Source organism: Jaculus jaculus, chromosome 12 (genome assembly GCF_020740685.1).
Source record: "Jaculus jaculus isolate mJacJac1 chromosome 12, mJacJac1.mat.Y.cur, whole genome shotgun sequence".
Lineage (NCBI taxonomy): Eukaryota > Metazoa > Chordata > Mammalia > Rodentia > Dipodidae > Jaculus > Jaculus jaculus.
Window position 1 is genome coordinate 59,717,863 of NC_059113.1, and position 109,089 is coordinate 59,826,951.

General features: G+C 48.0%; 5 protein-coding genes across 12 annotated transcripts; 1 reads left to right on the forward strand and 4 right to left on the reverse strand.

The window, feature by feature from the left end:
• Window positions 1-3,335: 3,335 nt before the first annotated feature.
• Window positions 3,336-20,242, reverse strand: LOC101608953 (nuclear factor of activated T cells 2 interacting protein). The gene is made up of 8 exons (XM_004670222.2): window positions 19,892-20,242; window positions 19,145-19,217; window positions 15,851-15,968; window positions 14,713-14,793; window positions 14,427-14,616; window positions 11,269-11,413; window positions 11,040-11,149; window positions 3,336-5,980 (listed from the first exon to the last, which is right to left on the reverse strand). The coding sequence occupies exons 1-8, from the start codon at window positions 20,240-20,242 to the stop codon at window positions 5,822-5,824; spliced, it is 1,227 nt and encodes a 408-aa protein (XP_004670279.1). The 3' UTR covers window positions 3,336-5,821.
• Window positions 20,243-23,989: 3,747 nt separating this feature from the next.
• Cd19 (CD19 molecule) lies at window positions 23,990-30,647 on the reverse strand. 4 transcript variants are annotated; one of them, XM_045130889.1, is made up of 14 exons: window positions 30,563-30,647; window positions 30,133-30,396; window positions 29,154-29,357; window positions 28,744-29,022; window positions 26,963-27,070; window positions 26,293-26,341; window positions 25,703-25,791; window positions 25,248-25,361; window positions 25,035-25,139; window positions 24,890-24,958; window positions 24,737-24,793; window positions 24,600-24,656; window positions 24,187-24,273; window positions 23,990-24,081 (listed from the first exon to the last, which is right to left on the reverse strand). In XM_045130889.1, exons 1-14 carry the CDS (start codon window positions 30,645-30,647, stop codon window positions 23,990-23,992), a joined length of 1,659 nt encoding a protein of 552 aa, XP_044986824.1. The 4 variants fall into 4 exon arrangements, with proteins under 4 accessions (XP_044986824.1, XP_044986826.1, XP_044986825.1 ...); XM_045130891.1 differs by having other exon boundaries at window positions 28,741-29,022; XM_045130890.1 differs by having other exon boundaries at window positions 24,187-24,276; window positions 28,741-29,022.
• Window positions 30,648-42,599: 11,952 nt separating this feature from the next.
• Rabep2 (rabaptin, RAB GTPase binding effector protein 2) lies at window positions 42,600-62,899 on the forward strand. Its single transcript, XM_045130888.1, has 14 exons — window positions 42,600-42,740; window positions 43,141-43,350; window positions 49,277-49,434; window positions 53,244-53,354; window positions 53,433-53,783; window positions 54,349-54,444; window positions 54,526-54,624; window positions 57,468-57,623; window positions 60,995-61,172; window positions 61,328-61,339; window positions 61,443-61,498; window positions 61,594-61,647; window positions 61,764-61,880; window positions 62,264-62,899. The coding sequence occupies exons 1-14, from the start codon at window positions 42,680-42,682 to the stop codon at window positions 62,363-62,365; spliced, it is 1,761 nt and encodes a 586-aa protein (XP_044986823.1). The 5' UTR covers window positions 42,600-42,679; the 3' UTR covers window positions 62,366-62,899.
• Atp2a1 (ATPase sarcoplasmic/endoplasmic reticulum Ca2+ transporting 1) lies at window positions 62,895-84,833 on the reverse strand. Its single transcript, XM_004670225.2, has 22 exons — window positions 84,584-84,833; window positions 84,278-84,295; window positions 83,827-83,909; window positions 82,328-82,432; window positions 80,423-80,561; window positions 78,681-78,761; window positions 77,057-77,142; window positions 76,600-76,897; window positions 76,260-76,426; window positions 73,116-73,204; window positions 72,754-72,856; window positions 72,411-72,542; window positions 67,885-68,010; window positions 67,545-67,763; window positions 65,512-65,847; window positions 65,130-65,350; window positions 64,828-65,030; window positions 64,571-64,656; window positions 64,360-64,493; window positions 64,119-64,236; window positions 63,826-63,943; window positions 62,895-63,114 (listed from the first exon to the last, which is right to left on the reverse strand). Exons 1-22 carry the CDS (start codon window positions 84,699-84,701, stop codon window positions 63,089-63,091), a joined length of 3,006 nt encoding a protein of 1,001 aa, XP_004670282.1. The 5' UTR covers window positions 84,702-84,833; the 3' UTR covers window positions 62,895-63,088.
• A 4,812-nt stretch (window positions 84,834-89,645) lies between these two features.
• Sh2b1 (SH2B adaptor protein 1) lies at window positions 89,646-100,810 on the reverse strand. 5 transcript variants are annotated; one of them, XM_045131109.1, is made up of 10 exons: window positions 100,703-100,810; window positions 97,765-98,795; window positions 97,374-97,475; window positions 96,774-96,865; window positions 96,491-96,666; window positions 91,816-92,019; window positions 91,437-91,648; window positions 91,153-91,321; window positions 90,607-90,706; window positions 90,260-90,428 (listed from the first exon to the last, which is right to left on the reverse strand). In XM_045131109.1, the coding sequence occupies exons 2-10, from the start codon at window positions 98,704-98,706 to the stop codon at window positions 90,410-90,412; spliced, it is 2,016 nt and encodes a 671-aa protein (XP_044987044.1). In that variant the 5' UTR covers window positions 98,707-98,795; window positions 100,703-100,810; the 3' UTR covers window positions 90,260-90,409. The 5 variants fall into 5 exon arrangements, with proteins under 5 accessions (XP_044987040.1, XP_044987043.1, XP_044987041.1 ...); XM_045131107.1 differs by having other exon boundaries at window positions 90,289-90,428; window positions 91,100-91,321; XM_045131105.1 differs by lacking the exon at window positions 90,607-90,706 and having other exon boundaries at window positions 89,646-90,428.
• Window positions 100,811-109,089: the final 8,279 nt, after the last annotated feature.

Consider the following 109,089-nt stretch of genomic DNA (forward strand, 5'->3'; position numbering starts at 1 on the left):
AAATTGGGGTGGGGGGCTGGAGAAATGGTTCAGCAGTTAAGGCGTTTGCCTGCAAAGCCTAATGACCTGGGTTCAATTCCTTAGTATCCAGGTAAAGAGAGAAGCACAAAGAGGCACATGCATCTGGAGTTCAAACTCACAGTGATCCTCCTACCTCAGCCCCCTGAATGCTGGGATTAAAGGTATGTGCCACCACACCCTGCTTTATTTAATAAGTTTTGAAGGAAAAATCTTTCCCAAATCCTCTACTCATAACTGCAAGGGAAAATTGGAAGAAATTGAGCAGAGCCAGGCCAGGAGGCAGAGGTAGGTGGATCGCTTTGAATTCAAAGCCACCCTGAGACTACACAGTGAATTCCAGGTCAGCCTGGGCTACAGTGAGACCCTATAGGAAAGAAAGGAAAGGAGGGAGGGAGGAAAGGAGGGAGGAAAAGGAAGGAATGGGGAAGTGGGAAAGAGGTGAAAGGGGGGAAGGGGAGAAGAAAAAAAGAGACAAAGAGAAAGAAAGAAAAAGAGAAAGGGGGAAGAAAGGAAGGGAGGGAAAGAAGGAGGGAGAGAGGGAGGGAGGGAAGAAGGAAGTTGAAACCTTCTAGTATTTGCTAAGGGTCTTACAGGTCCAACCATGGGAGTGAAGTCTTAGAGCATTAGTACCATCCATTGGTACCTGGGAGGACTGGAAATGATCATGCAACACACAAGATATAATTTGAAGGAGGGCTAGGGGACTGAAGGGAAGCCCTGTCCTGACTTTAGTTGAAGATTTTTAAAACTTGATTAATAGCCAGGGCATGGTGGCACACGCCTTTAATCCCAACTCGGGAGGCAGAGGTAGGAGGATCACTATGAGTTCAAGGACACCCTGAGACTACATAGGGAATTCCAGGTCAGTCTGGGCTAGAGTGAGACCCTACCTCAAAAAACCAAAACAATAATAATAATTTATTTATTATGAGAGATAGAAACAGAGAAGCAAATAGAATGGGTGGGCCAGGGCCTCTTGCCACTGCGAAGGAACTCTAGACACACATGCCATCCTGTGCATCTGGCTTTACGTGGGTACTGGGGAATCGAACGGGTATCCTTAGGCTTTGCAGGCAAGCGTCTTAATCACTGAGCCATCTCTCCAGTCCTATTTGTAGCTTTTATTGAGTTTTAGGAGCTAAAAGCTATGGGGAGTCTAGACATAAGACATTACAAGTTCATATGAAGCAATATTTGGAGAAGGTGCTGAATTCTTCATGTCCTAGGAACTCCACCCAAGGTGCATGGCTTTCTATGTCCCCAGACCTAGTCTGTACAAAGATAACCCTGATGCAGAAGAGCTCAATATCCACATTACAAAATTTGAGAGAAGTGGGGAGGGGGTTAAAACCTAGATCCTGGGCTTGAGGGATGGCTTAGCGGTTAAGGAGTTTGCCTGCAAAGCAAAGGACCCACGTTCAATTCCCCAGGACCCACATTAGCCAGATACACAAGGGGGCGCACACGTCTGGGTTCGTTTGCAGTGGCTGGATCCCTGGTGTGCCCATTTTTTCTCTCTCTCTCCCTCCCTCTTTCTCTGTCAAATAAATAAATAAATCATTAGGAAAAAAAAAAAAAAACCAACCTAGATCCTCATCCATGCCAGGCAAATGCTCTACAATTGAGCTTTCCTAGCCATTTTTTTTTTAATTTTTATTTTGAAATGAGATCTCATTAAGAGCTGGCCTCAAACTGACTCTGGACCCAGGTAGGACTTGAACTTTCTATTATCTTGCCTTAGCCTCCTGAACTTGGAATGACAGGTGGGTGCCATCAGGCCTGGCTGGGTAGGTGCATACTTGACCACTGACAAGTGATTCCATTCTTTTTTTTTTTTTTTTAGTGTATTTTTGTTTATTTATTTGAGAGAGAGAATGGGTACACCAGGGACTTCAGCCTCTGCAAACGAACCCCAGACACATATGCCACCTTGAGCATCTGGCTTACATGGGTCCTGGGAATCAAACCTGGGTCCTTTGGCTTTGCAGGCAAGCACCTTAACCATTAAGCCATTACTCCAGCCCTGATTCCATTCTTGCAAATAAATATAGGAGAAAAATTTCACACATTACCCCAAGATCACTACAATGTTGTCTGCAGGTCTGGAGAGACAGCTCGGTGGATAAAGGCACTCACAAAGCCTGACAGCCCTGGTTTGATTTCCTAATACCCACACATGCGTCTGGAGTTTACATTTGCAGCAGCAGGAGATCCTAGCACACCCTTTCTCCCTCTTCCTCTCAAGTAAATAGTTCATACACACACACACACACATTGTTTGCAATAGCTACACCTTAGGCTTAGAAGTAGGTTTGCTACAAATGAGAGAACACTAAAACAACAGTAAGTTAATAAGACAAAGTTCCTGTTCATGTAAGAGACCAAAGGTCAATGCTATGGAGGCTATGACATGGCATGGAGGTGGAAATGTGGGCTCCTTGTGTGACTGTCCTCCCACACAGCTCCAACTCAAGGTTTCCTCATGGCAGTGGAATTGCTCCACCTCCCCTCAGCAGGAAGGAAGCAAACAAAGAAAAGGGCACAATGCCTCTCTAGACACTTCCTAGGAGTAGCACCCCCTTTCCACTTTCACCCCAGGAGCCCAAGCTGGCACTGTGCCACATGTACGTAGATCACTTCTAATACCAAATACCGCGTGAAGGGTTAAGGGCAAAGCTCAGTAGCAGAGCACTTCCATGGCATGAACAAGGTCCTGGGTTCAATCCTCACTGAGACACGCACACACAGACAATGTGAATGCTACATAGTTATACTATATTTTTCAGGGAATAGTGAAACAGAAAAGTCTATGTTTGGTGGTACAACTTACACACACACACAGGACAGGGACTTTATATGTAGCCCAGACTGGCCTCAAACCTTCTGCCTCAGCCTCCCAAATTCTAGCTATGCCTAGTAGTATTTTTTTTTTAATGTATCTTTATGTATTTCCAAGTGCAGAGAAAGAGGAGGAGGAGGAAATGGGCATGCCAGGCCATTACAAATTCCAGATCCAGGTGTCATTTAGTGCACTTGGCTTTACATGGGTACTGAGGAACCAAACCCGGGTCATCAGGTTTTTCAAGCAAGCATCTTAACCTCTGTGCCATCTCCCCAGCGACCCCCCCACAGTGGGTTTAATTTACAGGGAGAGCTTCATTACTCTATCCTGAGGGTCTCTATACTTCATCAAGGTATGGGATCCTATTAACCTGAAACAAGGAAGAAAGGATGTCAGGGAATAACTAATGGTCTCTATCACAAGGACGTAGGTGGGGACCATTTGAGGACCACAAAGACAAATCAAGTATCCATAAATTGAATGGCTGTCTTTTATTCAGTTCAGATTGAATACATAATAGTCATATGTTCAAACTTCCTAATAGACATAAACATAAATGATCATTTAAAAAAAATGGAAGGTTGTACCACACCATGGATGATTTAAGTGTTACAAAATTCAACAGACTGATACATTTACACAAAAAATTTAATTAATAAGTTGACATACTTTCATGAAAATTAGACTAAATATCAGTAGAAATAACTTTTCTTAGTAGACAAAGCTGAGAAAACTGGCTAATTATCTGATAAAAATAATAAAACTTGTTCTCCCATACACAGGAATATTTCAGGTCATTTGTAAGGGATGTGTAATGTTTAATATCAGTACAGCCTACCAGCAACCCATGAGAACCAGTGTTCAACAGCTCAGAACAATCAATACTCCATACCAGGCAATGGAAGGAAAATCTAGTATGCTAACAAAGTAAAATCATCTTAAGTAGCTTTAAATAAGAATTCTAAAAGCAACAAACTTTATAACTAAAGTTAATTAAAATTAGGAATGTTTATTTTGTGACAGATCTCCCTAGATAAATGAAAGTGCTATTTTGAAGGTTATTTGCAATTGCCCGGGAATGTACAAGCAACTCAAAAATAAATTAAAAAAAAAAAAAAAAAAGGAAGCCTCATGAAAAATGAGCAGTTCATAGAAAGAAAATCCAGAAAGGTAGACAGGTATATGAGAAAAATTCCCAACACTAATGGTGACCAGATAAATGTGCACTAAATCCTGTGGTACTTTATACCCAAGAAGGACAATCCCCCCCCCCACGTTTTTGTTGTTTTTTTTTTAAATTTTTCGAGGTAGGGTTTCACTCTAGCTCAGGCTGACCTGGAATTCACTCTGTAGTTTCAGGCAGGCCTCGAACTCACAGTGATCCTCCTACCTTGCCTCCCAAGTACTGGGATTAAAGGCGTGCGCCACCACGTTTGGCTTTTTGACAATCCCCATTCTAAAGAAAATCAGGAAAGCCAGAAAATCAGTATAACACATAATCCCATCCTGGATATGTATGCCAGCAAACTGTCCACGCTGGCATAGAAGGGGACACGAAGAAGTATGTTAGCTTGGGCCTCGAGTACCAAGGAGTTGGAGGCACCCAGGTGTCCCCTATTTAAGGCGTTGTGAGTAAAATTCATCTGATGCCACTGTGAAGTCCAGCTACAGATCAATGTAATGACAGAGCTAGGAGTCAACAGGGTTAGCTCTTCACTCATACTGAGTAAAACCAATAAGGTCTATTGCACAGCACCATACAAATACAGTAAAATCATATTCACTTATAAAACATAACCTATTTCTTAAAGACAGGGTCTCAGGTAGCACAAGCTGGCCTTGGTAATTGCACAGCACCATGTAAGTAGAGTAAAAGCATATTTACTCATAAAACATTGCTTTTTTTGTCTGCTTGTTTTTTGTTGTTATGACAGTGTCTCGGGTAGCCCAGGATGGCCTCAAACTCAGTATGTAGCCAAAGATAACCCTGGAATTCTGATTGGCCTGCCTCTACCTCCCAAGTGCTCGGAGTACAAGCATGCACCACCATGTCTGGCTTTATGAAAGGCTGAGGGAGAAACTCTAGGCTTTTTGCATGGCAGCAGGCAGGCACCCTACCCACTGTGCCACATCCCCCAGCCCCAAAACACTGTATCTTATGAGGTTATTCACATGCAAAGATGCACAATAACTATTAAATGGGGCACTAACAAGATGGTATGAATGGGAAAAAGGCATAAACCAGAGTACTTTTGCATGGGACCGTGCAACTATGATTCCCAACAAAATGACTGCGTGTGTTCACTTATGGCTCCAATGTGCAGTTCTGGAAGGAAACACTCAGGGCTGAGATGCCATTCTTTACTGTTATCCTTCAAGAGCACTGTGTTCATCTGCCTGTGCTCAAACCTTCAGGGTATGTGTCCTTGCTCATTATCTTACATACCAAGTACCTCAAGCAAACTGCATGCACAGCCTTGAGAGAGAATAAAACCACTGTGCTCCCCAATGTGAAATAAATCCCAGGCTTGGCACCGACACACAACCCGCATTACTTCAACTCACCCCGTAAATAGGAGCAGAATTTCACAGGACATTTTGATAAAACAAAAGGCAATAGTGAAGGTCAAATGGTAAGGTGGGAGAATCCTTTCTCTGGGTCCCAAAGGATACAACACACAGCATGACATGTGCTCGGAGCCACAGGCTATGCAGATGAGCAGCAGCCACCATACAACTGCCAAGTAGTTAACAGCTTGAAGCCAGGACCAGAGACAGAGACAAAGTTCAGTCCTTGGTTTTGCCTCAACTTAAGTTCTTAGCATGTGCAAGGTTAAATTCTCAGGATGGGAAAAAAACAAACGAACAAGTTCTAACTCAGCTAGCCCTTTATGGGGCAAAAATAAACAGGAAAAATCTCTCCAAGTCCTGGTTGGGTATCCAAACGGAGTAGCAGCTTCAGCCCCAGACCTCAATGAGATCCCCAGATTCCATGCCCAGATCAACTGGCAGCTCCTTGCCTGAAAGCTTTGTCCCATCAAAAAAGAAGGAGAGCTTGTGTCCGGAGAGTCCCATAGCCTCCTCATACTGCGACATGAGGATCTTAAGAGGAGAATCCTAGAAGGAAAAGGGGGGAAAAGGTGTGAAAAATGTAAAAGGAAATGGGTAGGGAGATTCCATACAGATGAACAGACAAGTCAGGACAGTGGGCTAGAGGTGTAAGTGCAGTGGTAGAGTTTATGTGACATGCTAAATTCAATCCCCACCATACCAAAAAAAGAAAAAATAAAAGATAAATCTTAACCAGTTGTGTAGCACAAACCCATATCACCAGCACTTGAAGGAGGTAAAAGCAGGAAGATCATAAGTCCAAAGGCAGCCTAGGATATATCATAAAACTCTGTCCCAAAATAAATAAGTTTATTAAAAAATAAAGAGATGGGTGTGGTGGTGTACACCTTTAATCCCAGCACTCAAGAGGCAGAGGTAGGAGGATCACCATGAATTCAAGGCCACCCTGGAACTACATGGTGAATTCCAGGTCAGCTTGGGATAAAGTGAGATCCTACCTTTAAAAATAAATAAATAATGAAAAAGGGCTGGAGAGAGAGCTCAGCAGTTAATGGTGCTTGCTTGCAAAGCCTGACTGCCCAGGTTCAATTCCCTAGTATCCATGTAAAGCCAGATGCACAAAGTTGTGCATGCATTTAGAGTTAGTTTGCACCAGCAGGAAGCCCTGGCATGCCCATTCCCCTCCCCTCACCTCTGGGGGCCTCTGTCTCTCAAATAAATAAATAAATAATTAAAAATAAATAAATACAAAGATTTTGGGACAAGGAGCCAAATAGTGAAGCCAGCCAGAGCCCCCTGCAGAGGATGGCAAGTGGCTATAGAGTAAGAATGATCCAAACTAAGAGCTGGGCTCTCCCACTTGTGATGCGTGTAAACTTAGACAAGTGTGAGGGGTTATACTGTGCACCCCGATACCTTGCAGTCCTAACCTGTGGTAAATGTGAATGAGACATTATTTGGACTTAGGGCCGTTGCAAATAATATGAACTTAAGATAAGGTGAGATTTGATTAGGGTGGCTGCTAATCCTGTAGTTCTTAGGACCTCACAATAGAAAACAGACACACAGCAGTACAAAGGAACGATGGTCACCACCCCAGAGGGGGATGGAAGAATCTACCTGTAGCCTCAGAGGGAATACAGTCCTAATACCTTACCTACACACTTCCAAGTCTACAAAACTATGAGAGAATTGATTTCTGTTGTTCTAAGCCACCTAGGTTGTGATACAGTAGTCTCCTTATTCATTGCCACATTCCAAGACTCCATTTGGTACCTCAAGCCAAGGATAGTACAAAACCCCAAATATACTACTTTTCCTATGTGTATGTCATACATATTTACATTAGCTAAGTTTATCAATTAGGTGCAATAAGGCCGTGTGTGGTGGCACATGCCTTTACTCCACGCACTCAGGAAGCTGAGGTAGGAGGGTCCCTGTGAGTTCAAGGCCAGCATGGGGCTAGAGCATGAGTTCCTGGTCTGGAATGAGATTCTGTTTCCAAAAACAACAAAATTAGATGCAATAGGAAACTGACAACAGTAAATGAAGAATTGTGTGTATACGCATGTGTATATGTGTATTTCTGTGGGCCTGCATGTGTGGAACATGCACACGGGTCACTGCATGCATGTCGAGACAGAGCACAACTTGAGATTTGCCTTTGCCATCCCAGCTCCTTGGAAGCGGTGTATCTCAGTTTCACTCTGCTGCTGTACATTGCTGCACTGGCTTCAAACTGCCAAGAAATTATGTCTCCACCGCACATCTCAGAGGTGGAGCAGAGTACAGGGATTACAGAAGCCCTCCGTAGCTTCCAGCTTTTGCACATGGAATCTGAGGACTGGACTCAAGCATTCAGGCTTGAGAGGCAAAGGCTTTATCCACTGAGCCATCTCCCAAGCCCCAAACTAGAAGAATTTTAACAATACACTATAGAAGTTTTGTAAATGTGGCCTGTGTCTGTCTTTCTTACACTAAGTATCTTATATAGATCTTAACAACCTCAGCACTGACATTTTTCCCTTTCCTTTCTTTTTTTAAAAAATTTATTTTATTTTATTTTTCTTTATTTTTCCAAGGTAGGGTTCTCTCTCTAATCCTAGAAACTCACTTTGTAGTCCCAGGCTGGCCTCAAATGGTGATCTTCCTACCTCTGCCTCCCAAATGCTGGGATTAAAGGTGTGGGCCACCATGCCTGGATGCTTTCCTTTCCTTCCCTTTTCCCTTTTCCCTTTCCTTTCCTTTCCTTAGAATTTTCATCTTTCACTTAAATGAAGGATTTTAGGTCACTCTATATAATTTAGCATGATCTAATCTCAGAAAGGCTGGGAGTATAGCTGTGAAAGGTTTGTAAAAGGACTTGGGTTCCATTCACAGTACCAGCACACTTGCACGCACGCACATATGCCCTGTGCAGATTTTTCTTTGGCATATACAAATTGACAGCCTAACTACTCTTGTGCTTTTGGGGCCATTTTTAAGTAAAATGAGTCCCTTGAACATAAGCACTACATCATGAGACTGACAGCTACTGAGGACTGATAGGCGAATAATGTGCACTGTGTCACTGTGTGGATATACTGGACAAAAGGTGTTTCAGATCCAAAAGGGGACAGAGTGGGATGCCACCAAACGGTGTAAGATTTCATACGACACAGAATAGTACACATTTAGAACTTATGAAATGTTTTGTTTTGGTTTGGATTTTTCAGACAGCATCTCAAAAGCTCAGGCCAACCATGAATTTGCTATGTAGCTGAGAATGACCCCGAGCTCCTGGTCCTTTTGCTGGAACTGGCATGGCAGAAAGGAAGACACTTTCGTCATTTCCTTAAGCTACCAGACTACTAAAATAATAAGCCCCAAGAATTTCCCCCAAAATCTCAAAGTGAGAAAGAAAAGGCCAGGACAGGCACAACAGTGAACATCTTTAATTCCAGCATTTGAGAGGCAGAGGTAGAAGGATCACCGTGAGGTAAAGACCACCCTAAGACTACATACTGAATTAATTCCAGGTCAGTCTGGGCTAGACACACTACCTCAAAATGCCAAAAAAAGAGAGAGAAAGAAAGGAAAGGAAAGGTGGGAAGGGAAGGGAAGGGAGGGGAGGAGAAAGGGAAAGGAGGGGGCAAAGCCTGGCGCCAGTCAGAGGGGAAGCTAATCTCCCCATAGAGGGATTTCAGCAGTGGTGGCAATCTAGCAGACCATCCAACAGGAGAGAATGGTACCCAGTCAGTGACAGGTGGACTGCTTAGCTATACATACTGTTGGCTCTCTACTTACACCCAAACCTTATGTCAGGAACCCAAAGATGGACTTGGGGGGGGGGGGAATCACTGGGTCTCACACACACACGTATGTATGTATAAATTCCAACCACTTGAAAGCCTAAGACAGGACAGGATCACTCCAAGTTTGAGATTAACCTGGCTACCTAGTGAGTTTCAAGCCAGCCTTGACTACAGAGACCCTGTCTCATTAAAAAAAAAAAAAAAAAAAAAAAAGAGGTTGGGCTGGGTGTGGTGGCGGCACATGCCTTTCATCCAGCACTGGGGAGGCAGAGGTAGGAGGAACACCATGAGTTCAAGGCCACCCTGAGACTATATTGTGAATTCCAGGTCAGCCTGAGCTAGAGTGAGACCCTACATTGAAAAAAAACAAGAGGTTGGGAAGATGACTCAGTAGTTAAAGGCACTTGCTTACAAAGACTGCCAGCCCAGGGTTCAATTCCCAAGCCACCCACGTAAGTTAGGCGCAAAAGAGGCACAAGCACCTGGTGCCAGCAAGAGGCCCTGGCATGCCCATTCCTTCCCTCTCCCCCTTTTCTCTGTCGCTCCCTCCTTACTTGCAAATAAATAAATAAGTAAATCATTCTGGGGGATAGGCATGGTGGCTCATGCCTTTAATCCCAGCACTCAGGAGGCTGAGGTAGGAAGATCACTGTAGGAAGATCACTGTGAGTTTGAGGCCAACCTGAGATTAATTCCAGGTCAACTTGGGCTAGAGCAAGAAACTACCTCAAATCCTCCCCTAAAAAAAATGGGGGGGGGGGGAGACTGGAGAGCTGAATCAGCAGTTAAGACGCTTGCTTGCAAAGCCTAATGACCCAGATTTGATTCCCAAGGACCCACGTAAAGCCAGATGCACAGGGGCACATTTGTCTGGAGTTTGTTTGCAGTGGCTAGAGGACCTGACATGCCCATTCTCTCTCTCCTTGCAAATAAGTAAATAAATTTAAAAAAAAAATTAGGGGCTGGAGAGAGGGCGTAGTGGTTAAGCGCTTGCCTGTGAAGCCTAAGGACCCCGGTTCAAGGCTTGGTTCCCCAGGTCCCACGTTAGCCAGATGCACAAGGGGGCGCACGCATCTGGAGTTCGTTTGCAGAGGCTGGAAGCCCTGGCGCGCCCATTCTCTCTCTCTCCCTCTATCTGTCTTTCTCTCTGTGTCTGTCACTCTCAAATAAATAAATAAATAAATACAATTAAAAAAAAAATTAGGGCTGGAGAGATGGCTCAGCAATTAAGGTGCTTGCCCACAAAACCAAAGGACCCAGGTTCAAGTCCCCAGGACCCACATAAAGCCAAATGCACAAGGTGGTACATGTATCTGGAATTCCTCTGCAGCAGCTAGATTCCCTGGCACTCCCACTCTTTCTCTCTCTCTCTTTTAAATAAACAAAAATAAAACATTAATTATATATATGTTTTAAACAAAAGTAAAAAAAGAAGTGTGGCTTTGGGTTGTGGGTATAGTTTACTGGTAAAGCACCAGCTCAGCATACACAAAGCCTAACTTTAATCCCTGGTACAACAAAAATAATGTTAATAATAATAAATGCAAAGAAGTGTGCCTTTATTGTTCTGTTGGATTTCACTGGTTATTGTATAAAGGTCCTGTCTGTTGTAACAGGAAGGAGTCTGTACATGGGTGGGGACCTGCAGACTATAGAACAAAGGGAAAGGAAGTCTCTACTATCTAGGCTGAGTGGGCATCCAGGAACAGGAGAAGTATGCCTAGCAAGTCAGGATTTGGAGAAATCCATATCAACTGACAGGAGACTGGCGGGACAGGGGGAGGGGTGTGAGCAGCCACTTTCCTACTTACTGGAGACAGTGTGATCTCCAACATTTGGTGTTTCTCCTTGCCCTGTACCCGGAGCTGGAGCAGCTGGGATGTCTCTGTGGCCTCTGAAGAACTTGCTAGCACCACACAGTCTGTACAGGCAGGATTGGAACACCAAAATGAGAGGTTAGGAGGAAAGCCTCTCTCTGGAACTTTCCCAATATCCCATCTTCCATGACAAAAGCCGCTTCAAGGCGTCTCTTCTACTCACCAATGATGTCAGCTACTCCAAGCTTTAGGGTCCTGGGGGTGGCAGTAGGGGACAGTTCTGTCTCTCCAAATAACAAAAGAATCCTGCTTGGTGACACCCCAAGACGAACAGCCATGTGGTCCACCGCATTCTGAAGGGGATCCGACTAGGAAGAGGACAAGAAGCAAAGAAGGCATTCTAACCTTAAAATTCTATACCCTACCCCACCCCACCATTCTAAACTCAAGTTTCTAGCCTAGGCCACTTGCTGAACTCAACTGTCTCACCATATTGACCTGGCAAGGACAAAATAATGCTCTCAGTCAGGGTCTAGGCAAGTAGCACACAAATAAAGAAATCAAGTCGGGCGTGGTGGTGCATACTTTAATCCCAGCACTTGGGAGGCAGAGGCAGGAGGGTCGCCGTGAGTTCGAGTCTATGCTGAGACTACACAGTGAATTCCAGGTCAGCCTGAGCTAGAATGAGAACCTACCTTGAAAAAAACAAAAAAAAAAAAAAAAAAAAAAGCCCCTCAAGCAGGAAAGCAAATGCAAAGTTGACAAGGCCAGACTGCCAGTTTACAATCTTGGGCTTAGCTGCTTGACCGAGCATGGCTCATTTCTGTTGTCACTCTTGGTATTCTAACATCCCAACACAAATATCAGCCTTTGCCAGGAAACTGGAGGAACTGACAATGATTAGATGGCACTGTGTCCACCGCAGTGAGAGTAAGCACAAGAAGGAAGCACGGAGTACTGAAAAGAAAGAGCGAGGAGACTCAGCCGGAGAGGGACTTGAAAAAAGGCTTCATAGGGCTGGAGAGATGGATCAGCAGTTAAGGAGGCTTGTAAGGACCCCATACACATGTAAGCCAGATGCACATTGGCACATGTGTCTGGACTTCATTTGCAGTGGCTAGAGGTCCTGGCCTTCTCTGTCTCTTTCAAATAAATAAATTAATTAAAATAAGAAAACTCAAATATTAAAAAAAAAAAAATTTCAATAAAACCACAGATTAACCACTGGGACCTCATGAAATTACAAAGATTTTGCACCGCAAAGGACACTGTGAAAAAAGCAAAGAGGCAACCTACAGAATGGGAAAAAATCTTCGCCAGCTATATATCTGATAAAGGATTAATATCTAGGATATACAAAGAACTCAAAAAGTTAAATAATAAGGAATCAAACAAGCCAATCAAAAAATGGGCTATGGAGCTAAATAGAGAGTTCTCAAAGGAAGAAATACGAATGGCATATAAGCATCTAAAAAAATGTTCTACGTCACTAGTCATCAGGGAAATGCAGATTAAAACTACATTGAGATTCCATCTCACTCCTGTCAGATTGGCCACCATCATGAAAACAAATGATCATAAATGTTGGCGGGGATGTGGAAAAAAAGGAACCCTTCTGCACTGCTGGTGGGAATGCAATCTGGTCCAGCCATTGTGGAAAACAGTGTGGAGGTTCCTAAAACAGCTAGAGATTGATCTACCATATGACCCAGCTATAGCACTCCTAGGCATATATCCAAAAGACTCATCACATTTCCTTAGAAGTACATGCTCAACCATGTTTATTGCTGCTCAATTTATAATAGCTGGGAAATGGAACCAGCCTAGATGTCCATCAACAGATGAGTGGATAATGAAGATGTGGCACATTTATACAATGGAGTTCTACTCAGCGGTAAAGAAAAATGAAGTTATGAAATTTGCAGAAAAATGGATGGACCTGGAAAGTATTATACTAAGCGAGGTAACCCAGACCCAGAAAGCCAAGCACCGCATGTTCTCTCTCATATGTGGATCCTAGCTACAGATGACTGGGCTTCTACGTGAGAATGAAAATACTTAGTAGCAGAGGCCAGTAAGTTAAAAAGGAGACATAAAGGGTAGAGAAAGGAAGAGGGGAGGATACTTAATAGGTTGATATTGTATATATGTAATTACAATGATTGTAATGGGGAGGTAATATGATGGAGAATGGAATTTCAAATGGGAAAGTGTGGGGGTGGGGAGGGAGGGAATTACCATGGGATATATTTTATAATCATGGAAAATGTTAATAAAAATTAAAAAAAAAAAAATTTTTTTTTAAAGGCCAGGCATGGTGGCTTATGCCTTTAATCCCAGCATTTAGGAGGGAGAGGTAAGAAGATCACCTTGAGTTTAAGGCCATTCTGAGACTACATAGTGAACTCCAGGTCAGCCTGTGCTAGAGTGAAACACTACCTCAAAAAAAAAAAAAAAAAAGAAAAAAGAAAAAGAAAAAAAGAAAGAAAGAAGGAAAGAAAAGGGCTGGAGGGATGCCTTAGCAGTTAAGGCATTGGCCTGCAAAACCAAAGGACCCAGGTTCAATTCCCCAAGAACCACTTTAGCCAGATGTACAAGGGGGCGCATGTGTCTGGAGTTCATTTGCAGTGGCTAAAGGCCCTGGCATGCCCATTCTCTCTCTCTCTTTCTCTCTCCCTCTGTCAAATAAATAAAAATAGAATATTTTTAAAAATAAAGTAAAAAACAAAGTAAAGAAGATGCTTAGGGTAGCCTTGAAATACTGGAAAAATTAGGGAAAAGCATGGTGGTGCACATCTTTAATGCCAGCACTTCTGAGGCCAAGGTAGAAGGATCACTTTGAGGTCAAGGCTAGCCTGAGACTACACAATGAATTCTAGATCAGCCTGGGCTACAGCGAGACCCCACCTTGGGGGGGGGGGAGGGGGATTGGTAAAGTTTACCACAAAGAGGCAAGAGAATAAGGGGAAAAAAAACTAGACAAATGCAACAGCAAGCACTCAAGACATGGAAGAATGAAAGAGTGGCAGGCAGGGCTGGAGGGATGGCTTAACGGTTAAGGTGCTTGCCTGCAAAGCCTAAGGACCTAGATTCAATTCCCTAGTACCGACATAAGCCAGATGCACTAGGTGGTGCATGCGTCAGGAAGTCATGTGCAGAGGCTGGAGGCTCTGGTGCACACGTTCTCTCTATCTGCATCTTTCTCTCTCAAATAAAAAAATGTATTAAAATTTTTATTTGAATATTAAGATATTCAAATAAAAAAATTAAAAGTGGCAGGCAGATCCAAGGAGCAGGAAGGGAAGGAAGATGGGTCCCTCCTGCCAGTATATCCCTCCAGCACCAAACTCTCCACGGGCAGCTACTGGTACAAGCACTCACCATTCTGACAGGCAATCTGATCAAGTCAGCCCGGCACCGGATCTTGAGCTGCAGGAGCCGAGGGCTATGTTGCAGGACGGGCCCTTCCACCAGGACTACCTCATCATCTTCGTTCTGCAGGGCTGGTCCCTGGCACTGTTGTTTGGGGCTCAGGCAGGATCGGAGATTCTGGAGGCGTTTGTTTACCTCCCTGTAGTGCGGACAGGACAGTAGTAGATCCACTGAGATTGGCCACCCCCTCAAATTGCTCTCCCCCACTTCAGCCAAAGCCCCCCCCAACACACACCTTAACTTCTGGAGCGCCTCAGAATGCTTTCTGCTTTTGCTCCTTGATGAAGATTGGGGCAAAGGAGAGATATCCTGATCACTGCAAAAAGAAGAGAGGGACTGGGCACGGTGCCACACAGCTTTAATCCCAGCAGTTAGAAGGCAGAGGTAGAATTGCTGTGAATTCAAGGCCAGCCTGAGACCACATAGTGAATTCCAGGTCAGCCTGGGCTAGAATGAGACTCTACCTTAAAAAAACAAAAATAGAGCCGGGTGTGGTGGCACATGCCTTTCATCCCAGCAAAAGGAGGCAGAGGCAGGAGGATTGCCATGAGTTCGAGGCCACTCTGAGACTACATAGTTAATTCCAGGTCTGCCTGGACCAGAGTGAGACCCTACCTTAAACAAACAAACAAATAAACAAAAGGGGGTTGGAGAGATGGCTTAGCGATAAAGGCGCTTGCCTGCGAAGCCTAAGAACCCCAGTTTGATTCTCCAGGACCCACGTTAAGCCAGATGCACAAGGGGTCACATGCATCTGGAGATTGTTTGCAGTGGCTGGAGGACCTGGAGTGCCAATTCTCATTCATTCTCTCTCTCTCACTCTCTCTCCCCCCACCTCTTTCTCTCTTAAATAAACAAATAAAACAGAGCCAGCAAGATGGCTTAGCAGTTAACACGCTTGCCTGCAAAACCTAAGGACCCAGGTTCGATTCCCAAGAACCCATATAAGCCATAAGTAAGGGACATTGTTTTCACATAATATGGCTAAATATGAGCAAGGATAATGCCTCAATTTAAGATTAAGTCACTTTTCAGGTAAATGTCCAAAAATACCGGACAGCTACCTAGTACTTACTATTCTTCATCTACTCAACAGTTCTCTGACGCTGTACCATGATTAGCCACTTTCCAGATGAGGAGAGAAGGCAGGGAGAAGACAGCTGGTGGAGTCTGAACCATGTCATAACCCCTCCATTTCCCGACCTCCATTCCCAAGTTCCTCCAGGGTGAGCCATCTCTAGTTCCACTTGAGCCTCAAAGACTCTTACCATCTTTTTCTTACCCTTTGAGGAGCCACCCACGAGTCCTACCTTCCTCAGCTTATTTTAGCTACCTTCTTGTTCCCAGAGCCCAAGTGTCCCAGCCTCACTCACGAAAACTTCCCCTTTTTCTTCTCTTTTTTCTCATTATTCCTCAGCTTCTTCTTCCAGGGAGAGTCTGGCAATGGGGAATCCTCAGGGGGCAGACAGCTAGAATCTGTCATATCTGCCTCTAGGGGTAAAGGAGGAAAAAGTGGGAAGGATGAGCTAAGAGAGGGCAGAGGGGAGCCAAGGAGAAACAAACCAAAGGCATCTAATGCTTAGAAGACAGGATGCTGCTGAACTTCCTACATTGTCCAGTTAGCCCCCCACAAAGAATTTTCTAGTCCAAATTCACAGTAACGCTGAGGTTGAGATATCCTGTTCTAGCTAAATATAGCAGCTGCCAGAGGCTTAGGATTCCATACTTCTTAAAAGCTCCCAGGCTGGGGATATGGCTCAGAGATTAAATATACTGCCTTGCAATTCCCCAGTACCTACATAAAGCCAGACACCAAATAGTACCTGTGTCTGCATGTCTTATGCAGTGACAAGAGGCCCTAGTGTGCACATTTTCATTTTCTCCCCAGCTCTCTCAATAAATAAATAGAAGTATTTCTTTACAAAAGCTCTCAGTGCTGAGCATGGTAGCAAATGCCTTTTAATCCCAGCACTCAGGAAGCAGAAGTAAGAGAATCACTTCAAGTTCAAGACCACCCTGAGACTACATAGTGAATTCCACATCAGCCTGGACTAGAGTGAGACCCTACCTTGAAGAAAAAAAAAAAAAGCTCCAAGGACGTAGAGATGGCTCAGCAGTTAAAGGTAGTTCCTTGCAAAGCCCAATAGTTCAATTCCCCAGTACTCATATAATGCACATACATTTGGAGTTCATTTTTTAAAATATTTTATTATTATTTATTTAGTTGACAAAGAGGGAAAGAGAGAAAAAAAAAATGAGTGTGCCAGGACCTCCAGCCATTGCAAACAAACTGCAGACACATGTACCCCCTTGTGCATCTGGCTAACATGGGCCCTGGGGAAATCGAACCTGGGTCCTTTGGCTTTGCAGGCAAACACCTTAACTGCTAAGCCATCCCTCCAGCCCCCTGGAGATTATTTAGAGTGTTAAGAGGAGCCAGGCACACCACTCTCTTTCTCTTGCTTGTGAAGAATTAAAAAAAAAAAAAAAAAAAAAAACAGGGCTAGCACAGTCTAGAGAGATGGCTTAGCAGTTAAGGTGCTTGCCTGCAAAGCCTAAGAACTCCTGTTCGAATCTCCAGGTCCCACATAAGCCAGACACACAGAGATGCAAGTGCACAATGTCACAACGCACACCAGGGGACACAGGCGCCTGGAGTTTGTTGTACCCAGTAGCTGAAGGCCCTGATGCAACCATTGTCTCTGTCCCTCTCTCAAATAATTTTTTCTAAGTTTAAAAAATAACAAGACAGCCGGGCATGGTGGCACACATCCTTAACCCCGGCATTCAGGAGGCAGAGGTAGGAGGATTGCTGAGAGTTCAAGGCCACCCTGAGGATACAGAGTGAATTCTAGATCAGCCTGGGCTAGAGTGAGACACTACCTGAAAAGAAAAAAGAAAAAGAAAAAATAAATAAATAAATAAGACATAGTTGGGCATGGAGGCACATGCCTTTAATCCCAGCACTTGGAAGGCAGAGGTAGGAGGGCTGTCGTGAGTTCAAGGCCATCATGAGACTTTTCCAGGTCAGCCTAGGCTAGACATAACTGCAGGAAAGTTGATTTGGATAAGTTGTTTGTGACAATATTTAAAAGGGGGGAGGGTTGCTGGATGGATGGCTTAGTGATTAAGGTGTTTTCCTGCAAAGCCAAAGGACCAAGGTTCCATTCCCCAGAACCCACATTAGCCAGATGTGTCTGGAGTTCCTTAAGCAGTGGCTGGAGGCCCTTGTGTGCCTGTTCTCTCATTCTCTCTCTCTCACTCTTTCTCTTTCAAGTAAATAAATATAAAATATTTTTTTAAAATCCCTATCAAAATTCCAAAGGCATTCTTCATGGAAATAGAGAAAAACAATCCAAAAATTCATTTGGAATCACAAAAAAACCTCGAATATCTAAAATAATACTGAGCAACAAAAATAAGGCTGGTGGTATCACCATACCTGATTTAACCTATACTACAGAGCCATAGTAACAAAAACAGACATGTAGGTCAGTGGAACAGAATAGAGGGCCCAGATGTAAGCCCAGGTAGCTATAGCCACCTGATATTCAATAAAAATGCCAAAAATACTTATTGGAGAAAAGACAGTCTCTTCAGCAAATGGTGTTGGGAAAACTGGATATATATCTGTAGAAGGATGAAAATAGATTCTTCTCTCTCTCCATGCACAAGAATTAAGTCCAAATGGATTAAAGACCTTAACATCAGACCTGAAACTCTGAAACTGCTAGAGAAAAAAGTAGGGGAAACCCTTCAGCATGTTGGTCTTGGCAAAGACTTTCTGAATACAACCCCAATTGCTCAGGCAATAAAACCACACATTAATCACTGGGACCTAATGAATTACAAAGATTTTGCATTCAAAGGACACAGTGAAAAAAGCAAAGAGGCAACCTACAAAAAAAAAAAAAAAAAAAAGTTAACTAATAAGGAATCAAACAAGCCAATCAAAAATGGGCTATGGAGCTAAATAGAGCATTCTCAAAGGAAGAAATACGAATGACATATAAGCATCTAAAAAAATGTTCTACGTCACTAGTTATCAGGGAAATACAGATTAAAACTACATTGAGATTCCATCTCACTCCTTTCTGTCTGTCGTTCTCAAATAAATAATAAATGAACAAACAAAAACTAAAAAAAAAAAAAACAAAAACAGGGCATTGTGGTGCACACCTTTAATCCCAGCACACAGAAGGCAAACATAGGAGGGTTGCCATGAGTTCAAGGCCACCCAGAGGCTACAAGGTGAATTCCAAATCAGCCTGGACTACAGTGAAAGACGTGGGGGTGCACACCTTTAATCAGAGCCCTTGGGAGGCAGAGTTAGAAGGATCAATGTGAGTTCAAGGCCACTAAGAGTACGTAGTGAATTCCAGGTCAACCTGAGCTAGAGTGAGACCCTACCTTGAAAAAAACAAAAAATAATAATAATAAAGTTGCCAACACTGCTGGACCCGTATTTTGAGCGTACAGAACAGAGGTAACTTTTACATAGTACACTTCTGCATTCCAGGTGCTATTCTAAACCATGCAAATGAAGGGGGGGCAACGCCACCAGGACAACTACGCATGAACAGTGAGTGGTGGCTACAGGACTATAAACTGTAGAAAGTTTCAGAGAAGTTAGTGGTGTGCACCTCTCCCTCGAAATCCCCCCTTACCATCTTCAGCCTCTTCAGAGTAAAGCTTCAAGAGAGATGCATTATCTGGAATGAGATTGAGACTGCTTTGAACCTGCAATGACAGAAGGATGAGGGTCAGTCTTAAGTCCTCCCCCTACCCTTACGCCTGAAAGCAGGGACTAGTTCTTTCCTGACACCCAGGACTCACACATCCTCTTGGGAGTTCATTTCATCCCTATTCCAAACCTGTAGTACCTTCACCCATCCATCCCCTTCCCGTATGGAACTCTAAGGATGCAGGCTTAGTTCTCCACATTGGCAGTCTGCCCTCTACCCTGGGCTCCTAGGAAACCACAGTCACCTATGTGACCCTATCACCAGGGGACCTCAATTCTTCCTGAATCCCTTTGGACCCTTTCTCTCCGCTTTGCCAAAAATATGCCGGCTTCACGGCTTCTACAGGCTCCAACCTCAGCCTATCCCAAACGCCAGTCCCGGGTCCTCCCAAGAGCCTCACAGAATCCTCGAGAACCCTCGTTCAAACTCCCTTCAGACCCAAAACCACAGCTCCGGGACGGGGGTGGGGGATGAACCCCATACTTCCAACATACCCCAAACCCCTTCGCATCCCCAACCTGCAGGTGCCCAGGTCTCTCCTGTAGCCCTTCGTTTCCATTTAGGACCCCAAGCAACCTCAACACCCGTTTAAGTAGAACTCTCCCTCGAGGCCGTGGTCCCTCTCTGGATGCCCAGGCCCCTCCAGCCGGCCCAGGAATCTGGCCGCACCTTCCCGGAGTACACCGGAACCACCGGCGCCTCTCCGGGATCCAGCAGCAGCCGCCGCCGCCGCCGCCTGACCAGGGTTCGCGGAGCCTCTGACCCTTCGCTGTCACTATCGCTGTCCCGCGGGGGCGCGGCCGGCGCCGTGGGTGCCGGGGGTAGGACTTCAACCGAGGTCCGGATCTCTAATGGGTCCGCCGCAACCCGCGCCGTAGCCACCTCCAGGATCTCCTCGTCGCTGTCGCTAACCAAGTCCACAAACACGGTGTCTCGAACGCGCCGAGGTGAAGCCTGCCGGGCGCGAGAACGCCGGCCACCTCGGGGCCTCGGGCCCGCTCCCCTCCCGGCTTCCGCCATGGCACGCACGGCTCCCACCCCCTCGCCCCCGCCTCCGCCGCCAGCCCCACTCCGCCCGCTCTGCTTTTCATTGGGCAAACATTCTGTCACTCACGGCCTCTTCCCGCCCACCCACTCTGGATCCGCCTCCCAGCCTCCTGATTGGCCAATAGACCCGTCCATCATGCACCCTCCACTGAAACAAAGGCGCCAAAGATTCCAATCCCTTTGGTGCAATCAGAGAAGGTTTCGACTTGGTGCGACTCACCCATTGGCTAATTTTTCCCTCTTCACCAGCCTTCTCCTTGACCTGAGTTTGGGGAGACCCGGCTTCCTGGTTGGTGAAGAAGCAGGCATCCTGGGAATTGTAGTCCTCAAACGCTGAGACTACAAGAAAAAAAGCTCCCTGGGCATTAATTGAAAATGAGCCGGGTATGGTGGCGCACTTCCTTCATCCCAGCACTCGGGATGCAGAGGTAGGAGGATCACCAAGAGTTTGAGGCCACCCTGAGACTCCATAATGAATTCCAGGTCAGCCCGGGCTAGAGTGAGACCCTTGAAACCTGGGGGGGAGAATTAGACATGACATTTTGCGGATATCCTTCTTATTGTCCGCTCAACTGCTGACTGCTGTGGGGATGGTGAATTCCGTTAAACTTCACACACTGTCACATAGGTCACATAGATGTCACCTCAGCCATCCTTTACATATACACAAAGCCACATAATATACGCCTCAGTACAGCACAACACAGAAACACCTTTAATTCTTTTCTTTTTTTCGAAGTAGGGTTTCACTCTAGCCTAGGCTGACCTGGAATTCATGACATAGTCTTAGGCTGGCTTCAAACTCACGAGGATCCTCCTACCTCTGCTTCCCAGTGCTGGGATTAAAGGCGTGCACCATCATGTCTGGTTCCCTCGTTTATTTTGTACAAATAAGGTCTTAATGTAGCCCAGGCTGGCCTTGAACTCCTGATTCTCCTGCCTCTTGCCTGCCTTCTTCTATTCAGCTACTCAGTGCTGGTATAGTGGGCTTCTGGCACTTCATCTGGCTTTTTTTTTTTTTTTTGAGGTAAGGTTTCACTCTAGCTCAGGTTGACCTGCTCTTTACTTTGTAGTCTCAGGGTGGCCTCGAACTCACAGTGATCCTCCTACCTCTGCCTTCTGAGTGCTGGGATTAAAGGCATGTGCCACCACACCCAGCTGGCTTTCTCTTTCTCTCCCTCACTCTATTTCTCTCTTTGGGACAGGGTCTGTGTAAGCCCAGGATGGCCTGAAAGTACAAATCCTCCTGCTTCAACCTCCTAAGTAAGTAGTGGAATTACTGGCATGTGCTATCACCCATATTTCAGAAAAGCATCTTGACCTCTACCTAGACCCCATCCAGAGCACTGCCAGGTCAGCCAGTTTTAATGAGAGACTCCATCTCAAGGAACAAAGTGGAAGAGTAATAGAGGAGAACGATGACACCAACATCCTCTTCTGTCCTCTGCACACGAGCACACAGAGCATGTGCATCTGCACATACTTGTATACACCTCTTAGGCAATTGCATCAATGCACAGGGTGGTCTTGAGGGCCTGAAATTTTTCCCTAGCCTACTCAAGAGCTAACAGTGATCCAGGCCCTGCTCAAAACTAGAAACATGGGCTGGGTGTGATGGCGCATGCCTTTAATCCCAGCACTTGGGAGGCAGAGGAAGGAGAAAAACTGTGAGCTCAAGGCCATCCTGAGACTACAAAGTGAATTCCAGGACAGCCTAGGCTAAAGTAAGACCCTACATTGAAGAAAAAATACAGGCTGGAGGGAAGACTTAGTGGTTAAGGTGCTTGTCTGGAAAGCCAAAAGTCCCAGGTTTGATTCCCCAGGACCCATGAAAGCCAGATGCACAAGGTGGTACATGCATCTGGAGTTCGTTTGCAGTGGCTAGAGAGGCCCTGACATGCCCATTCTGTCTCTCTCTCTCTTTCTCCTCTTGGTGTATCTCTGTCTATCACAGGATTAGGAATGTAGCTTGGTGGTACAGTAAGTGTTTAGCATTTGTGAGATTCTGAGTGCCCAGTATCAAGAAAACAGGACAACCACAGGACCAATTCAACTGTAATCCTAACTGCTCATGAGACAGGCAGGGGGATCATTTGAGCCCATATGTTTAAGACCACTGGGCTGGATACATCATGATATATATTCTCTTTTTTTTTAATTTTTTTTTTCAATTTACAAACAGAGAGGGACAGAGAGAAGAGAAGATAGAGAGAGAATGGGCACACCAGGGCCTCTAGCCACTGCAAACAAATTCCAGATACATGTGCTCCTTGTGCATCTGGCTTACGTGGGTGCTGGGGAATTGAACCTGGGTCCTTTGGCTTCACAGGCAAACAAACGCCTTAACCACTAAGCCATCCATGATATATATTCTATCATATGTAAATATACATAAAACATTTTGATGTCGTATTGGCACCTAGTGAAGTGCTTAAGAAGCCTGTAATGGTCAGGTGTGGTGGCTCACGCATTTAATCCCAGCACTTGGGAGCCAGAAGGCCAAGGTAGGAGGATCACCATGAGTTTGGGACCACCCTAAGACTACATAGTGAATTCAGCCTGAGCTAGAATGAGACCCTATCTCAAAAAAACAAAACAACAAAAAAGACTATTGTAAGGACAAATGGTTAACTGATGCTAGTGCCTAAAATATAGTATCAAGCAGGGCGTGATGGCGCATGCCTTTAATCCCAGCACTTGGGAGGCAGAGGTAAGAAGATCGCCATGAGTTCAAGGCCAGCCTGAGAATACGTAGTGAATTCCAGGTCAGCCTGAGTTAGAGTGAAACCCTACCTCAGAAAAAAATAGTATCAATAAATATATACATATAGTATCAAACAGTGATGCTCCATGATGCTTTCTTTTTTAAAAATATTGTTTTAATATTTTACTTATTTATTTGAGAGAGAAAGAGTCAGAGAGAGAGAGAATGGGTATGCCAAGGCCTCTAGCCACTGCAAACTCCAGATTCATGCACTAACTTGTGCATCCAGCTTTATATTGGTACCAGGGAATTGAACCTGGGTCCTTTGGCTTTGCCAGGAAGCACCTTAACATCTAAGCCATCACTCCAGCCTTGTATCGCCAATTCCTTCTCTATAGAGCAACTTACAATTGCTGGGTGAGTGTGGTGGTACCACTGAATGTTGGGAAGATGGTTGATGGTGAGGAATCAGGTGGGTGGAAGGCAAGTAAGGGGAATGGGTGAAGGCCAGGCCACAGGGGGGACAAGGCCATGGTAAGTGTGGAACGAAGTCATCCTTTCTGTGTGGTACAGGAGGGGACAGGAGCATACCCACCCTCTTCTGACCTTTCCTTCCCCTGCCGCACAAAGGCAATGCTTTACAAGACTGTAGTAGGTTAGTTTATTTGGTAAAAGCAAAAGGAAGCATCGCGCACGCGCGTGCATGTACACACACACACACACACACACACGCACACGCACACAAACACACACATCCTAAGCAGTGTTGTTCCAGTGACTGACACCCTCTGCTTGGGTTCTCCAGATTTCAGAGTAAGACGTGGTTCTTGGGGCCCAAGCCTGGGCTATGTAGACGAGATGGGGTGGGGAGGGAGGAGCCGTGGCCTCACCCACCAGGTCCTGGGAACTCCTTCCCCTCCCCTTCCCCCATAAGCCAGTTCGCCACTGCCAGCCTTGCTTCTCCCTCTTGTTCCCTTTCCTGGAGGCAGTTCCCAGTTCACCTGGTCACCTGGGAGTCACCTGGTACTCCAGGCCCCCCTGCAGCCCCCTCCTCCCCATGCTGGTTCCAGTTCGTCAGACTTCTCCATGTTTTCATAAGACCCTGCATCTGGATAGGATCAGGAAAGAGTAACATGAGTAGGGGAGGAAGGAGGCGGGAGGGAAAGTTAGTCCAGAGGACCTGACAGCCAGGGACTGTGGCTGAAGCACCCACCTTCTTCACGATCAGGACCGGGACGAAGTGAGCGGAGCTGGGGGGCTGCGTACAAGATCCCTCTCATATCCTCATAGGAATGAGACCCTGCTTACACAGGGGACGAAGAGTTGGATGCCTATGAACCCTGTTGGGGGCTTGGAGAAGGGAACTGCCTCCTAACACAAGAGGGAGTCAGACCAGAAAGGTAAGTGTTGTACTAGGAGTGATTTGCTTAGCATCAGAGCCCTGATTAGCTAGCTGTAGGATTCGAATTTGGTAGGTTAGACTGTGGCCATGGTCAGAGGAAGGGTTAAGAACAGAGTCAGGAGGAGTCAGAGTTCTGAGGAAAGTATACAGACAGCTGGGGACAAGGTTGACCTAGTGTCATAGCTCATGGATGGCCAGCTCAAACTAACCCTAAGCATTCTCACCGAGAGAGGCTGCTTCCTGGCTGGGGTCCCAGGCAGACCCATAGGGGCTCAGGAGATCTGGAAAAGGAAGCAGGTAAGTACTATCCCTCCTGGCCTCCAGCCTCCCTGCCTAGGAGTGTGGCCATGCTCATACACACCCATCGTCCTGGTGACTGGCTGGGCCAGCTCTTCATCAGCATTTTCATAAGATTCGGCTGCAATAGAGGAGAGAGAGCTTCTGGAGATGCTCCCGTGCACTAGTGCTCCCCAGTGTGAGGCACCCTCCTGGGACTATGAGGACCCCATGTTACCATTAGAAAAGGAGTCCTCCTCCCTGGGATGTGCAGGCGCATCCTGGGGGTTCTCATAGCCGCTACCCTCTAGTAAAGAAGAGGCATCTGGTGAGGTTCCAGTACTCGGCTCTGGGGAAGGGGAGGACAGGGAAAGGAGCCTTACCCTGCGAGAGCTGCTCCTGCCCAGGGTTGGAGTCATTTTCATAGAACTCAGAGTCTTCCTCGCTATCCGGCTCCTCATAGGCTTCCTGCTCGTCTTCTTCCAGCCCTGGGTTTGGGAACATGGTTGGGGTGGGGGGAGTGGCTGAGTCATGGTCCTCTTCTCCAGCCCTAGTTCACTATTGCCACAAATGAGGAATGGCCCCTTTGATTCAACCTGGTTCCGGGGGACCCTGGGACCCGGTGCCTCCTGGCTCCTGGACGTCAACGTGCGGGTTTCTGTATGACCTCGTGGCACTTCCTAGGCCTGCAGCCCAATGCTGAGCACGTCCTGGTGAGAACAGCATTTAAGAGGCTCCTCAGAGAGAGGGCAAACAGGAGAGGATACTTTATGTGCTGCAGAAAGACCCTGTGCCTAGATACCTGGCCTTGAATCATGAGGACCAGATTCAAACCTGGGGCTGTGGCTTCAGTTCTGGGTCAAGTATGTGCTTTAAAGTGATATATCAGGCTCTGTGGCCTAGAGGCCAAGCAGTGGAGGCTGGATACTTGATCTGAGTGGGGACTCTGTGCCTCAGCCCCAACTTCCAGAAGGCATGCTGCTCAGGAGGATGGAGGAATGAGGGCAACAGGTTGAGCTCTAAGGTTGAGGTGGAGGCACAGGCTCCTCACCAGTGCTGGGTATGGACGTGGGAAGGGACAGCATGTTCCCGTATTGGTTCTGAGCTTCATTTCCTGGGGGAGGTGTCATTTTGAAGAATCTAGCAGAAGAAGGAGATGTGCACTGTGAAATTAGACATGGAAGGGATTTGGGGAAACCCTGAAGATTCAATCTAGGCCCTGGAGGTCAGACATGATTGCATACTACTAGCTTCCCTGTGCTGGGACAGCCTAAAGAAGAATTTGGGACTGCTCCAATGAAGTCTTCCCAAAAAAGGCAGTTTTGGAGCTGTGTTTCAGACTTGAACAGACTTTCCACTGGTAGAGGGATGGAGAGATTGCTTGCTTGTGAAGCCTGAGGACCCAAGTTCAATTTCCCAGTACCCACTTAAGCCAGATACACAGGTGGCACATGCATCTGGAGTTTAGCCCTGACACACCCATTCTCTCTGTCACTATCTGCTTCTTTCTCTCTCTCAAATAAATAAATGAAATAAATAAAAGAATTTCAACTAGTAAAGATGGAACAAAGAGGCCCCTGGGTGGAGAAAAGCAGAAAGCAGGTGGCAGAGGGGCTGGGCCGGGCGCCCTGACTACATTACCTCCTAGTCGGGTCTGTCATTCGCTTTCTGTTCCTCCTCAGAATCAGGGCTGGTGGGATTTAAGGGTCATGATCAGAGGTGAGGTAAGGATTTAGGTGGTGCTGAGGAAGTCACTTGGGTCAATAGAGGCTGTTCAAATTCTATGGTGCTAGGACATTCAAGAAGCATTAAAAGAGGAGTAGAGGGGGCTGGAGAGATGGCTTAGCTGTTAAGTGCTTGCCTGTGAAACCTAAGGACCCCTGTTCAAGGCTCAGTTCCCCAGTACCCACATAATCCAGATGCACAAGGTGGTGCATGCATCTGGAGTTCGTTTGCAGTGGCTGGAGGCCCGGTGTGCTCATTCTTATTCCCTCTCTCCCTTCCTCCCTTCCTCCCCCCCCCCGTCACTCTCAAATAAATAAATAAATAAATTTAAAAAGAGGACAGGTAGAGGAGGGATGGAAAGAGAGAAAAATGGTTGTCATGCTTGTGTGGGCTTATTCTGAAGAAGATAAGACAGGGTTCAGGCAAACTAGAAGATATGCTCGGCATGGTGGTGCATTCAGGAGGCAGAGGTAAGAGGATCATTGCAAGTTCAAGGCCAGCCTGAGACTACATAATGAATTCCAAATCAATATGGGCTATAGTGAGTCCCTACCTAAAAAAAAAAAAAAGAAACTAGAAGACTCACCTCTTCGAAGAAGGAGAAAAACCACCAGAGAACCCACGCAGAAGATGAGATAAACTATAGTCACAACTGGGACCTTCCATCCACGGGTCTTTAACAGCCAGTGCCATACTGCCAGAGGGAAGGTGCCATGAGACAAGGAACCCCTGCATCTCACTCCCCAATCTCAAGAATTCAAGGACTCGAGCTGGAGAAATGGCTTAGTGGTTAAGGTACTTGCCTGCGAAGCCTAAGGACCCAGGTTTGGTTCCCAGGACCCACGTAAGCCAGATGCACAAGGTGGCACATGTGTCTGGAGTTCATATACAGTGGCTAGAGTTCCTGGTATGCCCATTCTCTCTATCTGCCTCTTCCCCCACCCTCCTTTTCCCTCCCTCGCTCTGTCTCTCAATAAATAAATAAATAATTTTTTTTTAAAAAGAGGGCTGGAGGAATGGCTTAGAGGTTAAGGCACTTGCCTGCAGAGGCCTAAGGACCCAGGTTTGATTCCCCAGTACCCACATAAGCCAGTGGCACAAGGTGCTACATGCATCTGAGTTTGTTTGCAGTGGCTGGAGGCCCTGACATGCTTGCTCTCTCTCAAATAAGTGAGTAAATAAGATATTAAAAAAAAAAAAAAAAGAATTCAGGCTGGATGTGATGGCTTATGCCTTTAATCTCAGCACCTGGGAGGCACAGTAAGAGGATCGCTGTGAGTTCAAGGTCACCCTGAGATTTCATAGTGAATTCCAGGTCAGCCTAGACTAGAGCGAGCCCCTACCTCAAAAACCAAAAAAAAAAAAAAAAAAAAAAAAGCAAACTATGAGGGGGCCCCTTCTCTCTGTCACAAAGCCTGGGTCACTATATATTGAGCAAATTGTGTATAACTTTAAGGAGAATTTAAGGCAGCAGCAAAGGACAATTATGGTCAAAGTGAAGGGCAGATGAAGGTTAGAGTTGAGATCCAACAAATGCTGGGCTCAAGTTTGGAGCTGATGTTGAATTTGAGAGTTATGGTCAGGTTATGGTGGCAGTACTGTATTAAGGAGACAACATGGGCAAGACCCTGTGACTGATTTGATGGATGCTGTGAGAAAAAGGAAGTATGCCCAGGTTTCTAACTTGGGCAAGTGGGTCACTCTTCTAGGTGCTTAACTTATGTAGGGCCACCCAGAAGCCTATACTGGGGAGAGATGTTAACATGAGACATCAAATGGCAATTCTAAGAGATGGCTGGGTATGAAGAACATGAAGCCTGTAGTAGAGTTATCAAAGCATGGTGACCCCAGGAGCCAGGAGAATGAAGAATACCAAATGAGAAGAGGGTGTAGATAGGGGTGCAAGGAAGGTCCAGGGCACCAACAGAGAGGAGTGGAGAGGGGAGACTCTGCCACAGCTCATGGGAAAGAGCAGAAACAGACCCAGAAAAAAAAACTGGTCCTCGAAGCAAGGAGGAAAGAGCTACAGCAAACATTCAGTATAGAAATCAGAATTTAGTTCAGATGAGTTCAAAGCTGGTCCTAGTGCCAAGCTGGCCTAGAACTCATGTTCCTCCTGCTTCAGCCTCCTAAGTGCTATGGTTACAGATGTGTACTACCATCTCTAGTACAGGAATCAACCTTTCTCTCCTCTCTCCCCTTCCCCCTTTCCCCTTTCTTCTCTCCTGTCCCCTCCCCTCCCTCCCTCCTCCTTCCTCTCTCTTTTTCTCTCTTCCTGTGCTGAGGATGGAACCCACACCACACATGCTAAGCACACTACCACTTAACCACATCCCACACAGATACCTCACAATGGGAAGAAACTACCTGACTGTGCAATGACCTTCACATGCACCTCAATGGTCAGGTTGCCACGGAGACAGTAATAGGTACCAGCATCTTGAGCTGTGGCCTGGGGTAGCAGCAGAAGAGACCCCTGGACCCTCATCTCCCTGACTGGGGGCTCTACCCCAAGGTTCAGGCTCAGCAATGAAATATTAGTCTTCTTGGGGTGCGCATAGGTCCAGGAGAGGGTGCCTCTTGCCATCGGGGCAGGAGGAGCCCCACAGGACAGCCAGAATGTGGAGCCAGGAGCCACATTGAGGTCTGGGATAGGGGAGACAAATTAAGGAAGGTATAATCCACAGGGTCTCATCCCCCAGAGCCTCCTGTTCCCAGTCACCTTGCTCTATCCTTGCCCCCTACCTTCCCAGCATCTCCCAGTGTCATCCTCTTACCTGGGCTGAAGTTCTGGTTCAGACTGGATCTTGGTGGGAGACAGACAGGCTCTGTCCCCCAGACCTTAGGATGGCCTTTGGCCCACACATATAGCCAGGAGCTGGTGCGGTGACCAGAAGAGGGCCTATGGCCCTCTGAGGACGTGTTCTCTGGACCACAGCCTAGCTCCTCTAAGTCTGAAACATTCCAACGGAACAGCTCCCCTGTGAAGAGACCCCAAACCAGACACAGCATCACATGGGAAGAGCTAGACGCAGAAGAGCAGAGATAAGTGGACACAAAGATGCAGGGGGAAAAAAGTATAATAAGGGCTGGAGGGATGGCTTAGAGGTTAAGGCATTTGCCTGCAAAGCCAAGGAATCCCAGTTCAATTCTCCAGAACCCACATAAACCAGATGCACAAGGGGGCACATACATCTGGAGTTTGTTTGCAGTGGCTGGAGGCCCTGGTGTGCCCATTCTATTCCTCTCTCTCTCACTCAAATATATATATATTTATATTTATATATATTTTTAAAGAGTATAAGAAAGCCAGGTGTGGTGGCACACACCTTTAATCCTAGCACTTGGGAGGAGGATTGCTGTGAGTTTGAGGCCACCCTGAGACTACATAGTGAATTCCAGGTCAGCCTGTATGAGAGAGCAAGACCTTACTTTGGAAAACCACACATACACACACACGCACACAAATAAAATAAAATTTAAAAAAAGTACAAATATGATGGAGAATGGAATTTCAAAGGGAAAGTGGGGGGGTAGGGAGGGAATAAAAGAGTACAAGAAAAACTGACAACAGAGTGAGACAGAGTCGTGGAGCAGTTGAGAGCAGTCACCAAGTCACAGAAGCCAGTTGCCTAGAACTAATTTTTTATTCCTCAGCCCCCTTAAGGCCCATCTTGACCACAGGACTTCCTCTGTCCATCGTGAGGCCTCCCTCTTCCCACCCAGCCCTCTGCCCCAGCCCTGCTGGGCCCTCACCACTGTTGTCCACATTCACTGCCCAACCAGACTGCCAGGTACTGAAGGGAGTCCTCTGCTGGCACAAGTAGAAGCCACCCATCTGGTCTGAGACGTTGAAGATGAGTAGCAGGATGCCTAGGGGCCCCACTTGTAGGCCCAGGCCTGGTGACCCTATGCCCAACTCCAAGAAGGGTGCTGACTGGTTTCCGCGATACCAGGCCAACTTCTTAGAGGGGGCAAATGAAGAGTTCTGGAGACACGACAATACAGCATCACTTCCCTCTATGGGGAAAGAGAGAGGGGAGCTGGGGTACTGGGAGCCTGCAGAGCCTTCCACCCCCTCCCAGAAGTTTACAGATAAGAAAATGGAGGGTCAGAGAGGACACATTACTCAGCCCAGAAACCCAGGCTTCTAGCCCAGCTCCTTTCCTCTGCCCTTCAGACTTACCTTCCACCTTCACTACTAGTGGCTTCTGAGGTCGTACTCCCATTAGGGTAAGGAAGAGGAGGAGGAAGAAGAGAGGAGGTGGCATGGTGGCCAGGCTCCCTGGAACACCCAGTTCAGCTGCCGGCCCGCGCAGAGGATGCTGGGGCCTGCTGGGCAATGAACCATGGGTGACTGTGGGGGTGGTGGCAGTCCCCTCAGGCTCCCTTCTGCAGGCACCCTCTCTGCACCCACAATACTTGCTTCTTCCCCACTAGTTTTATTTTCACCCTAGCACTTACCCAAGTGAACGTATGGGTCTGTTTCTTTCCCATTAACTCCTTTAGCATGGAAACCATTCAGGGCAGATTATTTAGGGCACATTGCCCTAAAATGGTGGTTGGCACAAGGTAGGTACTTGGTAAATATTTGTCAAATAGGTGAATGCAGAATTGGGGCCTTCCTTCTCCCCTGTCCTTTCACTGAATTTCAGGCTCTGATTCCATTTTTCTTCACAAATACACCTTTCCTTCGTTCAACAAATAGTTCACTTCCATACTTCTTCCATCAGCATGCTTCGGGGACTGGCAGATTTGACTTTGAATTTTCCTTCCCCTCCTGCTAAATTCCTTCTTCATTCAAAGCCTTCTTTTCTCTCTCTATTATCTGGGGATAGCATTAGTATTATAAACTGGGCCTGGTGGTCCAGGCCTGTAATCCCAGCTGCTCAGAAGGCTGAGGTAGGAAGTTCAAGGTCAGCCTGGACTACAAGTCTAGCTTGGGAAATTGTGAGAACCTGTCTCAAAGTGAATAGTAAAAAGAGAGGGGCTAGCCAGGTGTGGTGGCACACACCTTTAGTCCCAGCACTTGGTAGGCAGAGGTAGGTGGATTGCCATGAGTTCGAGGCCACTCTGAGACTACATAGTGAATTCCAGGTCAGCGTGGGCTAGAGTGAGATCCTACCTTGAAAATAAATAAATAAAATAAGTAAATATAAAAGAGGGCTATGGTAAAGCACTTTCTCATAATGTGCATAGACCTAGATTCAATCCCCAGTATCACACACAAAATGTGTGTGTGTATGTGTGTGTGTATAATGTATATATGTATGTGTAAAGAATATTGGCCAGGTGTGGTGGCACATGCCTTTAATTCCAGCACTTGGGAGGCAGAGATAGGAGGATCCCCATGAGTTCAAGGCCACCCTGAGACTACATAGTGAATTCCAGTTCAGCGTGGGCTAGAGTGAGACCCAACCTAGGAAAAAAAAAAGAAGAAGAATATTGTAGCTGGAGAGATTGCTTAGTGGTTAAGGTATTTGCCTGCGAAGCCAAAGGATCCAGGTTCAAATCCCCAGGACTCATGTAAACCAGATGCACAAGGTGGCACATGTGTTTGGAGTTCATCTACAGTGGCTGAAAGACTTTGTGCTCCTATTCTCTCTCTTTCTCAAATGAATAAAGTTAAATAAAAATAAAAATAAAGAATATTGAAAACTGGGCATGGTAATGCTTTTCTTTATTTTTAATTTGAGAGAGAGAGAGAGAGAGAGAGAGAGAGAGAGAGAGAGAATTGACTCAACAGGGCCTCAGCCACTGCAATCGAACTCTAGATGCTTTTGCCACCTAGTGGGCATGTGTGACCTTGTGTGTGCCTCACCTTTGTGCATCTGGCTTACATGGGATCTGGAGACTTGAACATGGGTCTTTAGGCCTCACAGGCAAGAGCCTTAACCACTAATCCATCTCTCCAGCCCTAATGCACTTCTTTAATCCCAGCACTAGAGATACAGAGGTAGGAGGATTGCTGTGAGTTCAAGGCCAGCTTGGGAATACAGAGTGAGTTCCAGGTTAGCCTGGGCAAGAATGAGACCCTATCTTGAAAACAAAAAAGAATATTGGAATCAGGAAGATAATGGAGTTTTGAGGCCAGCCAGCCTGGACATGTGACAAGTTCGTGAGCTAGGGATGTTGCCTAGTGGTAGAGCATGTTCACATTCCCAGCACAAGAGGAAAACAAAGTATGAGAAAGAGAGAGAGAGAGAGTGTGTGTGTGTGTGTCTGTGTCTGTGTGTGTCTGTATGTATCTGTGCCTTTCACCGCTGACTGACTCAGGGAAAGGATTTAGAGACCCAAGAGACCTGTTTTCTCAGTTGAGTCCCAGGCCTCTCTCACTGGGCCGTGACTTCCTGTTTGCCGAAGACAAACCCCAGGGGACTGTACAAGTATCAGGGTCTCACTTCCCTTTGATAGGGTTGAGGGAATGGGGTGGGGCTTGGGAAATGGAGACTGAGCTAGCTAGATCCCCATTTGCCTTTTGCTCAGCAACATCTCTCCAATTTTTCATATTTGCTTCACCAGCTAGCTCTTGCCAGAACATAACAGTACCTTCCTAAACCCCAGAGGCTTTTCACATAACCTAAAACAAAATTCCAAACCATGGTGGAAGTGATGCCGCATTTTCCATTCATCTCTCCCTCTCCTCTTCTCTCATCTCCTCTTCACTCATTATATTCCTTACTAAGCATATACTGCTTTTCTGTTTGACTGGCTCCTTATGTCACTCAGCTCTCAGCTCAAATGTTACTTCCTCAGAGAGGCCTTCCTTGAATCCTTGTATACCAAGGTACTTTGTGTGTGTGTGTTTGTGTGTGTGTGTGTGTGTATGGTTTTTCGAGGTAGGGTCTCACTCTAGCTCAGGCTGACCTGGAATTCACTATGTAGTTTCAGGGTGGCCTCGAATTCATGGCGATCCTCCTACCTCTGCTCTGAGTGCTGGGATTAAAGGCGTGCACCACCACACCTAGCTCACCAGATACTTTTTTTGACCTCACATCTTTAAAAATTTCCTTTCTAGACCTTGCCCAGTCTCAAATTGTATTTGTTTGGTAGTCTTCACATTTGCCTCCTGCACCAGAATATTCACTCTTTGTTTCTTTCTCTTTCTTTCTTGTCGGGAGCCATAGAGCAAAAGCCTCTCCATTTTGCCTGGGCCTGCTCATAAACTGACTCATTACTCAGAAAGCTGGTCCATCCAGCTTTCTGTTAGGTACTTCTGGAACTGGTCAGCAGACTGCTTACAGAATCTTATCTTTTGCAAAAGGCCAGTTTATGGTCAGGATGTGAAGCCTGGTGCAGTCAGGATGTTAAGCCAGTGAGGCAAGATTAGATGAACACCTAATTACATCCCCTCTAGGTTTCCTGACAACTCCTTGCCCTGGCCACGTCCCCTTCCCCCTACAACTCCTTGCTCTGACCATGTCCCCTTCCCCCTACAATCCTATATAAACCTACATGTAACAATGAACTCTTGAGGCCGTGACAAACATCTAGCATGGTCTCCTTCTTGTGTCTGCCTTGTTTCATTCAGGTTAATTTTCACCTCGCTTCCTTGTTCGATTCCCTGCTGGCCGGGGCTCGCTCGCTCCTTCCTTCCTTCCTTCCTTCCTTCCTTCCTTCCTTCCTTCCTTCCTTCCTTCCTTCCTTTCTCCCCCTCTCTCTCTTTCTTCTTTTTGGTTTTTTGAGGTAGGTTCTCACTCTAGCCAAGGCTGACCTGTAATTCACTACGTAGTCTCAGGGTAGCCTCGGATTCTCAGTGATCTTTCTACCTCTGCCTCCCAAGTGCTGGGATTAAAGGCACATGCCACAAAGCCAAGCTGTTTTGTTTCTTTCTTTCATTCATTTATTTATTGTTTTTTTTTTAATTTTTTTGTTGTTGTTCATTTTTTATTTATTTATTTGAGAGCGACAGACATAGAGAGAAAGACAGATGGAGGGAGAGAGAGAGAATGGGCATGCCAGGGCTTCCAGCCACTGCAAACAAACTCCAGATGCGTGCGCCCCCTTGTGCATCTGGCTAACGTGGGACCTGGGGAACCAAGCCTCGAACCAGGGTCCTTAGGCTTCACAGGCAAGCGCTTAACCGCTAAGCCATCTCTCCAGCCCTGTTTTTTGGTTTTTTGAGATAGGGTCTCATTCTAGCCAAGGCTGACCTGGAATTCACTCTGTAGTCTCAAGGTGGCCTCAAACTCGTGGCGATCCTTCTACCTCTGCCTCTCGAGTTCTGGGATTAAAGGTGGGCACTACCAGGCCCAGCTTCTCTTTCATTTATTCTTATTTTTATTTATTTACTTGAGAGAGAGAGAAATAGGCAGACAGAGACAGAGAGAATGGGTGCACCAGGGAATCTAACCACTGCAAATGAACTCCAGATGTGTGTGCCCCCTTGTGCATCTGGTTTACATGGGTCCTGGGGAATTGAATCTGGGTCCTTTGCAGGAAAGTGCCTTAACAGCTAAGTCATCTCTCCAGCCCTCTTTCACTTTTTAAAATTTTTATTTTTTAGGCCGGGCGTGGTGGTGCACGCCTTTAATCCCAGCACTCGGGCGGCAGAGGTAGGAGGATCGCCGTGAGTTCGAGGCCACCTGAGACTACAGAGTGAATTCCAGGTCAGCCTGGACCAGAGTGAGACCCTACCTTGAAAAACAAAAAAAAAAAAAAAAAAATTTTATTTTTTAGTGAGAGTGAATGAGAGAGACAGAAAGAGAGATTTGGCATGCCAGGGCCTCAGCCATACAGTTGAATTCCAGACATTTGCACCACCTAGTGGGTATGAGTGACCTTGCGCTTGCCTCACCTTTGCCTGTCTGGATAATATGGGATCTGGAGAGTAGAACATGGGTCCTTAGGCTTGGCAAGCAAGTGTGCCTGAACTGATAAGCCATCTCTGAAGCCCTTAAATATTTATTATTTATTTATTTGCAAGCAGAGAGAGATAGAAAAGAAACAGAGAGAATGGGTATACCAGGGCCTCCAGTCACTGCAACTCAAGATACATGTGCCACTTTGTTCTTTTGGCTTTACCTTGGTACTGGGGAATCAAACTGGGGTCCTTAGGCTTTGCAGGCAAGAACCTTAACTGCTGAGCCTTGTTTTCTTTTTCTAAAATTTTAATTTAATTTTTTTCTAATTTATTTACTATTATTAGAGACAGAGAGAAGGAGAAAGAGAGAGAAGGAGAATGGGAATGCCAGGGCTTCTAGCCACTGCAAATGAACTCCAGATGCATGTGCCACCGTGTGCATCTGGCTTATATGGGACCTGGAGAATCAAACCTGGGTCCTTAGGCTTGCAGGCAAGTGCCTTAAGTGTTAAGTCATCTCTCCAGCCTTTGTTTTTTTTCTCTCTTTTTTTTTTTTTTAAGTATTTTTCCCGGCTGGAGAAATGGCTTAGTGGTTAAGGCGCTTACCTGCAAAGCCAAAGGACCCAGAGTTTGATCCCAGAACCCATGTAAGCCATATGCACAAGGGGGTACATGTGTCTGGAGTTAGTTTGCAGTGGCCAAAGGCCCTGGAATGCCCATTCTCTCTCTCTCTCTCTTTACCTTCCTATTTCTCTCTCTCAAGTAAATAAATAAAATTTTTTTAAAGTATTTTTCAAAAGCTGGGTGTGGTGGCACACACCTGTAATCCCAGCACTTGGGAGGCAGAGGTAGGAGGATTACTGTGAGTACAAGGCTACTCTGAGACTACATAGTGAGTTCCAGGTCAGCCTGGGCTAGAGTGAGACACTACCTCAGAAATAAAATTTTAAAAAAATTAAGTATTTTTATTTTTATTTATTTGAGAGAGAGAGAGAGAGAATGGTCACCCCACTGCCTCTAGCCACTACAAACTCCATATGCATGCACTACCTTGTGCATCTGGCTTTACATGGGTACAAGGGATTCAGATCTGGGTCCTTTGGCATTGCTGGCAAGCATCTTAACCACGAAGCCATCCCTCCAGTCCTCACTCTTTGTTTTCTTATGGACTCAAGGACTAAACCCAGAGCCTTAAGCATGCTGCACAAGATGCTACCTCTGAGTGACATCTCAGCCCTTTAGTGTTCCCTCTGACAAAAGAGCTCCTCACTGTCTTTAGATGCAGACTGGTCTGGTGGGTGCTCAATAAGTATTTGTTGACTAAAGGAAGAATGTAAATTAGGATGAGTAAAGACATGGCCTGGGATGTAGCTAAGTTGGTAGAGTGCTTGTCTAGCATACACAAAGCCTGCTTTTGGTATCACATAAACTGGGCAGCATGACAGCACATGCTCGTAATCTCAGAATTGGGGAGGTGGAGGCAGGAAAATCAGAAGTTCAAGGTCATCCTCCTTGTCTAGGCATCCATTTTGATGTTAGCCTGGGATACAGGAGACCCTATCTCAAAAAAAAAGCACACACTTTAATCAGAGGTAGAAGTAGGATCACTGTGAGTTCAAGGCCAGTCTGGAACTACAAAGTGAGTGACAGGTCATCCTGGCTATATCAAGACCTCAACCACCCCCCTGCCCAGAAAAAAAGAAGGGAGAGAGTGGAGAGAGAGAAAGAAAAATAAAGAAAGCAAAGACAGGGAAAGACAGATCTTTGCTTGCCAGGCTCTCAGTCATGCAGGTTAGTCTATGAATACTAAATATTCCAAGTCAATTTTTTTCTTGTATCTTTACTTCATATTCAGAACTCATTCACCAGTGTCTGTCATGGGGTTCCTGTCTCATAAGTGTTTTGCTTCCCATATGTACTCCACCTACCAAAAAGTTTCCTTAGGGCTAAAGAGGTTGTTCAGTGGTTAAGGCACTTGCCTGCAAACCCAGGTCTGATTCCCCAGTACCCACGTAAAGCCAGATGCACAAGGTGGTGCATGCATATGGAGTTTGTAGTGGCTACAGGCGGTAGGACGCCCATGCACTCTCTATCTCTGCCTCTCTCTCGAATAAATAAACAAAAATAAATATGCTCTTTTTTTTTTTTTTGGATTTCTGAGGTAGGGTCTCACTCTAGCTCAGGCTGACCTGGAATTCACTGTGTAGTCTCAGGGTGGTCTCGAACTCACAGCGATCCTCCTACCTTACACACACACATATGAATTTGCATCTTTTTCTCTTTTAAATGTTTATTACAATATTTATTTAAAAGGTTTAATGGCTGCACATGGTAGCACTTGCCTTTAATCCCAGCACTAAGGAGGCAGGGGTAGGAGGATTGCTTTGAGTTTGAGGCCACCCTGTGACTACATAGTGAATTCTAGGTCAGCATGGGGAGATGGCTTAGCGGTTAAGGTATTTGTCTGCAAAGCCAAAGGACCCAGGTTAAATTCCCCAAGACCCACGTAAGCCAGGTGCAAAAGGTGGCACATATGTCTGGATTTCATGTATAGTGGTTTAAGGCCCTGGTGTGCTCATTCTCTCTCTCTCTTCCTCTTTCTCAAGTAAATAAAAAACAATTTAAATATTTTATTTACTTGCAGGCAGAGAGAAATAGGAGAAATATAAGATGGGTATAGTGGCACATGACTTTAATCCCAATCCCAGCACTTTGAAGACAGAGGCAGAAGGATTGCCATGAGCTCAAGGCCACCCTGGGATTACATACAGAATTTCAGGGCAGCCTGGGCTAGAGTGAGAACCTACCTCAAAAAAACAAAAACAAGAAAACTAGAGCAAAAAAAAAAAAAAAAAGGTTAAAAAGGAAACAAACAAACAAAAGAGACAGACAGACAGAATGGGTGTGCCAGGGCCTCCAGCCAATGCAAACTCCAGATGCATGTGGCATCTTGTGCTAAGTGGATACTGAGGAATCAAACCCAAGTCATTAGGGTTTACAAGCAAGCGCCTTAACTGCTTAGCCATCTTTCCAACCCTGCTTTTTGTTTTTGTCAAGGTTTCAGGCAGGGCGGCCTCAAACTCACGGCCAGTATACTGGGATTTAAGGCATGCGCCACCACGCCTGGCTAACCTTTTTTTTTTTTTTGTAAGAAGAGGGAGAGATGGAGGGGAGAGAGTGAGTGTACAGGCACACCAGGGCCTCTTGCTCCTTGCTGACTCTAGACACATGCATCACTTTGTGCTTTCCATGGGTACTGGGGAATCTAATCCAGGGTACTCTGGCTTTGTAAGCTATTGCCTTAACCACTGAGCCATCTCTCTACCCCAATCTTTTTTGTTTTTGGAAGTAGGGTCTCTTTCTAGCCCAGGCTGAGCTGGAATTTACTATATAGTTTCAGGGTGGCCCTGAACTCACAGTGATCATCCTACCTCTGTCTCCCAAGTGCTGGGATTAAAGGTGTGTGCCACTACATTCCGATTAGTCAGTCTGCTATTTTTTTATTTTTTGTCTTTTTGAGGTTGGGTCTCACTCTAGTCCAGGCTGACCTGCAATTCACTATGTAGTCTCAGGGTGGCCTCGAACTCACAGTGATCCTCCTACCTCTGAATATTGGAATTAAAGGCATGCGCCAGCCACCATGGCTGACTTCATCTTGTTAGTTTTTAGATAAGAGTCTCATGCCGGGTGTGGTGGCACATGCCTTTAATCCGAGCACTCGGGAGGCAGAGGTAGGAGGATTTCTGTGAGTTCAAGACCACCCTGAGATGACAGAGTTAATTCCAGGTCAGCCTGGGTTAGAGTAAAGCCCTACCTCGAAAAACCAAAAAAAAAAAAAAGTCTCACTCAGCTCAAACTCATAGCAGTCCTCGTCTCAGTATCCCAAGTGCCTAAGGCTTCAGGTGTGAGCTACTGGCAGGCTTTTATTTATTTATTTATTTTAGTCAGGCTTCTGTGCTATCTGTAGTCCAAACTGGCTTGGAACTCTAGTTCCTCCTGCCTCAGCTTCCCAAGTGGAGAATCTTCAAGACCTGTACCTGGAAACTGTCTTGTCCTTTTCCCCTAGAGTGACTGCATTTCACATTCTCATCAGCAGTACAAGAGAAACTGGTCATATCCTCCCCAGCTTTTTGTTTGCTTTTCGAGGTAGGGTTTCACTCTAGCCCAGGCTGACCTGCAACTCACTATGTAGTCTCAGGATGGCCTTGAACTCATGGCGATCCTCCTGCCTCTGCCTCCCAAGTGCTGGGATTAAAGGCTTGAGCCACCATGCCCAGTTTCCCCCCCATCTTAAAAACAATTTTTTAATTGTTTATTTAGTGTTTTTGTTTTTTTTTTCCTAGGTACGGTCTCACTCTAGCCCGGGCTGACCTGGAATTCACTATGTAGTCTCAGGGAGACCTCCAACTAAAGGTGATCCTCCTACCTCTGCCTCCTGAGTGCTGGGATTAAAGGCATGGGCCACCATGCTTATTTATTTGAGAAAGAGGCATTTTAGGGCTGGAGAGATGGCTTAGCAGTTGAGCACTTGCGCACTTGTCTGTGAAGCCTAAGGACCCCGGTCTGAGGCTCAATTCCCCAGGACCCACGTTAGCCAGATGCACAAGGAGGTGCATGCCTCTGAAGTTCATTTGCAGTGGCTAGAGGCCCTGGCACGCCCATTCTCTCCTCCCTTTCTCTCTCTGTTGGTTGCTCTCAAAATAAAAATAAATAAAAATAAACAAAAAATTTTTAAAAAGAGGCAGTTTAGATAGATGAGAGAGAGAGAGAGAAAGAATGAGAATGAGTGCACTAGGGCCTCTAGCCACCGCAAACCAACCGCAGAAACATGCAACACCTGTGCATCTGGCTTACATCTGGGTACCGGAAAATTGAACCAGGGTCCTTAGGCTTTGCAGGCAAGTGCTTTTAACTGCTAAACCACCTCTCCAGGCCCTCATCCCCAGCTTTTAAAGTATTATTGCTTATTCATTCTGAGTGGTGTGTAGTGATAGCCCCTGTGTCTTTAATTGCTGAGTGATTTTTCATGAGCCTATGGACCACCTGTGACATCAGTGAACTGTCCCTGTCCTTGTCTATTTTTTTTTTCATTCATGTATTTAACAAATATCAGGCACTATTATGTGTCAGAACCAGGTTAAGGTAAAATCACAGGCAGAAGTACAGTCTCCCATGACTTCCCCAAATAGCCAATGGGTGGAGATGAGGTGACAGGTGCACAAACCCTCATTAGAGGGAGTCAGTCTTCTTCCAGTGAAATTAGGTGTGGCAACAGCATCACCAATAAAACCTAACAACTGGATAATGTAAAGACAGGCTTCATGAGAACTCAAATTGTCATCAATAGTACATCCTGACCATTCCATAAGATCCTTTTTTGTTATGTTTTGTTTTTCGAGGTAGGGTGTCTTTCTAGCCAAGGCTGACTGGAATATGTATGTATTCTCAGGGTGGCCTCAAACTCAAGGCAATCCTTCTGCCTCCGCCTCCCAAGTGCTGGGATTAAAGGCGTGCGCCACCACACCCAACACGGATCCTTTCTTTTGTCCGAGTTGAGCAGTACTGACTGGTGGACTCTTGACGAGAGACACTGGGAAAGAAGGTGGCAGTGACTGGAGCAGGGGTCAGCGGCCTGACCTTTCTGAAGAGCAGCGTGAAGGCTGGAGCTCACTTGCAGAACCTCGGCTTTCAGGAGCCGACCGAGAGTTAAACATTAGGCTTTAAGCAGGGATATTTTACCAGGGGCACTTCAGCCTCTTTGAGAATTAACCAAAGGGCCTAGCAGTCCACCCGGACATCACAGGAAGAGGGTGTCTTGGCAGTTTGGGAAGTGACTGGGACCAGGACCGGATGTTAGTACTGGAGGAAAAGTTAGGCTTTCTGGCAATTTTTTTTTCTTTTTTAAAAAATATTTTATATTTATTTATTTATTTGAGAGAGAGAGAGAGAGAGAGAGAATGGGCGCCCAGGACCTCCAGCCATTGCAGACAAAATCCAGATGCATGCTCCCCCCCAATTGTGCATCTGGCTAATGTGGGTCCTGGGGAATCGAACCTGGGTCCTTTGGCTTTGCAGGCAAATGCTTTAAAAGCTAAGCATCCCTCCAGCCCTTCTTCTTCTTTTTTTTTTTTTGGTTTTTCAAGGTAGGGTCTCACTCTAGCCCAGGCTTACCTGGAATTTACTATGAACTCTCAGGGTGGCCTCGAACTCACAGTGATCCTCCTACCTCTGCCTCCCTAGTGCCGAGATTAAAGGCGTGCGCCACCTATCCAGCTAGCCCTTCTTTTTTATTCAATTCTTCGATTAAAATTAGAAACAAGAGCTGGGCGTGGTGGCGCACACCTTTAATTCCAGCCCTCGGGAGGCAGGGGTAGGAGGATCACCATGAGTTTGAGGCCACCCTGAGATTACATAGTGAATTTCAGGTCAGCCTGAGCTAGAGTGAGATCATACCTTAAAAAAAAAAAAAAAAAGACATTAGAAATGAACCTAGAGTTTGGGGTTCAAGGACTTTCCTGGACCCCACACATCCTGTTACACATGGACTCTGCCTTTTTCACTCTCCTTCCTCTTCTGTGTTTCTGGCAATTTTTTTTTGGGGGGGAGGGTTTTTCGAGTAGGGTCTCGGTCTAACCCAGGCTGACCTGGAGTTCACTATGCAGACTTAGGGTGGTCTCGAACTCACAACGATCCTCCTACCTCTGCCGGGTCGTCGGTACATTTTTAGTGGTAGCGTTTCCAACACTACCAAGGAGGTCACGAAGAATAAGGGTTTCTAGGTTCCAGAACCGTCCTACCAGAAGTCGGTTTGGGGGAAGGGGTGTCTAGGCTCTGAGTGTGAATTTGAATTGTCTGTCACCGATTAAAGGGAGAGGTCATGCGTAATTAGAGATTGACCCAGACCCAGGCTGAGAAGGGAGGATTTGTCGCTCTGGTAGGGGACAGGGATTAGCAGGAAGCGACATCAAGATGGGGAGAGGGACGTGGAGACTTCGCACTTGAACGACCGACTACGCAGAGGTCCAACCACAAAAGTGAAGCGGACCCAGCTCGGGCCCGAGGGGCGCCCGGCGAGGGCGGAGGTGCGGGGCGGGCCCGGCCTCCATTCGCTGGAGCGCGAGCCGGGCTGCGGCGGAAGGGCGGCCCGGGGAGAAGCGGGAGAGCGGGCGCCACCCGTCCCCCAGGCCCCGGCGGCCCGCGTCCCCAGGGAGGTGTGGCTGGAGTAGAGCCTCCGGGGACACGCCGGGACGACGCCTCGCTGGTGCTGCTCGAAGGCTAAGGCGCGCTGCCCCGGACAGGAGCGAGCTCCGGGACAGGCGCCGCTTCAGAGCCTGCCTTCCGCGAAGCTCGCTCGGCCAGCGCCCCCCACCTCCCGCGGCGGGCCTCCGGCACCGCGCCGAGCCGGAAACAGCCGAGCGGATCCGGAAACAGCCGAGCGGACCCGGAAGCTAGGAGCGCGGTCACCTGGGAGTGCGGGAATCCGCAGTTTGCGCCTAGGCCATGGCAGCAGCCGCCCCGGCCGCCCCGGGCGACGATGGACGGCTGCGGCGACCTAGGGTCGGTACGTAAGGGCGTCGCAGTGCTCGCGGGAAGCGGTGAAGCCGGAGGCGGAGCCAAGTTCGGCGGGTGGGGGGCGGCAGGGGAGACTTGGGAAAGGGGCGGGGCACGCCGCCGGGAAGGGGGAGGCGGGGCCAGGGGTTACCGATGAAGGGGGCGTGGCTTGCAGGATGGCAGGTGAGAGGTGGGGTTCGGTGGAGGGAGAGGGGGCGGGGCCTTTGGAAGGGCGGGGTCGCGAGAGTGGGCAGGGGCTGAGTCGGAGGGAGCTAGCCCAGGGAGGCGGGGCCGCAAGCTCCTGGAGGAGGGAAGGAGCCAGGTGCGCGTGGGGCTGCCGGCTAAGGCTGCAGGACTTGCTCGGTCGCCCTCGAAGGATGACAAGAAAAGTTGATCCCTGTTCTTCGCAGCGCTGGACGCACAGCCCCAGCGAGACGCAAAGATTGAAACCGAGGCCGATGAGCTTGGCCGGCTTCGAGCTGAACTGGCCGGTGCACTGGCAGAAATGGAAACCATGAAGGCTGTGGCCGAGGTGAGCGAGAGCACGAAGGCCGAAGCCGTTGCAGCTGTGCAGCGGCAGTGCCAGGAGGAGGTGGCTTCACTGCAGGCTATCCTGAAAGGTGAGGATCCGCATCAGCCCTTGAGGGATGGGTGGTGAGTGCCGGACAAGAAAGATGTCGAAGCAGCTGCGGATAGGTTAGCAGGGTTGCCTGTTGCCCAAAGTTTGGGGTGCATCTTTCAGCTTTGCATACAGAGACCACAAGTGATGTCAATAGCTCTGTCAATCACAGATAAATATAGCTCTCATCCTCGACCTATTCCCTCACACTGTCATATCTTGAACCAGCTTTATTTTAGTCTGAACCTCTGGGTTATAAACTCAGCCCAGGCTCTGTGAGCCTAATACTGTCTTTCCTGCCTAGACATCTCAGCCGTGCCCTACGCACACGTGCTTGCATCTCCCTACTCTCCTTCCGCTACCTTGTTACCTCTGTACATGAAAAACAGCTGCCCTAGCCCAGGTACCCCAACTTATTTTCCTATTTACTGCCCCTCTCCTGGGCAGAGGCCAGAGTCTCTGAAAGGATGGCAGACTTGCCCCTTGCCTGTGCCCCTGTTGCACTGGGGCTTTGGTCACTCTCTTGTACCCTCCAGCCTTCTCACAGATCCCTCTGTGGTTCGGCTTCCAGAGTAAACTGCCTAGCTTTCCGTCTCACCATACCTTTTCCTTTCTAACAATGACGCTTGGCTCACACTTCTCTAGGGCAGTTACCCCACATTTCCATGCAATATAGTCATGTTTTCCTACAACTTACTTAAGTTTCTTCTTTAAGTAGACCCACTTTCTAACAGCTTGCGCATGAGGTGGGCATGGTTGCTTGTGCCTGAAATCCTAGCACTACAGAAGCAGAAGGATCTCTGGTTTGAAATCATCCTAGGCTATCCAGCTACCCACTTTAAAGGAAACTTACCCATTTAAGGAAAAACAGGGTGTGCCCTAAGTAATAACAATAGTCAGCTAGTTTTTATTGAGCACTTACTGTATGCCAGGTACACAGTAAAAATTCTGAATATTTAAACTTCTTTGCTTTTTTTTTTTGTTTGTTTGTTTTGAGGTAGGGTCTCGCTCTAGCCCAAGCTGATCTGGAATTCACTATGTAGTCTCAGGGTGGCCTCCCCATGATCCTCCAACCTCTGCCTTCTTAGTTAGGATTAAAGGTATGTACCACCACACCTGGCTGTATTTATTTATTTTGTTTTTTTTCAAGGTAGGGTCTTACTGTAGCCCTGGCTGACCTGGAACTCACTCTTAAGTCCCAAGCTAGCCTTGAACTCACAGTGATTCTCCTGCCTCTGTCTCTGGTGTGCTGAGATTAAAGGCATGTATCACTATGCCTGGCTTGCTTTAATAAATGAATAAAAATGTATTAAAAATATTTAGCAGGGCATGGTGGCACACACCTTTAATTCCAGTACTCGGAAGGTAGAGGTAGGAGGATTGCTCTGAGTTCAAGGCCACCCTGAGACTACGTAATGAATTTCAGGTCAGCCTGGGCTAGAGTGAGACCTTACCTCAGAACCCCCCCCCCCAACAAAAAAATTATTTATTTGAGTGAGAGAAAGAGGCAGAAAAAGAGAATGGGCATGCCAGGACCTCCAGCTACTGCAGACGAACTACAGACACATGTGCTACCTCATGCATCTGACTTATGTGGGTACTGGGGAATTGAACCTGGGTCCTTAGGCAGGCGAGCATCTTACCCACTAAACTATCTCTATAACCTGAATAAAAATTGCCGGAGCCTGCTGGCTGAAAGGGTTCGAGCCTGATGGGGAGTGAGGATTAAGGAAAGACAGAAGACTGAAAGCATGGACCTGAGTCCAGGGCTGAAGCAAGGACTGAAGACATGGTTTATTTCCAGCATTCCTTTTTATATCTTTTTACAGTTTTTCCATGGACAAAGATTTTATGAGCTTCACAAGTTTCTATCAAAAACCCTTCCTGTTACAGAGTTTTTGCACTTCAATCACTTCTCAGTACAAAAGACCAGCCAAATGGCTTAATATACAAAATCTTGCTTACTAGTAGGTGCTGAGGTCTTGCTGCCAAAGGGCTTCCCCACACTGAATTTACATAATCTTGCTTACACGTAGGCTGCTATAGTTTTGCTAATGTCTTGCCAGAAGCCCAGAGTTATGGATACAAGTCCAGCCAAAATGGCTCTGACAAAAAATATTTTAAAATATGAATAGGGTCGGGTGTGGTGGCTCATGCCTTTGGGAGGCAGAGGTAGGAGGATCACCTTGAATTTGAGGCTACCCTGAGACTACATAGTGAATTCCAGGTCAGCCTGGGCTAAAGTGAGACTCTACCTCGAAAAACCAAAAAAAAAAAAAAAGATGTATAGGTAGGTAGCAGGTCTTGAACACTCTGAACACCTGGATAATTTGTTTCCGTAGGTAACATTCTTTCAGGTTTTCCTTTTGTTACTGGATTTTTTCTAAAGCTTTTAACTTTTTTAATTTTTAATTTTTTATAATTAACAACTTCCATGATTGTAAACAATATCCCATGGTAATTCCCTCCCTCCCTCCACTATTCCCTTTGGAACTCCACTCCTTCATATCCCCTCCTGCTCTCAAACAGTCTCTTTTATTTTGATGTCATGATCTTTTCCTCCTATTATGATGGTCTGGTGTAGGTAGTATCTGACACTGTGAGATCATGGATATCCAGGTCATTTTGTGTTTGTGGGGAGCACGTTGTAAGGAGTCCTACCCTTCCTTTGGCTCTTACATTCTTTCTGCCACCTCTTCCACAATGGACCCTGAGCCTTGGAAGGTGTGATGGAGATACTGCAGTGCTGAGCACTCCTCTGTCACTTCTTCTCAGCACCTTGATGCCTTCTGACTCATCCCAAGGTCACTGGCATCTGAAAAGAGAAAGTTCTCTAATGAAAAAGAAAGAGTATAAAGCTTTTAACTTTATTTTATTTATTTGAGAGCTAGAAAGAGGCAGATAAAGGAATAGGCGTACCATGCTCTTCAGCCACTGTAAATGAACTCCAGATGCATGCACCATCTTGTGCATCTGGCTTAGGTGAATCGAGCCTCGAACTGGGTGGGGTCTTTAGGCTTCACAGGCAAGTGCTGAACCGCTAAACCATCTCTCCAGCCCTCAATTACTATTTTTTAAAATTATGTACCTCAGTCTGGCCTTCAACTTGCAATCGTCTTGCCTCATCCTCCCAGGTGCTGGGATATAGGTCTGTGCCACCATCATTGATTCTCTCTCTCTCTTTTTTTTTTTTTTTTTTTTTTGCTTTTTTGAGGTAGGGTCTCACCCTAGCTCAAGATAACCTGGAAATCACTTTGTAGTCTTAGGGTGTCCTCAGACTCATGGAGATCTTCCTACCTCTGCCTCCTGAGTGCTGGAATTAAAGGCGTGCGCCACCACGCCCAGCTTGATTCTCTTTTTTAAAATTCTATTTATTTATTTGAGCAGGGGGAGAGTGAGGGAATAGGTGTGCCAGGGCCTCTCGCTGCTGCAAATGAACTCCAGATGCATGCACCACTTTGTGTATCTGGCTAACATGGGTCCTAGGGAATCGAACCTTGGTCCTTTGACTTTGCAGGCAAGTTCTTTAACTGCTAAGTCATTTCTCCAGCCCTTTTGTTTGTTTGTTTGTTTGTTTCAAGGTAGGGTCTTGCTATAGTCCAGGCAGACCTGGAATTCACTGTGTAGTCTCAGTCTGGACTTCTGGACTTGAACTCATGGCAATCCTCCTACCTGTGCCTCCTGAGTGCTAGGATTAAAGGCATGTGCCACTACGCCTGGCTCCTTTTTTTTTTTTTTTTTTTTTTTTTTTTTTATTTTGTTTTTTCGAGGTAGGGTCTCATTCTAGCTGAGGCTGACCTGGAATTTACTATGTAGTGTCAGGGTGGCCTCAAACTCACAATGATCCTCCTACCTCTGCCTCCCAAGTGCTGGTATTAAATGCATGCACCACCATACTTGGCTTTTATTTATTTATTTTTAATGAGAGCGAGCAAGTGAGAGAGAACATTGGCATACCGGGGCCTCTAGCCACTGTAATCAAGCTCCAGGTGTGTGTGCCACCTTGTGCATCTGGCTAATGTCGTTCATGGAGAATTGAACCAAGTTCCTTTGGTTTTGCAGGCAGATGTCACAACTGCTAAGCCATATCTCCAGCTCTGTTTGTTTTTTAATTTGTTGGCAAGCAAAGATAGAGAATGAATGGGAGCACCAGGGCTGCTAGCCCTAGCCCTTGACTATCTTCTTACAATGCACTGTTTAGGTATTCACTTCAGCTTTCTCACTACTTTGTAATAGTTTGCCTATCCTGGGCTTCCATCATGCTCCATTTTCCATCATGATCCTATGTGTGGGGTCACCTCCTGGTGTTATGTTGAACTCATATATCATATATGATGGAACTTATGTGGCATTAATGGTTAGGAAATAATGCTTTCAGTTTTCTTTTACTGCATTTGTCGGAACAATTTTCTCAGCTGTGGAGATGGCTCAGTGGATAGAGTACTTGCTGCACAACCCTAAGTACCTGAGTTTATATACCAGACCCACATTAAAAAGCCAGAAGCTTGGCTGGACAGATGGCTTAGTGGTTTAGGCACTAGCCTGCAGAGCCCAAGGACCCAGATTCAATTCCCCAATACCCACATAAGCCAGATACACAAAGTGGTACATGCGCCTGGAGTTCATTTGCAGTGGCAAAAGGCCCTGGTGTGCCCATTCTCTATCTGCCTGCACCTCTCTCTCTCTCTCTCTCTTGCTCTCTCTCTCTCTCTCTCTCAAACATTTTAAAAAAGAAAAAAAAAAAGATACTTAAAAAAAAAAAAAAAGCCAGTAGGGAGGTTATAAGCCCTAGGGGAAAAACTACTAGTGTTGTATAATTAAATGGGTATATTATGCCCACAAAAAAAAAAAAAAAAGCCAGAATCTGGCTGGATGTAGTGGTGCACGCCTTTAATCCCAGTACTTGGGAGGCAGAGGCAGGAGGATTGCCATGAGTCGGAGGCTACCCTGAGACTACATTGTGAATTCCAGGCTTAGAGTGAGATCCTACCTCAAAAAAACAATAAAAATAAAAATTAAAAAAAAATAAAGAGCCAGAAGTTGTGGCATGCTTCTGTAAGCCCCATGAACCTATGATGATAAGGAAGGCAGAGATGGAAGAATATTCTACATGCTCATAAATGGAGTGGTGAACAATGAGACTCTGCCTCAAATGAGGTAGAAAGGGAGGACTCACCCAAGAATTGTCCTTCAGTCTCCACACATTCTATCGCATACATGCGCCTGCACTTACCTGCATGAATGCACACACCAAATAAATAAAATAGTTTTTTTAAAGATAGCATGGTGTGTGTGTGTGTGTGTGTGTGTGTGTATGAGAGAGAAAAAGAATAGGTGTGCCAAGGCCTCCAGCTACTGCAGTCGGGCTCTAGGCATGTGTGCCACCTTGTGCACATGTGTGACCTTGTGCACTGGCGTCACTTTGTGCCTTTGGCTTATGAGGGACCTGGAGAGTTGAACATGGGTCCGTGGGCTTCTCAGGCAAGCGCCTTAACCACTAAGCCATCTCTCTAGCCCTAAATATTTTATTTTGTTTTATTTATTTACTTTTGGTTTTTTGAGGTAAGGTCTCACTCTAGCTCAGGCTGACCTGGATTTTGACTTTGGGTTTTAAGGTTTTTGCTTGTTTTGTTGTGCTGGGACTGGAACCCAGGGCCTCATACTAGCAAGCACTCTACCCTGAGCTCTACTCCCAGCTCTGGTTTTAGTACAAATATCCAGGGACCAATTCTTGAGTTGGAATACACCTGAGAAACACTTCAGCACCTTGTGTATACCATTTGACCTCATTCTGTGACATTTGAATGTCAGTCATAACCCCCCCTTTTGCCATTAAGAACATTAATGCCAGGCTGCTGTGGTGACTGCTGCAGTCATTTGCTTCAGAGGGAAGGCAAGTACTAAGTACCCACCATTCCTGTCCACAGACTCTATCAACAGCTACGAGGCCCAGATCACGCTCTTGAAGCAGGAGCGGCAGCAGCAGCAGCAAGACCGTGAGGAGAAAGAACGAGAGCTGGGCCACCTCAAGCAGCTGCTGTCCAGGGCCAACCCCTTGGACTCCTTGGAGAAGCAGATGGAAAAGGTTGGGGTCAGATGGCCTTCCCATCCACTGAGATTTGGAAAGGTGTTGATTGTTGCCTGTCATTAGATACAGGACAGAGCTTCCCATTGTTAAGTGCTTAGCGGGGCCCTTGCTTGTTCCTTGCTAGGGGTGAACAAGTTCATTTACTTCTAGAAGCCCTTAAGAGGACCTCCTGTGCTGAATGTTCAACAGCCCCAGTCCTGCTGGCCTTGGCCCTATGAGAGTATTGTCAGGTCCATTAGACAGATAGGTAAGGTGAGGTTCAGACAAGCTTCTGATTCTCACAGCTTCTGCAAATAAAGGGGAGTATAATAGAAATTAAACATCTTGGCAGTGGCTTTAATGTTTTCTTTCTCTTGACAGTGTATTGCTTCCATTATTATCATTAACAGTAATAGGGAGCTAGGCCCAGGACTATAGTCCCTGCTGCTTGAGAAGCTGAGGCAAGAGGATTGCCTGAGCCCAAAGGTTCAAGACAGCCTGGACACATAGTGAGACCTTATGTCTGTGTCTATCTTCACCCCCTTCCCCTTGCTGAGACAGGGTCCATGCTGGCTTGGAACTCACTCTGGTCCAGGCTAGCCTCAAACAGCAGTCCTCTCCTCAAGTCTCCTGAGTGCTGGGATTATAGGTATATACCACCAGTTCCAACTAGAGACCCAGTCTCTCTCTCTATCTCTCTTTTTTTTAGGTTTTTCAAGGTAGGGTCTCACTCTAGTCCAGGCTGACCTGGAACTCACTATGTAGTCTCAGGGTGGCCTCAAATTCACAGTGATCGTCCTACCTCTGCCTCCTGAGTGCTCACATTAAAGGTGGCACCCACGTGCCTGGCTATGATTTCTTTGTTGTTGTCGTTTTTAGGAGGTAGTCTCACTCTAGCCCAGGCTGACTTAGAATTTTCTCTGTAGTCTCAGGGTGGCCTCAAACTCACAGCAATCTTCATACCTCTGCCTCCTAAGGGCTGGAATTAAAGCTATGTGCCACCACGCCCAACAAAGTATATATTTTAAAAAGCCACATGTGATGGCGCACACCTGAAAGTCCTGGAAGGCAGCCGAAGCAGCAGTCATGGGTTTATGCCCGGTCTCAGGTATGTTGTGAAACAACCAAAATAAATGACTAGTAGGAAGTGTGTTTCCAAATGCTTCGTCTTTTAGTCAGTGGGCATTATTGCCTTATTCGATCCCCATAGTAGCTCAGTACTTAATGAGAACCCAAAGAACCTAGGCTCAGGAGATGGAATTAGTTGCCTGGTATTGCAGTCAGGTTTGCATTGCTGGCAGAAATCACCCAACCAAGAGCAGCTTTTGGAGGGGGGAAAGTGTTTATTTTGGCTTATAGGCTCGAGAGGACACTCTATGATGGCAGGGAAGATGATGGCATGAGCAGAGGGTGGACATTACCCCCTGGCCAACATAAGGTGGACAATAGTAACAGGAGAGTGTGTCAAACATTGGCATGGGGAAACTGTCTATAACACCCATAAGCCCGCCTCCAACAATACACTGCCTCCAGATGTTAATTCCCAAATCTCCATTAGCTGGGAACCTAGCATTCAGAACACTTAAGTTTATGGGGGACACCTAAATCAAACCACCACACCTTGTTATGAAGACAGATCAAAACAGGACCTCAGAGGCTGGAGAGACGGTTCAGCAGTTAAAGGTACTTGTTTGCAAAGCCTGTTGGCCTGGATTTAATTTCCCAGCCACCTATATAAAGCCAGGTAGGTGGGCTGGAGGCATGGCTTAGCAGTTAAGGTGTTTGCCTGCAAAGCCGAAGGAGTCAGGTTCAATTCCCCAGGACCTATGTTAGCCAGATGCACAAGAGGTTACATGCGCCTGGAGTTTGTTTGCAGTGGCTAGAGGCCCTGGCATGCCCACATGCCCATTCTCTCTCTCACTTTCTTTCTTTCTCTGTAAAATAAATAAATAAATAAAGCCAGATGGGTGTTAATTGCAGCAACAAGAGACCCTGATATACATGCACACACGCAAATCAATAAATAAAAACTTGGAAAGTAAGCTGGGCATGGTGGTGCATGCCTTTCATCCCAGCACTTGTAAGACACAGATAGGAGGATTGACTTGACTACATAATGAATTCCAGGTCAGCCTGGGCTACAGACCCTGCCTCAAAATACAAGACAAAATTTAGAAAGCAAAACAAAAATGGGATCCCAGGGCTAGGAATATAGATCAGTTGGTAGATTGCTTACTTCGCATGTGTGAGGGCCTAGATTTGATCCCCAGCACCACATAAACTGGGCGTGGTGGTATATGGCATTTATCCCAGCACTCTGCTATAATCCCAGTACTCAGGAGTTGGAGGCAGGAGGATTGTAAGTTAAAAGGCCATTCTGGGATACATGAGATCCTGTCTCAAAAAACAAACTCAAACAATCAGACCAACGTAGGATCCCAGGAAAGGAAAACTCCAACCTGAAGCTTTTATGCAGAGGTGGCTGTTTGCCTCCAGGGCTACTCTGGGAGCCCTTGCACAGGCTGGCATGGATAGCTTGTCACTCAGCTGCCTGTGACAGCTGTTCCCTGCAAAAGATTTGGAGGGTTAAGTTAGTATTAAGTTAGAGGTTGAAATGGTGAGAGTTCAAAGAGGTAACAGATGAAGGATGACTGGCAAGTTTCTGCCTTGAGCACCTGGGCATGCAGCAGGGCTGTTCTGGCTTACCCAGTGCTGTGGCAGGAGGACCAGCTTGGGAAGTTAGTGAGGTTTGGCTATATTGGTTAGAGGATCCAAATGGAGATATGGTTCTGGAAGTTCTATGGGGTATCAGGCTTAAGAGGAGACAGTAAAGAAGGTCAGCCTGGGCTAGAGTGTGACCCTACCTCACAAAACAAACAGAACCAAAGATAATTTCTGGAAATTCACAGTGCATATGCTGACGTCTCACTAATTGGACCTGAGTTGTTAGTTGTTGTTGTTTGTTTATCGAGGTAGGATCTTGCTCTAGCCCAAGCTGTCTGGCACTCACTTTGTAGTTCCAGGCTGGCCTCAGACTCACAGCGCTTCTCCTACCTCTGCCTCCTGAGCGCTGGGATTACAGGTGTGCACCACCACACTGGGCCTTGTATGAGCATCTTTAGTTGCAGAGAAGCTGGGAGATGTAGATGGTATAGGAGAATTGAGCCTATGTACATCTAACTAAGATTGTGAGAATCTTTTTTGTTTTTTCAAGGTAGTGTCTCTGTAGTTCTGGCTGACCTGAAATTCACTATGTTGTCTCAGGGTGGCCTTGAACTCTCTGCAATCCTCCTACCTCTGCCTCCCAAAGTTCTGGGATTAAAGGCATGTGCCACTATGCCTGGCTCTGTTTTATTTATTTATTTATTTGACAGAGAGGAAGGTGAAGAGAGAGAGGGAGAGAATGGGAACACTAGGGCCTCCAGCCACTGCAAACGAACTCCAGATGCTTACACCACCTTGTGTATGTGGCTTGTGTGGGTCCTGGGGAATAGAACATGCATCGTTTGGCTTTGCAGGCAAGCGTCTTAACTCTTAAGCCATCCCTCCAGCCCTATTTTTTTTAAAGGATGGTGGGGGGGTTAGCTATCTATGGTGAGTAAATGGAGTACAGGAAGATAGTCATGACCTTGGCCCCTTTCCCTACTTCTGCCCTGGGGCAAGTCATAGAAGCTTTCGGAGCCTCTATTCTGATGTCTGAAATGGGGTGGATAGTGCCTTCAAGGTGGATTGGAAGAGCTGGTAGGCTTTGGAAGGCCCTGGATATACCTTTAAGGAGCAGAGGTCAGAAAGGAAGGGACTGACTGCCCACTACCCCATCCCTCCAGGCACATGAGGACTCCGAGAAGCTTCGGGAAATTGTGCTGCCCATGGAGCGGGAGATAGCGGAGCTGAAGGCCAAGCTGCTGAGGGCCGAGGAACTGATCCAGGAGATCCAGGTGAGGGACAGCCCAGGCACCAAGGGAAGGAGTTGCCAGGATGCCAGTGCCCAGCCTGTTCCCTGTGCCTTTCCCTAGAGACGTCCCCAACAGCCCACTTCTCTACATGGCTCTGTGGAGTTGCTGTCACTATCAAGGAATCCATCACCCCCACTCGAGCCCCTGGATGAGCCAAGTGGAGATGGGGGCCCAGCAGCTGAAGCCTTCGCCCGCAACTGTGATGACAGCGCTTCCATCTCCTCCTTCTCCCTGGGCAGTGGGGCTGGGAGCAGTGCCTCTCTGCCCCGTGGCCGCCAGGGCCTGAGCCCTGAGCAAGAAGAGACTGCCTCTCTTGTGTCCACCGGCACCCTGGTCCCTGAGGGCATCTACCTGCCCCCTCCTGGGTATCAGCTTGTCTCGGACACCCAGTGGGAGCAGCTGCAAGTGGAGGTGTGTGGTCTGGGCTAGGGCCTGTGGACATCGCTGCCTTCCTGGGTATGTCCAGGCCCTATGCTACTTGGGAAGAAAAGAAGTCCCCTCCCAGCAAAGGGTTTAGTGTGCATGGAGATGATATCATGGGAAAAGATACAGTACGAAACTGAAAAGAGACTGGGGTGTGGTTCGGCAGTAGAGTGCTTGCCCAACATGTACATGGCCCTAGGGTCAATTCCAGTGCTGCACAAAGAAAAGAAGGGAGAGAGGGCGAGAATGAAAGAAAAGGGGAAAGGGCATGGCTAGGCCTAAGTGGAGTAAAAGAAAGGTGAGTGAGGCATAATTGAACCTGAAGGCCAAACCAGGTGGAGAAAAGAAGGGGATGGTGACTAGGCCAGGAGATGGCAGCAGAGGTAACAAGAAGAAAGTGGATCTGGAATCCACTTTAGAGAGACCCGGCAGATCCTGCTGGCTCATGGGTGGGGACAGTGAAGGAAAGAGGGAAGAGCAGGTGTGGTGTGCACAATTGCACCATCCATGCCTGCAGTGGAGGGAGATCAAGTCTGAGGTCTGGGTCTGGCAGGGGCGGCAGCTGCAGAAGGAGCTAGAAGGCATCAGCCGGGAGCGGGATGAACTGCAAGAAGGCCTTAGACGGAGCAACGAGGACTGTGCCAAGCAGGTAGGTTCGTGTCCCCATGGGACCTTGGGCTGCCAACCATCCCCTCAGAATCCTCCAGACATCACCCTCCTTTCACCTCAGATGCAGGTGCTCCTGGCCCAGGTCCAGAACTCAGAGAAGCTACTTCGAACCCTGCAGGGAACTGTGAGCCAGGCCCAGGAGCGTGTACAGCTGCAGATGGTGAGCTGGGAACAGGGCAGAAGGGAGAGGCAAGACTGCTTGGCACCTGGAGGCAATGGAGAGTGTGGATAGCACTGTCCTTCCCCCCAGCTGTTCTGGCCTCCCTTGGGCATTGTCACTAGTATCTAATGTATTTGGGGTAGCCTAGCTATAGCAAGAGCTGTGTAATCTTTTTATTTATTTTTTTTTCAGGGTAGGGTCTCACTTTAGCCCAGGCTGACCTGGAATTCACTATGTAGTCTGGGTGGCCTTGAACTCACAGTGATCCTCCTACTTCTGCCTCCCGAGTGATGGAATTAAAGGTGTGCACAACCATGCCCAGTGAGTTATGTAATCTTTTTTGTTGTTGTTGTTTTGGTTTTTCAAGGTAGGGTCTCACTTTAGCCCAGGCTGACCTGGAATTCACTATGGAGTCTCAGGGTGGCCTTGAACTCATGGTAGTCCTCCTACCTCTGCCTCCTGAGTGCTGGGATTAAAGAAAGGTGTGTGCCACCACGCCTGGCATGTAATCTTTATTTTATTTTATTTTATTTATTTATGAGAAGGACAGAGAGAGAGAGAGACAATGGGAGCACCAGGGCCTCTAGCCACTGCAAGCTCCAGATGCATGCGCCACCATGTACATCTGGCTTACGTGGGACCTGGAGAATCAAACCTGGGTCCGTAGGCTTTGCAAGCAAGTGCCTTAATTGCTAAGCCATCTCTGCAACCCAAGTTGTGTAATCTTGAAGTAACCTCATAGTCTTGGATTGTCCACCTCATCATTTGTGAAACTGAGCCAATGGGATCTAGTTTGTACAATCATGACGAATAAATTAAGGCAGATGCTTCCCTAGACCAAGAATAAGCAATGAGCAGCCTGGCAGACCAAAAGCTGCTGTTCCTTAGTAACATAGGCCATTTCTGCCTGGAAGCATGTGCTCGGGGTGGACAGCTGTTAGGATTTTTCAAGAAAAGCCAGAAATCTGGATACATGTGTATTGTCTCCCAGTCTTTTTGTTTTTTTGGTTTTTCGAGGTAGGGTCTCACTCTAGCCCAGGCGGACCTGGAATTCATTATGGAGTCTCAGGGTGGCCTCGAACTCACCGCATTCCTCCTCCTTCTGCCTCCCGAGTGCAGGGATTAAAGGCGTGTGCCACCACTACCAGCTTACTGACTACATTTTTTAAAAAATTACAAAAAAAAAATCTATAGCAGTTAACAAATTAGAAAGAGTGGGAAAGCCGGGCTTGGTGGCACACGCCTTTAATCCCAGCACTCGGGAGGTAGAAGGAGGAGGATTGCGGTGAGTTTGAGGCCACCCTGAGACTCCATAGTGAATTCCAGGTCAGTCTGGGCTAGATGAAACCCTACCTTGAAAAAAATGTAGTCAGATGTGAATGGCCTTGAGAACCTATTTTTGTGTATAAAGTTTACAATAAATGTATTTAACACCAAAAGAAAAATGTAGTCGGAGGCTAAAGGGATGGCTCAGCAGTTAATGCGCTCACCTCCAGAGCCTAACCACCCCGGTTCCATTCCCCAGTACCCATGTAAAGCCAGATGCACAAAGTGGCACATGCATCTGGAGTCTGTTTGCATTTTCTGGAGGTTCTAGTGTGCCCATTCTATCTGTCTCCCTTCTATCTCTGATTGCAAATATATATTTATTTTCTTAATTTAGTGAATTCCAGGTCAGCCTGGGCTACAGTGAGACACTACCTCCAAAAAAAAAAGCAAAAATTAGCTGGCCATGGTGGCATGTGCCTTTAGTCCCAGCAGTTGGGAGGCAGAAGTAGGAAGATTGCTGTGAGTTCAGGGCCAGCCCAAGGCTCTATAATGAATTCCAGGTCAGCCTGGGCTAGAGTGAGACCCTACCTTGAATAGCAACAACAAAGCACATCGCATGTGGGTGTGGTGACACAGCAGTAAGCCTAGTACTCAGGAAGCTGAGACAGGAAGATCACCAGGTTAGGCCAATCTGAACTACTTGGTCAGAGCCTGCTGCAAAAAGGAACAAGTGTGTGGACCAGAGGAAACACCTGGTTTAGGCTGTGGCTGCCAGTGTCTGAAGGAATGGTGTCCAGTGAACTTGAACCAAAGATGGGGATAAAGAAGTTTTTCCTGGAAGCCGGGTGTGGTGGCGCACACCTTTAATCCCAGCACTCGGGAGGTTCAGGAGGCATGGGAGACATAGGTAGGAGGACCACCATGAGTTCAAGGCCACCTGAAAATACGGAGTGAATTCCAGATCAGCCTGGGTTAGAGTGAGACCCTACCTTGGGGAAAAAAAAAATAGAAGTTCTTCCTGGGCTGGAGAGATGGCTCAGCAATTAAAAGTGCTTAATGGCCCCGGTTTGATTTCCCAGTACTCAAGTAAAGCCAGATGCACAAAATGGTGTATGTGTCTGGAGTTTATTTTCAGCAGCAGGAGGTCCTGACATACATGTACACACACTCCCTCTGTCTGTCAAATAAATGATTTAAAAACTTGTTTATTTACTTACTTATTTGAGAGAGAGCAAGAAAGAGGCAGATAGCGAGAGGGAATAGGAACACCAGGGCCTTCAGCCACTGCAGTTGAACTCCAGACACATGCACCACTTTATGCATGTGGCTTACGTGGGTCCTGAGGAATTGAACTTGAGGTCTTCGGCTTTGTAGGCAAGTGCCTTAAAACCACTAAGTCATTTCTCCAGCCCATAAGTGATTTTTTAAAAGTAATTCTTTCTTTCTTAGTGTACTGGGGGCTGAGATTGTCTATGGGGGCTGTCAGTCCCATGGTGGGGGTCATAAGATTTGTCCTTGGAACTGGTGATAACACCATGTTTCTCTCATTGCTTTCTACTTTGGTCTGTCCCCAGGCAGAACTAGCCACTTCTCACAAATGCCTGCACCATGAGGTTAAGCGGCTAAATGAAGAAAATCAAGGGCTCCGAGCTGAGCAGCTGCCATCATCATCCCCCCAGGGCCCAGAGCAGCATGAAGGCCAGGAGAAGGCATTGCCCAGCTCAGTGAAGGTAGTTGACATCAATAGCCTGGGGTGCCCATCAACCCCTCCTCCTCCAAGCAGAGCAGAATAACTACCATGTGCCTGGGGCACAGAATGGCTTTCATGTGTCCACTGTTTTACTTTGTCTGACTTCTCTTAGACTCAATTTTCTCATCTGAGAAATGAGACTAGACCATGTTCCCAGGGTTGAAATGGAGAAGAAAGATTATGGGACATAAGGGAAGGAAACAGTGATTTGAATCGTTGTCTGTACTACCACCACTTTCCCTCTGCACCCACCTGCCCCTCATACCACAGTGCAGGGGGTGAAGCCCAGGGCTTTGTGTATGCTGGACAAGCACTCTACCCTTGATTTTTTTTTTTTTTTTTTTTTTTTTTTTTTTTTGAGACAAGGTCTCACTATATAGCCTAGGCTGGCCTTGAACTCAGATCCTCCTGCTTTTGGCTCCCAAGTGCTGAAATTGTAGGTGAACACCACCACACCCTGTAGAAATAGAAAGATGTGCCAGGCATGGTGGTGCACACCTTTAATCCCAGCATTCAAGAAGCAGAAAGGTAGGAGTATTGCTGAGAGTTCAAGACCACCCTGAGATACATAGTAAATTCTAGGTCAACCTGGGCTAGAGGGAGTCCTTACCTCAAACCATATACATACATACATACATACATACATACATACATACATACGAAAAGATGGGCTGAGCCAGGCATGGTGGAGCACGCCTTTAATCCCAGCACTCAGGGGGCAGAGGTAGGAGAATTGCCATGAGTTTGAGGCCAGCCTGAGACTACATAGTGAATTCCAGGTCAGCCTGGGGTAGAATGAAACCCTACCTCAAAAAAAAAAAAAAAAAAAAAAAAAAAAGATGGGCTGGGAGATTGATCAGCAGTTAATGGCACTTGCTTGCAAACCCTGATGGTCTGGATTCAGTTCCCTAATATCCACATAAAGCCAGATGCATAAAGTGGTACATATGTCTGGAGTTCATTTGCAGTATCACTAGGTCCTGGCATGTTCATTCTCATCCTATCTCTCCTTGGAAATAAGTAAAAATATTTTTTATCTATTTGTAAGTAGAGAGAGAGAGAAGAGAGACAGAGGGAAAGAGAATGAGCGTGCCATAGTCTCTAGCCATTGCAAACTAACTGCAGGTGGATGCACCACATTGTGTGCCTGGCTTTACGTGGTTACTGGAGAATGGAACCCGGGTTGTTAGGCTTTGCAGACAAGTGCCTTAACCTGCTGAGCCATCTCTCCAGCCCCAGTAAAATATTTTTAAAAATACCAGGCAGTGGTGGCGCATGCTTTTCATCTCAGCATTCAGGCAGAGGTAGGAGGATCACCAAGACTTTGAGGCCTCGGGCTGGTGAGGTGGCTTAGGCTTTGTAGGCATGTGCCTTAAATGCTAAGGACCCAGGTTCAATTCTCCAGGTCCCATGTAAGCCAGATGCACATGCTGGTGCATGTGTCTGGAGTTCGTTTGCAGTGGCTAGAAGCCCTGGTGCACCCATTCTCACTCTCTCTCCTCTCTCTGACTGTAATAAATAAATAAAAGTAAAATCTTAAAAAAAAAATGATGGGAAAGTGTGGGGGTGGGGAGGGAGGGAATTACCATGGGATATATTTTATAATCACGGAAAATGTTAATAAAAATTTAAAAAAAAAAAAGCCAGGTGTGGTGGCACACGCCTTTAATCCCAGCACTCAGGAGGCAGAGGTAGGAGGATCACAATGAGTTCGAGGCCACCCTGAGACTACATAGTGAATTCCAGATCAGCCTGAGCTAAAGTGAGACCCTACCTTGGAAAACCAAAATAAATAAATAATAAAACCAAAAAAGAAAGAAAAAAAAATGCCGGGCATGGTGGTCTTTAATCCCAGCACTTGGCAGGCAGAGGTAGGAGGACTGCTGTGAGTTTGAGGCCACCCTGAGACTACATAGTAAATTCCATGTAAGCCTGAGCTAGAGTGAAACCCTACCTCGAAAAAAAAAAGTTTGAAGGCCACCCTGAGACTACATAGTGAATTAATTCCAGGTCAGCCTGGGCTATAGCAAGACCTACATATTTTGTATGTGTGTGTAGATATATTTTTTATTTTCAAATAATACACACACACACACAAACCTATAAAGATAATCTGGGACCTCTCTACCCTGAGATTGATTGCAAGTTGCATCCTCTTTAGTGCAGCCCTGCATTCCTTGTTCTGTATTACTTTCCTGCTCTGTTTTAAAATTATTCATTTATTTTCAAGGAGAGAAAGAAAGGCAAATAGAATGGGAGTGCCAGGGCCTCCAGCTGCTCCAGACACATGTACCACTTTGTGCATCTGGCTTTACGTGGGTACTGGGAAATTGAACCCAGGTCATTATTAGGCTTTGCAGGCAAGTACCTTAACCACTGAGTAATCTCTCCAGCCCTTTTTTTAAAAAATTACTTATTTATTTATTTATTTATTTATTTATTTATTTGAGAGTGACAGACACAGAGAGAAAGACAGATAGAGGGAGAGAGAGAATGGGCGCGCCAGGGCTTCCAGCCTCTGCAAACGAACTCCAGACGCGTGCGTCCCCTTGTGCATCTGGCTAACGTGGGACCTGGGGAACCGAGCCTCGAACCGGGGTCCTTAGGTTTCACAGGCAAGCGCTTAACCGCTAAGCTATTTCTCCAGCCCATCCAGCCCTTTTTTTAAAATGTCATTTTCATGATATACATTTGGTTTGGTTTGTTTTTGAGGTAGGGTCTCACTGAAGCCCAGGCTGACCTGGAATTCACTGTGTATTCTCAGAATGGCCTCGCACTCACAGTGATCCTCCTACCTCTGCCTCCTGAATGCTGGGACTAAAGGCCATGCCCAGCAACATACAATTTGTTTTGGAACAAGTGAATTTTTACACATACTCTCCTGATTCTGCCCCATTCCTTTTTTTAAAATATTTTTATTTTATTTGAGAGAGGGGGCAGATAGAATGGGCACATCAGAGCCCCTAATCACTGCAATTTGCACACACATGCACCACCTTGTGCATCTGGCTTACATGGGTACTGGGGAATTGTACCTGGGTTCTCAGGGTTCACAGGCAAGCGCCTTAACCACTAAGCCATCTCTCCAGCCCTCTGCCCCATTCTTGAGAGTGCTCCACACCATGTGACACGCATGGTCTTGGGCTTCATTCACACAGCAGCACCAGTGTGTTTCTTCTAGTCACCATGGCATTTGAATGAATTCTTTGCCGTTTTAGCTCTTCTTTCCTTCCTCCTCCCTTCCCCTTCTTTGTTCCTTCCCTTCTTGCCTCCCTCCTCTCACCAGTGGCCCTCTTGTCCCTGTTCTGCTTTCCTGCCCCGGGCCCAGCAGGACACTTGTGTCCCTTTCAGGAGCTGCATCAGCTAGTGCAGCACACACGGCAGCAGGCGCGGGCCAGGCAGCAGGCACAGGAGCATGAGGCCGAGCGCCTGCGCATTGAGATCGTGACGCTGCGTGAGGCGCTAGAGGAGGAAAAGGCGGCCAGGGCCAGCCTGGAAGGGCAGCTAAGGGTGCAGCGGGAGGAGACAGGTGAGGGAATAGGGGCAAGACACACCCTCTGCCACTCCCCACATGGTCCCCTGGGTTGGGTGTGGGTAGCAGGAGGGGAGGCAGTAGAGAACTGGCCTTGACCTTTCTCTCTCTCTCTCTCTCTCTCTCTCTTCCCCCCACCCTAATTCTTACAGAAGTGCTGGAGGGTGAGTAGGGGCCAACACCCTGCAGAGGGCTGAGCTGCAGTGGGGACGGGGACCAAAACCATATGGGCCTGACTTCTCGCCTCCCTCTGCCTTGACTTCTCAGCTTCCCTGTGTAGCCTGAGGATAGAGATGGAGCGGGTCCAGCAGGAGCAGAGCAAGGTGAATGGTGTCAAGTGCCAAGGCTAGGGTGATATAGCTGTGTGGTGACACCCTAATGCCCACTCCCCAACACACACTCTTCCTGTCTCCCTCAGGCCAGACAGCAGGAAGTCCTGCAGCAACCACCTGGCTCCAGCAGGACAGAAGAGGTCAGAGTCGAGTGGTATACAGGGGCACTGGTTTGATCACCCTATGGCTGTGACCATGTGCCCTCCTACCTGGCCCAAGATGAGCCAGGTGCCAGTGTTACATCCTGTCCCTGCAGGCCCAGCTCACAGACCTCCTCTCTGAACAGAGGGCCAAGGCACTGAGGCTGCAGGCTGAGCTGGAGACCAGCGAACAGGTGCAGAGGGACTTTGTGCGGCTATCCCAAGCTCTGCAGGTATGGTCTGTACCCTCCCAACCGGCTGGTATAGCTCTGGATGACTTGTGGGTCTTGCAAGGACAATCCCCAATTAAAGGAGTCCTTTTCCTCATCCTGGACCTGCATGGTCCTTCTTGTGCTACTGTTAAAAAAAAAAAAAGGAAGCTGCTATGTGCATCTCCGCCAGTCATATGGCAGCTTCATGCCATCAACTTCACCACTGGCCAGCTGCACCCAGACTTCCTCAGGTCTGCTCCTAGGAGCCACTCCTTCCTTGATCTGGTCTCACCACGGACTGCCTCTGCAGATGTGGCCCATTGGCCCTGGCCTTGAGGGCCTGGTTGGCGGATCAGGATTATTTACCCACCAGGGTCCTCTGCCTTTCCCACCCAATCCCACAGGTGCGCCTGGAGTGGATCCGTCAGGCAGAAACTCTGGAACAAGTGCACAGCATCTTGGATGAAGCACCCCTGAAGGACATTAGGGATATCAAGGACTCTTGAGGGGCAGAGCGAGAAGGCACCAACGCCCCACTCTCTCTCCTGTGGGGAAGCTGGCCCTTCTCCACCAAAACTGTGAGGCGTAGATTATAGGGTCTCAGGATAGAACCTCACCCACTCTAACCCTGGGGTGGGAGTGCTGGGGCCACCACTGCCCAGCACCTCCTCCCAGGGGGACTAGACCTTCTGCTCTCAGGGATGACACCTGGGTGAGGGTCATAATCCCCCCTGCCTCCAGAACCAAAGGTGCAGGCTGATGCCCTGTGGCTGAGTGCCATGCTGCCACACGGACCTGCCCTGCTCTGCCCCAACCAGCCACCCAGTCCTAAGGCACAGCCTAGCTTATGTATGGTGGCCAGAAACCTCTGTCAGTGTAAGTGGGTCTCTCACACAAGGGTCCTGGGTCAGGAAGCTGCTTTCTGGACCATATGACACTAAGATATTTATCCACAGGCCTAATGTAGGCTCCCACACACACATGAAAGCAAGGCAAGACTTTTCTGTCATTTATTTTCAATAAATAAGCAGCTCAGCTCAGTCGGTCGCCTTGTCCCTGTAAGCCCCATGAGGTGTGTGTGGGAAGGTTAAAAGGTAGGTTGCTGAAGGGGAGTGGAGAGGGGCAGGGGGCTTGTGTTTATAAACAGAACTGGGAAGGGGGTCTGTGCCACAGCCCTGGCTGAAGATGCAGTCATTGTCAGGATGGGGAAGAAGGGGCGGAAAGGCTGGTTACTTCCTTCTCTCATCTTCTGGATCTGGAAGAAGAAGAAAAGGATGGAACTGGGAGAGGCAGGAGGGAAAGGCATGTCTCCTTGTGCATCTCTAGCCCACTCACCTGAAGGGTCACTGGCCCCCACTTCCCTATTCATCTGTGTGCCAGACCCCAGCCCACCCCAACCACTGCAGCCTTAGCAGCAGAGACAGCCAGCGCAACGCAGCGCAGCCCAGCAGACTGGGAGGCCCAGGTGCCCAGGGCGGGAGGACATGGCCTGGCAATGGCCAGCACCCACAGTAAGGGCACAGCCCCCACGTGGAAGCGGGCAGTGGCAGCAGCGGCAGTGGCTCCAGTGAAGAGCTGCAAGTGCGAGTGACTGCAGGGAGGGATGTGAGCTGGCTCTGGGGCGAGCAGCAGGGCACAGCAGCTGGGCAGGGTGGCAAGGGAAATACCTGTGACACGGCTCAAAGACATGGAAGAGGGGGACGGTTATCCTATGGCCAGAGAGGACAGAGAGAGGCCGTTATCAAGTGGAGAGAGAGGTGGCCTGCAGGGCCATAGTTGAGAAGAGCAGGCAATGACCCCACCAGGCACAGCTGGAGAGGGGAGGGCCTGAACTGCCCCTCCCTAGGACACTGGTCCTTCCAGGGCCAATAACTTACCCACCTGCAAAGGAAGCAGGTTGGGGGGGGGGACATGTTCGCGGCGCAGGCCAGGGGTGCAAGGTTAGCATTAGTAGAGAAGTTCTTACCCTCCAGGTAGTTCCGAGCAATAAACTTGAGGATTTCATCCAGCCCAATGACCGGAAGTGAGATCTTGAGAACCATGAGCCATTGGGTGAAGTCCAGGGCACGGAGCTTGAAGATCATCTGGGGGTGCGGACAAGTAGCCATTAGGAATGACAACTGTTCTCTCAGGAGCCAGGGCACCCAACATACCACAGTCAGTTCCACTGTCTTTCCCTATCAGCACCTATAGTGTGAATGGCCACAGGTCCTAGGTGGGCTCCCTGGGGTGGGGAACAGGTGACATCAGAAAGCTCACCGGGAGGGGGTCCACGTAGAGGATGAGGAAATGGAGGGACATGGACAGGCAGATGGAGCCTAGCAGCCAGATGTTCACCCAGGGTGGCATCCGCAGTAGGGACTGGTTCTCAGACAAGCTGTGGATAGGCCGGGCAGAACCAAGGGAAGAGGAACACAAGAAGATAGATGTGGTAAGAGGAGAGAAGGAAGACAGTTAAAGGACAAGGAAATGTCCTCAAGAACCGGCAACTAGACCCTACCTGTTGAGAGCATTGCACATCTCGATGGTCACCAATACAGACAAGGCCATGGTCATGGGCTCAGGAGCCTCAAACACCTCACAGTCCAAACCCTCAAAGTCAGGGTTGTCCTCTGTGCACTGCATGAAGTGAGTCTACAGAAAAGAGACGAGAGCCTAGGATCTTATAGAACCCTTGTGCTGCCCTCCTCGTGCCCACTTCATCCTCCTACCAGCTGGCTGTAGGTGACATGAGGACCATCATCTGCATACAAGAACCACCAGGCAGCTGCTCCCACAGTGGCCGCACCCACGTAGCCTATGGTGGAGCAAAGGAAGGTGGAGTCAGGGCTGGGGAGGTAGGAGGCAAGAGGGTCTTACACAGCTGGGGACAGCTGGTTGAGGAAGACCGGTCAGCTTGCACTGGGTGTCCCAGAGTGGTGGTTAGTCCCAAGGACAGGGAAGGGTGGCCGGGCCCCTCCTTGCTCACCCCCAATTGCCATGTAGCGGAAGAAGAGCCAGCCACTGATGAGGGGTTCCTTCGGACTCCTGGGGGGCCGGTCCATGATGTCCAGGTCAGGTGGGTTGAAGCCCAAGGCAGTGGCTGGGAGCCCATCAGTAACCAAGTTCACCCACAGCAGCTGTACAGGGATCAGGGCCTCAGGCAGCCCCAAGGCAGCTGTCAGGAAGATACTGCCAGAGAAGGCAGTCACATGTTGGTACTGCTCCACAGTTCCACAGTCACCCCCACCCAGCCCTAGCTTGTTCTGGATGCCCACCCTGGCTGCTCACCAGACCACCTCGCCCACATTGGAGGAAATGAGGTAGCGGATGAACTGCTTCATGTTGTTGTAAATGGCACGACCTTCCTCCACAGCAGCCACAATAGTGGAGAAGTTGTCGTCAGCCAGCACCATCTCAGAGGCTGTCTTAGCCACAGCAGTACCAGATCCCATGGCAATGCCAATTTCAGCCTTCTTCAGGGCAGGGGCATCATTGACACCATCCCCTGTCTGGGGACAAAAGAAGGGTGTGGGAACTCAAGGATTCTTCCATAGTCCCGCCCCAGGATCTCCATGGAGATGAATCCCACCTCTCTGCATGTTACCAGGGGCTTGAATGGGAACACTCGTAGCCCTGCCCCAGGCTCAGGCAGTCCACTGCGACCTCTTACCATGGCTGTGATCTCGTCATAGGACTGCAGATACTCCACAATCTTGGACTTATGTGAAGGCTCCACACGGGCAAAGCAGCAGGCACGTCTACAGGCTTCCCGCTGCTCAGCCAGGGGCAGGTCATCAAACTCACGGCCAGTGTAGGCACGGTCTGTCACCTCCTCATTCTCCGAAAAGATGCCAATTCGTCGACAGATGGCAATGGCTGTACCCTTATTATCCCCAGTGATCATGATCACTCGGATTCCAGCATCACGGCACAGCTGGATAGAGCCTGTGACCTCCTTGCGGGGTGGATCCAACATGCCCACAACACCAACGAATGTCAGGTCCATCTGAAAAGTTAGCCAACAGTTGAAGATGAGGGAGGGATGTGAGCCAAGGAGGAAGTTCAGGGAAGATGGACAGTAAGGTCAATGGGCTTGCTGCCTCAAGGCCTGGTGTTAGACAAGAAGCACAGGGCCAGAAAACACATTGCTAATAAGCCTGCAGACCCTGATTGTTCCTTTCATATAAAGAGCTGGAGCCAGATGTGGCACACACCTTTAGTCCCAGGAGGATCACTGTGAGTTTGAGACCAGGCTGGAACTTGACTCAAAACTGTGTGAGTCCTGGATCAGCTGTGCTAGAGTGAGACCCAGCTTTGAGGGGCCAAAAGGAAGGAAGGAGAGCTGAGGTTGCATGTAGTGGGCATGCCTGTAATCCTAGCACTCAGGAGGCTGAGGACAAGGAACATAAGTTCAAGGCTAGCCTGTGCTACATAAAAGTCCTTGTCTCAATATGAGCTAGATATTAACATGGTGGTGTCTGCTTTCAGGAGAAACATCCCTGGCCCCTCACTTTGAGCATATCCCAGGTACCCACTGGGCCATAGTTTCTATTCCATAAATGAAGGCAGTGGGCTTGCAGTGGTATTAAGCATCCACAGCAAGTTGGAAGCCTATACCAGAATGTACATCAACTGGCCACTGAAAACCAGTGACATTCTTCCTTGTGGCACACTGCATCGCCAGTCTATAGCTCACACTTCCTCCCACAGCCCTGTGAGTGCAGGTGGAGCTCAAGCAGAGCATACTGCAGTTTGCCTGAGGACCTGGCTTTCATCTCTAGCAGCACAAGTAAATAAAAGTAGCAATGAAATAAATGATCCTTTTCCTTCTCCTTTGTTTTCTTGTTTTGGCTGTTTGTTTATTTGAAAAAAAAAGATAAAGAGGCAAATAGATAGAATGGGCATGCCAGGACCTCTTAACCACTGCAAACAAACTCCAGACCATCTTGGGCATCTGGCTCACATGGGTCCTGGGGAATCAAACCTGGGTCCTTAGGCTTTGCAGGGGAGTACCTTAACCTCTGAGCCATCTCTCCAGCCTTAGTAGTAGTTGTTGTTGTTTGTTGGGTTTTTTTTTTTTTTTTGGTTTTGGTTTTGTTTTTTAGGTAGGGTCTTGCTCTTTAGCCCAGGCTGACCTGGAATTCACTGTAGTCTCAGGGTGGCCTTGAACTCACAGTAATCCACCTACCACTGCCTTCCAAGTGCTGGGATTAAAGGCATGTGCCACCACACCTGGCAAACAATGGAGACTGCCTTTAAATATATTTTGTTTATTTGAGAGAAAAGAGGCAGAGAGAGAGAGGGAGAGAATGGTCATGCCAGGGCATCCAGCCACTGCAAACAAACTCCATATGCATACGTTCCCTTGTGTATCTGGCTTATGTGGGTCCTGGAGAATTGAACCAGGATCCTTTGACTTTGCAGGCAAATGCCTTAACCACTAAGCCATCTCTCCAGCCCAGTGTCTTGCTATGTGACCCAGGCTGGTATGGAACCAGCGATCCTCCTCCTATCTCCATCTCCTGATCTAGCTGGACTAGATGATTCTTAAGACTCTCTAAAGTCCTGTGATTTGGTCTCCACACTAAATGGCCATGGATCTAACACAGTAGGACATACCAAACATGGGGCAGCTAGGAAGCAGGCATCCGGGGAGCTGCCTCATCACACATTCTAAGACAGTAGGAAGTCCCACTGGCTCACCTCATACTCCATGAACTTTCCTGAGTCATCTAGGACCATGTCCTCCCGCTTGGGGGGGGTGTCCCGGGTGGCGAGAGCCAGGCAGCGCAGGGTGTCACGGCCAGTGCCCCACTCCTTGATCACTGACATGATCTTCTCCTTCACAGGGCCTGTCAATGGCACACGGGTGGTGCCAACCCGCACATAATTACAGCGGTCGATGACCCCCTCAGGAGCACCCTAGGAGACCAGAACAGCATTCAGAGACCCCCACCTGCCTTCCAGGGTGCAATGGGAGAGTGAGCATAGGAGAGGTGCAAGATTAGGAAGAAGAGGGGTGGGTTTTGGTCCAGTTTCTGACCTTCACAAACATCTTGTTGCCCACAGCAGCCCGGGAAGATTTGGCTGGAGAGCAGTAGACAGACATGGACTTCCTGTCTCGGGAGAATTCCAGGGTGAATTCCTTCTTCATTAGTTGGCGGATAACCTGCAAAGAAAAGATCAGATCCCTTGAGACAGTTCAAGAAGATCTGGAGATCACAGCAGACCCCTGCTGAGGCTAAGACTAAAGCCAAGCCTAATACCACAGGGGAAATGGAGAGACCTCCAAGACAAGGCCTGTCACAGTGCTTCCTTACCAGGCCCCACACTGAGGGCCTTGAGGTGTGTTTCTGTAGTACTGGGGATGGAACCCACAGCCTCATGAACGTTAGGTAACCCTGCTACCACTAAGTCACACCCCCAGCTCAAGTGTTACAACTGTATAAAGCATACTGGCTTTGTGTAGCTCTAACAGAACATCCAATGATAACAGAAATGTGTGATCTTGCCAGGCACGGTGGTGCACGCCTTTAATCCCAGCACTTGGGAGGCAGTGGTAGGAGGATTTCTGTGAGTTCAAGGCCACCCTGAGACTACCTAGTGAATTCCAGGTCAGCCTGTGCTACAGCAAACCCTACCTCAAAAAAAACATAAAACAAAGAAATTAAGAAAGAAGAATAGGGCTGGAGGGATGGCTTAGCAGTTAAGGTGCTTGCCTGCAATGCCAAAGGACCCAGGTTCAATTCTCCAGGACCCACGTTAGCAAGATGCACAAGGGGGTGCGCATCTGATGTTCGTTTGCAGTGGCTGGACACCCTGGCATGCCCTGGACACCCTGGCGCGCCCATTCTCTCTCTCTGACTCAAATAAATAAATAAAAAGAAGAAGAAAAGAAGCCGGGCATGGTGGCACACACCTTTAATCCCAGCACTAGGGAGGCAGAGGTAAGAGGATCACCATAAGTTGAAGGCCATCCTGAGACTACATAAATAAATAAATAAGTAGATAAATAAATAAAAATAAAAAAAGAAAAGGCAACACAAAGCCAGGCACAGGTGCTCGGGAGGCAGAGGTAGGAGGATCACCCAGTTCAAGGCCACCCTGAGAATAGAGTGAATTCCAGGTCAGCCTGGGCCAGAATGAGACTCTGGCTCAAAAAACAAAAAAGAAAGAAAGAAGAAAAGTGTGATCTGTACTGTCCAATGTGGTGCTAGTGAGCAGTGGCTCCTGCACACTGGAATGTAGCCAGTGTAACCAAAGAACTCCAACCCTCTCCACCCTGGGGGTTTGTGTGGGCTTTTTTTTTTTTTTTTTTAATTTCAAGGTAGGGTCTCATCTCACTCTGTCCTAGAACCTTCTCTGTAGTTCCAGGCTAGCCTTAAACCTGCAGAGATCCTCCTACCTCTACCTCGTAAGTGCTGGGATTAAAGGCATGTGCTACCACCTTGTGCCTGGCTTTTTTCTTTCTTTTCTTTGTTTTGTTTTGTTTGTTCGAGGTAGAGTCTCACTCTAGCCCAGGCTGACCTGGATTTCACTCTATTCTCAGGGTGGCCTTGAACTGGGTGATCCTCCTACCTCTGCCTCCCGAGCACGTGTATGCCTGGCTTTGTGTTGCCTTTTCTTTTTTTATTTTTATTTATTTATTTATTTATCTACTTATTTATTTGAGAGAGGGCAAGAGGCAGAGAGAGAGAGAGAGAGGGAGAGAGAGAATGGGTGCACCTGGGCTTCCAGCCACTGCAAATGAACTCCAGATGCATGTGCCACCTTGTGCATATGGCTAACATGGATCCTGGGGAATGGAACTGAGGTTCTTTGACTTTGCAGGCAAGCACCTTAACCCCTAAGCCATCTCTCCAGCTCGCTTTGTATTTTCTTTTTGAGACTGGATCTCATACTGTAGCCCCAAGGCTGCCTAGAACTGGTGGCAATCCTCCTGTCTTTACCTCCCAAGAACCTCTATTTAATTCAATTAATTTAAATGTAAATAAAAACAAGTATTATTAGACAATGCAGGCCTAGTGCCTGACATACAGTAAAAGATGAATTGGGCTGGAGAGGACTCAGTAGTTCAAGGCACTAGCTTACAAAGCCTGTCAGCCCGGGCTCAGTTCCCTTTAATCCACATAAAGCTGAATAGGTACTCATTTGCAGTGGAGAAGACCCAGGCATGCATATCACATATGCCTGCACACATGCAGGCATGCACACCAAATACATCCAAATAAATAAATGCCAAAACACAAAAAGATGACAAGGGCTGGAGGGATGGCTTAGTGGTTAAGGCGTTTGCCTGTAAAGCCAAAGGACCCAGGTTTGATTCCCCAGGACCCATGTTAGCCAGATGCACAAGGGGGCACAAGCGTCTGGAGTTCATTTGCAGTGGCTGGAGGCCCTGGCACACCCATTTTCTCTCTTTCTCTCCCTCTTTCTCTGTCAAGTAAATAAAAAAATAAAAATAAAATATTTAAAAACTAAATAAACTGGGTGTGGTGGCGCACGCCTTTAATCCCAGCACTCGGGAGGCAGAGGTAGGAGGATCGCTGTGAGTTTGAGGCCACCCTGAGACTACAGAGTTAATTCCAGGTCAGCCTGGATCAAAGTGAGACCCTACCTCGAAAAAACAAAAAAAAAAAAAAACTAAATAAATAAAGATGAAGAGCCGGGCATGGTGGTGCATACCTTTAACCCCAGCATTTGGGAGGCAGAGGTAGGAGGACTGCCATGAGTTTGAGGCCACCCTGAAAATACTGAGTGAATTCCAGGTCAGCCTGGGCTAAAGTGAGGTGCTATCTCAGAAAAAAAGAAAGTCTTTAACCAGTCATGGTGGCTAATGTATATAATTCTACCAAGGCAGGAGGCTTGCCATGAATTAAAGATCAATCTAGGCTGCATAGCAAAAATTTATCTCAGGGCTGCAGAGATTGCTTAGCAGTTAGGCCCGCCAAGCCTAAGGACCCAGGTTCAATTCCCCAATACCCACATAAGCCAGAAGGTGGCACATGCATGTAGAGTTTGTTTACAAAGGTTAGAGGCGTTGGCATACCTATTCTCTCTCTCTCTCTCAAAGAATTTTTTTGTTTTTTGGTTTTTCAAGGTAGGGTCTCACTCTGGCCCAGGCTGACCTGGAATTCACTATGTAATCTCAGGGTGGCCTCAATCTCACAGTGATCCTCCTACCTCTGCCTCCCAAGTGCTGGGATTAAAGGTGTACACCACCATGACTGGTTTAAATAAAAATTTTTTACAAGTTACCAAGGCACATGACTTTAATTCTAGCACTTGGGAGGCTGAGGTAGGGGGATTGCTGTGAGTTTGAGACCAGCTTAAAACTATATAGTGAATTCTAGGTCAGCATGAGCTAAATTAAGACCCTACCTGGAAAAACAACAGTAAAAAAATAAATAAATAAAAGCTGATCATAACCAAAAAAAAGAAGAAGAAGCTGGGTATGGTGGTGCACATCTTTAATCCCAGCACTCGGGAGGCAGAGGTAGGAGGATCTTCGTGCGTTTGAGGCCAACTTGAGCTACATAGTGAATTCCAGGTTGGCCTGGGCTAGATAGAGTGGGACTCTACTTTGGAAAAAAAAGCTGATCATGATGGCACATTTCTTTAATCTCAGTGCTCAGGAGGCTGAGGTAGGAGGGTTGCTGTGAGTTAGAGGGTACACAGTGAATTGTGGGTCAGCCTGGGCTAGAGCAATACCATACCTCGAAAAACAACAAAAAAGAGGGGGCTGGGAAATGGCTCAGTGGTTAAAGGCACTTACAAAACCTTTTGCTCAGGCTCAATTCCCCAGCCACCCATGTAAAGCAGGATAGGTGTTTGAGACCTTGGCATGCCTATATGCACATGCCCACACGTCCAAATAAATAAACACAGCAAATTAAAAGCATTCCTTCACTTTTCTTGCTAGATTAAATAAAATAGCAATGACCATCGTAAACATACAAACAAATAAAGTTTGCCTAACATGCTGAAGATCCTGGGTTCAATTTCCCAGCACCACATGTAGAATAAGAACAGATATAGAGAGCTAGGCATGGTGACACATGCCTTTATTCCAGTATTCAGTAGGCTGAGGCAGGAGGATGATGAGAAAAATAAATTACAGGGATCATAACATCCAGAAACCCAAGATAGAAATCAACAAGTCATTACAGCAAAAACCCAGTGAATAGAACAAAACAGGATAAAGAAAGCTTCACCATGTGGAAGCAGTAGCTGTCCAGCCTGAATCCTAACTTAACACCAGAAACCAAGGGGCCATGTCTGAACTCGGGGTCAGCCCAGCGGTAGCACTGCAGCTTCTGTCAGCTTTGCTCTATCTTGGGAAACAAGGGGAAGTAACTCCCAGAGCAATGTGGCCACACAGCAGAAGCCATGTAGCTGCAGGGACAGTGGGTCCTACCAGAGACCAGCTTACCTAGGAAAGCTGTGGATGAGGCCCCTGCATGCCCTGGTTTTGGTCTCAGCCTGGGCACAAGGCTTTGTCTGCTTGGGTCTGTGTGGATCCTGGCTATATGAGGTAAAGGGAAGGCTGCAGAAGGCATCCCAACTCACCGAGTTGCAGGCATTGGCCCTCTCCACCTTTGAGAGGCTTCTCACTTCAGTGTTGAACACGTTCATCTTCTCCACCAGAGTGGTGAGTGCGGTCTCAGTGGCCTCTCCCACCTTTTCATAGACACCTTTGGACTGTGATGGGCAGAGGAAGAAGAGGAAATATATGCCTGGATTCTCCACTCAATAGACCCACCTTCATCTGATGGGACAAGAAGGAAGCCAACCACTTCCTTCCCTTGCACTCCTGCCTACGTCCTAAAACCCCTTCCTCCTGTCCCATCCAGGAAGCATAAACTCTAAGCCAGCTGGAAGGGAAGAGGGTGGATTGGAGGTGGGAAGTTACCTCATTGAAGTCCAAGGAGGAGTCATTGCAGAGGGCACAGATGGTGGCCAGCTCCACCAGCCCATCATACTGCCCTGACCGGATTGGCTTATCGTTCTTCAATCTGGCAGCAGGGCGAGGAGGAAGGCAGGAGAGAAACAGTGGAGAAGAGCAGCATGAGGTGCACAGAGCACAGGAAGCAGAGTGCAGGAATCAGGAAGCAGACAGGACGATGACAATAAATTTGGAGATGGAAGCTCATGTGGGAGGGTGAATAACGTTGGGAAAGGAAGGGTTGAGAAAAAGGAAGGGAAAACTAGGAGGACCTCAGGGAAAGAAGTAAGGGTTATATAAGGTACCAAGGAGATTCCTGGAAGACTTACACCTCTCCCTCAGGAGCATAAGTGGAGCCAGTGATGGAGAACTCGTTCAGTGAGCAGACGTCCCCATCCACCCTGTCAATGATGAACATCTGCAGGAAGAAAGACCCACGCACATGTCCACCTCTCCCCATCACTGAATGCAGGCCACCTGTGAACAGAGCTTATGGTTTCGAAGGAAGAGAACAAACTTATGGCTTTTTTCCTTATAAAATTATTCCCCACATGTAGGAAATTTACATACATATATATTTTTTGTTTGTTTGTTTTGTTATTTTGAGGTAGGGTCTCACTCTCAGCTCAGGCTGACCTGGAATTCATTATGTAGTCTCAGGGAGGCCTCAAACTCATGGTGATCCACCTAACTCTGCCTTCCAAGTGCTGAAATTAAAGGTGTGCGCCACCATGCCCAGCTGGAAATTAATAAATTTTTATGAAGACAGAAGTCACATTACACAAGCCTGCGATCTGGTTGTGAAGCCTGTGAGTTAGGAGGCAGAGGATGTGACACCCAGAGCAGTGAGCCACTACTCTGTCCATATCACAGCCAATCTTACCCTTGATCTATCTGACTACAAAGCCCTCACTAGTAAAAGTATAGCCTTTTTTAAAATTTATTTATTTATTATTATTTTTAGTTTTAGTTTTTCAAGGTAGGGTCTCACTCTAGCTCAGGCTGACCTGGAATTCACTATGTAGTCTCAGGGTGGCCTCAAAACTCCCAGTGATCCTCCTACCTCTGCCTCTTGAGTGCTGGGATTAAAGGCGTGTGCCACCATGCCTGGCTCACAGTAACATTTTAAAAACTTTTTAAAAAATTTTTATTTTGCAAGGTAGGGTCTTGCTCTGGCCTAGGATTCACTATGTAGTCTCAGGGTGGCCTCAAACTCACAGCAATCCTCCTACCTCTGCCTCCCAAATGCTGGGATTAAAGGCATGTGCCACCATGCCTTGTTTAAGAACTTCTTTAATTGGGGCTGGAGAGATGGCTTAGCAGTTAAGGAGTTTGCCAACAAAACCAAACGACACAGGTACCCACATAAAGCCGGATGCACAAGGTGGTACATTCATCTGGAATTTGTTTGCAGTGACTAGAGGCCCTGGTGTGCCCAATATCTCTATCTGCTTCTTTTATTCTCTCTCTAATATATAAATAAATATATAAACAAATAATAAAAAATATTTATGAACTGAGAGTGGTGGCACACACCTTTAATCACAGCACATGGAAGGATTGCTATGAGTTCAAGGCCACCCTGAAACTACCGAGTGAATTCTAGGTCAGCCTGGGCTAGAGTGAAACCCTACCTCGAAAAGCCAAAAAAAAAAAAGTATTTATGGGCCTGGAGAGATGGTGTAGCAGTTAAGGTGCTTGCTTGCAAAGCCTAAGGACCTAGGTTCGATTCTCTAGTACCCAGGTAAGCCAGATGCACAAGGTGGCACATGCATCTGGAGTTTGTTTGCAGTGGCTAGGGGACCTGGCATGCATACATATTTGTTATTCCTAACCCCCTTCTCTAATACATGTGTGTGTGTGTGTGTGTGTTTATATATCTGCCTCTTTCTCAAATAAATGTAAATAAAAATAAAAAATATTTAAAAAATAAAAATGGAGGGTTGGGGAGATGGCTTGGTAGTTAATGCAAAGCCTAAGGACCCAGGTTCAATCCTTCAGCACCCTTGTAAGCCAGATGCACAAGGTAGTGTATGCATCTGGAGTTCGTTTGCAGTGGCTGAAGGCCCTGGCACATTCTCTCTATATCTGCTGCTTTCTCTCAAATAAATAAATAAAAATATTTAAAAACAACAGATTATAAAAAAATAAAAAATAAAAACAACAGATTATAGAAGATATATATATCTGAGAAGTCCAAATGCCAATGATTCCAGGCACATAAAATATTAAAAGCACTGGTTTAATAAATGATGTTCAGAAGCAGGCGTGGTGGCACACACCTTTCATCCTAGCACTCAGGAGGCTCAGGTAGAGGGTCACCATGAGTTCCAGGTCAGCCTGGGATAAACCTGTATGATCAAGCTTGCTGTACCCAGTCATGAGATGGCCATTCTGGAGGTAGTGTATGCATAAGCAAGAGCTCTGGGCCACACAGATTTGAGTTCAGAACTCATTTCTGCTTCCTATTTTTGGTTTCCTTTATTTTTCAAGGTAGCATTTCACTCTAGCCCAAGCTAACCCTGAATTCACTATGTATTCACAAACTGGCCTCAAACTCACAGCCATCCTCCTACTTCAGCCATCTAAATGCTGGGATTAAAGGCATGTACCACTATGCCCAGCTTGCTGCATTTTTTTAAAATTTTATTTATTTATTTTTTTAGTTTTTTGAGGTAGGGTCTCACTGTAGCTCAGGCTGATGTGGAGTTGACTATGTAGTCTCAGGGTGGCCTTGAACTCACGGTGATCCTCCTACCTCTGCCTCCCAAGTGCTGGGATTAAAGGCATGCACCACCATGCCTGTCTTTGCTGCCTATTTTTTTAAAAAAATTTTGTTTGTTTTATTTATTAATTTGAGAACAACAGACAGAGAGAGAAAGGGGCAGATATAGAGAGAGAATGGGCACGCCAGGGCCTCCAGCCACTGCAAACGAACTCCAGATGCGTGTACTCCCTTGTACATCTGGCTAACATGGGTCCTGGGGAATCGAGCCTCGAACCAGGGTCCTTAGGCTTCACAGGCAAGCGTTTAACCGCTAAGCCATCTCTCCAGCCCTGCTGCCTATTTTTTTAAGACAAGGTCTCAGCCTTGCTGGCTGGCTTTGAACTCATGATTCTCTACCTTTACTTCCTTAGTGCTCCCATGCAGGACCACCACTCCTGGTTCTGCTGCTTGTTAATGACATTTTCTTGGCAAGCCACTAAAGCTCCCAGAGCCTCAGTGTACTCCTCTGAAGAGTATAATATGTAAAATAGCCCTTCTCCTGAATGGGCTGTCAGAGGATCAGAGACAACTCATGGCAGTGTCTGGCATAGGAACCGAGGCCATAGCAAGCTGTCTGGCTGATCCCTTCCTTGCTGGCAGGATAGCACTCTGTCTGTGCCAGGCTGAGAAGACACTAGTGTGGAGGCCTATCATGTCAAACTTAAGGCAGGCTCTGATTGGGTATGCTGCCCGGGCTGTTCCTGACCTTGCAGACTGACATCTGGTTAGTGGTGAGAGTGCCTGTCTTGTCAGAACAGATGACAGAGGTGCAGCCAAGGGTCTCCACGGAGGGTAAGCTCCTCACAATGGCGTTCTTCTTTGCCATCCGGCGAGTGCCCAGGGCCAGGCAGGTAGTGATAACAGCAGGAAGCCCTATGAGGATGGAGGAGATGGGGTGAGTGAATAATCCAGGAGGAGAATGACCTAGTGTGGTCAGCTGCATAATGGCCCCCAAATATCAAGTTCTTCTCCCTGGGACCCAGCAATTTAGAAAAGGTTTTTACAGATGAAACTATCACATGATGGGACATGGAAAGGCTTCCTACCTTCCGGGATGGCTGCCACTGCCAAGGCTACTGCAATCTTGAAGTAGTAGATGGCCCCACGGAACCAAGAACCCCCATGGACGGGATCATTGAAGTGGCCAATGTTGATAAGCCAGACAGCCACACAGATGAGAGAGATGACCTTGGACAGCTGCTCCCCAAATTCATCAAGCTTCTGCTGCAGTGGGGTCTTGTCCTGCTCAGTGGCAGCCATTTGGTCACGGATCTTGCCAATCTCAGTGCTCACACCAGTGGTAGCCACAATGCCCAAGGCCTTACCAGCTGCAATGTTGGTACCCTGGGAAGGTGAAGAAGAGGCAGGAATCAGGGAAGAGGTGGTCCCCATACTGTATCCCTCTCAAGATGAGAGCCTCATCTCTTTTTTCCTCCACCATGTTTTTCTCCCAAACCAGACAGATCCTCTGGCTGTGTACATAGCTGGCCCTAGTCTGCTCACCGAGAAAAGCATGTTCTTCTTGTCCTGGTTGACAGCTCTGGGGTCAGGCACAGGGTCTGTGTGCTTGATGACAGATACAGACTCACCTGTGGAGAAGATGTCAAAGGGGCTTTCAGATGGCGTCATGCACTTCTCCCTGACTTCCTGACCCTATCTCTCTCCTTGGTCAGCAGGTCAGAGCCTAATAAGGACAAGCAACCATCCTGGCAGAAGCCTTTTCTTAAAAAAAATTAATTGTATGTGTATGTGTGCGTGCACATACCATGGCATGCATGTGGAGGTCAGAGGACAACCTTGAGGTATCTGTACTCCACCTTCTTTGAGACAGGGTCTCTTGATGCCACAAATGAATTGTCAGACTGCAAACTGTCAGACAACCTGGCCTGTGAGCTTTGGATTCCCCTGGCTCCCCTCCCATTGGTGTAGGTGCAGAGGGATCATAGATGCATGCACCACTTTGAATCTGGCTTTATGTGGGTATTGGAGAATTGAACCTGGGCCAGCAGACTTTTCAAGCAAGGGCCTTTAACCAGTGAGCCATCTCACCAGCCCCTGGCAGAAGTCTTGAGGCAAGTGGTAATCCCACTGTACTTAAGATTCAGAATACTTGTACTACAGGAATGGCTTAGCAGTTAAGGCGCTTGCCTGCAAAACCAAAAGACCTCGGTTCGATTCTCTAGGACCCAGGCAAGCCAGATGCACAAGGTGGCATATACATCTGGAGTTTGTTTTCAGTGGCTGGAAGCCCTGGCATCATGCCCACAATCTCTCTCTCTCTCTCCAAAATAAATAAATAAATAAATAAATAAATAAATAAATAAATAATTTTTTTAAAGAGTCAAAAGACTTCACCAGGCATGGTTGTGCATGCCTTTAATCCCAGCACTTGAGAGGCTGACGAAGGAGGATCCCTGTGAGTTACAGGCCACCCTGAGACTACATAGTGAATTCCAGGTCAGCCTGGGCTAGAAGTGAGACCCTACTTTGAAAAAACAAAAACCAAAAGTAAACAAAAGACCTTGGACTGAGGCCCAGTGGCATGGCTTTGCTTGCGAGGCTTCCACCTGCTCCTCAACATGTGGGTAATGCTGTGTATACTTCAGAACAATGTCCTGTGACTATCAAATACACTGATGGCTATGAGGCTGCACTGACAATTGCAGAGCACGTTCCTGAGAAGCAGAGGATACCACTATGGGGATGTGGCCTCCCTCACTAAGGGCAGAGGGTCAGGTCGCCCCATCCCACCCTGCCTCGCAGGCCTAGCCTTGCTCTGCACCATCTTCTCCCAAGAGAGAAAGAAAACCTGCCATAGCTTAAGCGTGTCCAACCCCTTCACTTTGTCCCAGAATCTTCTGGCTCCTCACTTAAGGAGATAGGACAGTTCTTCATTGTGAGGGTTTCCTATGTCTATATATAAGGAAAGAGGGCTCAGCAGTTGAAGACACTTGCTCGAAAGGGATGAGCCAATGACAAGATGGAGAGTGGCACAGATGTCTCCCAGGGCCCCTTGTGACAGAGTGAAGGCTGAGCCAGAAGGAGAGCCTGCTGCAGGACATTCTTTTATCCCCTCTGACCTCACTCCTGTCTGTCCACCTCCCTCCTGCCACCCATATCAGCATACCTGTCAGGATGGACTGGTCGACCCGGAGTGTGGTCGATTTGATGGATAGGATGCGGATGTCTGCTGGGACTTTGTCCCCCACTGTTGAGGAAGGAGACAAGAGTGAGGTCACTTGGGAATGGAGATTTCTTTCTTCCCAATTTATGTCTGCCTTAATCACCTCACCCATCCTTCAAGTCCTGAAGCATCTAACTCTGGCTCTGTCAGGCCTTTAAAGGCCCATGATCCCCCTACCACATGACACTATTCCTACGGTACCCCTTGTTGAATGTTTCTCTTTCCACTGGCTGTGAGCCTGTGAAAGGAAGCTCACAAAGTTCTGTGCACAAAGTATGTGTTCATTAGGTTATTCTGAATGGCACATTAGGAACGATCCAGTTAAAACTGAGAATGGGAAACAGTAACACAGAGACAAGAGCAAGAATGATGAGAAAGGCAAGAAAATAATTCAGGGAAAACAGAATGAGCTGCAGAAAAATGGCGGCAGGATAAGAAAGCAGCTGACAGTGGAGAAGGCAGGAACCATCAGGAGAGAGAACAAGAGTTGAGAAATCCAGGCCAACCACACAGCAAAGGTGGAGTGTGAAGCCCGAGTGGAGCGAGCAGAAGTGAGTGTGAAAATGGAGCACTCTGGAGGGACAGGGTTCAGGTGCTCAGGGGGAGGTAGGAAGTGAGCCTGTGAAAGCACCTTGGGAGGGCCAAGGAGGTAGATGCCCTGCCAGACCTTTGGGTGTACCCCACACAACCTCTGAGTCCTTGCCTAATGACGTCTTGATCCCATGGGTGGTATGGGGGCAAGGTTCACTTGTTTTCCTTTCTCCTGGTTTCTAAGGTCCCTTCTCCAGTGCCAGAGGAAAGCAGGAAGAAGGAGGAGGGCAGCAATGGAATCAGGCAGACACCCTGACACCCAAGACCAAGTGATATTTATAGACATTTGTGGCGCTGACTCCAATCTGTAGCTGTACAGGTCTGCCTGGCAATGGGGCTACAGGGTCTTCAGCCCACTAGCTCCCCTCCCCATTCTTCTAGTGATGACATGGTGTAGATGGTGATATGGGTGACATGGTGTTGAAGGAGGGAGGCCTAGAAAGATACATCTGTCAGGCTAGGGGCCTGGAGAGGTGGCAAAGCCTGTGCAGGGCAAATATAAAAAGCGCTGAAGAGGGCAGAATACCAGTAATCTTAGCCACCCAGCTCCTGCCCCTCCCTGGACTGGCATTAAGTGTCCCTCACCAGGGGAGGGCCCTCCTTGAGCTCCCTCCTCTGAGGTCCCGTGCTCTGAGCTGGGACAGACTGGGAGTTTCCTTACATGGTCGGGGGCTTGAGCTTTGGCCCCTCTCCTCCCTTCTACCTTACTCCTTCCCCTTTGAGAGTCCTCAAGGGTACAGAGAGGTCAAGACTGAAAGCTGACCAAGCTTGGGGGTGGGTGGAAGGAGAGGGGAGCCAGGCCCTGGAGGGGGTGGAGGCCATTGGCAGGGACTGGGTTCCACCTGTTGCTTGCAAGTGCTGGGTGAGAAGAGGGGGAGCAGGGGTCTGTCTGCCGCCTCAGGGACAGGACTGACTGTTCCTGCTGGGACTCTGACAGCGAAGGGGCATTGTGGCCTGAATGTCCTGGAGTGACCCCTAAGGAGTCTGGGAAGGAGAAGCATAGACTTGTCCATCTTCCTGGACACCAGCCCTACCTTCTTCTTGGCCTTAGACCCAAGGCCTCCCCTCCTGGACCACTCATTCCCATCACTTACCAGCCACCTCCACAATGTCCCCAGGGACAATGTCCCGAGCCTTGATCCTTTGCACTGTTTTGCGGTCAGCACGGTAGACTTTTCCCATCTCAGGCTCATACTCTTTCAGCGCCTCAATGGCATTCTCTGCATTCCGCTCCTGAAGGGTGGGAGTGAAGGAGAACATGGTCAGAGAGGGACAAAAGTCATGGAATGGTAGAGGACTGGTCTCAATGCATGCAGGCAAGAGTGAGGGATATAGATATGGAGGGCAGGGAAGGGACCAGTATCCTAAAAACAGGGCCACTGCAGAGTAGGCTTATACAGGTCCAGCTACCACAGGAGAGTGCACAACACCCCATCATGATTGCAGGTATGTTTGTTATAGAAAATGTTACTTAAAAAAAAAAAAAAAAGAGCAGGTAAGGCTAGGGTGGTGATGCAGGCCTTTAATCTCAGCACTTGGGAGGTTGACATAGAAGAATCACTGTGAGTTCAAGGCCATCCTGAGACTAATTCTAGGTTAGACTGGGCTAGAGCAAGACTCTATCTTGAAAAACAATCAAACAAGAATAGGTAAAGGGGTTTGAGCAGAGAAAAAGGGAGTTAAAAAAATCAGGACCTAAACCAGGCATGGTGGTGCACACCTTTAATCCCAGCACTTAGGAGACACAGGTACAAGAATTGCTATTGAGTTCGAGGACAGCCTGAGACTACATAGTGGTCTAGGGTGAGACCCTACCTTGAAAAACCAAAAATAAAGACCAAAAAAAAAAAAAAATCAGGAAACAAGAGGAAGGTAGACAGGAAAGGTCAGAGGAAGAAGGAAATCAAATTTGTATTTACTGAGATTCTACTATGTGCCAGGCATGTCTGGGTTCATCTTATTCAGCTCCACAAGAGGCTAATTTTTTTTTCTAATTTTTCTAATTTTTTTCTTTTTCCTTTTTTTTTTTTTGGCGGGGGTAGGGGAGACAGGGTCTCATTCTAGCCCAGGCTGACCTAACACTCATTCTGTAGTCCAGGCTGGCCTTAAACTCACAGCAATCCTCCTGCCTCAGCCTCCAGAGTATTGTAATAAAAGTTGCATACCACCATGCCTGGCCTTTCTTTTTTTATCTTTGTTTATTTTTATTTATTTATTTGAGAGTGACAGACGGAGAGAAAGAGGCAGAGAGAGAGAATGGGCACACCAGGGTCACCAGCCACTGCAAATGAACTCCAAATGCATGCACCCCCTTGTGCATCTGGCTAACATGGGTTCTGGGGAATTGAGCCTCGAACCGGGGTCCTTAGGCTTCATAGGCAAGCGCTTAACCACTAAGCCATCTCTCCAGCCCTTTTTTTTTTTTTTTTTTGAGATAGGTTCTCATGTTGGGCGTGGTGGCACATGCCTTTAATCCCAGCACTTGGGAGGCAGAGGTAGATGGATCGCTCTGAGTTCAAGGCCACCCTGAGACTACATATGAATTCCAGGTCAGCCTAGGCTACATTGAGACTTTACCTAGAAAAAAAACAAAAAACAACCAAAAAGAAATGAGATAGGTTCTCATGTACCAGGATAGTTTCAAACTTACTATATAGTCAAAGCTAGCTTTGAAGTCCTGATTCTACCTCCCAAATGCTAGGATTACAGGTATGTACCATCATGCCCACTTTTTTTTTTCTGAGAGAGTCTCTCACTGTAGTCCAGGATGGCCTGAAACTTGAGATACTCCTGTCTCTCTCTACGTCCAGGGTACTGAGATTACAGGTATATGCCACCATACCCAGTCTCTCAGCTCTTTCTAAGACTATGCCACTTCCAGGCTGGATAGAGAACTAGAGGACTGGGCAAGAGCAGGGGTGATAGAGGAGTAGGGTGGAATGGGCTGGCTTCATGTTCAATGCTGAGACATGGAGGGTAGAAGAGGGATCAGAGCTAACCTGCCAAACCCCCACAATGGCATTGGCAATGAGGATCAAGAGAATGACAAAAGGTTCCACAAAGGCAGTGATGGTCTCTTCGCCTTCCTCAAACCAGGCCAGCACCTAAGCAGAGAGGAGAGGAGAGTAACGGGCAACAAAAAGAGAAAGAAAGGATGTGGGAGAGTTCCAAAGGCCACCACAGAAGTCAGCCTATGTGCAGGAGCTAACGGGGCTCGTGGAGGACAACAGCCCACACCTTTGTGAGATTCCTCACTCAGCAAGGCTCAGAGCGCCATACCGGGCTACTACCATGGTCCAGCACAAAGAGATAGACACAGACACACACAACTTGGGGATTTACTGGGGTTGCTTTCAGGTTTCCCTGACCAAACTGTAACTGAGTGTAAGCAAACCTCAGGGAACACCCAGGGTCAACTACCCCACGGCCACATCCAACCCATGGGAGCCAAGCCCAATAGGAAAAACCCTGTGGTCTTAGAAGGGCCTGGCCCACCCATAGCCCTCCCCCAGGGCCAAGGCAAGGAAGCTCCAATTTCACCAGGGAGCAGGAGGGGGTGGATAGGGTTACAGGTCCTTCTGTACACACCCTGCTCCAGCTGTTGCCATTGCCAGGCAGCAGCCACAGGCAAATGTCAAGGAGCAAATCTGAGAAGAGAGAAGGGAGGCCCTGCCAGCTCATAGGCAGGGGCACATGGTCTGTGTGGAAGAGACCAAGGGCCAGGGTGGGTTCTTTTCCAGGGTCTTGTCTTCCAGCAGGACTGAGATGTTAAAGAAATTATGAAATGCAAGATGGACTGTTAGAACCGTGGGTACTGATGAGCCCACCAGCAGGATCTGTGGACACTGGACATGGAGCAAGGGATGGGATATTCCTGAGCTCTGAGGGGTCTTGGGAAGCTGAGAGTGGGAAGGAGTGAATCAGGCCAGGTGAGGAGAAGTAAGATCCTAAGCTCCAACCAAGGGAGTTGCTAAGCCCAGTGGGAAAGAAGTGAGGCTTGGAGAAAGATGAGAATTGGGACTGGGAGGCACATTTGCAGTACCAGCAAAAGAGCCCCACTCTGTAAGCATGTCTTTCTCTGGACCAATCAGCATCAGAGTCCGAGGAAGGTGGGGCAGGACTGCTAGGACCTGGGGACTGGTGAAGCAGAGTGGCTATCAGGGACTGGCCATGCCAGGAGTGGTAGGTAAGGGGGCACGGTAGCCTGCATCATAGGCGGGAGCCCTGTACTTGGGGGTAACCTGAGCCTTTCAAGTCCTTGAAGCTGTGAGGGTGGCTTAGCCTCAGTGTTTTGGCTGAGAATACTGTTAAAGCTTAAAATAAAACCTGCCTGCGGGTTGAGGGGGAGAACAGGGGAGGATGCGCTCCACCCCCACTCCAGTATGGAAAATAGGATGCTCAGAGCTTGGCCTATGGGATCCAGAATGGTGACCCGTGCAAATAGAGCCTGATTCCCCAGAACACCTCAGTCAGCCTCCAGCTGCCCTCCATCACTTACAAAGGAAATGCAGGCAGCAAGGAGAAGGATCCGCACCAAGAGGTCTTCAAACTGCTCGACCACCAACTCCCAGAGGGACTTGCCTGGAGGAGAGGCAAGGGGAGGGGTTTCTCAGGTTAAGGTCCAAGAGAGGAAGGTCTAGGACAAGCTGGGGTTCAGGGACTGGAGTGCCCTCAATCCTAGGGTGATGGACAGCCAGTTTAGCATGAGAGAAGGCAGAAGAAACAGCCAAAAAGAAGTGTCCAAAACCAGGCTCTTCAAATATTGTTCTTGTTCTTGCTCAAGGTGTGAGGTCTAAAGGAGAACATGCCTCCGGGTTTCTGCCCAGGTCCTCTAAGTCTGGGGAAGGGTTGTCTTTTGGGAAGGGGCATGTAAGGAGAAGGCATAGGGAAGGGGGTGGGACAATAGGAGGAAGGGTTATTTTTGAGGGCTCCGGCTTCCAGTAACTTACCTTCCTCAGCAGGGAGCTCTACCCAAGAGAAAAAAAGAAGAAAAAGACATATTCATTGCAGGTTCAGTCTCATGATCCCCACACCCAGGACTTTGGGAGGTAAGAGAATCAGGCTATCAAAAGGGCATCTGAGGTTCAAGGTCATTCCATAAAACCTCCTCCCCACACTTCTGATCTCAGAACCCTGTTTCTGTCTCCTCCCCCTGCAACAGTCAGCTATTGCCCAGCCCTCCTCTAAGGTCCCCTGAAGGAGCAGCTCCCATGGTGGGAGGGGGCACACCAACCTTTCTTCTGAGAGACACTTACCATTAGGGCCGTATTTTTCCAGATGTCTCTTAACTTGGTCTAGGGTGAGGCCTGTAGTCTCGCTCACCCCAAAATAAGCCAAACATTCCTCTGTGGTCTTGGCGTGTGCAGCCTCCATTGTGCTCCCTTCTTGGGGGGCAGGGGGCGATGTGTTCTTTCTTGGGGGTCTCTCACTTGTGGGGGGCCTTCCTGTGTGTCCACCTGCCTGTTGGTCTGGGCTTCTTCCTTTTTCTTGCCTGCCCCCCCAGGGTTTTTCTTCCCTCCACAAAGCTGTGACCCCAGTCCCACTTGTAGCAGCCGGCCACCCCTCAGCCCCCAGCTGGTCCTTATGAGGGAGTGGGGGGGCCAAGCTCCCCCCTCTCCCAGATCAGGGATTGGCTGGCTGAGACCCCAGCAGGAGGGGTCAGAAGAGAGAGAGAGATTTCTGCTGACAGAGAGGAACAGTGGGACTGCAGCCTGAGGTGTCACTCAGGAGGGAAGCAACGGTGGCCCCGACGCCAGGGAAGGGTGTATGGAAGAGACTTACACTTTCTGTGAGGGGTTACTAAGCATTCCCCCACCCCACCTCTTGCAGTTGCCCCCTTGCCTTGACTTCCCCGTTACAGTGAATTTCCCACTACAACTCACTCCGCACCTTGGTCTTTTCTTAAGCCCTCTTCCACTCTTTCCTCACCCTTCCCTGTCGCGTGTGTCCTGAACCCTTTTCCACTGTCACAGGCCCCTCCCCCAGGCTAGTATGGTCAGAGAGCAGAAGGTATTCCTTTCAGGGTAACAAGAAGGTAGGAGAGAGCATCTTTAGGGGGCCAGAGGAAGTAGCTCCAGATTCAGGGACTAGGGGAAGTAGGGAGGGGAAAGGGTCAAGGGGACAAGGCAGAAGATGGTAACTCTACCCTAGGGAGGGTTGCTACAGCCATCAACAAGGGATTTAGTGTCCAGGCCCTAGTGAGCAAAGCCAGGACTGACTGTCTCTCCCTAAACTCCCCCCACCCACCCACACACCCCTCTTTAGCTCAGCCTCTGGGACACAGCATTCAGGGCCCCCCCCCCCAAAAAAATGGGACACCCTGGCAGCCAGGTAACTCAAGAGGCTACAGAATGTGCTGATGGCAGAGGGGAAGGATGAGTGTTTCAGAAGAGGGCAGGGCCACCCCAAGTCATGGAATGAGGATCACCTCATTCCACACCACTCTTGCTATAACCCAGGAGTTTCATGGCCAACCCCAGAAGTGTGTGGTCCTCACTCTGCTCTGGCCCTGATGTAGCTAGCTTCAGGAATAGGGAAGATCAGGCCTGGGAGGTGTGTTGTGGACCTGGGCCTGTTCTGTGCCAGGGTGCCCAAACACAGGACCTCTGAAGCTAGATAAGGCAGAGGATCCAGTCCCCAGGGTGGGTGGATCAAGAAATAAGGACATGCCAGGCGTGGTGGTACATGCCTTTAATCCCAGCACTTGGGAGGCAGAGGTAAGAGGATTGCCATAAATTCGAGGCTACCCTAAGACTACATAGTGAATTCCATGTCAGCTTGGGCTACAGTGAGACCTTACCTCAAAAGAAAAGAAAAAGAAAAAGAAAAAAAAAAAAGAAAAAGAAAAGAAATAAGGACACAACTAGGGGCAGAGGAGCAGAGGGAAAAGAAACTGCAGGGCAAACTGGGCATGGTGGTGCATGCCTTTAATCCCAGCACTTGGAAGGCAGAGGTAGGAGGATCGCCATGAGTTCAAGCCAGCCTGAGACTACATAGTGAATTCCAGGTCAGCCTGAGCTAGAGTCAGACCCTGCCTTGAGAAAAAAGAAAAGAAACCATAGGGTGCTGTCTGGTGGCAGCCAGGTGGGTGGGGACCCCAGGAACAGGCCTGGATGCAAAGCTTTAAATTGTTGCTGAGCCTGGGTGTCAGCTTCCTTCTAGAAGCAGCTGCTGAGCTGCTCTTCCCCACCCTACTCCAGAATGGGGGCGTCTTTTGGTTACCATCAGGGCAGCTGCTGGAGCAGAGAGGGTGCGGAGGGACTGGATGTGAGTATGGAGGAAGTCAAGGCAGAGGAGGAGACTCTGGGAGGAGAGGTGAAAAGATCAGTGAAGGGGAGCAGCCTAGTAACTTAAGCAGTTTTATAACCTGGAACCAAAGACACTCCTGTTTCCCACAATACCCAAGAAGCACTCTGGGGCTCCAGCACATGATGGTACTAGAAGCAACAGGGCAGACCAAAGGGAAGCCCCACTTGTTTTGGGTGAGGGGTGACCAGCAGGGATGGACCAAACTGAAGGACTTGGATACCTAGACTGGGGGGCAGGGCCAGCCTGGGTGAAGTGAGGACAAGGTGTTACTTCCCGCCTTCTTTTCACACTTCTGACAAACCCCTCCCCTGAAGCAGAGTCCTGCTGTGACCTGGGAATAGGGAGGTTCAAACAATGGTGTGTGAATGCTCTGGGTCACATCAACAGACACCTCCACCTGGCCCAGCACCCGCCATTTCAGGCCAGAGGCAGGCTCAGCACCCATGGTGCCTTTGGGCCCAGGCTGGCTTCTCCCCAGCAGCACCTGGAGGAGTGACAAGGCAGCAGCCTTACAGCGACAGGAATGCCCAAACATGGCGAGGGGGAGTGGGGACATGGGAGCTCCAAGGGAGTCATCAGGAGAGTGAGGGAAGGAGGTAGGCTTTACAGGACACTCCTGCCAACAGGGCCTTTGAGGTTATTCATTTCTACCTCCTCCAGCTTCCCAGAGACAGGAGGCCAGTGAGGAAAGCCACTAGCCCAGAGCTGGAGAGGAAGCCTCACTGAACTGTGACCTGGGATGGAAGAGGGCAGTCTAATGAACCACTTGCCACTGGGAGTCCCAACACCCAGGTTTGAAGGCATTATTCCTCCTGCCTGAGGTGCAGAGCTCAGGGAGTGGAAAAGCCTGGCTGTGAAGGGCATGTAGACCGAGCCTGGCCCATCCCTGACCAGTTCTGCACAAAAAAGAGTTGGAACGAATCTATCTGCTAAGCCCCTCCAGCCAGGACAAGGCAGTCTGGGGAGGGGCTTCATCTTTGTGTCCATAGCAAGTCCCTGAAGGCTGGTAGGACACGGGGGATGGGAACTTCTGGGCACCAGTTGCTACTAGATTAGGAAAGGATCAGACCCTTCCCAACTTGGGGCGCCACAGCCCTTACTGGCCATCTCACTTAGAGAACATTGCACCCTATCACCCCCAGGTCTCTAATCTCCCCCTCCCAGCAAATTCAATCCCTAGTCTTCTAAGGCCAAGGTTTGGGGAGCCCCAGGGAAGAGACAAAGCCAGAAAAGCCAGCAGGCTTTCCCACCAGCCCCCATCCTGGGTGGCCTGTGTGCCCAGCTGTCTCCTGTCCATCTCCCCACAGGACACAAGGCCCAGAATAGCAAGGTCATGAGCATGGATAGGGCCTCCTGGAGGTGGGGCAGAGGCTGAGGGGCATGGAGTGGCTGCTCCACTTTTGGGGAGGGAATGAGGCAGAGTTGTAAGAGGCACGGGATGGGGAGGGGAGTGGACCCAACACAGTAAATGTCAGGAACAGGGGATGGAGAGGGCCCAACACAGTAAGTGGAAGAGGCAGAGGATGAGGAGGGGAGGGGACCCAACACAGTAAATAGAAGAGGTAGGGAATGGGAGTCTTCAGATCTTGCCCTCTTGCTGACATGCCCTCTACCCAAGCTGGCTGCTCTTGCTAGGAGGCTGCAGAGCAGGAAAATGAATTCAGAACACAAAGTATAGGTTTAAAAATGGGAGCTTTGCCGGATGTGGTGGTGCACGCCTTTAATCTCAGAACTAGGGAGGCAGAAGAGGAGCGCTGTGAAACTCCATAGTGAATCCCAGGTAAGCCTGGGCTCTAGCCCAGGTGAGACCCTACCTCAGGGGAAAAACAGAGAGAGTGCACGCTTGGTGGTGGTGATGGTTGCAGACTCCATATCCATAGTCCATCTCAGGTGAGATGGGCAAGATGTAGAAGCTGGACCAGGGTGCTGGATCTTCTGACTTTCAAGGGAAGCCTTGAGACATTTATATGAAACTCAAATGGAAAACACCCAGTCCAAACAAACCATGTCAGCAACACTAAGATGAAACTTCACATCTTATAAAGGACACCAAGGCTCAAAGTGGCTATGCCTTGTCCCTAGGTCACACAGCAAGTAAGAGTCAAATTTAGGACTAGAAGCCAGAGTTCTGTCATCTAGTCTCCAGTCTGGCTCTGATAAAGGCAATAAGCAGCCTTGGGCATCTCTGCAGGAAACTGATTGCCACATTAAATCTCCTACAACACAGACATTTTTACCCCTACCACCTCCCTCTGCTGTCTCCCCAGGGTAAGAAACTTAAATCAAGAATTGAAGCTGGGGGGCTGGAGGGATGGCTCAGCAGTTAAGGCGTTTGCTTGCAGAGCCAAAGGACCCACGTTAGCCAGTTGCACAAGGGGGCGCACGCGTCTGGAGTTCATTTGCAGTGGCTGAAGGCCCTGGTGCACCTATTATCTCCCCCCACTTCTCTGTTAAAAATAAAAATATTAAAAAAAAAAATTGAAGCTGGGCATGGTGGCACATGCCTTTAATCCCAGCACTTGGGAGGCAGAGGTAGGTGGATGGCTGTGAGTTCCAGGCCAGCCTGAGACTACATAGTGAATTCCAGGTCAGCCTGGGCTAGACCAAGACCCTACCTGGAAAAACAAAACAAAACAAAACAAAACAAAAACAACAAAAAAATCAGTGAAAGAAATACCTTTGGCAATCATAAATACTGTCATCCAATATCCTGTCCCATTGAAAACACATGCCCCTGGGGTGTGGCAGTGCAATCCCAGCATGTAGAAGGCCAAGGCAGGAGGATCACAAGCTTGGGCTAGACAGTAATAACCCATTTCACAAAATCCCTGCCCCCAAAGAAGCATGCTAGAAATCACCAAGAAGCACTCTTTAGCTCTGCACTCACCACTCAGCAAAGGAGATGATCTACAAAGAGGTGGCTCTAAAGGCCCCATCCCCCCACAGCATAAAAGGAATTGGACCCAGGCCTGTCCCAAGCCCCACTGCGAATAGTAGCCATAGCCATTGTGATGGTACTGAGATAAACCCTTTATTTATGCTTCTCCATTTTGTTTAAAACAACAACAACAACCACCTTAGTATAACTGACAGCCCTTCCCCCTCACCCTTGCTTGGGTTGGGGGGGTGGTTAGTGGGGAAATGGCCCTCAGAAGTGGAGCTGACCATAAGAGCCCCTCAGGGAGGTAATGGATCCCAAGTCCTGGCTTGGGGCAGGGGCACCTGTAGTGTAGGAACTAGGGACCTAACAGGGCTCTTGAACCTCTGATTGTACCAACATACATGCCCTTGGCTGTTAAGGGTCAGGAAGCATGTGGGGAGGGGAATTCCACTCTCCTCTCTGTCTGTGTTCCTACCCAGCCTAGTCTCATGACCTCAAGCTGGGAAGAGGAGAGTGGAGGTGGGTGTCTCACACTCACACAAAAGAGTACTGGTTATTAATGGCCCGGGGGTGGCCCCCTTCTTCTCCACTGCCCCCTAGTGGAAGCTGCTGAAGCTGCACCATTGGGGTCACTCCCAAGTCCCCATCAGAGCCAGCACCACCCTGCATCTCAGTGCCAGGTGCTATGGCCTCTTCCAATTCAACCACGGGGACCAGCTCAGCCACGGCGACCAGTTCTTCCTGGTCCCCTCCACTGCCCACTTTCTCTTTCTCTTGCCTCTCTTTGGCTGTTGCGGCGGCTGGTGCCGCCACTTCTGGCGTCCACGACGCCTCTTCTGCCCCAGGACGTTGGGGATCTGTCCATGGAGGGGGTTCAGGGGGCTGGGTTGGGTCATGGAAGGTGTTCGGTTCTGGATAGGAATGGTAAGAAGATACAGTGATTGTGGAAGGACGTAAGTTCTTGCAGTGGCCTCCCCTTCACTTGTCCCCCAGGAGCCATGTGCTATCTCCCCCACACCCCAACTTCTGAGCAACCCCCCTCCATGGAAGATGGATCATGGGAGGTGGTGAGAGGAGGACCACACTTACACACAGTCACTCGCTCCGAAGGGCAGGAGGGTAGAGGAGGCATCGGGGTAGCATCGGTCTCCCTCGCACACCCCTGCATGGCTCCCAGCCTGCTCCCGGCCTGGGGGGGGAGGGGTAATGTGGGGACAGATGGGACAGTGGGGTGGGGGAAAGGGAGAGATCAGACAGGGACATCAGACATCAGGGGAGGAGGGAGTAGGACTGGACCAAAAATTCCCAACAGGGCAGGCCCAAGGAAGGTCACAGTGACAAAGAGCAAAGACAAGGCCAGGGAGGAAGGGTCCAGAAGACAGACAATGATGGAGGATCCGATGGAATGGGAATGCACCAGCCAAGTCTCCACTGCCCCTGACCCCATGAGGAGCCTCTGCCTGCCTACATCTTGTCAACCTTCTGTAGGCTTTCCAGGCCTGCCCACATGCCTTGGCTGCCCTGTTCCCCACTAACAGATCCTCTCTTCCAGCCCCCCACCCCATCTTCCTGGCACACACACCTCACTTCTTGGGTGCACGGGCACCTCCTCCCCTGCAGACCTGCTCTGCTCACCCTGCTGCCGCTGGGAGGGAACATAGCTGACAAGGACAACATCACTGGAGCCTCCAGACTCCAGCGGGATGGGGTGCACCCGGAAGTGCTCGAGCATATCGAAAATGGACTGGAACCACAGATGCTGGACTCGGCACTGACCCTCCTCATTCAGTGACAAACGCAGGTGCTGAGGGTAGGACAAGCAAGTGAAGTAAGCAATAAAAACCCTCCTCCCTTGGACAATGGTATTCCCAGCTATACCCTCAACGCTGTCCCTAAAAGAGTTCTTCAGGGGCACTCACCTTGGCTTTGCCCTGGAAGTTGAAAGTGAGGACATATTCTCCACGCCTTGTCTCACTCTGACGTACCAGGAAGACACCATGGGAGCCAGTGCCTCCTTCTAGCACTAACTGGGCAGCCTTGAGTCGAGAAAGCATCCCGTGGAACCAAGGGTATCCCGAGAGGGGCTGATCCCCCTCACCTCCCTCTGACTCCCCCTGGAACAGGAATGACCCTTCAGAAGGAGAGAGGGAGGGAAACCGGGGTGTCAAGGAGGCTTCCCCCATCCTAGGAAAACAAAGCTTTGCTTTTTCCCCACCTCCTCCCCTTTCCAGGTCTGATCCCTCAGGCTCCCAAAACAGGAGCACCAGCCTGGAGACAGACACATATGCACTCTTATACCTGTGGCTGTTTCCGGCGTATCCAAGGGAGGGTAGGGGGTTGAGAGGGAATGAACTGTCCCTGCCAGGGGTCCCTCTTCAATAGGGATGCGAGGGGGCAACTCTGGAGGAAGCAGTTCCATTGAGTCAAAATGGGAGGCAGCAATGGAGGCAGAACTTGGGGAGAAGGATGCTGAGGGCCGATCCGAGAGGCCCCCATAGGCCCCTGGAAAAAGAGGGAGGACATAGCTGAGAATGTTACAAGTTCCTCCCTGCAGGCTCAGTCTCTTGCCTGTTTCCCCTCTGGCTGTCCACTTATGTGCCCAGCTCCCCCACACCTCTGGAGGCAGTGACCCTGATGGATTTTACCAATGGCTCTGCACTTACACTTCTGGCACTACTGAGGGACCATGGTTATTGCAAGGAGGTGCCTATGTCCTTTCTGAATCACCAGCTGAAAAATTATGGCAAAGGTTGGTGTGGGAGGTACAATCTCTCAAATATGCTCACATTAGAAAGGAGTCTGGCTGGGCATGGTGGCGTATGCCTTTAATCCCAACACTCGGGAGGCAGAGGTAGGAGGATTGCTTTGAGTTTTAGGCCACCCTGAGACTACATAGTGAATTCCAGGTCAGCCTGGGCTAGAGTGAGACACTATCTCAAATAAGCAAAGAGAGACCAAAAAAAAAGATCTTCCTTTAAAAAAAAAAATTGTTTACTGGACTGGAGAGATAGCTTACCAGTTAAGGCACTTGCCTGCAAAGCAGAAGGACTTATATTTGACTCTCCAGATCCCATATAAGCCAGGTGCACAAGGTGACACAAGTGTGCAACGTTGCACACACATGCACACAAGATGATGCACACCTCTGGAGTCCAATTACGATGGCAGGAGGCCCTGACATGCCCATTCTCACTCTCACTTGCACTCTTTCATTAAAAAAATGTTTTGGAGCCGGGCATGGTGGCACACACCTTTAATCCCAACACTTGGGAGACAGAAGTAGGAAGATCACCGCGAGTTCAAGGCCACCCTGAGACTACAGAGTGAATTCCAGGTCAGCCTGAACTAGAGTGAGGTCCTACCTCAAAAAAAAAAGTTTTGGGCTGGAGGGATGGCTTAGCAGTTAAGGTGTTTGCATGTAAAGCCAAAGGACCCAGGTTCGATTCCGCAGGACCCACAATGGCCAGATGCACAAGGTGGTGCAAGCATCTAGAGTTCATTTGCAGTGGCTGGAGGCCCTGGCACACTCATATTCTCTCTCTCTCTTTCACTCTCACTCTTCCTCTTTCTAATAAAAAATTTGTAAAAAAAAAAAAAAAAATTTTTAATGTTTTGTTTGAGAAAGAAAGGAAGATAGAGAATGGACATGCCAGGGCCTCTAACCATTGCAAATGAACTCCAGATGCATGTGCCACCTTGTGCATCTGGCTTACATGGATTCTGGGGAACCAAACCTGGGTCCTTAGGCTTTACAGGCAAATGCCTTAACCACTAAGCTATCTTTCCAGCACAAAAAGGAATTCTTTCTTTAGGCTATAGGCAAAACTAACTCAGGCATGAAAAATCTCTGTCAGGCTGGGCGTGGTGGCATTCACCTTTAATCCCAGCACTCTGGAGGCAGAAGTAGGACTGCTGTTAGTTCAAGGCCAGCCTGGAACTACAGTGTGAGTTCTAGGTCAGCCTGGGCTAGAGTGAAACCCTACCTCAAAAATACCCAAAAAAAAGGGGGGGGGGGACTAGAGAGATGGCTCAGTTGTTAAGACACTTGACTGCAGGGCCTAATGACCCAAGTTTGATTCCCCAGTGCTCATGTAAAACCAGATGTACAAAGTGGTGCATGCATCTGGAGTCCATTTGCAATGGCTAGAAGCTCTGGCATGCTCATTTGCTCTCTCTCTTCTATGTCTGCTTAAAAAAAAAAAAAAAAATGAGCCAGGCATAGTAGCATATTTCTTTAATCCCAGTACTTGGGAGGAAGAGGAAGGAGGATCGCCTCAAGTGGTAGGCCACCCTGAGACTACACAGTGAATCTCAGGTCAGCCTGGGTTAGAGCCAGACCCTACCTCAAAAAAAAAAAAAAAAATTCTGTTAGATGGGGTCATTCCTGTAATCCCAGCACTCAGAAAACTGAAGCAAGGAATGAAAAATTCAAGGCCAGCCTGGGCTACAGTGAGACCCTGACTCAAAACGAAAAGCTGAAAAGTGCCTCATAACTCAGTGGTAGAAGTAACAGAGTTCAAGGTTATGGGTTCAATCCCCAGTGCAATGAGAGAAAAAATTACAGCTGGAGAGATGGCTTAGTGATTAAGGCACTTTCCTGAAAAGCTAAAGGACCCAGGTTTGATTACCCAGATACACAAGATGGCGTATGTACCTGGAGTGTTTATAGTGGCTAGAGGCCCTGGCACACCCACTCTTTCTTCTCTCTCTCTCTAATAAATAAAATGAAAAAAAGATATCTATCTATCTATCTCTCTATCTATCTATCTATATTTTGTTTTTGTTTTTGGAGGTAGAGTCTTGCTCTAGCCCAGGCTGACCTGGAATTCACTATGTAGTCTCAGGCTGGCCTCAGACTCATGGCAACCCTCCTACCTCAGCCTCCCAAGGGCTGGGATTAAAGGTGTGTGCCACCACACATGGCGAAAATAATTTTCTTTAAATTATCCCTCAACCCTACTTCAAAAAACCAAAAAAAGAAAAAACAAAAAAAAAAAGAAAAGAAAAGCTGGGAGTGGTGGCATGGAGGTAGGAGGATTGCCATGAATCTGAGGCCAGCCTGAGACTACATAGTGAATTCCAGGTCAGCCTGGGATACAGCAAGACCCTACCTCGAAAAACCAAAGTATAAATCCCCCAAGCTAAACCTCCTTCATTCACCTTCACTGTGCCAATGGATGCTTCCCTGTAAAGCATTTAGCTAATTCACACTTTCCAGTATTCTGACTCTCCCCCTATCAGGAGGCTGAGAGCTCTGGCCTCCTTGAAGCCACTCTTTTCTCACCTCCTCTGGACAGAATCCTGTCTCTTCCACCTCCCCTAGTCTCTTCCTGCTGAGCTTCCAAAGTGTTTCCTGCTTGCTCTACTCAGAGGATGCTAAAAGCATCCTTTTTTTTTCTCTAGGTAGGGTCTTAACTCTAACCCAGGCTGGCCTCAAATTCACAATACTACCTCTGCCTCCCAAGTACTAGGACTAAAGATGTTTGCCACCATGCCCAGTAGGGATCTTCTTTCTGTTTTTTTGTTTGTTTGTTTGTTTTGTTTTGTTTTGTTTCAAGGTAGGGTCTCACTCTAGCTCAGGCTGACCTGAACTCACTCTGTAGTCCAAGTCTGGCCTCCAACTCACAGCAATCCCCAACTTCTACCTCCTGAGTACTGGGATTAAAGGTGTGTGCCACCATGCCCGGCTGAGATCTTTTTATTGGAAACAATTTCTTATTAATTCAGCTAGACTAAGCTTGTGAAGGGCAAGGAGCTCATTTGAGACCTGTGAGTTCCCTCATCCATTTTAAAACCTAGCAATGAAGCCAGGGATGTACTAGAGCCTTTCTGAATGTGTGCTAAGACAAAGGCCTGAGTTGGCACAGATGCCAGACATAACACTTTAGAAGACAGGTGTGCGTGTAAGGCTGGTAACAGGGACTCAGGAACCAGGTTGGTATAGCCCATCTTTGACAGTGACTCTCAAGTGACCCTGGAAAATCTATTTCCTCTCCCTGGTCATGGCTGGCTGCCTGTGATCTGATGACCTGTAAGGTCTTCTCTGGCACTAGTGATTGTAGTCTATGATAACCAAACATTGCTTGAGTATAACCTATGGGCTAGGCACCTCAACACTGACACTTAAAACAGAGGGTGAGGAGAAGAGGGTAAAATGAAAGCCCAGTCTAGAAGGTTAACCAGGCCAAAGAGACATGCCTTCCTGCATTTATAGTTTGGTAAGGCCAAAAGTACAAAAGAAAGCTGGGCATGGCGGCAAACGCCTTTAATCCTAGCACTTGGGAGGCAGAGGTAGGAGGACTGCCATGTGTTTGAGGCCACCCTGAGACTACACAGTAAATTCCAGGTCAGCCTAGGCTATACTGATACTTTACCTCAAGAAAACAAAAGAAAAAAAGTACAGAGACCATTGACATATGCACAGAGATAGAGAATAAAAGCAAAAGAAAGATATCTACAAAGTATTCTAGAAGCTTGGAGAAGAGCACTATTACCTCTAGCCAGAGTGGGGGCCTGCAAGAAATTTACAGGAAAAAAACAGAGCCAAGCATGGTGGCATATCACTCGGGAGGCAGAGGTAGGAGGATCGTTGTGAGTTCGAGGACACCCTGAGACTACATAGTTAATTCCAGGTCAGCATGGACCAGAGTGAGACCCTACCTCAAAAAACCAAACAACAAAAACAAACAACAACAACAACAACAACAACAAAAATACTGAGCATAGAAGGTAGATTGGAATTTGTTGGGGGGGGGGGCAAGCAGGAGGTGGGCAGGACCTGTGTGGGGTAGTGATGATAATGATTCTAACATGGTACACTGTGGCCCAAGAGAGCTTGGTATGTTCAGTGGCAAAATATAAGGAATTGGCCGGGCAGCTGGCAAATAGGATTGGGTGCTCAGCAGAGTTTGCATAAAGGGCGTGTGGCCTGATAGCAGGTGTCTAGCCCAGCAGCTCTCCAAGACTGCCTTACCCTGTGACAGGCGGTCACTGCTCTCGCTGGGTCCCAGCAGAAGATCCTGGCTGGGCAGACTCTCTGAATGATTCAGGCAGGGTAATTCCAGGCTGTCTGTGTTCTCCTTTGTGGGGAAGGAGGGGCCAGGGGCCAGGGGAAGGGTCATAGGGCGGGGACTGGTAGCAGGGCAGGGTCTATAGAGACAAGGAAAACGCTGCTGAGGAGGTCACTAGAAGAGAGGCATAAGGCTGCCCCCACCCTTACCCCAGACACCCTCAGTGACAGAAGACAAGCTACTTACCCTGGACTCAGGCATTCCTGGATATCAGACACCCAGGCCTTCACATGAAGTGCATCAGTTGTCTCCAGGATATACTCCAAAGGGCCCTCCACCTATGGGACCAAGAGGGACTCAGCCAGGAAGTGGGGAGGCACACAAACTACATAACTCTTTTTTTTTTTTTAAATTTTAACTTAATTTTATTTATTTGAGAGAGAAGAAGAGGCAGATATATACAGGGGGGAGGGAGGTAGAGGAAGAAAGGGAGTAGGGAATGGGCATACCAGGGCCTCTAACCAATGCAAACGAACTCCAGACACATGCACCACCTTGTTCATCTGGCTTTATATGGGTACTGGGGAATCAAACCTGGGTCCTTTGGCTTTGCAGGCAAGCACCTTAACCACTAAACCATATCCCCAACCCAAGCTACATACACTCTTAAAGTAAACAAGAACATCTCCCTTTCTATTCCCTTCCCAGAAAAGTCCCAGCCCCAGGGACAGACTTTAAAGCTCTTGACAAATACAAACATCCTACACTACAGTGACACCTGCCTAAACGAATCAAGAGGTCTCTCCTCAGCACAAGTACTGTCTGGGGTCAGGGCAGTGCTCCTACCTTAACCACAAATGTGTTTTCCCGGTCAGGCATTTCCAGGGCTGTGGTTGTCCGGACATCAGTGATTGTAGAGCAGGGAATGCTAAGTCGGGGCCGTGATGCCTAGGTGGGAAAGACAGAATATGAGCCATTCTTTTGATGTGCCAAACCATCCATCCCTTCCCTCCAAGTATTCATCTTTCCTTCTACATCCTAGATGAGGTAAATGGGCAATATCCCTGTTGTCTCAGACCGGCTCATAGCAACGGATTCAAAGCCCATAGCTAGCTCTAGTCAGGCAAGCAAAGCTGGGCACATAGGCTAGCAAACCTCACAACTACCTTCAGGGCTGAGCTACCACTCCAGTCAGCCCATCACTCACTCCCCAGCACCCACCCTCCTCTGGACTCACCTTTGGTGGTACAAAGAACTCCAAGCGACTTCCTCCTCCTGCTTCTCCTTCACTCCGAAGCAGTAAGCGACACTTCTGCCACTGAGGCTGCCCTCCTCCCCCTGAGGTCAGCCCAGCTGCCCCTCCTCCCCGTCCCACTCCAGCTGGGTCAGGGGCAGCCTCTTCAGCCCCCATAAAACTTAGCAGCTCTTCCCTCTGTACCATTCCTGCTCCATCCTTCAAGGTCCCCCCTCCCCGACTCAGTCTCAGCCTTTCAAAGCGGTGAGTCCATCTCTCCCCAGGGGATGTGCCATCACTGGCTAGTCCCCTACCAATGGTCCCAGCCCCACCAGAGGAGTTGGAGTTGCTGTTTCCACCTAGGACTGGAGGGCTTGATGAGTTCTCCAGGGGCCCAGCTGGAGAAGGGGGGTCAACAGTGCCCCGCCACTGCAGGATGCCTCTGACAGAACCTCGGACGGATCGACCCACTGAGCGAAGGGAGAAGCGCTTCTTGAGCTTCGGCTTTGAGGTCGTTGTAGAAGAGGAAGAAACTGAAGAAGGGAGGGGGCCAGCCAGGTCCTCAGATGATCGAGAAGGGCCCAACACAGCCAGGGGACCGCCCACCCGGCAGCTTTCAAGGGACAGGTCATGTGGTGGTGGGATCTCCACACCGGGGCTCAGAGGGGCCAAGACAGGTGGGGAGAGGGAGCCAGAGGCCCGGGCCACCTCAGCTTCAAAGTGCTGCAGGAAGAGCTCAGCAAAACGGCGGGAGAAGGCAGCCTCTGCCCCAGGCCCAGCATATTGTGGGTGAGAGGCCAGGTAGAGGCGGAATCGGCGGGCAAAATCCAGGGCAGCAGCCCTTGCATGGGACTCACAGAACTCCCGCCAACTGGGGGGAGGGGGTGGTGGCAGCACAGGTGGAGAAGGGAAGGCCCCATCCTCTGGGGAAGGGGCACCATTCATGATGGGCCCCAGGAAGAGGACAGGGGGAGCCTGTGGGGAGGGGCAGCAAAGAGGGAAACGGCCAGAAGACACGGGGTGAGCGGCAGCAGCTGCAGGAGGAAAAGAAAGGCACATACACATGGTGTCACCACAGAGGTGGGATTGGAGTATGTCCCACCCCAAGCCAGGGACCCCCTACTCTGGTTCAGACTCCTCAGAGGGCCATGAGGGAGAAAACCAAACTGCTGTGCCCTCTCCCAGATCCATTCTCTACATGCACTTCAGGGATGAAGGCAGCAGCCAGCAAGCAGTGTCTAGCACACATGCATCTATCCAGCTGCCTGCACTATCACTTTCCCTTTTGAGATTCAGAAATGAGAGGGCCTGAGCACCTGCCTCTCTTCCACATGCCACTCTTCCAGATCACTGTCCTTTCTCTAAGACAGATCATCCACTATCTATCACATACCTCCCATATGCCATTCCAGAGGCTTCCATGAGGTCATCTTACCTTTCCCTGTGAGACTTAATAACCTTATAGATGAGGAAACCAAAGCTCAGGCAAGTTTCAGAACTCCGAGTCTACTGTTTCCCAATGCATAGTTCTAGTCCCTAGGACCTGGCTGGACCAGCCTGAAGCACAGCTCCTTACTACCTTGCTCTCAGGGGATCCTGCTTCATACACCATAGGTTTAGCTCTGAGGGAATTTGATGAATGAAAGATGATTTCAAGTAGTTCCACCCTTCAAGGTCTTAGAAGCTGGCCTTACAAGCCAGCCTCTAAGGACTACTTTAATGGCCACTGTTCAATCTTTGGATGCCCCTTCAGTCTGAGCACCAGAGTGGTGTTTGCTAGTTGCACAGTCATATGACATCACAGGGAGCTAAGGTTCAAATTTTCTCATTCCTTGACAAGTATGGCCTAAAGGCTGGTTAGCTTAATGGTTAAGGCTGTGGATTCCAAAATCAGACTTGGACTGAAACTCTAGCTCAGACACCTGTTAGCTGTGTGAGCATGAAAAAATTACAAATAATCTGAGGCCCAGTTTTTATATCAGTGAAACATAGTTAATAATTTGTATTCCCTACAGTCATCAGGAGAGCGAAATGGAATGGAACATATCAGTACTTAACAAAGTAAGCACACAAGAATTGACTGCCATTAATACTATGTTTATATATTAGGGTTCCAATTTGCTATAAGAGAAACAAGAAAAGAATGTTTTCGAAGGTGTCACAACTAGAAAGTAGCAGAGAGCTGAGATGGAATTTACAACCGCTGACTCCCTGGTGAGCCTTCCTCCCCCATGCTACACTGGAAGGTGACAGCCCCAAGACAGCTCAGGAAACTCCAAACCATAAGCAATGCCAGCCTCCTCATCAGCAGGGGTGACGGGCAGAGACGCCTCCCCTTGTTCCTTGGCCTAGACCCCTACACACTGTGATGGCCCCAACCACCGAAAGCAAAGAGGGAGTCGTGGAGCGCCGGGGGAGGGGGGAGGAGGAATCCAGCCAAGAGGTGCAGACACAGCAGAGACTGTCTCCAGCTAGAAGGCACCTCGGCTCACAGAGGCCCACCCAGCCCTCTGCACCACCGGCCGACCCAGCCCCCTTCAGGCCCGCTGACCCTGCGGTTCCTGAGCTGGTGACTCAGTTTCTCTTCTGCCAAGAACTCAAGACACAATTTTCTAGTGCAGCAGCCTCTTGGCTTAGTACTGACATTCCCGAAGGGCGGGTGGTGGAGAGTGCAGGCTGCGCTCCCGGTTCGGACCCGCGGGGTCCCGTGGTTAATCCACTCGGCCCCGACCTCATTTGCGCGACACCCTCCACATGCCCCATCCCCCGGGCCGGGGCCTCCCGGGGACCAGCCCTCTCTCGGCTTCACACTCCGAAGCCAAGTACCCCTCGGGCCACAGAGGCCCCACGCCCACCCCACCCAGGGCTCCTCTGGCGCCGGGGTCGGGGCGCGGAGGGGGGAAGAGGCACTCGAAGAGGGGTATTCCGGTTCCGGTCCCACCTGCATCTCGGTCCCCGCGGTTAAGCTCCGGCGGAGGCGGCGGCGGCTCCCGCTCCCAGCGCCCCCCGCCTCCGCGACGAGCGCCCAGCCCACTTCTGCGCAGGCGCCGGGGCAGGTTTTTCCCTTCGCCGAAGGAAGCGACCATAGAGAAGAGCGGCGAGAGAGGCGGGCCCCTCCGTCCTCACGGCCGACGTCCTGGTTCTCGGCGCAGAGCTTCCAGGGGCCGAGCGGACGTGGCTCTGGTAGCGCTTCGGAGACTTCTTCGGCGGCGCCCAGCAGGGACTGTGGAGGCAACCCGCCAGAGCGTCCCCCCGAGGAAACTCGACAAAGGCGAGAAGTCGACCATAGAGAAGCCAGCCGAGGAGATAGAGTCGCGAGTCCCTGCGGAAGGCTAGAGTAGCCAGCGAATACCGGATATCAGCGAGATGCTCAGGCTTTTCCAAGGGCCGACTGCATCCTAGAGCGCCCGGGCCTGCAGCTCAGGGGATGCAGACACTGCCCTCGGGGAGCCCGGCGAGGGAAGCCGCCGTGACCTTGCCAGGCCCTGCCAGCTGGCTGAGCCTGAACGCAGTACCATGGCTTTACCGAAGGAAAGGTCATAGTGGTCCAGGACCACCTCACACTGGAAATAATGATGGGGGCAGAAATAGGTCAGTTTTGGACGTGCTTGAGGGACATCAGGAGGTATGTGGACATGCAGCTTGGAGCTCAAGGCATCAAGGCCAGTTATAGGAATGGAGAACCGTTAACATATAGATGGTAGCTAAAACCATGCACACAAAGATCCTCTAGCAATCTGTCTCACATTGACCCAACTCTGCTAAAACCCGATGAATTACAGGGGCCAAAAGATTTCGAGAGGGCTGGAGAGATGGCTTAGCGGCTAAGCGCTTGACTGTGAGGCCTAAGGATCCTGGTTCGAGGCTCGATTCCCCAGGACCTACGTTAGCCAGATGCACAAGGGGGCGCACGCATCTGGAGTTCGTTTGCAGTGACTGGAGGTCCTGTCGTGCTCATTCTCTCTATCTGCCTGCCCCCCCCCCGTCGCTCTCAAATAAATAATAAACAAAAATATAGTTAATTAAAAGGATTCCGAAAATCTAGTTCACCATTTCCATTTTCTGGTTTTTCGAGGTAGGGTCTGATTCTAGCCCAGGCTGACCTGGAATTCACTATGGAGTCTCAGGGTGGCCTCAAACTCACGGTGATCCTCCTACCCCTGCCTCCCGAGTCCTGAGTGCTGGGATTAAAGGTGTACGCCCGGCTAGTTTTTGTTTTTCAGTGTAGGGTCTCTCTAACTGAGCCTGACCTGGACTTCACTATGGAGTCTCAGGCTGTCCTCGAACTCACAGCAAGCCTCCTACCTCTGCCTCCCGACTGCTGGGATTAAAGGTGTGTGCCACCACTCCCAGGTGGTTCACCATTTCTGGTTCTGCTTCACTCAAAGAGGTTCTCTCTTTGTGGCAAGGTGGCTTTCAGTAGCCTCAAACCTAAACCCTTACCAACCAATTTAAAGACCATCCGTCTGCTCTTGGCTTTCTAATAAAATTTCCAGAACCAGCTATCTGAATGAACCCACGCGCCCATCCTAGAGTACAGAGACAAGTGATCCAAGAGATGGAGAGGCCTAAATGCCCTAATTCACATAAGAACGTTTTGGGGACTGGGAAGATGGCTCAGTGGATAAAGTACTTGCAGCTCAAGCTGGAGAATGTGACTTCCATCCCCAAGACCCCAGTGAAAAGCCCAAAGCTGGTGGGTGCCTTTAATCCCAGCTCACAAGATGAGATATGGAAGCAGGAGAGAAATTACCGGAAGCTCCTGTCTGGCAACAGTGAAAGACAGAACCCTGCCTCAAATGAGGTGAACAGGAACCAACAGGAACGCTGTCCTTTGAACTCCACATGAGGGTCATGACCCACGTGTGCCTGCACTCACACACATAAACATTTTTTTAAGTTTAAATTTATTTTCATTTATTTGCAATCAGAGAGATAAAGTGAATGGGTGCACCAGGGCCTCCAACCATGGAAAACGGACTCCAGACACATGTGCCGTCATGTGCATCTGGCTTTAGGTGGGTACTTGGGAATTGAACCGGGTTGTTAGGCTTTACAGATAAGTGCCTTAACTGCTGAGCCATCTCTCTGGCCCCACACAAAGAACTTTCACTTTTTTCAAGGTAGGGTCTTGCTCTAGCTCAGACTGACCTGGAATTCACTATGTAATCTCAGGGTGGACTCAAACTCATGGCAGTCCTACCTCTGTCTCCCAAATGCTGGGATTAAAGGCATGCGCCACCACCATGCCCATGCCTGGCTCAAAGAACTTTGTTTGTTTGTTTGTTTGTTTCTTTTTCGAGGTAGTTTCATTCTAATCCAGGCTGACCTGTAATTCACTGTGTAGTCTCAGGGTGGCCTTGAACTCACAGTGATCCTACCTCTACCTCCCGAGTGCTGGGATTAAAAACATATGTCACCACGCCCAGATCAAAACACTTTAAAAAAATATTTTATTTACTTGTTTATTTGAGAGAAAGAAAGAGGGAGAGAGAGAATGAGTGCACCAGGGCCTCCAGCCACTGCAAAGAAACTCCACATACATGCGCCCCCTTGTGCTTCTAGCTAATGTAGGTCCTGGAGACTAACGGGGATCCTTTGTCTTTGCAGGCAAATGCCTTAACTGCTAAACCATTTCTCCAGCCCCAGAGAACTTTTTTTTTTTTTTTAATTGAGAGTGACAGACAGAGAGGAGGAGGCAGAGAGAGAGAAAATGGGCGTGCCAGGTCTTCCAGCCACTGCAAATGAACTCCAGATGCATGTGCCCCCTTGTGCATCTGACTTACGTGGGTCCTAGGGAATCAAGCCTCAAGCCAGGGCCCTTAGGTTTCACAGGCAAGCGCTTAACTGCTAAGCCATCTTTCCAGCCCCAGAGAACTTTAAGTAGCATATTATTTTTTTTTAATTTTTTGTTCATTTTTATTTATTTATTTGAGAGCAACAGACAGAGAGAGAAAGAGGCATATATAGAGAGAGAATGGCCATGCCAGGACCTCCAGCCACTGCAAACGAACTCCAGACACATGTGCCCCTTGTGCATCTGGCTAACATGAGTCCTAGGGAATTGAGCCTTGAACCTGAGTCCTTAGGCTTCACAGGCAAGCACTTAACCACTAAGCCATCTCTCCAGCCCTATTTATTTACTTGAGAGAGAGGCAAGTAGAGAATATGACATACCAGAGCTGCTAGCCACTACAAACAAACTCCAGATGCATGTGCCATCTTGTGCATCTGGCTTATTTGAGTACTGGGGAATGGAACTTGGGTTCTTATATTTGCAGGCAGGTGCCTTAACCATGAAGCCATTTTTCCAGCCCGCATATACATACATACATATATATGTGTGTGTGTGTATATATATATATATATATATATATATATATATATATATATATATATATATATATATATTTATTTATATATATGTTTGAGGTAGGGTCTCACTCTGGTCCAGGCTGACCTGGAATTAAGTATGTAGTCTCAGGGTGGCCTTGAACTCAGCGATCCTCCTAACCTCTGCCTCCAAAGTAATTAAAAATACAAAACAAAACAAAAAGAGAATATTTAGGACTAGAGAGAAAAAAAAATTAAACCCTAAAAATAGATCTACTGTGTGATCTGGTTATACCACTTCTACGTATTTACCCAAAGGACTTGCAATCGTATCAGTTATGGTTGCACATAAATGTTGATTCACATTAGCTAAGTTATGGAACCAGGCCAGGTGACCAGCAGAGGGATGAATGGAGAAGGAAAGTAGCATATACATAATAGAAATTTTTCAGCCATAAAGAATGAAGTTGGGGGGACTGGAAAGATGGCTTAGCGGTTAAGTGTTTGCATGTGAAGCCTGAGAACCCTGGTTCGAGGCTCAATTCTCCAGGACCCACATTGGCCAGATGTACAAGGGGGCGCACCCATTTCAAGTTCATTTACAGTAGCAGGAGGCCCTGATGTGCTCATTCACTCTCTCTCTGTCGCTCTCAAATAAACAAACAACAATAAATGAAAAAAAAAAAAAGAATGAAGTTGGGGATTAGCGATGCTTGGGGGTCAGAGGCTCCTAGGGTGGGTTGCAGCCTGGATCCTCACCATGTCAGTCATCTTCACACCCTTCTGGCTGCTAGGCACAGTGAAGATCAATCAGGACATTGTCCAGCGGCTCCTGGGGGAGAATGACCAGCTAATCCGCTGTGGAGTATCAGAACAAGGGCTCAGCAAATGAGTACATGCAGTATCAGCACGTGCTACATAGAAATCTCATTTATTTAGCAACCATCACAGATAGTAACACAGCCATTTCTTCAAAACCACCAGAATAATCTTCCAGGTGGCCAACATGAGGAATGACTGAATGTGGATCCATCTCCTGTGAGGCAGAATTGTTACCAGCTCAGCTCTTTGAAGTATGAGTGAAAATTGTGTGGAAGTGTGAAAAAAAACTATGAGCTCAGTGTCTTCTCAATGTATATATTAAGGAATTGAGCAAATCCCTCAAGAAGACTGTAAGAATTTTAGGTATGTGGCACCAGTACCATTATCAGTCAACAATTAACAGTAATTCTAGTTATTATCAAATATCATGTGATAATAAGTGATGCACAGATTTCTTCAATACCACAAAATCTGTTGATTAATCTGAGTTGGGATCAAAACAATGTTACTACAATATATATTGTTCATGTCACATTAGCAATACTTAATAGTTCACCATTATTATTATTTGGCCACTTGTTGGAAAAGACAAATATCATTTGTCCTAGAATTTCTCATGTCCTAGATTCATTCAATTAGATCCTTGTAGTGTTGTTAAATATGTCCCACTGCCATCCACTTTCCTGTAAACTGGTAGATGCAGAAATGCATTCAAACTCGGGTTCTGGTACCTTAGGCAAGAAGGCGACAAATGTCTCCATTTGGATCACATCAGGAAGTGACCTGATTTATTTTCAAGTTTCCAACAGCCTTTCATTTATATTGTAATCCAGCTTTTAACTCATTAGGAGTGACATAGGTGATTTTTTTTAATGTCATTTCTTCTGCCATTGTTAGTTATGTCCTATTAAAAAATAAATAAGGGGAGGTAATATGATGGAGAATGGAATCTCAAAGGGGAAAGTGTCGGGGGGGGAGGGAGGGAATTACCATGGGAAATTTTTTTATAATCATGGAAAATGTTAATAAATTTTTTTTTAAAAAGCTGGACGTGGTGGCGCACCATGAGTTCAAGGCCACCCTGAGACTAGAATTCCAGGTCAACCTGGGCCAGAGTGAGACCCTACTTCAAACCCCTCCAAAAAAAAAAAAAATTAAAAATAAATAAATAAGTAAATAAATAAAGCTGGGTGTGGTGGTACACACCTTTAATCTCAACACTTAGGACATTGAGATAGAATCACTATGAGTTTGTAGTCTCTGAGACGCTGAGACTACATAGTGAATTCCAAGTCAGCTTGGGCTACAATGAAACCCTACCTCAAGAAACCAAAAGATAAATATATTTAAAAGAAAGACCTTGCCCTCTTAGCTGGTTGTAGTGGCACATGTCTGCTATAATACCAGCTCTTGGAAGGGTGAGATGGGGATTGAAAGTTTAAGGCCACGTATCCTATTCTACATAATGTGAAAACCTGTCTCAAGGGCTGAAGGGATGGTTCAGCCGTTAAGGCGCTTGCCTGCAAAGCCTAAGGACCCAGGTTTGATTTCCTAGTACCCATGTAAGCCAGATGCATGAGGTTGGGATATGCATCTGGAGTTCATTTGCTGTGGCTAGAGGCCCTGGCATGCCTACTCTCTCTATCTGTCTCCCCCCCATGTCAAGTAAATAAATAAAATATTTTAAAAACAAAACAAACAAGCAATGAAGTTGGGGGCTGGAGAGATGATTTAGTGGGTTAGGCACTTGTCTGCAAAGGCTAAGGACCCAGGTTTGATTCCCCAGTAACCATGTAATCCAGATGCACATGTGTCTAGGGTTCATTGGCAGTGGCTTAGAGGCCCTGGTATACCCATTCTTTCTGCCTCTTTTTTTCTCTCTCAAATATTTAAAAACATTTTAGCCAGGCGTGTTAGCACACGCCTTTAATCCCAGCACTTGGGAGGCAGAGGTAGGAGGGTTACCATGAAATCAAGGCCACCCTGAGACTACATAGTTAGTTTCAGGTCAGCCTGGGCCAGAGTGAGACTATACTTCGAAAAACAAAAAGAAAACAAAAAACTAGGCTGTAGAGATAGTTTAGCAGTTAAGGCACTTAACCACAAAGCCAAAGGACCTAGATTCAATTCCTCAGTACCCAATTAAAGCTAGATGCATAAGGTGGCACATGCATCTGTAGTTCATTTACAGTGGCTAGAGGCCCTGGCATGCCCATTCTCTCTACCTACCTCTCTGTTTCTCAAATAAATAAATAAAAAACTTCTGGGCATGGTGGTGCATGCCTTTAATCCCAGCACTCGGGAGGCAGAAGTAGGAGGATCAGCATGAGTTCACGGCCACCCTGAGATTACCTAGTGAATTCCAGGTCAACCCGGGCTAGAGTGAGACCCTACCTCAAGAAAACAAAATGGAATGAAGTTTGACTGGGGAGCTGGCTCATGAATGTGTGTGTATGTCACTTTACTGTAACTGATAGATAGAAATAGAAGTAGGGCTGGAGAGATGGCTTAGCGGTTAAGCGCTTGCCTGTGAAGCCTAAGGACCCCGGTTCGAGGCTCGGTTCCCCAGGTCCCACGTTAGCCAGATGCACAAGGGGGCGCACGCGTCTGGAGTTCGTTTGCAGTGGCTGGAAGCCCTGGTGCGCCCATTCTCTCTCTTTCTCTCTATGTGTCTTTCTCTCTATGTCTGTCGCTCTCAAATAAATAAATAAAAAATGAACCAAAAAATTAAAAAAAAATAGAAGTAAAACTCTAGGTTGCAACTAGAAATAACAATATTAAGCAGACTAACTCAGTCTCACACAAATATTGTGTTTTTTTTCTCATGATTGATAGATTTCATATAAATACAAAAATAACAAGAGCCAGGTATGGTGGTACACGCCTTTAATCCCAGCACTTGGAGGCAGAGGTAGGAGGGTCACTGTGAAATCAAGACCACCCTGATACTTGTAGCAGACAGCTTCAGTTTGGCTGAGATGAACTTCTAAATCAGGCACAATTATGGAGGAAGGGATATTTATTGAAGCTGACAGACCTAGGGGAAGTTCCATGATGGCAGAAGCAGCTGACCAGCTCTTACAGGACCAGGCAGAGAGAGAGAGAAGCCTCAAGCCAAAAGCCACACAGCACACTTCAGGAACTCCAGGCAGGCACACTTTACATATCTTTAGATTGAAATCTGAAACCCACCACCACACCTTAAGATCCACCCAGTGACACTGCCTCCAGCCAAGTGGCTGCAGATGCAAACTACAAACTAATAAAACACTGAATATATTGGAGGCCATCTATTCAAACTACCACATTACACAGTTCCAGATCAGCTTGGGCTAGAGTGAGACCCTACCTCAAAAGAAAAAAAAAATCACATTTGCCAGGCGTGATGGTGCACACCTTTAATCCCAGCACTTGCACTTGGGAGGCAGAGGTAGGAGGATTGCCATGAGTTCGAGGCCACCCTGAGACTCCATAGTGAATTCCAGGTCATCCTGGGCTAGAGTGAGACCCTACCTCAAAAAACCAAAACAAATAAATAAATAAATAAAAATTTAATAAATACATTAAAGAAGTAAGATTGTACAGCCAGGCATGGTTGCCACTCTGAGCATACATAGTGAATTCCAGGTCAGCCTGGGCTAGAGTGAGTCCCTACCTCAAAAAAAAAGAAAAGAAAAGAAAAAAAGAAGAAGTAAAATTGGCTAGTGGAACAAAGGGAAATAATGGATTGGGGAAGGGTGAAAGAGAGGAAGTAAAGGGAGTAAGGGAGAATAAGTTAGAAGTGCATTATATACTTGTATGAAAATGTCCTTATGTAATCCTGCACCATGTACAATAAATACAGCAATGAGAAAAAGAAAAAGAGAAAAATCCCAGTGTGGTGGTGGTCACCTTTAATCCCAGCAACCTGGGAGGCAGAGGTAGGAGGATCACTGTGAGTTTGAGTTTAGCCTGGAACTACAGAGTGAGTTTCAGGTCAGGCTGGGCTAGAGTGATACACTACCTCGAAAAAACCAAGAAAGAAAAAGAAAAGAAAAGAAAAGAAAAAAGAAAAAACCAAGAAAGGAAGGAAAGAAGAAAAATATGAAAGAAAAACAGAGAAAGTTCATCTTACCAGGTGTGATGGTGCAAGCTTTTAACCTCAGCACTTGGTTGGCTGAAGAAGAATCACTG

What these genes read in the sequence shown, in the direction of transcription:
- LOC101608953 (XM_004670222.2), bottom strand. Translation starts at nt 20,242, where the DNA reads ATGGCGGAAGCCGGGAGGGGAGCGGGCCCGAGGCCCCGAGGTGGCCGG. An exon ending in TTCCGGTGTACTCCGGGAAG is followed by an intron (nt 19,218 to 19,891) that starts GTGCGGCCAGAT and finishes CTGTCATTGCAG; the next exon opens with GTTCAAAGCAGTCTCAATCT. An exon ending in CTCTGAAGAGGCTGAAGATG is followed by an intron (nt 15,969 to 19,144) that starts GTAAGGGGGGAT and finishes CTTTACCCCTAG; the next exon opens with AGGCAGATATGACAGATTCT.
- Cd19 (XM_045130890.1), bottom strand. Translation starts at nt 30,647, where the DNA reads ATGCCACCTCCTCTCTTCTTCCTCCTCCTCTTCCTTACCCTAATGGGA. An exon ending in GAACCAGAACTTCAGCCCAG is followed by an intron (nt 29,023 to 29,153) that starts GTAAGAGGATGA and finishes CCCCTATCCCAG; the next exon opens with ACCTCAATGTGGCTCCTGGC. An exon ending in CGGTCCTGATCGTGAAGAAG is followed by an intron (nt 24,082 to 24,186) that starts GTGGGTGCTTCA and finishes GATCCTATCCAG; the next exon opens with ATGCAGGGTCTTATGAAAAC.
- Rabep2 (XM_045130888.1), top strand. Translation starts at nt 42,680, where the DNA reads ATGGCAGCAGCCGCCCCGGCCGCCCCGGGCGACGATGGACGGCTGCGG. An exon ending in TGGAGAAGCAGATGGAAAAG is followed by an intron (nt 49,435 to 53,243) that starts GTTGGGGTCAGA and finishes CCATCCCTCCAG; the next exon opens with GCACATGAGGACTCCGAGAA. An exon ending in TCCAGCAGGAGCAGAGCAAG is followed by an intron (nt 61,499 to 61,593) that starts GTGAATGGTGTC and finishes TGTCTCCCTCAG; the next exon opens with GCCAGACAGCAGGAAGTCCT.
- Atp2a1 (XM_004670225.2), bottom strand. Translation starts at nt 84,701, where the DNA reads ATGGAGGCTGCACACGCCAAGACCACAGAGGAATGTTTGGCTTATTTT. An exon ending in ACCAGATGTCAGTCTGCAAG is followed by an intron (nt 73,205 to 76,259) that starts GTCAGGAACAGC and finishes TTCTTCCTGCAG; the next exon opens with ATGTTCATCATTGACAGGGT. An exon ending in ATGACGAGATCACAGCCATG is followed by an intron (nt 65,351 to 65,511) that starts GTAAGAGGTCGC and finishes TTTTGTCCCCAG; the next exon opens with ACAGGGGATGGTGTCAATGA.
- Sh2b1 (XM_045131105.1), bottom strand. Translation starts at nt 98,706, where the DNA reads ATGAATGGTGCCCCTTCCCCAGAGGATGGGGCCTTCCCTTCTCCACCT. An exon ending in AGTTCTTTGTACCACCAAAG is followed by an intron (nt 97,476 to 97,764) that starts GTGAGTCCAGAG and finishes TTTCCCACCTAG; the next exon opens with GCATCACGGCCCCGACTTAG. An exon ending in ACTTCCAGGGCAAAGCCAAG is followed by an intron (nt 91,322 to 91,436) that starts GTGAGTGCCCCT and finishes TCCTACCCTCAG; the next exon opens with CACCTGCGTTTGTCACTGAA.